This window comes from Schistocerca nitens, chromosome 2 (assembly GCF_023898315.1).
Source record: "Schistocerca nitens isolate TAMUIC-IGC-003100 chromosome 2, iqSchNite1.1, whole genome shotgun sequence".
Classification (NCBI taxonomy): domain Eukaryota; kingdom Metazoa; phylum Arthropoda; class Insecta; order Orthoptera; family Acrididae; genus Schistocerca; species Schistocerca nitens.
The window spans coordinates 373,133,911-373,278,089 of record NC_064615.1 but is presented as its reverse complement, the minus strand read 5'-3'; the positions used below and the strand labels follow the sequence as shown (position 1 = coordinate 373,278,089).

The 144,179-nt window shown below is 43.2% G+C and overlaps 1 protein-coding gene across 1 annotated transcript; it reads right to left on the bottom strand.

The window, feature by feature from the left end:
• Window positions 1-56,086: 56,086 nt before the first annotated feature.
• On the bottom strand, window positions 56,087-129,042 carry LOC126236200 (uncharacterized). Its single transcript, XM_049945311.1, has 4 exons — window positions 129,002-129,042; window positions 103,159-103,438; window positions 83,519-84,109; window positions 56,087-57,600 (listed from the first exon to the last, which is right to left on the bottom strand). Exons 2-4 carry the CDS (start codon window positions 103,378-103,380, stop codon window positions 57,208-57,210), a joined length of 1,206 nt encoding a protein of 401 aa, XP_049801268.1. The 5' UTR covers window positions 103,381-103,438; window positions 129,002-129,042; the 3' UTR covers window positions 56,087-57,207.
• Between the last annotated feature and the right edge of the window lie 15,137 nt (window positions 129,043-144,179).

Here is a 144,179-nt window from a genome sequence, read left to right as displayed (position 1 = left end):
CTGTGTGTTCATTCCATTTTCTCCTGACTTGACATTTTTAGTTCTTCTCTAATATCTTGATACATTAATCTGACTTCTACTGTGAAACCTTTAAAATACGGCTTCCTTGCTTTTTGAAAATTACTCAGGTCATGCTTCCACAGAGCAGTGAGCGGAATGCAACAATTTGATAGAATTTAATTTGAGTACCTCTCCTAGGTTTGTTCCTAAGATTTAAGGAACTGTTGCACCTAAAATTTACAGAAAACTAGAGAACAACCCTGGAATATAGCAAAGTAGTGCACCAGGACATAATCTGCGTTATTTCTGTACATACGTATATAATAACCGGATTTTAAGGGGACAACTACTTGGAAATCACGGATATTTAAATACCGTACACAAACATGTTAAATGTCCAGCACTGGCCAACAACAAAAATGAAAGGTTTGTTTATAAATAAATAAATAAATCTTCTGCTACCAGTCACGATTTTTCTTTATTTTACTATTCGCACGACGCGTTTCGAGAAATAATTCCCATTTTCAAGTGCGTTTTTATGATGATGTGTGTTAAGCCATTTCTTTTGATGTTGTCAGTGTGTGTGAGTCTGCTTCATTTTGTTGACTTTTAAGTTTTCTAATGGTCCATTTGTGTAGAGTCTCACACACACTTAACATCACACACAACTTGTACAGTTTACACATCGAAAATATCTTTATATAATATATTTTCGATGTATAAAATGTACAAGTTTGTGCTGGACGTATTGATAACATACGAATTCCTGCCACTCCGATCATCCCAGGATACCCTCCGTGGCCGGGGGTGGTGCACTCTGACCTACACACACGTCCACGGCTGCGACTGCAGCCCGTAAGGTAGCGTTCTCGCTTCCCGTGCATGGGGTCCCTGGTTCGATTCCCGGTGGGGTCAGGGATTTTTCCTGCCTTGGTATGACTGGGTGTTGTGTCGTCTTCATCATCATCATTCATCCCCATTAGGGTCGGAGGAAGGCAATGGCAAACCACCTCCACTAGGACCTTGCCTAGTATGGCGCTGCGGGTCTCCCGCATCGTCCCCAACGCTCCTCGGAGTATGGGACCTCATCATCATCACCATCATCTTTACGTTGGCGATGGCAGGGTACATGTGAATGATTGCCGGGTGGGGCGCGGAGCGTATGGACCTTGGGACAGGAGTGCCCGCGATGTGTGAGTGCTTCCAGCTGTCTGCGGCATGAAGCCCAGACAGCTTACTGCTGCGGACTGGATCATAGTTTACGTGTGTCGTGTTTAGTGCTTCTGAATACATCGCAGTGGACACTGTCTTACTGTGGTATTTGCTGTTGTCTATTCTATCACGCTGTAGAGCCTTCCTCTGTCCTTCCGAGAGTAGCAGAGAGAATCAATTTAGGAAACTTCTAAAAATCCAGTCGCAATGTTAAATTCGCGATTGATCAATTTATTATTTCCGATAGTTGTAATGCGTGCAAGCGTGCATCCAGTGCGGGCAGGCATGGTCGGCGGGCGACAGGAAACGAGAGTGGTTCTCAGAAGCAAGTGGCACGTGCTTCATGAATGCGAATTTGGGTGATCATCAAGATTTTTTCAACAGATATGTTTAGTGTAAATGTTGTGGTGGATGAGATTGCGTACAACACTATGTTTAATGCTACAATTTATTTGTGTCGCAAATTTCATTACGTGATTTACATAATGTTTGCATGTGATACTCAAACGTCGAAAATGTTTTATTACGAAGTAGGATCATTATAAGGTGGAAGTGAGCGTTTTAAGCGATCTATTTGACTCTGGTAAATTGTTGAACAATTAATTTGACAGGGTAGTGCAAATAGATTATTTCACTCTATTTTTGATGTCGAAATTTCGTCAGCTTTCTCTCTGTCTCCAGCATGAGCCAATAGAAGTACAGTATTCTGAGGAGAGATGAAAACCTCCATCTTCGTGTCTGGAGACGTTAGTTGACGCAGACAAGCATGGAGTGGCTTCTTGGGAGCGATGCTTTGTATGGGAGCCTCGAGATCCAATCCATGGTCGGTGATATTTAGTAACATGATCTGTAATTAGGCAACTGGACTGTTTTGACTTTCGTGGCGGTGCCCTGACGATAGACACAAACGCAGGAGAGCTTAAACAATGGCTACTATATTGCACTTCATTCCATTCTCTTGTGATTGCAGTTATTATGTCATGGAGAGCAAGCGTGTGTGTGTGTGTGGGGGGGGGGGGGGGGAGTGCAGTCACGCATCTCCCACAAAGTGATTAAATAAAGAATATGTATCAATATATTATTGACTTTGATTTGAATTTAGTGTCGTGAGATCCTGCTTCTGAGTCGTTTTCCTACCAATTTTTTCTGGGAGTGATGGGGAGCCAGGAGGCGGGGGTATGAGGTGTGGAGAGTGCCCTGGTGGTAGCACTGTGCACTAGCTCAGTCAATCCCTGCATTTCAAGGTGAGCGCAATGTAATTATGTAATTAGAACATGTAGTTGCTGGATGAGAACTTTTCCTACCAAATAAAAGTGAGATCCAGCCCCTGCAAATTTAATTTTAAACGTAAAAAGTATATCCTCTGTTATATAATTGAATTTCTTGTGGTGAGATCCTTTCGCTCCAGCATAGACGGCAGCTTAGAGCCTGTGACGGAATATACTCAGCCAGGAATTTGCCTCGGTTGGAAGGCATCTCGTATGCATCAGTATTGCGCAGGGGTTACTGGGTAAATACAGCTTTGTTTTCGGTGCCATCCGACCTTGATTAACGGCGCATGCAGGCCCAGCAGGACATGAGGAAAACAGAGAAAGAACATCTGTTTCTATTGGAATTTGTCATATGCTTTTGTTTCAGGATTAGTGAGACATCCTGTGTGTCAGTCGCGAGGCTCGAGCGGTCACTCCTGGAGAGATGCATGGCGCGGCCGCTCTTCGCAGAACCCCCAGTGAGCTGCATGTGCGGTGATATAAGGTGGCATTGGGTGTGGCCCAGTGGACAGGTGGTAGCGGAAGGTGCGTGCTTTGCGATCGAGACTTTTAACAGCATAATTACGTGTGATGGGTGTTTCATGACGGTATTCCTTGTGCGATCGGGATAAACAGACGCAATCGATGTAATTACTTCTAACAAGACCTGCATCTTCCCAAATGGTAGAGAATGATGAGCAAGAGAAATCCAACCCTTGAAAACTGAATTTTTTTATAAACAATACATCCCCTGCTATATACTGAATTACCTATGATTAGAGTCTTCCTCCCCAACACAGAGCCGCCAATGCCCAGGTAGGGGTGGGTATGGGGAGAGGGGGGGGGGTGTTGGCGGGTTTACCAGAGATTAATTGATCAACTTAATTACGAAGCCAATCAAATTGATAAGTGTGAGGGGTCTATTCGAATAACTAAGGCCTGAAAGTGTACCTTTATCGGTGAGGGGAGGGGGAAGGGTTGGAGGTTTCTTGAGGAGTTGGGAGGAGGCGAAAGAAGGGGACAGGTGGGGGAACAACAGGTTAAGGACCTGTCAATCAAAACGAAGGGTTATCCAAAGGGAGTCATTACCTGCTCCTGACTGCATACTTGCCCCAGATGTAGGCAGCCCACACAAACAATACCTGCTGATGTTCTTGTTGCCCTACTACTGTAGCCATCTAATTTCGTTATGACAGAGACATTTCTTTAATCAGACTTGACTGCAATGGCTTACCATCAAATTTTAGGCAAGCAGTCTGTGCAAGTGCTTCTTCAATTGATATTTCGGCATGGTATTATCCAGCCATCCTCAGAGTGATAAGACAGTGCCAAGTGCGTCCGTTTGTGTTGCACTGCAGTGGTATTACGCATGCGGGTCACAGATGCCGGTCGGCGGCAAAGAGGTACACATACACATGCGTTACCGGAGGTAAAAACGTTCCGACATTCGATTTGTTTGTCGACGCATATTCAGCGGCGGTGACATCTTGACGACTTCTCTGCAGTTTAAGTACACCAAGCGCCAGATTCTATGCCTGACCCTAATTTCTGTTTATTAAATTATCAGTTAATCTGATTTCTATGGTTTCCTTGAAAACAGAATCCCAAAAGTAAGAGGTGGATGTTAAAATCTTCATGTCACTGTAGTCATGACCTGTATCTATGCAACGTTCAGCCACAGCTGACATATCTGGCTGTAGTAAGCGTGTGTACCTTCGGTATTCCACGCACCGCTCATGAGCGATGCGTGTTGTCTGACCTTCATATGATTTATTAGAATTTCTGCATGGAATCTGATATATATCCGCCTTACGAAGCAATAAATCATCTTTCACAGAACCGTATAAGGCTGCAGTCTCCGTAGGAGGCTGAAAGATCACCTTAACACGACGTTCCTCGAGAATATGGCTTTTCTTCGATGAAAGAGCACCCACGTAAAGTAAAAACGCTTTTGATCTGAAAGTAAAACTTTCTTCTTCCAAGGCATGTACTTGCATTCTAGGGTTCACATTGAATGCTCTGTGGATTTGTTTCTGAGAGTATCCATTTGCTTTAAAAATGCTTTGAGACGTGTGAGCTCTTCCTGCAAATTATCATTATCGGGTATACAATGTGCTCTGCGCGCTATGGTCTTAAAGGACACCTATGATGTGTGATGGGTGATGTCAGCTGTTGGCATGTAAATATAGATTCGCATGAGTTGCTTGACGATATACAGCATGTTCTAATGTGCTGTCAATTTTACGATGAACGAGAGCACCCAAAAAAGGGAGTCAGCCATCTTTTTCTATTTACATAGTAAAATTTAATGCTGCATAGAAAGAATTCAGATGCTCAAGAAAAATGTAATTCATCCTGCCCTTGAGGCCATACTACAAAGATGTTGTCCACGTACATCCAGAAGACTGGTGGTTTAAAACTTGCCAGGTCCGGTGTCTTGTCCTCGAAGTCTTCCATAAAAAAATTAACTACCAGAAGAAAGAGGGGGCTTCTCACTGCAACTCCATCAGTCTACTCATAAAATTCACCATTGAACGAGAAATAAGACGACATGAGTAAATGTTCAAATAAGGTTGCGATGCTTTCATCAAAATGCTGACCGATAAGAGACAAAGAATCCTTTAAAGGTATGAACGCTTTTACCACAATTGGGGCGTGTGTAAGTGTACCTCTTTGCAACCGACCGGCATCTGTGATCCGCATGCGCAGTATCGCCGCATGGAGTAACTACACTAACGCCATGCTTGGCATCTTGTCGTCAGTCTTGTGATTCGCTCTGGTAACTGCCGGACGATACGCGGCCGAAATATGAGTTGAAGAAACGGTATTTGCGCTGCAGCATGCCCGAAAATGGTTTACTCATTATGCCGTGAGAAATTATTGTCTTTCAATTTTTGACCGATATTATTGGCTGTTTACGTCTCTTTAAATGTGACAGTCTGTTGCTGGTCTTCCTGAAGTGCTTAAGTGCTAAGTTTGCCTTATGAGTCACTATTACCTGTTTTGTGTGTCCTTTATTTTAAAATTTGCAGTTTTTATAATGTTATTGATCATGTGATTCATTGTTTGTTGGTCTAACTTGTGCCTAATGTTACGACTCAGGCCTTTGTCAAGAAGACAGATTTCATTCTTTTCAAAGTGGATGTCTCTTGTGTTGTTGACTGAAGGCTGAAACTACCCTACGGCAACTTTTACATGAAATGTTAATGGATTTTGTTATGTTTCGAGCTTCAGGAGTTTTCTTGGAATGGGCTTCTTCTACTTTTTTCATTGTTTCCAACCCACTTACACGCTGAATGAGAAGACAGATAATGAAGTCTTAAGAGATTCCGAGATATATTAACATTTACATTTACACGAACTATTTTATCACGGTCATTGTTTAGTAACACCTCTCACCTGTTCTGTCAGCTCCTTGATCGCACCACGATCGTGATCAGCCTTCACGATCAGCGACTGGTGCTCGATATCCCCACCCTCGCCAAGTGTGAAGCTGACCTGCACCCTGTACATCTGACTACCGTAGCCAGCACCAGTTTTGCACGCTAGTTCCACTGAAATGGACTGCACTGTTACAGCTTCGCACGACCGATGTTTCTTCAGCGCCGTCTCTATCATGGGGTTGTCGATCCATTTGGTCGATGCTGACGTACTGCTTCCTGATGCATCCATTCTCCTTCTGTAAACAGACTGAGTATGGACTGAAGTTATGAAGTAGCAGTGAGCTTTTCTTTATTGCCAAACATCTGTACCAATAAATGAACAATATATGAGATGTCTTCCAGCACGCACATTTCGTTGGTAACTCTAAGAAAGACTATATTGCAGTTAACATGCTATGTGTGCACCACAAAAGGTGACTTCCTTGGAATTGGTCACGGTTTTTGTATTTTGTTGAAGGCACTTATAAAAATAAAATCATGAACATTGTGTGAACTTCCTGCAATGTTTCCTTTTCTGAAAATATGTAACACGGTAGCAGGAGACAGTGTGTGAGATTTACATATATTGCCAAGACAAGAACTGAATCATTATTTATTAGTTAGTGGGTACATTCACTTCTGGTGGGTGGGGTTAGTCAAAAATGAAATTTTTAAATCAAATACTGGTTAGTAATAGTTACTTAAATGTGTACTTGAGTGTGACAGTAGCAAATCGACAAATAGAAACAACTAGGTAAGCCAACTGCAGGGATGGATTGGTGATCTATTGCAGTGAATTTCATTCTGTGTGAGGTATTGACTTTCGAGTTAAGACTGAAGTTCTTTTTATCTCTGTTGCCCGTTTGAAGAGCTTCACTAACATAGACAAACGCTTTTGAAAACATTTAAAAAATTAAAATGTTGCCAGAATTAATTAACATTTAATCAGTTCTTTTTCGATACTGGCTACTGTGAAGTCTGGCTGCAGGAAGTTGGTTCAAGCCGATGTAGGTTGAGGTAGTCATGCAGTGATAAAGAGCCTTGAACAGGAAAGATTAGCGTGAAGTGCTTCAGTCTCTGGACTGAAGGCAACAAAAACGTGTTGAATTACCCGGATTTTCATTTATTATCGATTTTAGATAAGACTGAAGCATTAGCAGGCTGAGATAGTGTATTATGACTGGGCTGCAGAGCATGAGTAAAATAACATGGGGAATGTGGATTCTGCAAAACAAGTACAGCACGTTGATATCAGGACTGGTGTTACCTATCAGCTGCGGACTCCCATTCTAGAAATAGCTTTCCAACAGGTGACGGTAATATTTAGCTCTCATTATCACAGACGTGAACTAAGACTCTTCATAAAATGAAGCTCCAACCAGAAATCTCGAATACAAGTAGAAACCAAAAAATTTTTCACATGTATTTCCAACTGTTAGTTGTAAAAGAACCGTCACATTAGGTGACTCACTCTCCCAATCCATGCTGTATTATAAGACATTCTTCTCTGAATGCTTCCTACAGCAACATTCCATTTCAGCAGTATCATTTTTGCCATCCACGTCGCTTCGTCAGGGATGTGGTCAAACGCTAATAAATATTTGAATTTCATCTGGTTTCTTGACTACAGGCTTCCAGTGTCTCAGCTAGTTTAGAACGGATATAATCCTCATATAACTTCTTTCCTCCTTTCGATTTTCAACAACGTAGATTGTTGTCAGTCAGTGTAAGTAAACTGGAGTGCAATAAACGTTCCATTGAAACAAGTTGTCTGATATTATGTGGCCAGATGTAGAGCCTCAGTGCTCTCTTGACCTTCCATATCGTGCAGTTCCCACAGAGAGAAAATGTAGCGTGTTCCTTCTCTACCAATTCCTCGATTTTTTTTTTTTTTTTTGGTATTGTCATCCTCAGGTTCACCTGTTACAGGAAGCCGAAGTTTCGGCTACTGCACTTAATTTCATGAGGACGACGAAGTGAAAGACGCTGTTATTAGGTTGCTCTGGTTGAAGACAGAAAATTTCCACATTGATTATAGACGTAAATTAGTCACAAATGGTTCAAATGGCTCTGAGCACTATGGGACTCAACTGCTGTGGTCATCAGTCCCCTAGAACTTAGAACTACTTAAACCTAACTAACCTAAGGACATCACACACATCCATGCCCGAGGCAGGATTCGAACCTGCGACCGTAGCAGTCGCACGGTTCCGGACTGCGCGCCTAGAACCGCGAGAAATTAGTCACAAGGAGGACCACTAATCTAAACAACCCGAGTATTGATGGTATAGATAGCCACAATAAGAATATTTTCAATTTAACATAAAGTAGATATACTGTCAAGACTGATCAGTAAAACCCCGCGAATGGGGAATAGGAGGGTTGTCCAGAAAGTAAGTTCCGATCGCTCGCGAAATGGAAACCACAGAGAAAACCAGAAACGTTTTATTAGCAACAGTCAGGTACACCTTCCACCTAGTTTCCTACATAGTCGCTGCTCCAACTTCATATTTTGTCATAGTGTTGTATCAGCTTGCCAATATCCTAGTCATAGAAAGCAGCCGCCTGTGCTTTCGGCCAGTTATCTGCACTGGTCTGCATTTTGTCTCCATAGCCAGCGGTTCTTGTGAGCAGAGATGAGACTCGGGGGGAGCCAATTACGGACTGTATTGTGAGTGGTCAAATACTTCTCAACGGAAACGCCGCAGGAGCGTCTTCATTGCCCCTGCACTGTGCGGCAGAGAATTGGCATGAAGAAGGAACTGCTCGACAGTTGTGTTATGTGGGCTGCATGACACAGGCGAAATCTCTAACCAGGCCCTCATACTTGGCGGGAGGCGCTATTCCCTACGCAGCTTTACGTGCTCACCGTTCACTCAAAACTGAAAAGAGCGACGCGACACGATCGACGGGCATACTAGAGACACTGCCCAACACATCTGTGCAAAGCTTTACCGGATTTTCCCAGTGGTTTCCATTTCGCGACCGATCGGAACTTACTTTCTGGACAACTCTCGTTGTTTAAAAGTCTTCTGTACCTGTTCCATAGTAGTGATAAGGCAGTTTTAATACAGAGTATAAGGAAACGAATTCCCAGTAGTTATTGTAGTCAGACCATGGGATGGTGAGCTGAGAACCACCACACCTGATTAGGCTTGGCAAGCTCATACTGGGTGGTTATAACTAAAGTTCAGCTATTCACTGAGGTCCGGTGTGGGCTCTAATTATCCTATGGCAGCAATACGTGGTAACGTGCTAATGCATTAATGTGGAACCGACTTACACTAAAAAACAGGTTCCAATTTTGGTCGCCAGGTGCAAATCTGGCGCTGTACGCTGTATGACGGTATGACATCCACGTTATCATTTGACAAGCCATACCGTGATGAACAGAGTAGCTGTCAATAAGAGAGACTGTGCTCTGTTAGTGAAGCTATTTTATGTGAACAGCAGCAATTACATCAACATCTACATACATCTACATGACTGTTCTGCAATTCACAGTTGAGTTCCTGACAGATGCTGGTTCAACAGCAAAGTAAAATGTCTCACCTGTATGAGAATATACATAATGGATGTATGAGTACAGGTAGCAGATTCATGGTTGATAGCCAAGTGGTAAGGCTACAGCTCGCGATAAGCGAGAAGTCCGGGTTCGAGACACGGTCTGCCACAAATTTTCATCGACGTCATTCCATTCTACAGCTGTTGGTTCTCTAACCTTAACGTAAAACACACTTAGGTTGATTACCACAACACATCAAGTCACTTTACTGTGGTGTTGGGTTACTGCGACGTACTATGTCACGCGCCTCCATCTTACTTTAAAAAAAAATTGCAGTCTATAGTGTTTTTATAGGCAGAAGAATACGAGGGATGGCGCCATTGCTCTATAAATAATAAAGCGAGAATGGTGGGTGCTGTGTAGTACTGAGCACATATATGTGACTAAAAAGGAAAAAAAAAAAAAAAAAGAAAAACAGGCAGGCCGGCCGAAGTGGCCGTGCGGTTAAAGGCGCTGCAGTCTGGAACCGCAAGACCGCTACGGTCGCAGGTTCGAATCCTGCCTCGGGCATGGATGTTTGTGATGTCCTTAGGTTAGTTAGGTTTAACTAGTTCTAAGTTCTAGGGGACTAATGACCTCAGCAGTTGAGTCCCATAGTGCTCAGAGCCATTTGAACCATTTTTTTGAAAAACAGGCAGCTGCTCATTAACCTCTTAAGCGCAGTTGGAATACATTAACCCAAACATCACATATTAACCAGGTCGAGGTGATCACGCGTTGATAGTTGCCTCAGTAGCTATAACCATGCAAAACAGTCATAGGGTTGATAGACAAGTATGCTTACAGATCTCCGACTGCGAATCGCAAGCATCGAAAACACTTCAGATAGACTTGCTTTTGTGATGTGTACTTGTTTATTGGGTTCAAATGGTTCAAATGGCTCTGGGAACTATGGGACTTAACATCTGAGGTCATCAGTCCCCTAGAACTTAGAACTACTTAAACCTAACTAACCTAAGGACATCACACACATCGAACCTGCGACCGTAGCGATCGCGCGGCTCCAGACTGAAGCGCCTAGAAGCGCTAGGCCACACAGGGCGGCTGTAGCAATGTTGCTGTAGCTTCAGTAAATACATAATGCTAGATTTACTGCCTAAGTACGTGTTATTGGGAGGATAGTAATGGCATGTGTACCAAAAGACAGGTATGCTGCTTATAGCAGTGCTGGTAGAGTGTAGCGATCGGGAGAGGATCGATGATTTGTACAGAGACTGGGAGCGGTAGAAGGATGTAAATACATGTGACATAACGTCTACATGGAGGTCGTTTATTTGTAAAAGAAGTTACCATTTCACTTCTTTTCTTTTGTCCGACTTATTGTGTAGATCAGTTAGATTACTTCTCACAATTTGTCCGTCTCTAATGACGAGATGTTAAACCCAGTCTTCCTTCCTATCACATTTTTTGCGTAACTGTATACCGGAGACCCTCAATTGTAGAAGGGGGGGGGGATATGTCAGGATGTTGGCTTGTTAATAGCGACGTTTCATTCCTAACACACTGGTTTGGGGTTTATGTATAGGGGTATATTTTCCAACTAATTTGGAGAATGCTGTATCGAATAGGCACATAAAGTTCACGTTTAAATTATTTGGGTCGTTTGTCAGCTTAGCGGGTGAGTTTGTGTGTGTGTGTGTGTGTGTGTGTGTGTGTGTGTGTGTGTGTGTGTGTGTGTGTTTGTGTGTGTTTGTGTGTGCGTATGTGTGTGTTTGTGACTGAAGAAACGTAGAATATTTCACCATCACCACCACTTAGTTCTGTATGTGAACTACCATTGCTGAGATCCAATGCGTATAATGAACACAAATAACATTATGCTGATAAATCGTGCAGCTTCTTCCTCGGGTGTCCGAAAAAAACATATAATATTTCACAACCGTCTCTTAGTTGTGCATGGAGTTGAAAGTTGTCAAGACATCATTGTACAATAAGGGTATATAGTGTTTTGCCAAAGTATCATGCTATCTTTTTTTCACATGGAACCATGACGTGAAGCTGCTAGTGCGCGCCACGGGCTGCAAGCTGATATCCAATGACACCACTCTTGTCCATTGCTGACAGAAGGACTGTGCTGTGGACCCGGTCGGAAAAGGCGGTTTGTGAGGCAGAGCGTTCAGATCGTGGCAGTCTCATGTCAGCCATCCAAGATACTAGTAAACGGTAATGGAGGGATGTGATCGTTTGTCAGTGCGCTTACAGAAGGTATACGCAGTGCTGTATTTGTCGTTATATTTGTCCCAATAGGTCTGCTGGTGATTCGGTATAGTTCACTTGTAAGGGAATAAATCAGTTTCGTCCCTGGAATCGCAATGCTTCACTCCTGCACATGTTTCCTACAGTTTAACATTACCGAGGCGATGAACGCAGAAAAGAGTTCTGGGGACGTGTTTCCTTGAAGCAATAGTTTATTTGCCGTACAGTGTCGTACTCAGAGCGGATTTCTGCAGAGTGCTTACAGAAAGATGCCGAATACTTCCCTGCACAGGACTCGCAGCATCATTTTCCCCAAAACAGGGATAGTTATGTTTTTGTACATTCGTCCCTCATCCGTCATCGAAGCGCAAATGTGGTGCCTCAATAAAGTGATTATGAAACACAGTGCAAATGAACAATGTGGTCACATTAACGTGGACATGTTAACGTCATTTTTGGTGTACCTGCACTGCAGGAGTATAATATAAAAAAAGCCACAGGGATAACATTACCCAGTTAATGTTAACTGAAATGTTCGTTTTGACTAATTACAGTCTTAACTGCAACTTGACTGCTAAACAGTTACACTAATCTTTGCTTTTAATTGTGTGAAACAAACAGTACGCCTTACTTTTGACGAAAGTATGAAGTAGGTCTTTGGTACAGACAAAACTTAAAACTGAAATAAAATAACAGAAATTCTTAGATGCTTTGGAGTTTAGAATAAAGTTCCAGGTGGTTATAACTGTGCAGCTACTCAGAGAGGTCCAATGTAGGCTATAATTATCGTATGGCAGCGGAACTTGGTAGATATGCTAGTGTGTTACTGCAGAACCAATTTAAGTTAGGAAAAAATTAATTCCAACTTTGGCTATCAGGTGCAAATCTGGTGCTGTGAATGCAAGAGAGACATAAAGAAACGTTTCCGTATGTGATGGATTAAGAATGGGACATGATCAGAAAAGGTCAAAACAAGTGAGAAATGCATAAAATTGACTTTATTATTAAATGCCGTTTATACAATTTGGTCAACATGAAGACGGAAGATGTCGACGAGATGCTGAATCCATAAAACGACGTAATCAACACTTGCCCACAGTAGTTCCGGTGGAATTTGATCAACGTGTGAGTTAACGAGCATTTCACTCTCATTTAAATATATGGCCGAAAGAGTCTGCCTTCAGGAATTGTGAAAAGAACCCTGTCGTCCAGGACCGTGTGCCACAAAGGGCGCAGATTCGGCACGAGATGGGGAAATTCACAGCTGTCTATTGTGCTGAATGAGGCTTAGGCACTGTAGTGTGCGAGTGAGGCAGACGAGAACCTGTGTCATAGGGAAACTCCATAGAAGCCGTTTGCGGCTAGGGAGATGTAGCAGCTTTAAATATGGCGAACCTAAGATCGCCCACAAAGAAAAACATTTATGAAAACTATTTAATTCTGTAGTAGTTCAGGGAATAAAGCCGCAGTAACTTCAACCTACCATTCTTCATAAATTTTCATGGTGATCCCAATAGAACTTGAATATTGATCATATCTATAATAGCTTAGGATTTCTGTTAAAGTGAAATTAACAAGTTTTGTAACAAAGACCTGAATGCTAAAATCTGAATGTTTTTGGTCGATCTTAACGATCGACATTTCATGTAGAAGCGCACCATTAAAATGACATGTTGTAAATACCAACTCTGCAACTTTATTTGTTTAAAAGATATAGTAAATTTAAATTAACAGTATTTTCAGTTAAGCATGAGATCATCATTTCCTCCACACTAAACACATTGAACGATGACAACATGACACCTTATTGAATCATTAGGTAATATAATGTTTGTTGTAAAGCTTAGTGCATAATAATTACTTTTGTTCTTTATATAGGACTGGTTCAACAGTAGGGGGCGTACGGCTGTATCGTCGTCTTAGCCCTTTCACATCTGGACACTTCTCTCAGAAACACCTTTGTCAACACAATTATTGCTGTTGAAAGAAACCCTTATAAGCAATCACACAAATGGAGTTCTGTTTTACACGTACGAGTAGAATGCATGGATTGTAGTAGAATGACTGATGCTCTTTTTCCTCCACCCTTATCACCTTGCCATCAATTTCCCTCTATAAATCACAGCTGTTGCATCCCGATCAGTCTACAGTTATGTGTCTACGATATCAGAACTTCACATTCTTGGCTGGATATATGTCTGGCGCTAATTTGACCTGAGTCGGAAATGTATGAAACTACTGTTTTTCCAATATGCATCTAAAGCTATAAAGCAGTTTGCTGAGTTTTAAAACCGACGGAATTACTATATTTAATAATCAGCCGTTTGCTAAAGGTGGTTAACCTGTATGTAAACTACGTGGGTGATAACAGCATTTCACATTCCGACAACCATCACCACCAGAGCTGTTTCAGGGTCTCATCTAACAAAGGTGACATCTATTTTACTTACCCCTGGACCAAGTGTGTGCGTGTGCGTGTGTGTGTGTGTGTGTGTGAGTGAGTGTGTGTGTAAACGGATACCCTATAATACTGTTCGTTTTTTGCCTAAGTATAATTAATTTAAAATCGGCATACCCGTAGTGGAACTTTTCCCACCTTATCTCACACATCTCCCTATAAATGACGGCTACCGCATTCCAGCACAGCGTTACTCTACACGCCAAAACACCTTCTTTGGGAGGAAACTCCATTGTATGCTCATTCTCCATTGTAACCACAGATTTTTCCAAACATGGTGTGTGAAGTAATTTGCAAGTTTTTCTGCCATTGCAGGCTGGTTCACATTGAACAGACTTACCGTTGCTTGCAATAACGTTACCGTCTCCCAGGACAAACACGTCATGGCTCCCTGTTAGTTAGTCACACATATCCATTTCATAACTCCTTGCATTTGACAATATTGTGACGAACAGTGCTTTGAAATGAGAAAAAAAGATGTTTCTTCAGCTATAACACATGCACACTGCTAGCATTTAATACGTGTATATTTCAACATGCCTCCACAGGTCAGACACATAATTCATTCCATAAATAGAAATCATAGTCCGTAGTACGACAATACCATGATTATTAGCCAAGGAAGATGTAACAGTGTCAGAGGTCTTTACAATAATATTACCGCCTGCCTTGGCAGTTTTCCTCTTGCACACGGAAGTTTAGGCTTGATATTAGATAGTCACACATACACAACTTTTTTATAAAAATAGCCGGCCATTGTGGCCGAATGGTTCTAGGCGCTTCAGTCTGGAACCGCGCGACCTCTACGGTCGCAAGTTCGAATCCTGCCTCGGGCATGGATGTGTGTGATGTCCTTAGGTTAGTTAGGTTTAAGTAGTTCTAAGTTCTAGGGGACTGATGACCTCAAATGTTAAGTCCCATAGTGCTCGGAGCCATCCGAACCATTTTTTATAAAAATACCACCAAAGTCTAGCTTTATATCTACATCCGTAAAGTGACGACAGTCGGCATGAAGCTGTTTCTATAGTCCAGGCACTTGATCCACTAGAACATGTAACTGAACGCCCGGCAACCTCTCTTTATATAACACAGCCACAAGCTTTTCATATTCCCTCGAAATGATTTCTAGCACTTCCCTGCTGAAAAGCTTTTTTTTTCTTTTTTTTATGTATTCGCCTATTGCTGGTGTATTGGCCACATGTAAGGGAATATAGCACTATCGTCTTGACACCGCATCACCAGAATGCGACGTCACCAGAGTTGTGACGAAGGGTAAAATATTCATTAGTAAAATATTAAGCTTAAGCAGGGGCGGTGGCAAGGGGGATGCTATGGGGGCTATAGCCCCCCCCCCCCCGCCTCCACGGAGTATCATGTTACACCGGATAAAATGACGTCAGAAATCAGCGAATATCTTACTCCAACAGATTCAATGTTTTTTTTTAATAATTATGTAGTAATATAGGTTACAATGTATTTCAAACAAATTTTAACAAAAGAATAAGAGTGGAAAATACCTTGCTATCTAAACCAATAAATATCATTTAACTTAAAATAGGCGTCTTATTATTTATTAAAACACATTTTTTACCCTGAACTCCAAAACAGTTACCAAAAACTACTTTAAGCAACACTAAATTTTACCAATTTGTCGCTAGAGGACCCAAACTCTCCTTTTGTTAAGCGATATTCCATTCCCCCAACCTCCCCCCCCCCCACATTAGCGCCGCCCCGCCGCCCCCTCCCCCCCTTCCCCCTTGACCGACTTATAGAATCGCCCCTGAGCTTAAGATAGTAATAAAGTTGGGAAATCGTCTCTTGGCGAGAGGAAATGAAATATTTGTGTGACGAGTTAGATGCAGCTAACAAGAAGGGGACATTGGAACGTCACGAGGCTAACAGCGAGCTAAGCAACTTGACCCTTGAACGGTACAGGCACCAGCGCCGACAAGTATACGACGGAAAAGTACGGCGGACGACATGCAGCAACCGCATGACTGTCGCAGTCGACACAGTCATCTTGGAACCTCTTCAGAAGGGTGGTGAAGTGTGCAACGGCTCCTTAAAAATAGGCCAACCACCGACTGGAGTGGAAGAGCAAATCGGTAGTTGCCTGGGACACTACCTCTGTGTCGCTCTGTGTCAAGGGCTGGACGTGTATTATTTGGAACAGGCAGTACTTAGAAAGATTCACTAGCCTCCACTTGTACTTTGAAGACAAGAGTAGTACGATCTAATATGAACTGATCTGCATACTTGTAAATAGTAATCTGTGCATAGGGAATGTGTCGGGGTGTACTTTCAGGGAATGAATTCCTTCCTACCAATATATGATTTACATCCAGTTCCCGACCGATCCCTACCAATTCCGTGCTCTACACCACTCAATAGTCTACTTTCAGCCAAGGTCGGGGCAACAGTACGCGGCCCACAAGCAGTTCCTCACCGAAGTCTTCGAACGAGGTAAGTTTCCGTGTAGCGGTTTGTGCGTTCTTTCTAACTCCCTCTTCCACTAGTAAAGCACATGTATGTGGTGTCATTCCTCTCCTACATCTAATGCATACACTGAAGTCCTACAGCTAACGACACAAATCAGATTTCGATTACTGTCTCTACAGCTTGGCAACCAATTTGGCATCAAATAAAACTACTGATACACACTCCAGTGACAGGCTGGCTCTTGTATACACCTGGGTTGAATTTCCCGAAACTCTCTTACACTTAGCATTTTCTCCAGTACAGAATTACAATTTTTATTTTCTTGATGCTAAGTAAAATATAATTACACAGGGCTATTCTCACATTCTCTGACATTGTAATTCTGTCAGAGACAGCAAAGGACTTGGAAGAGCAGTTGAACGGAATGGACAGTGTCTTGAAAGGAGGGTATAAGGTGAACATCAACAAAAGCAAAACGAGGATAATGGAATGTAGTCGAATTAAGTCGGGCGATGCTGAGGGAATTAGATTAGGAAGTGAGACACTTAAAGTAGTAAAGAAGTTTTGCTATTTGAGGAGCAAAATAACTGATGATGGTCGAAGTAGAGAAGATATAAAATGTAGACTGGCAATGGCAAGGAAAGCGTTTCTGAAGAAGAAAAATTTGTTAACATCGAGTATAGATTTAAATGTCAGGAAGTCGTTTCTGAAAGTATTTGTATGGAGTGTAGCCATGTATTGAAGTGAAACGAGGATGATAAATAGTTTAGACAAGAAGAGAATAGAAGCTTTCGAAATGTGGTGCTGCAGAAGAATGCTGAAGATTAAATGGGTAGATCAAATAACTAATGAGGAGGTATTGAATAGAATTGGGGAGAAGATGAGCTTGTGGCACAACTTGACTAGAAGAAGGGATCGGTTGGTAGGACATGTTCTGAGACATCGAGGGATCACCAATTTAGTATTGGAGGGCAGCGTGGAGGGTAAAAATCGAAGAGGGAGGCCAAGAGATGAATACACTAAGCAGATTCAGGAAGAGGTAGGCTGCAGTAGGTACTGGGAGATGAAGAAGCTTGCACAGGATAGAGTAGCATGTAGAGCTGCATCAAGCCAGTCTCAGGACTGAAGACCACAACAACAAAAAGAACATTCTCACAATCGTTCTGATTAATTTAAAATGGAACAATAAGCTGTATGATGGATGGTTCACTTACAATCAATAAAAATATATTTAGTTTGATTTTAGAGAAATATTAATAGTGCCTAAAATTTATTAGTGACGAAGAAAGTGGCACAACACTCGAATACAAAATTATCTTCCCTTTCTGCTGATGCAGTCAGTTTTCTCGGAAATTTTGTGGAATTTAAGTTACAGGTTATTTTAGTTACTAAAACTTGATTGGCTAAAATATCTTAATAAAAATGTGAAATGTTTAATATACAAATAGCGTGTGGCGTGTAGGACTGTATCATAGGAGATGCTACCTTGCTATTCCGTGAAGTTGTCTTCTTGTATTAATTAAGCAGACTTTTGATTAAATTTATATAAAATGTATTTCATAAGAGAAATGTGACATCCCTGACAAAAGTGATTATCTCAGCAAATGGGTCGCGCCACGCTCTTTAATCTTGAATCTTCATTGTTACTGTATCCTGTTGGTTATATACGGTATAACGGGTATCAGTTCAGATATTTTTATATGTGGTACCTTAATATGTACACAAATCAGTGTATTGGCTGCTTTTTCTGGGTCGAACAGTCTTCATGCAAAAACGTCACATAATTTGCTACCTGATGTTTCCTGATGGTCGAAACTGTGCCACTAAATGGACTACGCCTATCAGTATAGACTAGCCCTTTTGGGTTCACGCAACCACATATCAACACCTGACCTGCTGCCCCAGGAAAAATAAGCGTTAATGGCTTGCACTTGCCACATGTACTTTGCGGTACTACTATACCTAAAAGCATAAGACTTGTAATAGCTGTAATTATTAGTCTGCAAAAGATGTAAATACTGATGTAATGATGTTCAGTACACCGCCTCCAGTCACTAGTAGAAATACATGTACTTGTACCTGTTACATCCTGTATAATCATTAATTTTACGGGATAAATGTGTTACCATTTTCTTCACATGAATGGTTATCGGTTAATTTGCATGGTATCGATATAAATATGATCTCGAAGTGCTCGGCGTTTTGCACTCTTTGTAAAGATGTGCTCACTGTTTCCCGGTGCGGTTGCTTTGAAAAGAAGCCCACAGATTTCCTTCCTCATGTTCCCGGCCACAAGGACATTTATCAATTTAGACTTGAATCTGCTGGAATAACTGTTAACATCTATTAGTAGCTTACCGAAAATGGATGTAGACCAATACCATATGCCTCTCTGTACAAAAGTCAAGAAAGTGGAATCTAGGAAGAGAATTGGAATCCCGTCTGCTATTAATTCAGTCAGAACTGTTAATTCTTGGGAGTAAATTTTTATCGTTAAAGTGTTAACAAAAAACAACATTAAAGAAAATATACAGGGAGTCTGGGTTAGAGGTATGCAAAACCATTTTATGTTTCAGTACCTATTAAGGCTTATAACTTTGTTTGCCCAGTATTGTGCAAAGGAGCTCAATTATTTTTATGTATGTTGGTATTTTTCATAGTGGGCACCATTCGTAGCTCGACAGATATCGAAACGATACTCCACTTCTCGTCATATGGTCATAAGCGTGACAGGTGTTATGGCCTACACTGCGGCGTAGGTAATCAATGCAACACATTTTTTTCTCAGAATAGGTTGGTTTTATTCAGGATTCCTTACACCACATTATCCTCACTCTTCTGGCTACAAAACCCTACTGTTCAACATAATCTCCGTTCAGTGCGACGGCCTTATGCCACGTTACTAGCTAGGCATGTATGCCCGCATGGTACCACTCTAATGGCCGACGTCGGAGCCAAAGTCTTGCTGCATCAATACCTTCCTCATCATCCATATACTGTTTCCCTCAGAGTGCATTCTTCATTGGGCCAGTCAGATGGAAGTCGGAAGGTTTGAGGTCTGGACTGTAGCATGGATGAGGAAGAACAGCCCAATGAGTTTTTCTGAGCTTCTCTAGGGTGCGCAGACTTGGATGAGGCCTTGAGTTGTCATGAAGAAATAGAAGCTCGTTTGCATTTTTGTGGCGACGAACAGCCTGAAGTAGTTTCTTGAAGTTCCTGAGAGTAGTACAATACACAAAAGAGTACCACAATACAGCGAGAACATCAAACAGAATTACCCCTCAGAGTTGCAGAATACTGTCGCCATGACTTTGCCGACTGAGGGCGCGGCTTTGAACTTTTGCTTCAGAGGAGTGGTGTTGTGGCGCCACCCCATGGATTACCGTTTCGTCACCGTTTGGAAGTGGTGAATCCATGTTCCATTGCCTGTGACGATAATCGACAAAAAGTTGTCACACGGATGGCCCTTCATTGCTCTTATCGTCTTCTGTTAGATGGTGAGGAACACAGCGGGTACACACCTTTGAATAACCCAACTGGTGGACGAGTGTCTCAGCGCTATCAGCAGAGACGTGGAGTTGTGCAGCGAGGTGTTCGATTGTGATCTGTGGATCACCACGAGTGAGAGTGTCCACATGTTCCAACACTGCCGAAGTCGCAGATGTGTGGCGCCGGCCGGCACACAGGAGTTCGGGCAGGTTTGCACTACCTTGCTGCAAAGATGACAGACGTTTCGCCTAGCGACTCACCGTGCTTTTCTTCACTTATAGGTCTCCGTAGACATTCTGCAAGCGCCTATGAATATCTACGATGCTCTGTCTTGTTGCCACAAAAAACTCAGTGACAGCTCTCTGCTTGGAAAACACCTCCGTTACAGAAGCCATTTTGAAGGCTACGTCTAGCGCCACCACCTGTCGGAACATCATGAAACTATCTATTACGTCACACAAGAAATTGCACATTTCTTAAACCGAAATAGACCGAGAAAAAATGTATTGCATTACTTATTGAACGCCCCTCGTATCAAGAGGTCAATGTTAGTATTCCCAGACTCTTGAACAGTGGTTCGGAACTTACACCACATATTGCTGGGACTTACTCAAAAATAAGCTTTGCGAATGGGAAGAGCTACCCAACAATATAAAGCCGTGTGTCATACGTGAACGATTAACACTCCGATCACAGCACAAGACATTAAACTTATCCTCTGGTCCAAATGCAACACGGCTCCTGGTCACGACTGTGTCACCTACCGCCACCTTAAAGAAAGCCCCTTCTCCTTCCTGACTGTCCTTGGCCATCTCTATAACGTCATCCTCTCTATCGGCTTCTACACCAACCTGTGGAAGACTTCCCGTGTCCTCTTATTCCTCAAACCCAACAAACCCCCTTCTGTCACCTCTTCCTATCGTCCCGTCTGCCTCACTTCCGTCTTCAGTAAGGTCCCATCCTCTCCCATCACATCCATCAGCACCTTAACACCACCTCCTCCCCCTTACCCAGTGGGGCTTCCAACCCTCCTTCTCTGCTGATGACCAACCCCTTAACCTCATTCACCTTCTCTCCCTCCAACTTAATTCCTGTCGCTCCGCCATTTTTGTTTCCCTCGATCTCTAAAATGACTGACAGTGTATGGCATCCCGGTCTCCTCTTTAAACTCCAAACCGACGCCCTGCCTGTCAACTTTGTCCATCTGGTCACTTCCTTCCTCCAGCGCCGTCCCTCCTCTGTCACCCTTCACAACACTGACTCCCATACCTTTTATCCCACTGCCGGCGTCCCCCAGGGCTCCATCTTCTCCCCTCTCCTTTATCTCTTGTACATGGCTGATATGCCCAAGCCACACCCACCTGTTCACCTTCTCCAATATGCTGATGACACTGCCTTCATGGCTCTCTAACCTACCCCTCAATGGTCCCAACGCACCCTCCAAACCCTCCTTGACTAGTTCACCACTTGGTGTAACCAGTGGTTCCTTCGTCTCAACCCCTCCAAAACCCAGGCAATCATCATAGGCCACACCACCTGTTCCTTCTGTCTCCATGATTTCTACCTCACCCTTTATGGTCATCCCATACAGCTCACCCCCACCCTGAGATACCTTGGCCTCACCCTTGACCATCACCTCATGTGGACCCCTCACCTCCTGACCATCCAGCGGAGAGCCCATTCCCGCCTCCGCCTCCTGAAACTCCTGTCTGGCCAGATGTGCAGATTTCATCCTTCCACCATCCTCCACACCTACAAATCCCTTATCCATCCTATCCTCTGTTATGCCAGAATTGCCTGGCTCTCCACCCCCAGCCGCTTTTACAAGGCCCTCCAAATCCTCAAACACCACATGCTCTGCCTTGCCTTCTGTATCTGCCTTCCTTCCCCCACACGGCTCCTGTATGACCTCATCCCCTTCCTCCACCTCCTCCTTTTCCTCCAATATCTCCACATCGTTTACACTGTCCGCAAGCTTGATCCCCCCACCCCCTGGTTTCCTCCTTCCTCTCCACCCCCCCCCCACCCATTGCCGCACCTCTATCACTGTATCCCTCCCTCTCTACACCTCCACACCCTCCTTCATCAGGGCAATTTCCAGCACCTCCCCAATGCTGATCTTTGCCATGACATATACCCTTCCTTCCAACTGTAACCTTGCCTTGCTCCCTCCCCTCCCAATTCCCCACTTTTCCTCCACCTTCCTTCTCCCAGAGTGGATTTTCCTCCTTCCCCCTACCCTGAGTCCCTGCACCACCTCTTCACCTGTGTCCCTCCCACGTCCTTCCCTCCCCAGCCCTCATCGACGCACCCCCACCCGTCTTCTCCCTCTCTCCCCCACTCCCACCCTTCTCCCTCATCTCAATGCCCCTGGCAGATCTTGTGGTTTGCTCATCGTCATCAGTTCAAAATGGCTCTGAGCACTATGGGACTTAACTTCTGAGGTCATCAGTCCCCTAGAACTTAGAACTACTTTAACCTAACTAACCTAAGGATATCACACACATCCATGCCCAAGGCAAGATTCGAATCTGCGACTGTAGCGGTCGCGCGGTTCCAGACTGTAGCGCCTAGAACCGCTCGGCCACTCTGGCCGGCTCGTCATCAGTGTGCTACATCAGTGTTGTATTTGGTGCTGTTCTCCTGTGCGTCGCGACCTCTGATTTTAATTGAGTGCTGGACTCGAACATAGTGTTACTGTCACTGATCGTTATGTACTATGCTGTTCCTCAACATTTTTATGCTGCAGCCATACTGTGCCTTGTGTTCTTTTAATTGTCCAAGTGTGTGTTTTTTGTGCTCAATACTTTTTAAGGTTTTTGTCTCCGTTTTACAGTGCCCCCGCCCCCTTTTCTCTGTTCTCGTCCATTATGTTCCCTCTTTTTTTATGTTTTTGTCCGCCATATTTTCTCCTTTGTCATTTGAAATGTCTTCTGTTGTAGCCTTATTGTGTTTTGGCTGAAGAGCAGCGCATATGCTGCTGCCAGCCCGCCTCGGATGGGGAACTGAAATTCAATAAAGAAAAAAAAAATGTGAACAAATATAAGGAAAGTGGACTGAGTTTCTTGGTGGACTAGCACTCACAGTAGATGCTGTTCTAATAATGAACATAGTAGCGTTCAGTTTTTGGACAAGAACTTGAACGTGGGCTTTCCATGAGAGCTTACCAGCTGCCTGCACACCCAGGAATTTGTGTTGTTCAGACTCACAAACATATGCCCATTCTGTGTAATCGATATGCCAGTTTCAGCTGAATTATCTGTTATGACCTCGTCGAAGAAACTCATGTCAATGATAATCTTTCTTTCTTATGAGGCAGTCGATCATAAATGCTTTCTAAGATGTATCAACTGATGGTGCAATGCCTGTGGAAGGCAAATGGCGTGGTTTGTGACTCTGCATATAGTTAAGCTGGATCAGCTCTTAGATGTTGTGTTAATTCATACTAGTATATAGCGCCTTGTAACAAATTCTCTTCAGTGTTCCCTGAGTTTGATCACACACGACTGGGTTTTGTGTGCCGTAGTCTACACTGATAACGAAGTGCAAGAAGTACTGTATGCCACTACCTTGTGCATTGTTGCTCTGGTACATTTAAAACATTAATGGATTTCATATTTTTGCTCTAAGTAACACTCGTCCAATAATTGAACTCCTTTAACGTCCTTAGCTGAAACTGATGAAAAACAAGAGTAAGTGCACTTTAAATCGTACTGAACACTAATGTTCTTCACTTCATTAGCAAACGGTAATCGTAGTCAATGAATCATTAGTACGCAATGCACAAATACAAAGAAGCTAGTGTATATTCTGGAAGATAAGTATTAACATTTTTTTACGTGGAACATATAATGGATACTGGCTAGTAGAAAGTGTACCCTGAGGCATTTTGAACCATGTGACGTCAGATATCAAACTATTTTGTCATACAATGTGAAAGTAATTTGGGTGCCCCGCTTTCCCCCTCCCCACCTAGCACAGATCTGCGTACGCTCTTGAGCGAATCCTATTCTGTCTGACACTACACATTTACACATTTTTTTTGTTTATTTCACATCGACATGACCTAAATGCCACAATTTGTGTGGGATTATTTTCGTATGAACGCCCATTGGATTTTAATATAATTTGCATAGTTAGAAAAACATTTGTCCAGTCAGTGAGGTGAAACCAAGAAAGTAAGTACACCAAACAGACGTAACATATTTATTTCCAATAAATTGGTAATTTGTTCCACAATAAAAAAATAGAAGACACCTCTTCTAGAGCAAGAACTATCAGGGAAAGATGGAAAACTGTTCTCCCGATATATTTGGTTGGAAACTGGACAAGTACTGTGTGTTTTATTCTGTTTACATGAATGTTGAGTGGTGTCTATAAGCACTATTTCATCAAAAATATTCGGACAGCTATTAGTGGACATTAATATGTGGTGATCCACCCTTTGCCTTTATGGGGGCTTGAAATCATCTGGAGAGACTTTCTGTGCGGTGTTTAAGTGTCTTTGGAGGAACGGCAGTCCATTTTTCCACAAGTGGCGAACCGGAGAAAGTAGAGAAATTGGATACTGGATTCTGTAGCGAAGTCACTTTCTGACTCATCCCAAAGGTGTTACACTGCGTTCAGATCTCGACTCTGGGGAGGTCAATCCGTTTGAGGAATGTTATTGTCTGCGAACCATTGCCCACCAGATTCCGCTTTATGACAGTGTGCGTTATGATGCTGATATAAAAAATCGTCTCTGAACTGTTCCTGTACTGCAGGCAGTGCGCAACGCTGTGACATTTGTTCATATCCTGTATTGAGCGTTTACTTAAGCTGAACAAGAGGACAACATCCTAATCACAAAAAATATCTCCGTACCGTAATCCTACTTCCTCCGTACTTCACTGTAGGCACCATACATGACGGTAGGTAATGTTCTGCAGGCATTCACCAGGTCTAAATCCTTCCATCGGAGTTGCATAGGGTATAGAGAGATTCATCACTCCAAATGACTCGTTTGCAGTCATGTGGCATCGCTCTTTGCACCACCTCAAGCGCCGCTTAGCAGTGAGGGCTCGGGCGTTGTAGCCTGGTCACGGGTGCTTATCGGACAAATCCCATACCCAGTCTCTGTGCTGAAGCCGGGGAACCGCCACTTACCATCCGACGGCAGCTCTTCCTGGTGCGCCAGGCTTGTAAGTTTCTTGCAGCTCCAACCTCGCCTGCTCACCATATTGTTGCTCATCCGCCTCTGGACCGTCTTTTTTCCCACCGTCCCCGGGCTACGTTGCCGTTTGGGATCCGTGTGCAACGTGTGCTAGAGTCGCTCGGTGTGGAGACTGTACGACCCCAAATCCAGGGTTTCAACCGCCTGCCACCCTGGCTACTGGAGAGATAGCACTCCTGCTTCCGTTTTTAATCGGGTCTTTTCTCCCGTTTTATCTGAGCACCACGACCATGTAGCTGTTTTTACGGATGGGTCTAAGCAGGGTGACTCTGTTGGTTGCTCTGTCGTATTTTCGGATCGTACCCTCAAGGTCAGACTGCCTCCCGAATTTACCATCTTTGACGCAGAATTATATGCCATCTTGCGGGCACTGGAGCAGATGAGACTTTCTCCCAGTCTTAGATTTCTCGTCTGTTCAGATACTTTGAGCGTCCTTTACTCTCACCAGCGTTTGTACCCAGCAGATAAAGGAAACCAGACTATCCACGACGCCCTCCTCCAACTACAGCGACTGGGGAAGCAGGTGTCTTTCTGCCCTCACCTCGCTGTTGAGGTATAAAGTCCTGTGTCGTTGGGAACATCAGTGGCTAGAAGTGACCGACAACAAGCTCCGTGTGATCAGGCCCACAACTCGGCTGTGGCGTACTTCCTTCCAGCCACGCCGACGGGACGAGGTCATCCTTACTCGTCTTCGCATCGGCCACAGCCCTACGACGCATGGATTTTTACTCCGGCGCGAGGACCCTCCGATGTGTGGTGCTTGTGGCGTGCAGATCACGGTGCACCACATTTCATTGGACTGACCAGCGGACTGCAGCGGATTTGCCGGCGGATCTGCAGTCTATTTTATGCAATACTCAAACGAATGTGGTTCGGGTTTTAAAGTTCTGTGAGTTGTCCCACATTTTAACAAGATTTTGGGGAGACATTTTTAATGTGTTAACAGGGTGGCTGGCTCACCCAAATTTTTTCATTAGTGGTCAGCCAGTCTCATTTCCCTGTGCTGTTCTTTTAGCTCTTTTGTGTTTTGTTTTCCCTGTGGTTTAATTTCTTGATTAGCTATTTTGCTTCCACATTGGTTTTAATGCATGGGAGAGTGCCTATGCGATAGTCGTTTCGTGGTCGTTTCGTGTGCATGCGTGTACGACAGTTTTCGTTCTTATCCACATTCGTTTGTTTTCATCGATTTCAGGGCGCTGATAACCTCGCCGTTGGGCGCCCGTAAGTTCCCAAACCATACACACACACTTCTAACTACCTACACACAGTCATTGTGCTAGCTCGACTGTTGGTAGAACTTTGAAACTCACGAGTGATTTCTTATGCCAATTTCATCCGCTTTTCTCACAGCCACTCTCCGCAATTCTCGACGGTCCCTGTCTATCAGAACATGTGCTCTGTCTGGTTCTGGTTTAGCTGTGGTTGTTCTTTTTCGTTTTCAGTTCACAATCAGATCGCCAACACTAGGCTTGTGCAGCTTTAGAAATTGGAATGTTACTCAGCTGACAATCAATACTGGGCTACGTTCGAAGACGGTGAGCTGTCCTGACCAACTCATTCTGCTGTTTTTGCTTCTCTATTGACAACACAATACTTTCCGCCCCGTTTCATAATGTCGGGTTCACCTCTATTGACATCTAGTGGTCAATGACGCATTACGTAGGAGTGTCCGAATACTTTCGATCAAATGGCGCAATACACATTTTTAGAGAAAAGACCTATCCACCAGTGATGTGAAAAAAACCAAAAGAATTGCTCCCACACAAGTAACATATTTAGCTCCAGCAAATCCGTAATTTATTACACGCGAAACAGTCATAAATGCAAACAACGATCAAAAAACACAAGACAGCTGTTCTAGAACAGTAGCTGTCGGGGTAGTGGGGGCGGAAGGGGGGAGAGATGGTAAACTTCTTTCGTCATATGACATGGTTAGAAGGAATGGGGTGTAAGTATTGATTCCACATTTTTAGATTTCGAGAAGGCTTTCGACACCGTTCCTCAAAAGCGTCTTCTAACCAAATTGCGTGCCTACGAAGTATCACCTCAGTCGTGAGACTGGATTCGTGATTTCCTGTCAGAAAGATCACAGTTCGTAGTAATAGACGGAAAGTCATCGAATAAAACAGAAGTAATATCCGGCGTTCCCCAAGGAAGTGTTATAGGTCCTCTATTGTTCCTGATCTACATTAACGACATAGGAGACAATCTGAGTAGCCGTCTTAGATTGTTTGCAGATGATGCTATCATTTACCGTCAGATGATCAAAACGACTTGCAAAATGATTTAGATAAGATATCTGTATGGTGGGAAAAGTGGCAATTGATCCCGAATACAGAAAAGTGTGAAGTTATTCAAATGAGTACTAAAAGAAATCAGCTAAATTTCTATTACGTGATAAGTCACACAAATCTGAAGGCTGTAAATTCAGCTAAATACTTAGGGATTACAATTACAAATAGCCTAAATTGGAACGATCACACAGATAATGTTGTGGGTAGAGCAAACCAAAGACTACGATTCATTGGTAGAACACTTAGACGATGCAACAGGTCTACTAAAGAGACTGCTTACACCTCGCTTGTCCGCCCTATTCTCGAGTATTGTTGCGCGGTGTGCGATCCGCATCAGGTGAAACTGACGGATGGCATCGAAAAAGTACAAAGAAGGGCAGCTCGTTTTGTATTATCGCGAAATAGGCGAGACAGTGCCACAGACATGATACGTGAATTGGAGTGGCAATCATTAAAACAAAGGCGTTTTTCGTTGCGACGGGATCTTCTCATGACATTTCAATCACCCGTTTTCTCCTCCGATTGCTAAAACATTCTATTGGCGCCCACCTACATAGGGAGAAATGATCATCACGATAAAATAAGAGAAATCAGGGCTCGCACAGAAAAATTTAAGTGCTCGTTTTTCCCGCGTGCCGTTCGAGAGTGGAACGGTAGAGAGACAGCTTGAAGGTGGCTCATTGAATCTTCTGCCAGGCACTTTATTGTGAATAGCAGAGTAATCACGTAGATGTAGATGTAAGTGATGCAGACACGATTGTGAGAGAATGAGCTTCAAAGTTTTTTTCAAATTTAAAATTCCATGTTCTTTTGTTGTACTGTATACAGTTACGATCATATGCAGTGGTTACAGATGAAGCTGTCCATACAACAACATTGAATTAAACTCAAGATGTTGTGTTCAGTAATGTTTTTGCCAATAATGTGGTTAACACTGACACCGCTCTGCCTCCAAGGATGTCACTTACATCGCTTGGTCTCTCATTTATAGTAGGTTTGGAGTGACCCACAGCAATGTAATACAATATTTTGTCCCATTTTCACGTATTACATACACATACACGTAACTTTTATTGATTATACATTTAATGGAGTGATTAAGGCAAAGAGTAAACAATGTTACATATAGAAACATAGATTTCTAAGCAAGTTCGTACCACATGTATATATACAAATACTCCCATTTGTTTTTAGTACGGGAAACGGATCTTCCGAGTTCCAGATAGCATCATCAGAAGCCACAACATCATTATCAGACTTTTGCTTCGTTCACTACTTACTGGTGGCCTACTGTATGGTTTGGAAGCAGATGTTTTTGACTTGTATGTGTTCCTGAATCTCTTTGCATCCGGAGAGAAAACTAGTTCTTCGAATAGTCTATGGGAAGCAGCTCAAATCACCTGATACATCTAAAGCCCTTTCCTACCAAATAGTTTAGTTCTCCCACAGCAATATGGTGCACATATCTCCAAATATTCGGTTTTGTCACTTATACCCCTCTGCTGCTAACCACATCATATCTGATTGGAAGTTGGGCGAGTAAAGCACGCTTCATTCTGTTTACACGAATGTTGAGTAGTGTCGAGTGATGGTCTAAACATTTACAAAATCGATGGAAGGTTCTCTTACCTCAGCTGTTTCGGAGGGAGAAGGTCTGTATGCAGCGACAGGAGCCCGCAGACTGCGCGCAGATCGCACGTAATGTTTCACTTCCCGCCAATTCAGTCTCGAGGACGAGAGCCTGATGCGTTTATCCCTGCGAGGAAAGCAATGAAGATGCACACAGAGTAACACTGCGCAGTGATGTTACGTATAACTGGATGTAAATAAAGTAGCTCTGTTATCTGACTATTGTGTGCCAAGTTCTTGTAAGCTTATGTGACACACAATGTGAGGCGTTGTGATCTTCCGCGTAAGAGGTCATAGCTGCCTCATCTCATGAAAGTTATTAGCCAGTGACAACAGAAAACGATGCGACGTTGGGTACGAATCATGATTCTCCTCCGTACCCTGCTGTATCCTAGTATCAGTGCTTTTAATTGTCTGATATTTAGTGATAGTCGCGACAATAATTCTGTTAATGAAACACAATTATTCCATGAGGTTTCGCGATTGTGGTCGGATGATGTCGATTTATTCCCTCGATATTTCGGCTGACAACCAAGCAAATGCCTTCAGATGCGTTATTGCAACAGGCTAACAGCCGAAATATCGTGGTAAGAAGTCAACGTCATTCGGCTGCAATTCCGAAACCTCGTGAAAATACTCATTACATAGGGGAAACCTCAAGACACGAAGACGTAATTATATTGCTGTTGTTACCAACTCTACTATCATTACTATTTCACTGAGTTGTCTTCCGATGTTTGTTTTAATTTGTTCGGTTCTTAATGTCGAAACAGCAACGCTACTTAACACTGTCGTCTCTCCTTGTGCTATGTGCGAGCTGAGGGCTTTTCTTGAATATGTAACTCGTCGTTCAAACCTTTGGTCTATTGTTTGCTTTCGCGATTCAGTATCCACCTCTTTGTTACATATCTTGTCAAATATAGCACTTTAATCTCGTCTGCATTGGTTATATCTAACGGACAAAACTGTGTTGCGTTCACAGAAGAAGAGGAAGACAATATTCCTTATTGTCTGGTGATCATCGCTTCAGCACATATGTGTGTAATTATACAAAGGAGCTTGGAAAATACAATTTGTGCATTATACCACTTTCCTATCTGACTGGAAGACATCACCAAATAAGGCGGAGTGGGACAGGAAATATATATATATATATATATATATATATATATATATATATATATATATATATATATATATATATATATACTGCTGGGGTACAGCTCTTATTATGGGTGAATCTCTCATCACGGGTAAAACTACTTACTCCATACGATCCTCCATTTGTAAGAGACTACAGCCCCACAGGGAGAAGCACCTCACTAATTAACGATATAAAGTTCGCCAGTTGCTACCATCATACATTTCATCGAATTTACAACTTATGATTTCCCCAAACAGAACACTCTCATTGAGTAAAGCAAACAATTACCCCAACCATGTGTACATATGGAAGACTTTTAATCAACATATTGTCATTTAGTGCACTCGACATACGTACTCAAATATCTATGACAGATGCAAGAATCATTTTGACCTAAAATTTTTGTACGTCAAGCAGATAGCAGGCTATTCGTTCCTCTGTAGAGACAATACATACCGCTTTCCTCTAAACCTACATTTGCCAGGAAGATCAAAACCTGGAAGAGTGTCACCCACATGAGATCTGCCTAGAGCAAGTTAGGTGCTGTACGAACGTTAGGCAGTGCTTGACAACAAGACGGCTTCCAGCAGATAGCGAGAAATTTGCCAAAAACAGTTCATTGCATCAGTGTTACATTCTTGCTCAAACTCTACGGTTTGCCAAGAGGGCTGCTTTCTCTACTGTACATCAGTAAATGTCAATGGACAATTAGAGACGGGTGTGTGATACTCCAAGAACAACTGAGTGGCAAAGAGTATACCATTTTCTTTGATTAGAGAACAGTGAAATGACCTAGATAAAACGTAAACTTCACTATTACACTGCTGGCCATTAAAATTGCGGCCCCATGAAGACAGCACGCAACGAAGGTCAAACTGACATGAAGTGTACTCCAGGCTTGGATATGTAAATTACTACCATTTCAGCACATCTGACCAAAGTAGAAGTAACCTCCTCTACATTTTCTATCTCAGAAAATATTACAGAGTGGGTATATAATGCACAAATCGTATCTGAATGTTGGCTATGTGTGAGAGGACCGTGTTACGCATCCTGTAAGAAGAAGAAACGTCTAGCAGCAAGTGTCGGAATTCAACAGTGGCCGAATCTGTGCCTGCGGAGACTGCAGGTTATCTTTCCAGGTTTGTATTGGTCGGGATTCCATGACTCTCATGCAAATGTGGAATCGATGGTTTCAGAATGGCCATTCTCAACGCAATGCGGAATCTCAATGTCGCTGTACACCTCATGCCTGAGAGGACAGACGTATTGTTCTCTTGATTATGCATGGTCGTACAAGCGGGTATTGTCCTCGAATAAGGAAACAAGCTTGTGTGCAACAAGACAAGTATCCACGAGGAAAGTGCGACGATGACCAGAGCAGCATGGACTGTCAACATAGCGACCATTGTTGCAGCTTTCCAGGGGGCGATAACAGAGAGAAGGGCGCTGAAAGTGGTATGTCCGGCAACAACACTGAAGTGGCACAAGCGGCATTCGAAATAGAGAAGCTAAAGTCCAGGTCGACAATGAAAAGCAAGTCTATTTAAATGAACATGAAACTTCAATTCTTCATCTTCAGAGCGAAATTACACAACACAAGAAATAGTTCACGGTTCGCTCTCGGTCTCTGAAGTGGGTGAGATGCGTATCGACTGGCAGCCACTGAAAACTGAATCACTGTTACCAAAGTGCTGCTTTCAGTGGCGTAGCTATGTAACTAAGAACACCAGAGCAGAAATGAAATTGGGCCCTATTTAACCTAAGCTAAGTACTTTACAGATGGAAAACTACATCATCATCAGCTCCTTACCGCCCACGGTATCGCATAAGATGGCAAACCTACTTACTACTAACAAGGGGACCTCCGCATCGCACCCCCCCTCAGATTTAGTTAGAAGTTGGCACAGTGGATAGGCCTTGAAAAACTGAACACAGATCAATCGAGAAAACAGGAAGAAGTTGTGTGGATCTATGAAAAAATAAGCAAAATATACAAACTGAGTAGTCCATACGCAAGATAGTCAACATCAAGGAGACTGTGAGCTCAGGAGCGCTTTGGTCCCGTGGTTAGCGTGAGCAGCTGCGGAACGAGAGGTTCTTGGTTCAAGTCTTCCCTCGAATGACAAGTTTAATTTTTTATTTTCAGACAATTATTATCTGTCCGTCCGTCCGTCCGATGCGAGGTAACTGCGCCGTAGTATTGGGACGCTACACCTAAACAAACATCGAAAGGTAGAAGAATCTTTTTACCCATTCGCCAAGTGTACAAGTTAGGTGTGTCGACAACATATTCCTGTCATGTGACGCACATGCCGTAACCAGTGTTGTATAGAATATATATTAGACGTGTTTTCCTGTGGAGGAAACGGTTGACCTATGATCAAATATTTTCGGTTCCCATTGGAGAGGCACGTCCTTTCGTCTACTAATCGCACGGTTTTGCGGTGCGGTCGCAAAACACAGACACTAAACTTATTACAGAGAACAGAGACGTCAATGAACGAACGGACAGATCATAACTTTGCGAAAATAAAGAAATTAAACTTGTCACTCGAGGGAATACTTGAACCAAGGACCTCTCGTTCCGCAGCTGCTCACGCTAACCACGGGACCACGGCGCTCCTGAGCTCACACTGTCCTTTATGTTGCCTATCTTGCACATGGACTACTCAGTTTGTATATTTTGTTTATTTTTTTCATAGTTTCACACAACTTCTTCCTGTTTTCTCGATTGATCTGTGTTCAGTTTTTCAAGGCCTATCCACTGTGCCAACTTCTAACTAAATCTGAGGGGGGTGCAATGGGGAGGTTCCCTTGTAAGTTAATTATGACGTGTAATGTAGCAGATAATATTTAATCGTACTTCCTAAAAATACAATAAATGTGAAAGTTTGTCTGTTACGCTTTCACGCAAAAACTACTGACTGGATTCGGATGAAATACTGTACACGGATAGTGTTCGACCTGGGTAGAACATAGGATACTTTCATACCGATAAAAGGATCCTGTGGGATAATTTTCAATGTTGGCCCATACTAGGTGAATGAATTTGCGGGCAGAGGCTAATAAAAAAATAAACCATGAAGAAGTATTACTCAACCACGAAAACATGGCCCCTTGACGCGAAGTACACTGGGAACAGCCAAGTCAAGACTTGTGCGTCCGCGGCGGCTCAGAGGTGAGGCGAGGTGCCGGCTACTCACTCTCGCGAAATTAGTGCGCTGTGAGATCAGTGCGCCGTACCGGTCAGCCTAATTTCGTTTAGAGCTACGATATCCGATCAGAATTTGTCGGTAAGCGTCGGAGGGTGGGGCCATGTTTTCATGGCTGTAGTAGATTACAGTTAATAATATAGGAAAACAATAAAACGAAATAGACAATTTTATTTTAGCAACTTATTTTACAGTCTTTTCTTGGCTTTATTTTTGCAAAATCATCAATAAGTACCGTTAACTCTGGACTTGATGCAGCCTTGTTTTGGATTGCCATGAGTGCCAAATGTCGGAATCGACCCTGACCCTTAAATAAGTTTTGATTATTTTTAATTTGCTGAATGAACTTTCGGCTGTTGCAGAAGTGGCAGGTATTGTATAAAATAATAAAATTGCTGTAAGATTTCTAGCGTTGCATACTTAGTTATAATTTCCTTACCTAATTGGTAAACAGTCCATGTCAGTCAATTTAGGTTGCACAGGGTGATAAGTATTAATAAACTGAAGTGAAAAAATAGGGCCTATAATATCAAAATATTTACTTTAGAACTGATTACATTTTTTTAATAAAGTTGCTTCATCTAGAATGAGCAAAAATGATGGTGTGAGGAAACTAAATATTTGACAGACTGCAAAAAAATTTTCAAATGTGTGTGAATTCCTAAGGGACCAAACTGCTGAGGTCATCGGTACCTAGACTTACACGCTACTTAAACTGACTTATGCTAAGAACAACACACACACACACATCCATGTCTGAGGGAGGACTCGAAACTCCGGCGGGAGGGGCTGCGCAGTTCGTGACACGGCGCCTTAAACCACGCGGAAGCCTCGCGCCGCTCAGACTGCTCTCATGTCAGTAACACATGTATTTAACTGAGCTATTATTATGTCTAGTACATTTCTGAAAATATTAACTTTGTATATTTCTTCCCTATTTCGAAATTGATGGTCAGAACCTAGTTCATCAACATGATTTTTAACTTTCTTTTTCCGTTTTTCTTGAAAATTGTGATCTATGTCATAACTTTTACCAGTTTCACTGGCTTTGTACTTGAATGATTCGAAATCATTTCCATAAAATATCAGTTTTGCTTTAACATCTGCTAAAGCTCTACTTGCCTTGTCCAAATCGAGATCGCGTTTTTGTAAAATTTTGGATGCTAAATTTATGTCATTTAATACTTGGTTCATGAATGCACAAAGGAATAGGAACTCGAAATTAATATTTTTGTTTTAATACATGCTGCTTCGCTCCGCTCATCTTAAGGTGGAATTCTTCAGTACTATTTCTGATAATGCCTCGACTATATAACGAACTTTTATTGCAGATATCGTATGAGCTCTACTAAACCATATAGTCGAAATTAAATTTTTTAGGTGGAACTCTATTATTTCTGATAATGCCTGGATTATATAACGAAGTTTTATTGCAGTTATCGTATTAACTCTACTAAACCATCTAGTCGAATTCAATTTTTTTAGAGTATTTCCGATTCGCCAGTCAATTTCGCCAGTAGATTCCAACGCTTTATACTATTCCGGGAAAAATTATATGTCTTGCATTGTTGCCAAAAAAATCTGCACTTCCACACAACTGCTAACTGCACAATGTACATACTCCGCATCTGGCTGAACAGTTTTTGTACACTGTTATAAACCACTCATCGCACTAACCCCATCATAACGCTGACCCACACACCTTTTTAAATCAATAGAAAATAACTAATCATCTGACTGACTAAATCTGTTGCGCCATGTTTGATGATTGCGTAAAAGCCGAGAAATAATTCTTTTACTTCCATATCGATCGGTTTTCCATTTTCCGGTCTGGTTACTACTGCATAGCTCAAAACAATGCTTTGCTGCTCCACCTTCGATATATCCTGCGCAGTATCCATTATGATAGCGAAAAACGGTGATGCTCTAATTTGTTCCAGAAGCTGAATTTCAAGTTTTTTCCCTAAGCATTCAATCAGTTTTAATTGAATTGATGGACTCAGATACCTTGTAGATCCTAAAAACAAAACGGTGTGGTTTTAAAAATGTTTTGGAACGTAAGCAATTGAAAAAAATGAACAAAAAATAAAATACTGAAAGAATTTCTTGGAAGTGAAAATGATTACCTTTGAGCATATCCAAAACTTCCCGCAAAATGTGATAATACTGGGCGCCGAGCTCTATAATGGACAGAAAATTGCCGTGGCGTTATTTCTTGACTTAAGGTCTCTCGATGTCCTCTGAAAGACAATGAACTTTTTGCTAGAGTAAGTACGATGTCGAATAACTTTGTAAAATCCATTTTCCAAAATTATGCTTCTTTAAGAATTTAATTTTCAGCTTCCTTGTCTTTTTCCAAAGTTTGTACACAGCACACGCTTCCGTATGGCCATTAGAGAAACTATGTTCTTTAATTGTTTCTGATAAGTGCTTCCAGTCCCGATTACCCGTACACTATACATTATTCCTTTGAGAAGCAAACAACCAGCAAGGTTGACAATAGGCAGCACCTAGAATTTTGGGTTAACACAGCCAAAAACGATTAACTGGTCTATACTTGGAAACTGAAAAATAGTACGATGTTGCAAAACAACTGTTGTTCTGGTGAGGATCTTCATGAAATGGCCCTGAAGGCTTAGCCGCCCCAACTCAAGATTTAGACGTTTTTCTTTATCACACAATGTCTTGTTCGCGAAGTTTCCATAGCAACAGGAAGTTTTATTTACCTTGTCGAAGAGGGTGTAGGTCGATGGTTATTTCCCCGTTTCGTATGCCATGCAGATATCCTGGACATGGTCGGTGGTGTCGTCGTGGCTGGCGGTATTTTAAACCGCAATTATTGTCGAAATCTTTTATAGGCTTCCCAAAAGAGACCGCATTATCTGAGCCATAATCAACAAAAATGTTTGGGCCCGAAGTACTTGTAGAAGGCTGAGTAAAAAGTCCGTAAATTTTTGGTTACGCTCTTATTTTTCATGACGTTGTTTTCGCCTAAACGCACTACTGGGTTTCTTTTTTTTATCCACGATTTTAGTTCACTTCAACAAAAAATTTTTAAACTAAAAAAACAGCCCTAATGTTTGGTTACCCGTACGTTCCCCAAGCGTAAGGGCCTCCTCGGCCTCCACGACTTCACTGACTTTATATTGTATGTTGTTAAGAATAAATCTGATGTAAACATTGCGCTGTATATACTTCCGCGTTTGCTGTTGGCCTGTAGTTAAAGTGGAGCTTGAAGCACGCCCTATCGAGTGCACTCAAGTAATCACAAGACAAATTGTGTTGTAATGTCGCCGATTAGATCAAAAAAAATTTCAGAACCGCACAAATATTACCGGCACATTTGCGCTGACTGGCCAGCCGTTCCTGTGAACTCATAGTTATGTGAATACCTGCAGATAATTTGTAGAAACGACGACCAACAGAGAAAGAACAAAATAGCAAATACTTATTGATTTTAAGCCAATGAATTAAAATACGGTAAAACTTCGGGAATACTCACTTTAACAGCCAGGTGGGAAGCATATCAGCTCAGAAAAAGAGTAGGTAAAAAAGTGAAGCCACTGAAAGCAGTACTTACCGTCATTAGCTCATCCTGTAATCTTTTAACTTCCTCGATGGAGAATTCTGGGACCGTGCGGATAAAGGCACTGACAGACGCGGGGAGAAAAGGTAGGTGCGCGCAATACGTATCGTTTTCGACGTTAGTAATGACGCGAGGCAGCAACAAGGGTCCGTAATAATACACTCCTGGAAATGGAAAAAAGAACACATTGACACCGGTGTGTCAGACCCACCATACTTGCTCCGGACACTGCGAGGGGGCTGTACAAGCAATGATCACACGCACGGCACAGCGGACACACCAGGAACCGCGGTGTTGGCCGTCGAATGGCGCTAGCTGCGCAGCATTTGTGCACCGCCACCGTCAGTGTCAGCCAGTTTGCCGTGGCATACGGAGCTCCATCGCAGTCTTTAACACTGGTAGCATGCCGCGACAGCGTGGACGTGAACCGTATGTGCAGTTGACGGACTTTGAGCGAGGGCGTATAGTGGGCATGCGGGAGGCCGGGTGGACGTACCGCCGAATTGCTCAACACGTGGGGCGTGAGGTCTCCACAGTACATCGATGTTGTCGCCAGTGGTCGGCGGAAGGTGCACGTGCCCGTCGACCTGGGACCGGACCGCAGCGACGCACGGATGCACGCCAAGACCGTAGGATCCTACGCAGTGCCGTAGGGGACCGCACCGCCACTTCCCAGCAAATTAGGGACACTGTTGCTCCTGGGGTATCGGCGAGGACCATTCGCAACCGTCTCCATGAAGCTGGGCTACGGTCCCGCACACCGTTAGGCCGTCTTCCGCTCACGCCCCAACATCGTGCAGCCCGCCTCCAGTGGTGTCGCGACAGGCGTGAATGGAGGGACGAATGGAGACGTGTCGTCTTCAGCGATGAGAGTCGCTTCTGCCTTGGTGCCAATGATGGTCGTATGCGTGTTTGGCACCGTGCAGGTGAGCGCCACAATCAGGACTGCATACGACCGAGGCACACAGGGCCAACACCCGGCATCATGGTGTGGGGAGCGATCTCCTACACTGGCCGTACACCACTGGTGTTCGTCGAGGGGACACTGAATAGTGCACGGTACATCCAAACCGTCATCGAACCCATCGTTCTACCATTCCTAGACCGGCAAGGGAACTTGCTGTTCCAACAGGACAATGCACGTCCGCATGTATCCCGTGCCACCCAACGTGCTCTAGAAGGTGTAAGTCAACTACCCTGGCCAGCAAGATCTCCGGATCTGTCCCCCATTGAGCATGTTTGGGACTGGATGAAGCGTCGTCTCACGCGGTCTGCACGTCCAGCACGAACTCTGGTCCAACTGAGGAGCCAGGTGGAAATGGCATGGCAAGCCGTTCCACAGGACTACATCCAGCATATCTACGATCGTCTCCATGGGAGAATAGCAGCCTGCATTGCTGCGAAAGGTGGATATACACTGTACTAGTGCCGACATTGTGCATGCTCTGTTGCCTGTGTCTATGTGCCTGTGGTTCTGTCAGTGTGATCATGTGATGTATCTGACCCCAGGAATGTGTCAATAAAGTTTCCCCTTCCTGGGACAATGAATTCACGGTGTTCTTATTTCAATTTCCAGGAGTGTACATTGTAGACACTTCATAATCAAATGTGATCATACACTGCATTGTCAAACATACAGCTAGTAATTCAGCGCCACTCACTGTTAGTTCACAAAGACTGGCAGACATGGCAACTCAGATCAACAACACCCGAACGGTGACAGGGTCCACGTCTTAGCGGACCTTGTTATGATTATGTTCTGGAGGTGGGGGAAATTTTTGTGATTTCGGTTCGAGCCGTTCGAGGTTTTTTGGTCACGGTCCAAAAAGTTAAAAGTCGAAAGTTCTTGATTCAACTAAGATATAATTTTTTCAAACGTCGTTCATGGAGGCCGAGGATCCCCTTGAGTTTCGGGCCCTGGGGCACAGCCCCACTTAGCACTATGGTAGCTACGCTCCTCGATGCTTCGCAAGGAAATGACTGTCTCTAGTTACACAAACACTGCGTTGGGACAAAATATCAAAGTCACGGAGGTGTGTGCTACAGAGTCCAAGTTTCGGCGTAGTCTAAGGATGTCTCCTGGCAACTGCAGGTAGTGTCGGAAATGAAGAATCCAAGCAGAGAGACTGGTGTCGGACGACAGGTCACCTAAGGATTCCAGGAATGCTTCTAATTCAGGAACCGTGGCAACACTCAGCATAAAGCCCAAAGAGCTTGTCCCTGGGGAACTGACTACTAGTAACTATGCGCAAGCCTAAATACTGTCGAGGTGCTAGAATATCGTGAGATCTATTTTAGAGCAGATGATCCTGAGGGAGCTAGTAGGTGTGTACTGACTACGCCCTGCTGGAATGATGCCGTTGCCACCTGTCGATGAGGCATGCCTTCGAAACTGCAATGGCAATGTTCGCCGTTATAGCCCCTGCGGCTTTTGACATAGGCACCCGTCGTGCAGCAGTGCTATACAGGAGGGCTATGAGTTCTGACTTAGCATGATGACACATCTTGGTGTCCCAGGAGATTCTAGTACTTGTGCCCGTGTCCTGTGGAAGAGGAGAACACGTGGACTGCTGTCAACACTCATGAGACTAGGCAACTGCTTGATAGACTTTCTGCAGTGGGAGCCATCAGGCCGTTTGACTTCGATCATCAACCTGCCCAAAAGGTGTGAGACGTGAGCAGTACCTAACGTTGGCGACCCTGGGAAGAAAACTAATACCCAATCTGCAGTGGTGATGGCAAAGACACCAGGTGTGGAGTGGGAGAGTGGTAGGGTGGATGGGAGACAAATAATCGATGCAGCTAACCATGGAGTTTTTCAGCCAGGCTGGATCAGCCCTGTGGAGAGGAGCCGTAAGAGGCAAGAAATAAACTGAACACTCTATTGAGATCATGATGTCAGTGTAGTTTTGTCAGTTGACTTTTAAAAATATGGATGACCCTCTCCGCCAGTCCATAGGAAACAGGGTGAAATGTTGCCATATGTGCCAAACTTATGTTATTCTTCACAAAACAAATGCAAAATTCTGCTGATGTGAAGTTAGGGCCATTATCTGCCACAATGGTTTCTGAGAACCCTTCATTTGAGGAGACATGAGATACGGGCCTGGATGGTTTTTGTTGATGATACTGAGTACATCCATGAAAAGTATGGAAACTGCTGTCGGTATCTATCACAACCAACCAAGACTAGCCCAGAAATGGTCTTGCTTAGTCTGCATGATTACAAGACCACAGGGACGTTGTGTCAGTCCAAGGAAAATACTGACAGGCTGGAGCCACCTGCTTGTTTGAACCTGTCATGCACATCGCAACCATGTATTATGTCTCTTTGTTGCTCTCTCTCCAGGAGACATGGTGACAGGCCAACTTTTTGGTGAGGACCAGGTCTGGGTTCTCCATCAACCAATGAGCAATGATTGCAGCATGAGTCAGTAAGCTGGCCACCACTGCCTCAGCTTCTGCAATAATATGAAAGCAGACTTTAGGAGGTGCAACAAATTCACTGTCTTGTCCCACTAGGAGATGTGATAGGATGTCCGAGGTGGCACAGTGGACCGATAACGAATGTAATAGTGACATCACAAGAGGAACAGTGTCCACCTATGCAGGCAACAGATGGTCCTGGAACAGTGGTAACAGAAGCTTACGATCCATTAATTGTATAAATCGCTGCCCATATATGTAATCAGGAAATTTCTTCAATGCAAAAATTATACGAATAGCTACGGCTTTTTTCGATTTGACTGTTATTTCGCTGTGCCTCCATTAATATTCAACTCGTCGAGTCTGCGAGAAAAAAGGGCGCCAAACCACAATCGGATGCATCTGTCATCCCTACTGGGAACTTGGAAAGGTTGCATGTCATGAGGGAGCGAGCAGAGTAGAGCCTACCCAGTCTCAAAAAATCTTGTCGTATGTGGAAGACCATTGCCACTTAAAATTCTTGTGAAGGAGCTTATGTAGTGGTTCAGCACTAGCTGCTGCTTGACGAATGAGTTTTATGTAGTAGTTCAGTTGACCTAACACGAATTTGGGTTGTTTAGCATATCTCTGAGCTGGTAGGTTTTGTATAACCTCAGTTTAATGTGTAGTGTGACGTATCCTGATGTGGTGAAAACATGTCCCAGATATTCCGCTTGTGGCACGAAGAAACAGAGTTTTTTCATTTTAAATACACCCATTGGAACCCGCTGAACAATGAGTCTAAACTGATTTCCTGATCCTGTGCATTTTTGCTAGTGGTAATGATATCGTTTAAATAATTCGAAATCCCCAGTACGTATGACGTGAGGTCTTTGAAATAGCTTTGGAATGTGGCTATTTCTGGTGCGCTGGCGATGCTGAAGAGCAGGAAATTACACCGAAAAGACCAAATGGTGTGTTGAGGCTTCGTCTAAGGGGAGTTGCAACTATCCTCCAGGAGAATTTTTGCAAAAACTTTGCTTCCGACAAGGCGAGCCATGATATCCTCCACTACAGGACTAGGGTATGCATAAACTACGGCCTGGGAATTGGTAGTTGACTTAATATCACCACAAATCCTCAACGGTTCCTTCGGTTTTTCACTGACTGTAATGGGGGTCACACTTCTTTCTTCTTGTAGGCGTTACAGCTTCAGACGAAGCTTGTCGTGCAGACCAAAAGGAATTTTCGTGTTTTAAACAACCTGGACGTCACCGAAGGCAGGAAAGAGAAGTATGGTTCAAAGCTGGTGCATGTGAGAAAACAGAGGCATATTTTGAACAAATATTCCGCAGGTACAAGCTCGGGACGAATAGTTGGAAGCAAGTCATTGAATCGTGAACTTCTAAATGAAGGACACTGAAAATATTCAGACCCAAAATTTCGTGACCTCCATCACACTGACGACGAGAATGCAGGCTGACAGGGACTCTGATTGGTACTGAACCCAAGCACTGGACTGACTCTTTACCTCAATGGTGGTGTTACTGCAAGCTTTTCAACTGCTTAGAAGAAGGTTGTACTGTGGTTGAAGGACCAGTAATAATATTAAAAACAACTGGATGGAATTCATGACCACTTCCATTAATAACCTATCGGGGCTGCACTAAGTAATCAAAAGTATCCGGACACCTGGCTGAAAATGACTTACAAGTTCGTGGCGCCTTCCATCGGTAAAGCTGGAATTAAATATGGTGCTGGCCCACCCTTAGCCTTGATGACAGCTTCCACTCTTGCAGGCATACGTTCAATCAGGTGCTGGAAGGTTTCTTGGGGAATGGCAGCCCATTCTTCACCGAGTGCTGCACTGAGGAGATGTATCGATGTCGGTTGGCATGAAGTCGGCGTGCCAAAACATCCCAAAGGTGTTCTGTATGATTTAGGTCAGGACTCTGTGCAGGCCAGTCCATTACAAGGACGTGATTGTCGTGTAACCACTCGTGCATTATGAAAATGCTCGATCATGTTGAAAGATGCAATCGCCATCCCCGAATTGCTTTTCAACAGTGGGAAGCAAGAAGGTGCTTAAAACATCAGTGTAGCCCTGTTCTGTGATAGTGCCACGCAAAACAACAAAGGGTGCAAGCCCCCTCCATGAAAAACACTACCACACCATAACACCACCGTCTCCGAATTTTACTGTTGGCACTACACACGCTGGCAGATGACGTTCACCGGGCATTCGCCACACCACACCCTGCCATCGGATCGCCACATTGTGTACCTTGATTCGTCACTCCACACAACATTTTTCCACTGTTCAATCCTCCAATGTTTACGCTCCTTACACCAAGCGAGACATCGTTTGGCATTTAACGGCGTGATGTGTGGCTTATGTGCAACCGCTCGACCATGTCCAAGTTTTCTCACCTCCCGCCTAACTGTCATAGTACTTGCAGTGGATCCTATTGCAGTTTGTAATTCCTGTGTGGTGGTTTGGATAGATGCCTATTACACATTACGACCCTCTTCAACTGTCGGCTGTCGACAGTCTCTCTGAATCAACAGACGAGTCGGCCTGTACGTTTTTGTGCTGTCCGTGTCCCTTCACGTTTCTACCTCACTATCACAACGGAAACAGTGGACCTAGGGATGTTTAGGAGTGTGGAAATCTCGCGTACAGACGTATGAAACAAGTCACACCCAACCACCTGATCACATTCGAAGTCCGTGAGTTCCGCATTCTGCTCTCTTACGATGTCTAATAACTACTGTGGTCGCTGATATGGAGTACCTGGCAGTAGGTGGCAGCACAATGCACCTAATAAGAAATAAGTTTGTTTTTGGGGGTGTAGGAAGGATGGACTGAACGTGGAGGACGCAAGTACCATTGATGAAGACGTCATCCAAATCAGAATCCAAGGAGCCCTGTCTGGCACAATCAACTTTCACCTTCAAGGACGACCGGCAGGCTTCAGCTTCGTGTTCTTTCCAAAGGCTGTGGATTTGGCCCTACGAAAGCAGCACTGCTGGGGCCGATGTGCTGCAAAACAAGTACCGTATGAAGGTAATTGATGGGTGCACCATTTGACCACAGCATCTCTACCAGAGAAGGGCTTGTCCAGCAAAGCAGGCTGGCTTGAGGATGGAGCCCAGTATTGGTCCAATGAGTTGGCTGGGCAGCAAAGAACTGCGACGGGTCCCACAGAGCTGCTGAGGACCTGGTAGTCTGTTCAGAATCCCAGATGAGGGGAAGGTGTGTATGTAAAGATGGATCATCCAGCTTGAAGAGGGCATTCTAGAGTCCTTCATCTGAATCATATCTCTAACTAGCGATTACAGCAAGAATGTTTGCGTGGAGGATTAGAATACTGGAAACGACAAACTGTAGAAACGCCTTGCAAACGTGCCATCCACTCCGTGTACACCTGTCGCCTTTTTAAGGCAGCTAAAAAGCTGAAAGCAGGAGGCTGCCATGTGAACTTGGGCATCAAAATACTCCAATAAACAGGAATTTAATAGTTCATAAAGCAAAGTATGAGGTTCAACCTCAGGACTAAGATACTGCAAGAGGTGGGAGATTTCTGCTCCTGCGAAGGCAAAAAAAAAAAAAAAAAAAAAATGCCACTGGTCATCACCTAAGATACGATGGGTAATAAAGTGCTGCTTAAGGCGGGCAACAACTGCCTTTTTGTCAGACTCTTGGAACTGTGGGAGCTCCATCTGGGACCCATTTACTAACGAGTCGCTGTGAGACAACAGCTTGAAGATTTCTGGTGGTATGGTGGTGATGGCAGCCAATTTCTCTAACATCAGCTCCTGTGACTTTTGACGTAGGCCACCTGTGGTGCATCACTGTTGAGATGAAGGACTAACAGCCCTGATATAACAAACGATGCACTCAGAAGTGGTTCGGTGAGTAACACTTCTGGGTACAGCATCAAGAAGGACACCTCCGTATGTGAAGTATGTTAACGTTCATACATTGTACTCATCATCGTCATGTGAGTACATTACCTGAAAAGATGCTACGGGGTGCCATGGTTACCTCTGGTTTACATAGGGAATAATTTTGAAAGTAGGCGTTACTTTTCCGATGTGTTGAGGCCAGTGACTGTGCCTTGTTTCGAAGTTCTCTGTTACACTATAATTCAACAAGATAACAGAATACCATATATTGTCCTTGCTGCCGTTACTTACGCACCTCAATAAGAGGGTGTCCGACTGTTGGTGTGGCCAACAGGTTCTGTAGGCTTCTTATCCCTTGAAAACAGTTGGTAGTGGTTTGTCAAGAGTCTGGAATGCCACTATTCGCCAGTCGATACAATTCATGAACTTTGCACAGAGTAGCATGGAAGTACGTATCCATGTCTGAAATCGAATCTCAGTTCGACAAGATGCCCAACAGGGTTAGAGCCATTGTCGCCGTCAGAGGTGGCAGCTCTGTTTACTAGATTTCGCATGTTGTGTATCGCCAAACCACCAACAAATTAACCACGTACTCTTTCTGTTATACTGCTTAGGAACCGTAAGTAAAATTCGTTATACGGTACGTCTCATGGTGATGCAATTATAATGATTAGCAGTGTATTATAAAAGTTCTTTTGGAACCTTATTGTTCACTCAGATCAGATCTCAATTACGAATTTTAAATCGAACCACCCTGTTCTTTAGCTTCAGAATACCCTTACTCGGCGAAAAATATTATTGATATAATTCTTTTGTAGGTCTGATAAGAAATACAGAATAATGAATTTATGTTTTCTGTTGTTCTTGATAGCGTTGACTAATGCATCACACGAAATGTAATTGCACTTCGGTTACTAAGCTTAGGAAAATATGTCGTTTTTTCATGTTTTAAGACTTGCTCCTCTAGACGAAGACATATTGTCAATATCTGTAAAGTGTCTAGGGTAATAATAAACTGAAATTAAATCATTTCTTGACTAAAATGTTCAGTTCAGCTAACAAGTCCTGCGAAGTGAGGCCCAACGTGTTTTCCTAAGCTCAGTAACGGAAGCGTTATTCAGTCTGCTGAAAAACAACAGAAAACGTAAATATTTGTACATTTTAATTTTGTGCTTCTTATAAAACTTACAAAATAATTATACAAATGATGCATCACAAACCACCAGTCCGATATTCATCGAACTTTATTAATGTGTTCATCAAATAACATGTACCAAATGATTAAATTTCTCATTCTGTTCGGAACTAGCGTCCATTATTAACATCAATGTGCTGTCTGGCCCCGAGATCACGAATAAATTCTTGTAGTTGTTTTTCTGTGTAAGCAAACAGCCTCCAATGTAATCTTGTGGAATTTCTTAACATAAGTGAAACATAATATGATATTTTAGTTCATGAAAACTGATGGCTGCAGGCTCGCATAAAACTATGCGTTTACCCGCCACATCTACATCTGTACTCTATAAACCACTATGAAGTGCATGGTAAAGGCTATGTCCCATAGTATCAGTTATTAGAGTTACTTCACGTTCCATTTACGTATCGAGTCCGCTGTAATTATTTAATGTTGTCCTCACGATCCCTAAGTGAGCGGTACATAGGGACGTAGTACATTCTTAGAGTCATTATTTAGAGCCGTTTCTAGGAACATCGTATCTGCCAGTTTAGTTTATTGAGCAACTCCATGACACTCTCCAACGGGTCAAACAAACCCGTGACCATTAGTGCTGCCCTTTTCTGTATATGTTCAACACCTCCTGTGAGTCCTATTTGGTACAGGTCACGCACACTTGAGCAATATTTTAGAATGGGTCCCACGAGTGATTTGTAAGCAGTCTCCTTTGTAGCCTGATTGCATTTCCCCAGTATTCTGTCAATAAAACCGAAATCTACCACCCGCTTTACCTACGAGTGAGTCTATGTGATCATTCCATTACCCATCCCCACGAAGTGTTAACACGCAAATACACTCCTGGAAATGGAAAAAAGAACACATTGACACCGGTGTGTCAGACCCACCATACTTGCTCCGGACACTGCGAGAGGGCTGTACAAGCAATGATCACACGCACGGCACAGAGGACACACCAGGAACCGCGGTGTTGGCCGTCGAATGGCGCTAGCTGCGCAGCATTTGTGCACCGCCGCCGTCAGTGTCAGCCAGTTTGCCGTGGCATACGGAGCTCCATCGCAGTCTTTAACACTGGTAGCATGCCGCGACAGCGTGGACGTGAACCGTATGTGCAGTTGACGGACTTTGAGCGAGGGCGTATAGTGGGCATGCGGGAGGCCGGGTGGACGTACCGCCGAATTGCTCAACACGTGGGGCGTGAGGTCTCCACAGTACATCGATGTTGTCGCCAGTGGTCGGCGGAAGGTGCACGTGCCCGTCGACCTGGGACCGGACCGCAGCGACGCACGGATGCACGCCAAGACCGTAGGATCCTACGCAGTGCCGTAGGGGACCGCACCGCCACTTCCCAGCAAATTAGGGACACTGTTGCTCCTGGGGTATCGGCGAGGACCATTCGCAACCGTCTCCATGAAGCTGGGCTACGGTCCCGCACACCGTTAGGCCGTCTTCCGCTCACGCCCCAACATCGTGCAGCCCGCCTCCAGTGGTGTCGCGACAGGCGTGAATGGAGGGACGAATGGAGACGTGTCGTCTTCAGCGATGAGAGTCGCTTCTGCCTTGGTGCCAATGATGGTCGTATGCGTGTTTGGCGCCGTGCAGGTGAGCGCCACAATCAGGACTGCATACGACCGAGGCACACAGGGCCAACACCCGGCATCATGGTGTGGGGAGCGATCTCCTACACTGGCCGTACACCACTGGTGATCGTCGAGGGGACACTGAATAGTGCACGGTACATCCAAACCGTCATCGAACCCATCGTTCTACCATTCCTAGACCGGCAAGGGAACTTGCTGTTCCAACAGGACAATGCACGTCCGCATGTATCCCGTGCCACCCAACGTGCTCTAGAAGGTGTAAGTCAACTACCCTGGCCAGCAAGATCTCCGGATCTGTCCCCCATTGAGCATGTTTGGGACTGGATGAAGCGTCGTCTCACGCGGTCTGCACGTCCAGCACGAACGCTGGTCCAACTGAGGCGCCAGGTGGAAATGGCATGGCAAGCCGTTCCACAGGACTACATCCAGCATCTCTACGATCGTCTCCATGGGAGAATAGCAGCCTGCATTGCTGCGAAAGGTGGATATACACTGTACTAGTGCCGACATTGTGCATGCTCTGTTGCCTGTGTCTATGTGCCTGTGGTTCTGTCAGTGTGATCATGTGATGTATCTGACCCCAGGAATGTGTCAAAGTTTCCCCTTCCTGGGACAATGAATTCACGGTGTTCTTATTTCAATTTCCAGGAGTGTATTTGTATGAATTGGTCGATTCCAACTCTGACTCCTTGATATAGTCGTAGGATAATATGTTTTTCCGTTTTGTGAAGTGCACAATTTGACATTTCTGAATATTTTAAAGTAAGACGCCAGTCGTTGGACCACTTTGAAATCTTATCAAGATCTGAGTGAATTTTTATGTAGCTCCTTTCAGACAGTACTTCATTATAGATAACTGCAAAAAGACTGAAACTACTATTAATATTGTCCGCAAGGTCATTAATATACACTGTGCTACATTTCTCAGGGACACAACCGAAGTTATTTCTACATCGATCGATGACTCTCCATCCAAGGTAACAAGCTGCGTCCTCCGTACCAAATAAATCTTCAGTCCACTCCCAAATTTATCTTCATACCCGACATTATAGTACTTTTGACAATAAACGTAGATATGGTACAGAGACAATGCTTTTCGAAAATCAAGAAATACTGCTTGTACCTAACTGTTTTGGTCCAAGGCTTTCAGTATGTCACGGGAGAAAACTGAGAGTTTGGTATCACATGATCGATGTTTTCGGAATGGATGCTTGTTAGCATGGAGAAGGCCATTCTTACAGAGATACTCCATTATGCTTGAGCTCAGAAATTTTCTAAGATCTACAACAAACTGATGTCAAGGATATAGGATGGTAGTTTAGTGGATCCTTCTACCATCCTTCTTGTAAACGGGCGTGACCTGTGCTTTTTTCCAAACACTGGGCACGGTTCTTTGTTCAGGGATCTACGACAGATTAATGTTAGAAGAGGGGCTAACTCAGCTGCCGATTCAATACAGAATGTAATAGGGACTTACAACGAACTCTGAAGCTTTGTCCGATCTTAACGATTTCAGCTGTTTCTCAACACCACTGACACTAACACATATTTCTCTCGTCTTTTCAGTGATACGAGCATTAAATTGGGGTAACTCTCTTTGGTTTATCTTCGTAACGGAACGTTTGAAAATAGAGTTAAGCATTTGAGCTTTTACTTTGCTACGCTCAGTTTCAGTTCCAGTCTCATCCATGAGTGGCTGGACACAAACCTTGGTGCCATTAACAGCCTTTACATACAACCAAAATTTCTTTCGGTTCTGTGACAGATCATTTGACAGTATTCTGCTACAGCAGTCATTGAAGGATTCATGCATTGTTCTCTTGACAATCAAACGCGTTTCATTCAGCATATCTCTGTCTATAGCCCCACGCTTTGTTTGTGACTTGTTATGCAGTACTATTTATTTCTTTAGCAGTTTATTTACAGTGACTGCTTACCAATGAGGTTCCCTCCCGTTATGAGCTGTTCTTCTGAGTACACATCTACCTGTCCAGTGCGTGGTCAACTATTCTTTTAAGACTGAGCCATAGTTCCTCCACATATTCCTGCTCTGTGCTGGAAGTCTCAAGTTGCTCATTGAGACATGACACCACTGTATTTTTTAGTTGTCCTTCAAACTTTGATAATCATTGTTGCCAAAACCGCGTCGTGGTCACTAATACCAGTTTCGATCAGAACATCCTTAAAGACGATAGGCCTATTTGTTGCCATTAGTTCTAATACAATTTCATCATGAGTGGGATTCTGAATTATGTGTTCTACATAGTTTTCAGAGAAGGCATTTGAGAATGTTTCACAGTATGCCTTGCCATAGCCACGACTAACAAAATTGCAGTTTTCCCAATGGCTTTATGGATGGTTAAAGACCACACATCTCAAAAACCCTTGTGTGCCTTCCAGGGTAGCAGCCTCTGATGTGTAGTGCACATACGACTCGTTTAGGCGGACCCTATACTTCTCGTCTCTGTGGATCAAGTCCAGGAAGTCGCAGCCAAGCTTGTCACAGAACCATCGAAGCATCACGTTCAGTCCTTCCACTCGACTCAGATCCAAGGGCCACGATCAGTTCTGGGATGGCTAAGAAATCTGGCAACTAGACTGGTGAGTCAAGTATCCGTACATGCCTCGAGGCACTCGTGGTGTGAACTGCTGTATGAATATCACATTATTCTACAGGAATATGACATTTAGTATCCTGGTTTCTCTTTTTTTCACAAACTGGTGAGCATTAAGCCTACTTTCAGCAATCACCGAATCAATCTCGTTGCCATATCAAATCGTTCCCCACACCACGAATCCAAGAGTTGGACAGGTATGAGTCTTGAGAATCACTGATTGCTATAATCTTTCACCAGGCTGTCTGTGAACACGCTGGCGTGGATCATACCACCACAAACAGAAGTGAGACACTCTCTACAGCATGAAAGAATCTGAGGCCCATGGTATGATGTCAGCTGAAAACGAAGCACGGCAACTCGAGATGTCAACCCAACTTCAAGTAATCTGCTTCCGACAGTTTGTGGTGACTCCCTGTGTGTGACCTCCGCCTAGATTTCGACTGTTGCCATACATTTATTCGTCAAGGACAATCAAACGATCTGTTCATTATGTAGCCCTTCTGAGAGGACTGGTGTCACGCAGATATGCCGAGCCTATCTCGTCACCACTCGTTCTGCACTCACTGCTCTACGACCAACCGCAGTAGCCACAATGTAGTAATAGGGGCAAACGTTCTGAAGAAATCCGCCATCCCTACTAAGTGGGCAACTGCCGTCGCATTCCCAAGGAGTGCGCAGATATAAATCGCTTTTATTCGATTCTGGTCAATATTAAACCCCACTGAATATATTATAAGTCCCAGAAAGGAGATCTATGGCTGGGCAGAATTCACCTTAGGTGGTTTGACCTTAACCTGGACTTCATGAGGGCTTCCTTAATATGGCCCAATTGCTATTCGACTAAAGATAGAAAAATTATCCAAGTAGTGATAAATGCAAGTCAACTTCAAATAAGAAAAAAAAGCATTACCTAAAAGATGAGACAATCCTGCAGCTCTAGTCGAGCGTCCGAAGGGAACGCGATTGTAATCAAACAGGTTCCAGTCAGTCACAAAGGTGGCTATTGGTTTTGACTCCTCTACTAACGGTTTTTGGTAACAACCCTAGTTAAGATCAAAAGTGGTGGACATCTTAGCTCTTTGAAACCACGAAGATCAGACCTGAAAATCTGTTAATGGTATGGACTGCAAGACTATGTTTTGTTGAGTGTGTGGCAATCTGCCTCAGTCCAAGCCCCACCCTGAGGTTGTAGAACCAGAAAAGTGGGAGACGAGTATGGAGATTTAGATAGTCTAATTACTCTTTTCTTCAGCAGTTCATCCACAGCGACCTTTAATTGGTTCATACGCGGTGGAGATAGACGATACGGGGTGTCTAACTGGAACAGTTCTACTTTATACTTCCTGCACTTTACCAGCCCTAGCCGTTTGGTGAGAATAACCTTAAATTCTTCGGACAACGCCTCCAACTGTTACCGCTGTTCGGGGCTCAAGTCACTTAGTTCGTAATCATATAGGGTTCTAGCATCACTATTAGTAAGCCGCTCGTACACACCGACTTGTGCAACGTGCTTACAAAATTCAGTGCCGGCATGAGGCTCAAAATCAAAGGAAAAGTTCTTCTCATACTAATTACGAACGAACCCAGCATGGCGAACATAATCCGTGCCCAAAATCATTCGTACGTATAGCCCTTCCGGGACCTTGAACTTAAATGCTCACGTAAATTTATTAATACGTAACCTAACCCCTGATCCCCCAAAAACGACATTTCACTCAAATTAACCACCTTATATGATTCCTTTTTTATGGACAGAGATATAAATTTACAAAAATTACTGGAAGACGGGTAGAGATAGCAAGTAGGTGTGGTCGTTTACCGCTGACACCATATCACAGACAGCATAGACTTTTATGGTATAGAGCCGAAGCCAGCTGGGACACTGAGTGGCATTCTATGGTGTTCTCGCTACAGTTTTTAGCAGTCACATCGGCGGGAACGTATCTGCAGACGACCTGGTGAAAGGTCACAGGCAGAAGCGATTTTCGGGACCCATACCTCTCCAGTTCCTGGAATTATGGTGTGGGGAGCTATTGGGTGTGCCAACACGACTGATTTCGTAAATGCTGAAGGGAGACACAATACGCATCAGTATGTTGCAAGAATATGGCATATATTACCTTCACAGCCATACTACAGCAGGGTAATGCAAGACTTCCACCCCGAGTCCCCTGATTTATTACCCATTAAGCATCTCCGAAATGTGTTGGGAAGATGTATACTTTCATAGCAGCTTCCAATCAATAATCTTCTAGAATTGACACAGTACGTTTCAGGCAAGAAAGCCTTCAAGATTACATTGTGAGACTATGATACCATGCCATCACGAATATAAGGGTGTATTTGTGTCTTATGTTGGTGATGAACATCAGATGAAAGAAATGGAAGTTTAATAATTCAATGACCATTATGTAAAAAAGGCTGCATAAAATTAAATAAATATCGGACTGATGCTTTGTAGTGTAATATATTTCATTTCGTAAGTGTACATAGTCATTAAATCCCCATTACACTCAATAAACAGGTAATTTTTATGTTTCATTCCTCTCATGCGTTCTTATCCTCTCCACTGGACTAAATGAAAGAGGCAAACCACTGCTTCTGTGATGGCTACTCAAACTTTGATATTCGCAAAGAGAGAAAACAACGTAGTTTTTTGTTTACTTCTTGCCCATTCAGTGTGATATGTGTACCAGAATTTCTTCTGTGCATTCCTTGAATGGGTTTAAAAAGTTATAGGTAGCCAATAAAGTCAGTTGTTACAACCCACTGTTTAATATACAAAAGAATTGCCTGACGAATAAGTAATATTGATTGAATCTAAAATAATACAGGAACTAAATAGTGAGATCTTCAATACAGACCTTCATAGCGTTGTGAAAGAGCAATATATTCGCACCTTTATAGCGCTGTGAAAGAGGAGTATATTCGCTGAATGTTTATTGTTCAGTGATGAGACAAGCTTTTGTAAGAAAAATCAGTCACAACAATTTTGCTATACAGGATGTAAGTACTGGTTCTTGTGTTTACCGCTGTCTCTGGGTTCGACAAGTACCTCGTGAGAGCATTATAATTATTTATGTCTCAGGAAGAGAAAGCTGTACAGAAATCCATCAAACAACAACTGTTGTCTCCCTGTCTCTCCGATTAGATTTCTGCAACGACTGCAGAGCACACTTCCAGGAATGTGCATCAGTAGCGCTACTCAGCCGTGCGACCACAGTATTTTATATCCTGACATTTATTTTGCGGAAACTGATCAAGAATGCTAAATGAATCGGTTCCCTTTCTCACAGCAACTGAACTTATTGAACCAATGTGTTTGTACTGAGCTTATATCTAGAATACCGAGAGAGGCGACATAAGAAGAAACGGGTTACCGTTTCGATACCTCGTAAATTACCTGTGTACTTCCGACCAGTACTTTTAATGAAGAAGTGTTTCCAAGTGCTTTGTTTATGGCAGTTCAGTAAGGAATCAACGGTCTTTATTATTCTATAGATTATTCTATTTTTGAATGATGGTACAGTATTCAGATGTGTCGATGATCTTAAAATTTCCTGAAATTGATAACCCAACATCGTACCATCAACTAACAGATCTCTCGTCACGGATATATATTACCACGAATACTAAAGAATGTTGTTAATCGCGCAGGAAGATCGCTTTGATACACATACATCAAAAGAAGTTTCGAATCGTCCCGTTTCCCAGAACTTTTGAAGATGGACGTTGACTGTGGATATTGTATCACAGACACAGTCCCTTTGACTGTTCAGAGATGTCACTAAACCCGAGCAAAGATGTAAACAACTATGCATGAGCAGGGCCTATTAGACGGAGGAGGTCCGACAGCCGATCAGTTCCAGTCATTCCACCAGGAAGGAAGTACATGGCTCGTGTTGTCTGTAGCTCAACCATGCCTAGACGCTCCATACCGCGGTTCGATCGCGTCCGCATTGTTACTTTGTGCCAGGAATGGCTTTCAACAAGGGAAGTGTCCAGGCGTCTCGGAGTGAACCAAAGCGATGTTGTTCAGACATGGAGGAGCTACAGAGAGACAGGAACTATGACATGCTTCGCTCAGGCCTCCAAAGGGCTACTACTGCAGTGGATGACCACTATCTACGGATTAGGGCTCGGAGGAACCCTGACAGCAGCGCCACCATGTTGAATAACGTTTTTCATGCTGCCACACGTTGTGTTACATTTCAAACTGTGCGCAATAGGCTGCATGATGCGCAACTTCACTCCCGACGTCCACGGCGAGGTCCATCTTTGCAACCACGACACCATGCAGCGCGGTACAGATGGACCCAACAACATGCCGAATGGACCGCTCACGATTGGCATCACGTTCTCTTCACCGAGGAGTGTCGTTTGTGCCTTCAACCAGACAATCGTCGGAGACGTGTTTGGAGGCAACCGCGTCAGTTTGAACGCCTTAGACGCACTGTCCACCGAGTGCAGCAAGGTGGAGGTTCCCTTCTGTTTTGGGATGGCATTATGTGGGGCCGACGTACGCCGCTGGTGGTCATGGAAGGTGCCATAACGGCTGTACGATACGTGAATGCCATCCTCTGACCGATAGTGCAACCATATCGGTAGCATGTTGGCGAGGCATTCGTCTTCATGGACGACAATTCGCGCCCCCATCGTGTACATCTTGGGAATGACTTCCTTCAGGATAACGAGATTGCTCGACTAGAGTGGCAAGCATGTTCTCCAGACATGAACCCTGTCTAACATCCCTGGGATAGATTGAAATGGGCTGTTTATGGACGACGTGACTCACCAACTACTCCGAGGAATCTACGCCGAATCGCCGTTGAGGAGTGGGACAATCTGGATCTACAGTGCCTTGATGAATTTCTGGATAGCATGCCACGACGAATACAGGCATGCATCAATGCAAGGGTATTAGAGGTACCGGTGTGTACAGCAGTCTGGACCACCGCCTCTGAAGGTCTCGCTGTATGGTGGTACAACATGCAATGTGTGGTTTCCATGAGCAGTAAAATTATCGGAAACAATGTTTATGTTGATCTCTATTCCAATTTTCTGTACAGGTTCCGGAACTCTCGGAACCGACGTGATGCAAAACTTTTTTCGATATGTGTAGTAGTGTCAGAAATTCTCCGGGAACTCCGCCTTTTTGTACTGACAGACAAATAAGTGCATTTTCCGATGATAAAGTACAGTACGTACATCCACGTATTACGACAGACTTTTGCAAAATTCCACAGCAAACTGCTGGTTACAACGAGGACGTCTGATAACTGCAGCTCATTAGAAAAAATAACAGTGACTCCGCACGAATTTATCTGAATGTTTCTGTTATCAATACAGTTAAACTGGAAACGCGAATAGCCCAAGATAAGACCCTTGGCAGCAGGAAAACATGTGACGACTATAACGGAGGCTAACATGTAAGATAGTGGGCCAATGATTCCTCGAAGGAATCGTCGGTGATAAATGTCAATGCTGTTTACAGTGATCATGAAAATCCCGCAAAACATACGTACTGTGAGTCATCATGCAACAGGCATAAGGAAGTATGTGGTGTAAGGAAAAGCAACAATGAAGAAAAAGACGAATTCAACCTTACAGTTTACGATTGAACTGTTCTAGGTATAATTATATCTTTTGTGTGTGTGTTTCTGTTCGCTTTATGATCTTTGAGATAAGCAAACTGTCTGTCTGTGAAGTCTTCACCAGACACGTTGCGAGAATCCAACACTGCTACTATGTCCGACAATGACGCCAATATGGAGAGCGATGCCAGCGTTTTCGTCGGTGTATCATTTACAACGATTCTGAAAGTTGTTGTTGGCAGCTGTATGCTCAACTTTGTATGAACTGCTCCGTGTATTTGTGTCCTCAGTAATAAATTTATTTGTTCCTCAGGAATTAACAATTCATAACAACTGCATTCAACAACAATGACCTCGCACTCAGCAACTCACATTTTTTACTTGTGCTGAAGGATACTTACTTACATTCACTTGCACGTACGAAATGTGAAGTGGTTCAACTTCATTACTTACGTAATAAACTTTTTTTACTGTAGCTGTATCCATCCAGGAACGATTCCCTGTACTTAATGACATTTCAATGTACTCTTTTAAATTCGCTCAGCTGATAAGCGCTGGATCTGTAGTTCCAAAGCCAGGAAGCTCTATTAATGGAAAACCAATACCAAGGAGCCAAATGTTTGGGGATACATAACAATGTGAATAAAAGATATTCATTCAGTAATCTATCTCTTTATTATTCATTACAATAGTCAGTTTGTCCAATATCCAATGTCATGCTGTACTATTTACCTGGCTGCTGAAGTACATTCTCAGCAGATATGAAAGGCTGCAACATATTCTTGAGTGACACTGGGCAAATTGATACTGAAAATGAGGTACAACTCGTCATTCCACAGCAGCACCACTAATAAATAGCATCAACTTAACCGAAATTCCCGGAAAGTAAGATGTGTCCTACATTTTTTTTGTTTTTTTTTTTTTGTTTGATGTTGTTCCATAATTTGTCGTACATCACACAGTGTACGCAGCTCAACAATCCATTTGCGCACTGCTTCTTGAAATTTACGTTATGTGAAAAAGTAATGAACACATGAGTACAGAACTCGACAGCGAGAGTTGATAAATTTAACAAGTGAGTAAATATTGTGGAAACAGCTACTCTCAACATACTTCCTTAAAATATTTTAGTTGTAATGAGGTCCACAGCCAACACAGATTTTCTGAATTAGAAAAACCTGTTGCACTGGCGGCTATAAGCTGAATTAAAATATCCTTTTCTTTTTAATTCACTTCTACTGCGCAGTTTCGTCTTTGTAGCCTATTTCAAATGGTTGTATTGTATGAACCACGAAGTGGATGTACTTGTTTCAGAGTAAAAGTATTCGTTAAGTCATAAAATGGTAAAAACGTAGAGGGTTTGTCAGAATTTACAATCATAGAGGTGACACCAAATTGATCAGCTGTAACACAGTATACAGTTTAGAAGCGTAAGAGTGTACTAGAATATATACATGGATTGTACTGTACTACTACTTGAAAATGAGTAAATATCCAAAACTGCTCAGTAGCGGTGAATACAAAATAAAACGATGTATTAATCCACTTAACTATAGCCAGTGGGACGGATTGCTGTCATGTGGGGAAAAACAACCTTTATTCTGTGACACGCTGAACCAAGCTTATTACAATCGCAGTTTAAGGTTATATTTAGAATTACTTCATTCTGAATGAGTGCAATCGCTATAGTACCGTGCCAAATTTTGGTGCAATAAGTATAAAAGCTATTATGCTATATCAACCGTACTGTGGTATCGCACCATATAGTTGCCATTATTCACAGGAGCCCCTTACTCTCGAAGTGGCGGATGGTGTACTGTATGTAGGCCCGGCAGTGTTCGTTGTCATAGATACCGTACAACAAGTCCGGCTGAAAATTGAGTTCCCGCAATGCTCGCTGGTATTTCTCTCCGATGTGTTCCGAGGAGACCACGACACCGCAGAATGTGGAAGTGTAGAGGGCGAAGGGGTTCAGGTCTTCCATGTCCCTGAGCAGTTCGTCCAGCGGGTAGGCGTCCGCAGCAGCTGCCATCCCAAGCGCGCGCAGCGACGCCTGAAGCTGTGAGTGGTAGATCTCTAGCAGCGAAGGCAGGCGCTCGTGCACGTCCACACCAGCGTTTGCGGACAGGAAGTACACCAGATCGCGTGCAGGGCTGGACATGTGCACCAGCTGTGGATGTCGAAGAGCAACACAACAAAGTGAATCCCACTGAATAGTGGAGTGACGCCTTAAAGCGCCCTACCTGCTACTCAGCTGTATAGCTGACTAAAATAAGACACCAAGCTCACCAGAAAGAGTACACAGGTCGTTTTGGGTAGTTGTAGATAGTGCAGAACCGGCACCTTTTAACGCCGGAAGTGCATATCCTCATATTTCCATCTATTGTACTACAAATTTTTTCCTTATTTTGTTACCAGAAGATATGACATTTCTGTGTCTTTATACATTGTAGTTGTTTTACAATTTGTATATATATATATTTATGCATTTATGTCGATGTACAATTGGTTTGTTTTGTAAATATTATTTGCATTTTTACGCTGGGTCCCGACTAGGGAAAACTATGCTATCGAACGATTACATCGATAGGTCGTGTGGAGAACCAAAGTGTTTAGGATCTTTGGGAGTGTTAAATCGGCCGCGTAGAGCGCGGGCAGAGCAGAGGCTGGCTGGAGTAGGTCGGTGGAGCAGGTGTGTTGAGTGACGCTCCCGCGAGTTGCTGCGCTTTCGGGGTTTGGCAGTATGTCATTGCGCTCGACTTGCTATGATAGTTTCTGGCACGGTGTCGTGGACGGGAAACATTAGCTGGTACACATTAAGAGCCCGTTTCGCCTGGTGACCGTGTCGAGAAGAAGGCGCGCCAACATCCAGCTTCTGCAACAGCGACGGCCGGCTATAAGTGACTGTCGCCACCTCCTCGATCGATGACTTCAAACCTTCAATCAACCAACAAGGAAGACTGAAAGTACGTTAAGTTTTAGAACTGTATGGCAGACCTCAGCTTTTCAAACTGTTCCATTTGCATCACTAAAATACAGCAACTTAGCATGAACCTTTGCTGCTCATTGTCCCAATTGCATTACCAAGCAGTGTCCGTTCCTTTTCCGAAATGAACCCGAGTGTCGTTGAAATTCAAACGCCAGCATTAAAGTAATATCATTCCATTTCACTGCTTTAATTTCAAAGTTCAGTCAAAGTATTCATAGCTGGCTACAATAAACAAACATAACTATATTTAGATTACACAAGCACAAATTAAGAGTGCGAGTTTTGTTACCATATTTTAGCTTACCTGTGACTGGAGCCCAGCTTGGTACGTACTAAATTTTACTATTGTTAATTGTTCAAAATCATTTAATTCAAGTTCAAAGTTAAATCTCTTATTTCTAAATTGCGTAGATTCAAGTTGCTGCCGGCCGCGGTGGCCGTGCGGTTCTGGCGCTGCAGTCCGGAACCGCGGGACTGCTACGGTCGCAGGTTCGAATCCTGCCTCGGGCATGGGTGTGTGTGATGTCCTTAGGTTAGTTAGGTTTAAGTAGTTCTAAGTTCTAGGGGACTTATGACCTAAGATGTTGAGTCCCATAGTGCTCAGAGCCATTTGAACCATTTTTTCAAGTTGCTTTTGAGATGATTGTTGAGGTAGCCCAAGACTAACCTTATTTTATTTGATTTCGTAGTGCTTCAGAAACAAAGTTCACTATTAATTTCAGTCGCTAAATTAACTTTCAGTTTTCTGGTTTTATTAATTCTTTTGCTAAATTAAGTCAGAGTGTAGCGTAATTTATTACCTCTGACAAACATTCAGTTTTCACACAACACGTGTCAACCTTCAGTTGCTACGCTTTTAGTGCTAATTATATGTGCATTAGCCTTTCTTTTTTAGTTATCATAGTAGTTGTCCATAGGAGTGGCGACCGTAATTTTCCCCAAATCGCAAATATCTAATTAACGCCAGTTAATTGTTAACGCAACGACGGCACATATGCTTTCTTTATTAACTTTACCCTTTTTCAAAATTAATTTCCACCAATTTCATTTGCATTTTTCCTTTCATTTAGATGTAACCCTTCCTCCCTCTTTACCGACAGATTAACTTCGGTGACGATTGCTTTTCCCAAATTTCCATTAGGTACATGTGGTTTAATTTTTCGCTGTCATTAAGGTCGATAAGAGAGCGGTAGCTTACAACCTCCACGTCTAACGCCAGTCATGGCAGTGAAGTGCTGTGCATGTTTAATCTGTTGGATGGTATCAGTGTAGTAAGATGAAAGGATGTGGAGACGTTACTGAATGATAGAAAGAAGCTTACATTTTTGGATGTGCCCGTGATCACACTGTGAATCAAATGTCACAATTTATTGCTGTATTTGTTGTATGTCCGATTTGGCTATAAGGAATCGTATGTCATTTATGGTGATGTCAAATGGTGTATGAACAGTGGTCGTAAAAATATCCTGACCGTCAGGAACAAGAGGCAGTTGTAACGCCTTGTTGTTTATTGTCAGTTTCGTACCCGACAGGAATTGCTGATGCGAATGACTGCAGGTCGATCCCTGCCAGTTTCTGAACGAACCTTGCGAAGGTAACTCCATTCAGTGGACATCTGAAGTCAGGAACATCGCAAAAGCCCATTGCTCACATCACCACATAAAGCTGCACGAGTTCAGTTGGCCAAACAACACAAAAACTGGACAGTATTGGACTGAAAATGTGTATGTGGGCCGACGAACCTCGATTTTGTCTCTTTTCAAATGATGCGAGGCGTTATTGAACTAACGACCCAGTAAAGGGTTTAAGCTCGAGTGTGTGGAAGGTGCTATTCAGGCTGGAGGTGGTTCTGTGACTCTAGAGGGTGGTTTAAGTACAATGAATTGGCTCGTCCACTCAGGTTCTCTAAATTTTAGCCAGGATATTTATTCTAACACTCTTAGTGACAAAGTGTTCCTCTGCGTTCGACAGATTCATGATGAGTTTGCTGTGTAAGCTCCCGTCCTCCCAGATTAGAACAACTATGTTCACTGGGCTACAAACATACGTTCCTGGCTCAATAGACTCTCCAGCATCCTATCACACCTCGAATGGGACACCCAGTGTTAATCCCATTCATATTACTGAGAATATCTGGACCAGCGGGTGAAATATACCAATCAACGTCCCCACAGCTTGGCAGGTATATGGGATTAAACCACCAATGAGTGGCCTCAGCTGTATATGGCATACATGAAGAATCTTGTGGACCCCCTTACTGCCAAACCATGACCGTCATCAAACCTAGAAGCCTTGTTACACAATATTTGCTGGTATCTCCTCGGGGGGTGCAAACTGATGTCGGCTATACTTACTTGTTTCACAGAAAGTTCATTGCAAATCACTCATTTCATACCTTGATGGTCCTGGAAGCTCCATTTGACTATCATACTCCATGTTTGGGAATTTAATTTGAGCTTTTAGAACTTCACCTTCCTCCAGCAAAAACTTACAAGAGAGGAGAATTCCCACACTCAGAACTGCTAAACAAGGAAAGGAAGTTAGCAGGAATACATAGCGCTACGTAATAAAAAAACTCTGCAATGCTAAATGAATTATACAAAGAAAACAGGTATTGAACAGCCTTTGCCATCCACAAATCTTGCTTCTCAACCCCCGCCCCTCTCTCTGTCTGGCTCTCTCTCTCTCTCTCTCTCTCTCTCTCTCATTCTCTCTCTCTCTCTCTCTCTCTCTCTCTCTCTCACACACACACACACACACAGTAATAAAATAACGGCGACAATAACATTGCATTTTTCACTGAGTGATTTTCATAAATGTCTTTTCTCTGTGTGAAAGCATTTGATACCAAGTCAGAGTGAATCGAAAAGGTGGGAAAAACAATGCGTATAAACAACAAAGAAAACGCCGTGATTTCCGTTTTCCATCGTTCCTTAGATCTTTCAAAATTCATGGAGGTACGTTGCGTCAGCCGGCCGATGTGGCCGAGCGGTTCTAGGCGCATCAGTATGGAACCGCGCGACCGCTACAGTCGCAGGTTCGAATCCTGCCTCGGGCAAGGATGTGTGTGATGTCCCTAGGTTAGTTAGGTTTAAGTAGGTTAAGTTCTAGGAAACTGATGACCTCAGATGTTAAGTCCCATAGTGCTCAGAACCATTTTTAGGTTGCGTCTTTGCAACTAATGTAAAGCAGTCTGTTTTTTTGCCATAGGCATTTCGCTTCTTGTATTTATGATGTATCTTGAGTAGCCTGAAAATATATAAATGGCTTATATAGTGCAGGGTGTCCCACGAAACACGCCCGGGAGGGTTGAGCGGGTCGCGTAGCGCGCTTGCCGACTGTTGCCGCTGCCTCTGCCGGTTGTCGCTATGCGTAGTTCTCCAACACCAATAATTGGCTCATGCTCCCTAAACTTTGCGACTGAGAGTACCGCTTTTTGCTTTTGAGTTTTTTGGCAGGTTTAGTCGCTTCAGATATTGTTGCTAGACGTCATTATCGTAACTGCGCCCAGGGCTTTCAGTGCCCTTATGTCGCTGGGCCTGGTCCTCACACAGAAACACCGTGCGCGTGTGTTCTACACTGTACGACTGAGTGTTCGGATGTTTTGTTTTGAGCTTCCTGTCGAGTTTCCTTTCAGCATGGTATACACGAAGGATCAACGAGTGTTTCTTGTGCTGAACTATACAAAAACAGAATCGAAGAAACACACCCATTATGTACAGTATGTGTGCTGCATCTCCTCCCTTATTTCTAATACATTATTCCACAAGTACAACTAAAGAAAAAAGTTCAGATAAACATAGGTCCGCAAATGTTTAGTTATGGAGTTACGGCTAATAAAAGATTTTACCTGAAATTTAGCAACGTCGCTAATATGAAGCCATCGCAAAACTGTACGAGGTTACAGTAAAGCACAATTACCATTTATTTTGTTGTTCTTGATGTGGTGAATCTAATAAAACATGTCACAGATGTGTATCTGAAGTAGTTTTCCAGAACATCCAGAGAAGCAAAGACTTAATTTGGTAATTTTTTAAATTTATTAAGTACTTGGCCCAATTTATTTTTAAATTCCAGACAACTGCACAAAGTTTTCAACAGAAGTTGTAGAGAATTTAATTTTGAAAAATTAGGGTAATAACGTTAACTGAAACTGTATGAATGTGTCAGATAATCTGCTTTTATTAATACCATAGCACACATGAATTCATGTTAAACTGTAAAAATAAAGCTCAGTGTTAAGGAAGTTGTACCGTGCACATACAATTTCACAATACATTCACAATAAATGTTCAAAAATGTCTCCAACGAGTTCAATGCATTTAGTTGCACGTGTATGAACAGATTTTGTTGCTCGTTTTAGTTTCACAGGGTTGTTCTTAATTTCGTCTATTGAACTCATAATGCGAGACAGTAATGCCTCACGTGTATTGACTTTGTCCTCATAAACTACGTTTTCATCCATCCCCATACACAAAAATGCATTGGTGTTAAATCTGGCGATCTGGATGGCCACAGACATGTAGTACCCGACCAGTACATTTCTGCCTAAAATGTTCATTTAAATGTGTAGTAACGGCGTTGGTGAAATGTTGAGGCGCGCCGTCATGTTGAAAATACATTTGCAATCGCGTAGCAAATGGAACATCCTTGAGCAAGCAGGGCATTTCTTCTTGAAGGAATTGTAAGAACGGCTCACCAGTTAGATGTCCTGGGAACATGAATAATCCAATAAAATTGTTTATACCATCTCGAGTAAACTGTGCCTCATCTGTAAATAAAATGTATTTGTTTAACTACTGATTAGTATTTAACCAGTGGCACAACTCCAAGAGAAGGGCAGGATCTCCGTATACAAATGATGCACTTTTTGTTTATGGTAAGGATACAGATTATTGTACGCCGTACCTTAGATTGTGAAAGCCTAATCGCTGAGAGACACGTCGTGTACTGGTACCCTGGCTACGTTGAACAGCATCCATAGTATTCTCATCATCGTCTTCACGTATCGAGATCTTGTGCTGATAATTAACGCTAGGTAAAGAACCTGTATCCCATAACACTCGAAATACTCCGCTACTGGTTCGTGCATTCGAAATCCTCCGAGTTGGGTAACGTACGCGATGTTCTTTAGCTGCAGCCGTAGCATTACCATTACATTTGCCCTAAAAAAACACTACATCAGGGCATTCCTCTGAAGTGAATTTGAAAGGCATCCCTATTTAATAAATAATCTATAAACTACAACAGTTACTATGTGGTTTCACTTAAATACACTGTTGTTATAATGTCCTTTCACTGAACAATACAGAAAACTAACTCGTTTCAAGGTTAGGAAACGACTTAAACAACTCACTAACGGTTGACAACAATGAAATAAACGTTTATACATTCTTAATGGAAAGTAAACAAATTTACTTGTATAATAATCTTTGCTTCTCTGGATGTTCTGGAAAACTACTGCAGATACATGTCTGGGACATGTTTTATTAGATTCACCAGACCAATAATAACAAGATAAATGGAAATCGTGCTTTACTTTAACCTCATACAGTTTTGCGATGGCTTCATATTAGTGAAGTTGCTAAATTTCAGGCAAAATCTTTTATTACCCATAGCTCCGTAACTAAACATTTGCACACCTATGCTTATCTAACTTTTTTCTTTACTTTTACTTGTAGAATAACATATTAAAATATTTGCATAATTTCATGAACCACCCTGTATATATTTTTTAAAATTTGGTACTTATTACACATTTGCAGCACTCTTTCTATCAGATGTTGCATATGACATGTTGTGTGCATATGACATGTTGTGACCTGATATATATATATATATATATATATATATATATATATATATATATATATATATATATATATATGTATGTATGTATTTGAAGGCATTATACAGGGTGTTACAAAACGGTACGGCCAAACTTTCAGGAAACATTCCTCACACACAAAGAAAGAAAATATGTTATGTGGACATGTATCTGGAAACGCTTACTTTCCATGTTAGAGCTCATTTTATTACTTCTCTTCAAATCACATTAATCATGGAATGGAAACACACAGCAACAGAACGTACCAGCGTGACTTCAAACACTTTAATACAGGAAATGTTCAAAATGTCCTCCGTTAGCGAGGATACATGCATCCACCCTCCGTCGCATGGAATCCCTGATGCAGCCCTGTAGAATGGCGTATTGCATCACAGCCGTCCACAATACGAGCACGAAGAGTCTCTACATTCGGTACCGGGGTTGCGTAGACAAGAGGTTTCAAATGCCCCCATAAATGAAAGTCAAGAGGGTTGAGGTCAGGAGAGCGTGGAGGCCATGGAATTGGCCCGCCTCTACCAATCCATCGGTCACCGAATCTGTTATTGAGAAGCGTCCGAACACTTCGACTGAAATGTGCAGGAGCTCCATCGCGCATGAACCACATGTTGTGTCGTACTTGTAAAGGCACATGTTCTAGCAGCACAGGTAGAGTATCCCGTATGAAATCATGATAACGTGCTCCATTGAGCGTAGGTGGAAGAACATGGGGCCCAATCAAGACATCACCAACAATGCCTGCCCAAAGTTCACAGAAAATCTGTGTTGATTACGTGTTTGCACAATTGCGTGCGGATTCTCGTCAGCCCACACACGTTGGTTGTGAAAATTTACAATTTAATCACGTTGGAATGAAGCCTCATCCGTAAAGAGAACATTTGTACTGAAATGAGGATTGACACATTGTTGGATGAACCATTCGCAGAAGTGTACCTGTGGAGGCCAATCAGCTGCTGATAGTGCCTGCACACGGTGTACATGGTACGGAAGCAACTGGTTCTCCCGAAGCACTCTCCATACAGTGACGTGGTCAACGTTACCTTGTACAGTTGCAACTTCTCTGACTCTGACATTAGGGTTATCGTCAACTGCACGAAGAATTGCCTCGTCCATTGCAGGTGTCCTCGTCGTTCTAGGTCTTCCCCAGTCGCGAGTCATAGGCTGGAATGTTCCGTGCTCCCTAAGGCGCCGATCAATTGCTTCGAACGTCTTCCTGTCGGGACACCTGTCTCGATACAAACGTACCGCGCCACGGCTATTGCCCCGTGCTAATCCATACATCAAATGGGCATCTGCCAACTCCGCATTTGTAAACATTGCACTGACTGCAAAACCACGTTCGTGATGAACACTAACCTGTTGATGCTACGTACTGATGTGCTTGATGCTAGTACTGTAGAGCAATGAGTCGCATGTCAACACAAGCACCGAAGTCAACATTACCTTCCTTCAATTTGGCCAACTGGCGGTGAATCGAGGAAGTACAGTACATACTGACGAAACTAAAATGAGCTCTAACATGGAAATTAAGCGTTTCCGGACACGTCCACATAACATCTTTTCTTTATTTGTGTGTGAGGAATGTTTCCTGAAAGTTTGGCCGTACCTTTTTGTAACACCCTGTATAGTATAAGATGTCCCACGAAACACGCCCGGGAGGGATCCGCAGGTCGCGTGGTGCGGTTGCCGGTTGTTGCCACTGCGCCCGCCAGATGTCGTTATGCATAGTTCTCCTACACCAGTACTTTCGCGTGCCCCCCCCCCCCCCCCCCCCCAAGCTGTGCGACTGAGTGTACTGTTGCTTTCTTTTGAGTTTTTTTTTCTAGTTTGATAGCTTCTAATATAGTTGCTAGACGTCATTATTGTAACTGCGCCCAGTCCAGAGCTTTCCCTGCCCGTATGTCGCTGGGTCGGTCCTGTGACAGTCTGTGCACGTTGGGGAAATTGATCTGAGATGCTTTTTTCTGATGAAGCACATCTGCATTTGTCATGATACGTAAATTCTCAGAACAACTGACGTTGGAGCTCCGAAAATCCTCATGGATTACATCAACAACCTCTGCATGGTGTGAAAACAAGAGTGTGGTGTGCAATTAGGGCAAGACGAATGAGTGTTCGGGTGTTTTGTTTTGAGTTTTCTGTCGAGTTTCCATTCGGTATAGTACACACGAAGGCTCAACGAGTGTCTCTTGTGTTGAACTATATGTCGAATGTCGGCTTGAATTCCCCTGTGTGCATGTCACCAATGGTTCGACGATACGCAGATTAGTGAAGAAATTTCAAGAGACTGGATATGTGTTACACAAACGAAGGCCTAGAGAACCTAGTATTTTAACCAAAAATAAATTGGACGAGATAGGGGAGGCCTTGGAAAGAAAGCCGAGAAAATATAGGCACCGTTTGGCACTTCAGACTGATGAGTCAAGAGCAACTGCTCACAGAGCTGTGCACAAAGTGAAATTGAAACGATATAAAATAACGGTAGTGCGTCAACTGAGGAACTCGGATAGTGTTGCTCGATGTCGTTATTTCAACCGGCTGTTACAGTTTGTGCACGTTGGGGAAACCGATCTGAGATGCTTTTTTTCTGATGAAGCACGGCTGCATTTGGCATGATACGTAAATTCTAAGAACAATCTACGTTAGAGCTCTGAAAATCCTCATGAATTACATCAACAACCTCTGCATGATGTGAAAGCAAGAGTGTGGTGTGCAATTAGAGCAAGACGAATTATTGGACCTATATTTTTCCATGAATCACAACGCTAGCCCGACTGAGCTGCCACCACCTGGGGAAGACAATCCCGTATTTCTGATTAATAAATGTTTCATTGTGAATAATGTTTCCTTGATGCTCTCGAGCGTGGACATATCCTCCGCATCACACCCTGTACTGCACAATCCTGCAAACTATTGGGGTCTTGGACTGGACGCCTCTATCTTTCATTTCTCGTTGTGTAAGTTATGTCAATACTGTATTCTTTGTAACTGCTCAGAAATAAGGGAGGAGGTGCAGCACACATTTAGTGACTTCTTGTAAGTGGCCCATGGCAGATAAATATTTTCCTAAATTTTAATTTATATACATATATATCTTTTTTAAAATTTTATACTTATCACACTTTTGCAGCACTGTTTCTATCGGATGTTGCAAATGATATGTTGTCTGTTAAAGGACATAAAGGAACATAGGACCAGCCACTTAACATTTCCATCAAAGCACTGACAACAATACCAATCGCAATAAGAACAGAAATAAAATCGATCATACTGAACAACAAAACATCTTCTAACAGTGCAAGGAAATGAAGGCCTTCACGACCGGATGACATAGCTGCTGGTAAACCTTTTGAGATGTAAAGTCGCGGTCCAAGAAACTCTTCTGTTCCCGATGTATCGTTCAAGTCTGCGCTAGACATCCTCAGAGATGCTTCTCCGCTGAGACTTGCCGACTGAGCGGTCGGACGTCCGAGAGCGACATAAACACTTTAGGAGACGGGGCGTGGTCAAAGTAACACGTGATTAGCAGATATAATCCTTGTCAGAGATAAAACTTAGCTATCGATTGTCGTCTTGTCAAAAAATAAGGTCTAGAGATTCTGCAGAGCTACTGTTAATATGTCGCTAAGTTTCGCTGCCTCCTCTTTCCTATTTATCCTGATCCTTATAAATTACAATGGAAATAGTCGTGGGTAGTAATTTGACGTTGTAGATAAAATTTCTGTTTCAAAGAACTTCACTTCGTGGTTTCCTGACTGTAGAGCGTGATCTGCTACAGGTGATTTCTCTATTTTTCCTAGTCGGCAAAGACTTCTGTGTTCTTTTAGCCGTGTATTTACGCTCCTCTTGGTAGTTCAAATAGAAAATTTACCTCACGTTCACGGAATACCTCTTTGTTGAAGAGTGAAGCTATGTGTCCTAGACTGTATGGTGTACCCAAAATTGCCGGCCGGGGTGTCCAAGAGGTTAAAGGCGCTACAGTCTGGAACCGCGCGACCGCTACGGTCACAGATTCGAATCCTGCCTCGGGCATGGATGTGTGTGATGTCCTTAGGTTAGTTAGGTTTAAGTAGTTCTAAGTTCTAGGGGACTGATGACCTTAGAAGTTAAGTCCCATAGTGCTCAGAGCCATTTGAACCATTTGTACCCAAAATTCATAAAACAGATTTTCCTTTGAGGTCGAGAGTTAATGCCATCAATTCTCCCAGGGATGTCACAGCAAGCTATCTGGCAACTACTTTACAAAGATATACTGGGAAAACTGACTCATATATGAAAGTCTCGCGTCATTTTATTGAGGACCTTGAAGGGCTAATTCTGGCTCCTGAAGATATTCTTGTAAGTTTGACATAATGTCCTTATTCACTGTGGTTCCAGGTAACGAAGTTGATTTGATTGCTCTTTTTAGATATTGCCTTACTTCGAGTCAGTTCCAGTGGGACAATGAATTTTATGAGCAGCTTGATGGTGTAGCAATGGGTAACCCATTAGGTTCTGTGACGGCTAATTTCTATATGGAGAAATTCGAACAATCGGCTCTGGACAAAGAAAACAATAAACTATCTCGCTTGTACCGGTTTGTAGATGACACATTTGTGGTTTGGTCCCATGGTAGAAAGGCTTTGGTCGAATTCTTTGATCATCTAAATACAATTAATCCAAAACTCCAGCTCACCATGGAAATAGAAAATGATAACAGAATATCTTTCTTGGATGTTTTAGTGGTGAGACAGTCCGATGGAAATTTGGAACATTAAGTTTTTCGGAAAGTAACACATACGGACAGATATTTATATAAAAACTCCAATCACCATCCACAACAAAAGAGAGGTGTCATTAAAAGTCTTGTCGATAGAGACGAACGGATATGCACATTGAAACACATGGACGGTGAAATAAAACATCTAAAGCAGGCTTTCGAGAAAAATGGCTACTCAGGGAAAGAGGTAAAGAGAATTTTGCGACCAAGCAACAGAAGACCGAAGGTCAAGCATGAACCACAATGACGGAACAATTCAGTTTCCCTTTTATTAAAAAAGTAAAGGATCAAATTGGTAAGATTTTACAGAAACATGACATCAGACATGTCTTTAGACCACCAAAGAAAATAAGTCAAGCACGTCGATCTGTGAAGGATAAACGCCCTCCTCTGTCGACATGCGGTGTATACAAAATTCCGTGTACGTGTGGTAAAGTTTATACTCGAACTATCAAGAGGGGCGTAAATACACGTCTAAAAGAACACAAAAGTCTTTGCTGACTAGGAAAAACAGAAAAAAAATCAGTTGTAGCAGAGCATGCTCTTCAGTCAGGAAACCACGAAGTGAAGTTTTCTGAAACTGAAATTTTATCTGCAACGTCAAATTATTATCCACGATTATGTAGAAAAGCCATTGTAATTTATAAGCATCAGAGTAATTTTAATAGGAAAGAGGAGGTAGTGAAACTTAGCGACATATGGACAGTAGCTCTGCAGAATCACTAGACAAATTTTATTCTTTGACAAGAGGACAATCGATAGTTAAGTTTTATCTCTGACAAGAATTATCTCTGCTCATCACGTGTTAGTTTGACCACGCTCCGTTTCCTAAAGTATTTATGTCGCTCTCAGACGTCCGACCGGTCAGTCGGCAAGACATTGGAAAAACGTCTCCGAGGATGTCCAGTGCAGACGTGGACGAAACGTCAGGAACAGAGGAGTTTCTTGGACCGCGACTTTACATCCCGTAAGGTTTACCAGCAGCTACTGCAAGCAATCTTCTTAATTCAGCTGGCAATCACAGGAAAGGAAGACGCAGTGAAAACCAAACGAACCACAGCAACCAAACTTAATTTAAATCATTAAAACTTATAGTAGCCACATGCTTAGCCACCAGAAAAGTAGCATCATAAAAGACAGCCACTGCAGTGACATGGTATGTTTAGAGTGACATCTTGTAATGTGGACGTTATAGGAGCACATCAATTGAAATACTCTACGTGAATCACGGGCAAGTGTGTGTGTGATTTGCATATACATTTTAGTTTGTAGCATCTTATGTACCGAAGGCTGGCTGAGGATCATGCCTGAAGGCCAGAAAGAAAATAAAATAAAATTAAGAAAACCACACTCAAAGAAAATTTGTAGCATGTGGCGTCACTCCTGTTGTAAAACTTAGTATGCACTGATTCATTGTTGAAACACGTTGTCGCGTTTGTGTCTTCTGAGTCATGGAAAGCAGAAAGCTGAATCTTGAATCATCTGCTATTCAGCAAAAACATTTCTGTATGTAAACGAAGCAAAGCTGCACCCCTTTCTAAAGTGTTCTTGTGTTAGCAGATGTGTTTTCCTCTACAGGCAATGCGCTTCCGTTTTCTCTTTAGTTTTCTGCTTGTTTTTGTCACTAACTCTTTCGTTGCGGTTATTTTGGGTTTGGGATGGACACGCTTCTGTTTGTGCACAAGAGCTGGTTTCTTTGATTTGTTTATCGAGAGTTCGTACTCGAAGTTGTGTTTGCTCTGTTTTGGCTATTTCCTGTGGCACATGGAGTGTCAAATTGGCCTTTGCCTGTTGTGGTTCAAGAGCTGCCTCCACATTGGTAGGTGCGATGTCCTGCACTGCTGCTTTGACTGCTTCTGTTGATTCCGTTTTCCCTTCCGTTTCCTGCCTCAGTGATGACACTAACTCTTCCATCGTGTTTGTTTTGGGTTTGGGAAAGACACATTTCTATTAGTGTACAGCCGGCCGGAGTGGCCGAGCGGTTAAAGGTGCTACAGTCTGGAACCGCACGACCGCTACGGCCGCAGGTTCGAATCCTGCCTCGAGCATGGATGTGTGTGATGTCCTTAGGTTAGTTAGGTTTAAGTAGTTCTAAGTTCTAGGGGACTGATGACCACAGCAGTTAAGTCCCATAGTGCTCAGAGCCATTTTATTAGTGTACAAGCAGTGCTTCCCTTGTTCTGTTTATCAAGAGTTTGAAGTTGTGTCTGGTTTGTTTTGGTGCCTTGCTGGTTGGAACACGTGCGGCTTCAAGTTGGCTTCTACCTGTCGCGGCTCGAGAGCTACTAGCGTGTTGGTCAGTGGGATGTACCCCTCTGCTGCCTCGACTGCTTCTACTGTAGTTTTTGAAATGCTAGTTTCATGTACCTCTTGGAACTGTTTTTCCCCAGGGTCTGTTCTAAATCTTCTAAGTCGTCGTCTGTACTGCTCCCACCACACTTTCGACGCCTCTCTTAATTTTAGCGGCTACACATCAGGTATAGGAAGTGGTTCGTCTGCTTCTTGTTTTGAGAGTAACGGAGGAAAACCTGCAGCTGGTAGTTTTGGCTCCTGTTGTAATACCACGGTGGTGCTTGACCCTTCTGTAACCGTCACTTGTTTCTCCATCACGAGCTCAGCTAATCTCAAATTTCCGTGTTTGCTGTAACGAATCTGTTAAAACGAAAACTGTTCTTTTGCATTTCGTTCTTTGATGGCCAGTTGCATCACAGCAAACAGAATGTTCCCATCTGTCCACTGCAAGTAACGTGCACCTTGTATCCACAAACAGTTACATAGGAATATTGTCTCTGACATCCATTTCAACCGATCTGACACCTCTAAAACACTGCAGTTTATGCTGACTAGACCAACGTTCGTGACTACTGTGTTTCACTTCTCCATACCCGCTTGAAACATCTTTTAAATAAAAGTTCTCAACTTCAGGAGGTTCGTTAAAGTCTCGTACTTTTTGTTATCCATATCAGAGTTTGAAATTATGACAGCACTCACCGAAGCGTGGCGGAATTCACCTTCCCCTCCATATATGAGCCGATTTCTTTCCAGAAACACAGGGTTTAAGAGCTCTCCAAAACAGCAGTGGAGAGCCGTGTCATAGTAAGCAGTGTCATCATTTCGCTTTGTCTATTTTGAAACCGAGTGTGCATTTCCTGGAAAACATTCTTAACATCATCATGTCTAATGAGCAGCTGAAACCGCTCACACGGAAGAACACAAAACGTTGTACCAAAAAGACAACAAGTAAACAATATACAGGTACACAGTACACAGGGTAAACAACTACCATTCGCGGCTTGCAAACGCTAATGTCGGAGCGGATGTGTAATATGTTTCGAGCTGAATGGCTACAAAGCGGAACTATCAGGCCCAGTACGGGTTTTGTCACTCTCTCGAGCAGCTACTGTAACACTAAGCGGCAATTGAAACCATTTTCGCAGTGATGAGGAACTTCAATTCATCATAATTCAGCCAATTTCGATGAAATGTTTATAAATTATATATATAAACCTTGCTCGTGAAATAGTGTAACTTATATACACAGTTTACGAAACAGATGACAATAACATCTCCCAACATAAAAACAAACTACTAAACATCAGAAAGTATGCGCCGGTGAAGTGCAATGTTGTAAAAATTGAGCATCTATGTGTGGAAGAAAGTTAGGATGATGATGATGATGATGATGATGACGATGATGATGATGAGGTCCCATACTCCGAGGAGCGTAGGGAACGATGCCCACTACGCAAGGTCCTAGCGGAGGTGGTTTTCCATTGCCTTCCTCCGACCGTAATGGGGATGGATGATGATGATGAAGATGACACAACAACACCTAGTCATCTCGAGGCAGGGAAAATTCCTGACCCCGCCAGGAATCGATCCCGAAACCCCGTGCGCGGGAAACGAGAACGCTACCGCAAGACCACGAGCTGCGGATGAACGTTAGGAACGCAGTATATAGAAAAAAAAAACCGGAGGAATCACTGTAATTTAATATTGTTAATAGTTATAATGTGGAACAAAAGAATTGTTTACGAACCTGACAAACAGATTTCTAAGAAAAACCAAATTGTTACAGTGAGCACTGAAGATCCTTTGAAACAAGCGATACGCGTTAAACTAGAAAGACATACAAAAGCAATCCAGCCTGTGCAGTTCCATCTTCACTATTACTGTAGTTACATGTGAGCCATTAAAAAAGCACGTATTGTAGTTTTTAGGCGTAAACTATAAAGCCAACTACGACATTTGCATAACACTTTTGCAGAAATAAAATGAGAGCCGTTGAAGAGGACACGTAACTATCGAAACATGTTTGGATGAAGAATAGAAGGCAGAATTTTAAAAACAGAAATTCAGAAACAATGTTTTTCTGATGTAAATCTTCTATATTCCATTGCCTGTCTCGTAGTTCATTAATTCTACAAATAACTTATCATGCTACTACTGCCGAGGACTACAAATACACAATAGCACGTGCATTGGTGCTGAACCGGGGATATTTGTTTGGCATCCTTGTTCTACAAAAAATTATTATCAGCTGAATTCAGGCAATGAGTGATGGATAAATGACTGTAGTTCCTGAAAAATTGTGCACCATTGTCTTGGGCTACATTGTAGACTTCCTTAGAATGCCAAGGACATGTGGCACGCTTGATTGTGAGCTCTTCGCCACATAGGGGCATAAAGACTAGCCATCCCTCTGGTGCCGCTCAACAACAGAAGTACATTATTGTACATCACTCTCTCTAGTCGCTCCCCCTCAACGAAGACACAAATACGACTTTACAGATTCACTCTTCACAGTCATTTACATTGAATAGTTACCTTTCATACAAAATTCATACTTAAAAGAAAAAATGTTAATATTGCGTGGAGAGAAAGCAATTTTACAGTTGTGCAGCTAAACCAAACTTTGGAATTTGCAAGCCAGTCACACCACACCATATTACTTTATAAGACTAGCATTTCCATGGGAAATCATATGATGAAGAGTTGTTTGGCGACAGCTAGATACTCCGCAAGCCACCGTACGATGCGTGGCGGAGGGTACCCTGTACCACCACTAATCGTTTCCTTTCTTGTTCCACTTGCAAATAGAGAGAGGGAAGAAGAACGACTATATGCCTCTAAATGAGCCCTAATTTCTCGTGTCTTATCTTCGCGCTCCTTACGCGGAGTGTTTGTTGGAGGCATCAGAATCGTTTGACAGTCAGCTTGAAATGTCGGTTCTCTAAATTTTCCTCAACTGTTTCTCGAAAAGAACTTTGCCTTCCCTCCAGGGATTGCCATTTGTGTTGCCGAAGAATCTCCTTAGCACTTACGAGTCGTTCGGATCTACCGGTAAAAAATCTAAAGCCCGCCTCTGAATTACTTCAACGTATTCCTTCAATCGGACCTGGTACGGATCCCAAACACTCTAGCAGTACTCAAGAACAGGTCGCACCAGCATCCTATATGCGGTCTCCGTTACAGGTGAACCACTCTTTCCTAAAATTCTCCCAATAAACCGAAGTCAACGATTCGCCTTCCCTACCACAGGTTTCACATGCTCGTTCCATTTCATACCACTTTGCAGCGTTATATCCAGATATTAAAACGACTTGGCTGCGTCAAGCAGGACACTACTAATACCGTATCCGAACATTACACGTTTGTTCTTCCTACTCACCGGAATTACCTTACATTTTTCCACATTTAGGGCTAGCTGCCAACTAGAAATTTTTTCTAAATCGCCTTGTATCTTCCTGCAGGCACTCAACTTCGGCACCTTACCGTATGCCACAGCATCATCAGCAAACAACCGCAGATTGCTGCCCACCCTATCCGCCATATAATTTAGGTATATAGAGAACAACAGCGGTCATGTCACACTTCCCTGAGGCATTCCTGACCGAAACTTTGACTAACGCACGCCGTCGATCTATTTCCTAATAAGCCTTCCGAGCCTTACATATCTGTGAATTTATTCCACGTGCTTGTGCCTTTGATAATAGCTTGCGATGCTGAAGTTGAATCCAGATTTGTGTCTCTCACACGGCAAGACATCGAGTAATGGCTTAGAGAGCGCGAATTCCTTCAAATGAGGTTATCTGTCTTCAAATGTCACATTGGCAGACGACAACATGAGCATCAAAAGCGACATCAAATTTCAATGTTGGGTTGTGACACAATTTTAGTTCGCCAGCTATCTTACATGCTAACACAATCATCAAATATTTATGTTCTTTTGCATAAAGTAACGCTCGGCATAGAAACTGAAAAATCTGTAATAATCAGCCTTTTTGGCATTTTTATATATCAAGTCAATAAAAAATGTCTTCAGCTTATCCTCTAAGAACACAACATTCACAATTACTTGAATGTAAAATCTATACAATTTAACTGAATGTTAAGCATTTTATGAGTGTTTACAATTCTACTAATCAGAAAGTAATTAAATATGAGTCAACCTGCTACTCACGTCAAACTGTTTATAGGATCTGTGTTGCATAACTAGATTGAAGTTTAGGATAAGTGCATAAAGTCGAATGGTAAGGAATATGAATACAATCCAAGCACTTGTAATAATAATGCAGCTATATATAAGAAAGTTTAGGATAATCAGAACGTTATATTCATTCACAGAATGTGTTGCATGCAAATGTTACTAATTTAGTAGCAAAATGTTAACTGAACTCCATTATAAACGAACTCTGAGCAAAGCGAAATTACTGTGGAGCCACGTGTAAAGTACCAAAAGAACAAGTGGCTGGTTGCAAAGTTTTTTAACTACGTTAATCCTTTCTGTTACATGGAAAAAGGAAGAAAGGTTATGGTTTAACATGCCATCAAGAATGATATGACTACAAATGGAGCAAAAATCCATACAACGATTGGAAATGAAATCAACCTATCTTTTTCAAAGGAATCATCCCAGCATTCATCTTAACAAGTTTAGAGAAATCGCAGAAAACCTAATTCACGCTTCTCATAGAGAGAGAATTGAAATCTTCTGCTAAAACAGAGTTCAATGTGTCCTGTACAAGAATGTTTAACTATTTTAATGTAACGCACGTGAGAATGTGAAAAAATTCTTAATGTTTGATTAACGGCTTATAAGAAAATGAACAATACTCAAATTGAAATAAGCATCTGAGAAACAGCCTCTGTGACGTTGATCACGTGTGACAAGTTAAAACTGTGCACCAGGCTTGAGTCGAACGAGGATGTCCACCTTAAGCATCTGGAACATTACTAATTACGAAAGAAATCATTCTCAGCAGCAACCTTGTTGTTGTTGATAAGTTAAAGAGTTCCACAGCGTGCCCTTACTCTTAGAAGTGCTGGTCTCACAGCGCCGCGGGGGAACCCCCGTAATTCTTGGAAGGATAGGGAAGCAGCTTCTGCCATCTGAAGCCCTGAGTTGGTACATTACCACTCGCCGTATCCGAATGGCCTCTCTGGAGCGTATGCTTATAATGGAAAAGGAGATGCACCCGAAGCCTGGTTCGGCATGCAGTGTTAACTTGAAGCATATAATCAATGCATCACATAATTTGCACGGAATGATAGGTTTCTTTCTCAGTCTGTATGACAATTTTTGTCATTAAGAGAGGCAGCAGCACCTTTCATTGAATAGATTTCAGAGAAAGCATTGGGAAATCTGAGAACTGTGTAAATGGTCTTGAAATGAAAATATGACTTCTATTACTCATTATTAAGCTATCTGTGGCTAAGGAAGGAGTTCAGTGTGCAGCAAAAAATATTTTTGATCATTTTCCCAGTAACATAAAATGCCTGACAGGTAGGAAAGCCAGTTATAAATCTAATCTGAAGTCGTTTCTCCTTGACAACTCCTCCTATTCCATGGACGACTTTCTATTTAAAAATTGGTAACTTGGAAAAAATAGAACTAGTTTTTAAGTGTAATTGCATGACTAGGACTAAAAAATAATGTGTTCTCTAACATTAACACTAATTAAGTACATAAATCCTGAAAGTGGCCTCGTTCCACATAATTTTGATGAAAGAATCATTCAAATGAACCATAGAACACGTAACTAACTAAAAAACTAGTACTCACATTGTTGAATATAATGGAGTAATAAATGGAGGATCTATTAATTATCAAGCATCATATATGTGAGCAATGCGCAGGATTATGTAACTATAGTTTTAATTATAGCAATATAACGCCCACAAATAGACGAGAAGAACAGACACTGGCTTCACTCAAAAATGTAAAGTGACTATTGGTATTCGTGTGGGGAGACGTGAAGCAGGAGAATTACAGATCAGTAAATATAGCAAGTAACAGACTAAGATAGACTGGAAAATTCCTAAGGAAGTGTATTTAATTCGTTATGGATGTTGCTTACAACAACTTTCATTCTACCATTTATGTCTTGAATCATATCTAAGGAAAAATCGAATTAATAAGTCACATACAAAATAAAAAGACTTATGAAGTGGGGAAAGGTTTCCTTAGTCACCACAAGAACGCCACAAATATTTTCTATAATCTTCGACGAAATATGCTGCACTGAGTGTGTTTATTCCTCATGAAACTCCAGCAGTGTGCTTTTCAAGTTAGAAAACACAACGCTTGTTACGATATTCATTTTCACAGTGTGATTTTTTTCATTCATATGGAATCATCGCCTACAGAACGTACGGCTGCCTTGCAGATGGGCGCTGTTCCCGTTTTCATTGCTTGGCCAAAAGTTTAGTCAGTAATTAATATCAGAGTTTTCACGTTTATAGGAATTACTTTGAGAAACTGCCTATGACTGGGACAGGCAACTACAGGCAGATACTAGAACAAGCAGCAGTAGGCAGACTTCCTGGGTCATTATTCATGTGCCATTAGGCACTTCCGGAGGATACACACAGCAAATGTAATTAATGTGTTGCTGTGCAATTAATATGGATCTGAAGATGTTTCAAATTTGAATGAAACGGGTAATCATTATAAAAATAAATCGGATGATAGTCATCAATAAATTAGAGTAATAAGACGCTACTGGCCATTAAAATTGCTACACCAAGCAGAAATGCAGATGATAAACGGGTATTCATTGGACAAATATATTATACTAGAGCTGACATTCTCACGCAATTTGGGTGCATAGATCCTTATAAATCAGTATCCAGAACAACCACCTCTGGCCGTAATAACAGCCTTGATACGCCTGGGCATTGAGTCAAACAGAGCTTGGATGGTGTGTACAGGTACAGCTGCCCATGCAGCTTCAACACGATACCACAGTTCATCAGGAGTGGAGTATTGTGACGAGCCATTTCTCGGCCACCATTGACCAGACGTTTTCAATTGGTGAGAGATCTGGAGAATGTGCTGGCCAGGGCAGCAGTCGAACATTTTCTGTATCCAGAAAGGCCCGTACGGGACCTGCAACATGCGGTCGTGTATTACCCTGCTGAAATGTAGGGTTTCGCAGGGATCGAATGAAGGCCAGGGCCACGTGTTGTAACACATCTGGAATGTAACTTCCACTGTTCAAAGTGCCGTCAATGCGTACAAGAGGTGACCGAGACGTGTAACCAACGGCACCCCATACGATCACACCGGGTGATACGCCAGTATGGCGATGACGAATACACGCTTCAAATGTGCGTTCACCGCGATGTCGCCAAACACGGATGCGACCATCATGATGCTGTAAACAGAACCTGGATTCATCCGAAAAAATGACGTTTTGCCATTCGTGCACCCAGTTACGTCGTAGAGTACGCCATCGCAGGCGCTCCTGTCTGTGGTGCAGCGTGAAGGGTAACCGCAGCCATGGTCTCGGATCTGATAGCCCATGCTGCTGCAAACGTCGTCGAACTGTTCGTGCAGATGGTTGTCGTCTTGGAAACGTCCCCATCTGTAGACTCAGGGATCGAGTCGTGGCTGCACGATCCGTTACAGCCATGCGGATAAGATGCCTGTCATCTCGACAGCTAGTGATTCGAGGCCGTTGGGATCCAGTGCGACGTTCCATTTTACCCTCCTGAACCCACCGATTCCATATTCTGCTAACAGTCATTGGACCTCGACCAAAGTGAGCAGCAATGTCGCGATACGATAAACCGCAATCGCGATAGGCTACAATCTGACCTTTATCAAAGTCGGAAACGTGATGGTACGTATTTCTCCTCCTCACACGAGGCACCACAAGAACGTTTCACCAGGCAACGCCGGTCAACTGCTGTTTGTGTATGAGAAATCGGTTGGAAAGTTTCCTCATGTCAGCACGTTGTAGGTGTCGCCACCGGCGCCAACCTTGTGTGAATGCTCTGAAATGCTAATCATTTGCATATCACAGCATCTTCTTCCTGTCGGATAATTTCGCGTCTGTAGGACGTCATCTTCGTGGTGTAGCTTTTTTAATGGCCAGTAGTGTATCTTGCCACCGTATACATCTACTTGACATCATCTCAGACTTTCACTCCTGGGTCATGCTGATTGTATGTAGCCGTTACTAACAAAGAAAATGATGACATGTTCTCCAACACATTCGCCAAGTAGCTCTGCTGGCCGCGTGCTGAGCAAGAATGAAGTTTCCAAAGGTAGGACAATCTTTCACTTGGTTAATTATTGGAAATATTGATGCATTTTTGTGACCGCTGTACTCCATTTAGACGGGGCAGCTCAGTGTGGTCTGTAATATTATCATCTTACTTATGCATCAGTTTTATGACCTTCTGACTTGTTGTGCATCTTTGTGTTTTACCGGAGTAATGACTGCTCCATTGAATTTCGAGTGTACATCCACATAAATTCAGTTTCTTCTTCTAATACTCGGCTATATACCGTGTAGAGATCTTCAGAGTGGGTCAAAAGACTGAGAACTCGCTCCGTCCTTTTAAACCAGCGGACCACGCCACTGCACCTGCGACCACAGATATACAGGTGCCAGAGACGTTGATAGGCGGCAAGGAAGTACCAAGGAGGTTAAAACAAGTGAAACCACCGCCACCATATTGGAGTGTTCATAACATTTGGTGTCGAGTGAGTATTCATACTGCCTTGCAGTGATACTTTGTACTGTATCAAAATACGTACTCAGAAATGACTACGTATTAGATGTACCAAAGCTAAGAGGTAAAGTGTCAGTATTTAACCGAGAAACTCAGTTCCTGACCTCAAAAAGATGGTGCCCCTGACTTCAATCGATGGCTGTGCTCGGCATAAGTAGTGAAATCTCTTCTTTTTCTAAGCTCCTTGGGCAGTGCAGTGTGCATGAATTATATCTGTGGCTGCTCAGTCGATCCACGTTGGGATGTCGATGTATCACTCTGAGCGGCACTGTCGCGGAGTCTTTGTAAGTTTATTACAGAAGGCGTCGGATTCCATGTGCAGCTCAGAGTAATACATTGACATCCCAGCATTCAGCGACTGAGCAGCCTCAGTTATAATTCACGCACACTGTACTTCTTTGCCTCCGATCAACGTCTCTGGCGCCTGTGTAGCTGTGGCCGCAAATGCAGTGGCTCGACCCGTAAGTTTAAAACGATCGATTGCTGCAGCGTTAGTCTGTCGGCTCATTCTGAAAATGGCTGAACGATATACAGCCGCATTATTAGAAGAAGATACTCAACTTACGCGACTGCACACCCGAATTTCTGACTTTCTATTTGTCATCTGATCAAAAGGAGTGGTAGCACCATAAACTCTGTTATGTATGAAGTGGTGCATAACTTTTCTATCATTTGTGAGCATTGTCTCTAAGACATCTCGAGTTTCAGAGCACAGACTGCACTAATATCACGGAAATTTGGAGATTTTACCTACAATCGTATTCTATGCACAGAATCTGTGAATGGAGTCGAGAAGACATAACAAAATGATCATCTTATATAAAGATGTACACTGAAGCGCCAAAGAAACTGCTATACACATGCGTATTCAAGCACAGAGAAACGTAAACGGGCAGAATATGGCGCTGTGGTCGGCAACGTCTATATAAGACAACAAGTGTCTGGCAGAGTTGTTAGATTGGATACTGCTGCTAAAATGGCGGGTTATCAAGATTTAAGTGAGTTTGAACGTGGTGCTATAGTCAGCGCACGAGCTATGGGACACAGCATCTCCGAGGTAACGATGAAGTGGAGTTTTTCCCGTACAACGATTTCACGAGTGTACGGTGAATATTAGAAATCCTGTACAACGTCAAATCCCCGACACCTCTGCGGCCGGAAGAAGATCCTCCAAGAACGGCACCAACAACGACAGAAAAGAATCGTTCAACGTGACAGAAGTGCAACCCTTTCGAAAATTGCTGCAGATTTCAATGCTGGGCCATCAACAATTGTCAGCGTGCGAACCGTTCAACGAAACATCATCGATATGGACTTTCGAAGATGAAGGCCACTCGTATACCCTTGACGACAGCACGACACGCAGCTTTACGCCTCGCTTAGGCCCATCAACACCGACATTGGATTGCTGATGACTGGAAACTTGTTGCCTGGTCAGACGACTCTCGTTTCAAATTGTATCGAGTGGATGGACGTGTACGGGTATGGAGACAACCTCATGCTTTCATGGACCCTGCATGTCAGCATGGGAATGTTCAAGCAGGTGGAAGCTCTGTAATGGTGTGCGGCGTGTGCCGTTGGAGTGATATGGGACCCCTGATTTCGTCTAGATACGACTCTGACAGGCGGCACGTACGTAAGTATCCTGTCTGATCACCTGCATCCGTTCATGTCCATTGTGTACTCCGACGGACTTGGGTAGGATAATGCGACAGCCCACACGTCCAGTAGTGCTGCACACTGACCCCAGGAACACTCTTCTGAGTTTTAAACACTTCCTCTGGCCACCAAACTTCCCACACATGAACAGTGTTGAGGTTATCGGGGATGCCTTGCAATGTGCTGTTCAGAAGAGACCTACATCTACATCTACATTTATACCCCGCAAGCCACCCAACGGTGTGTGGCGGAGGGCACTTTACGTGCCACTGTCATTACCTCCTATTCCTGTTCCAGTCGCGTATGGTTCGCGGGAAGAACGACTGCCGGAAAGCCTCCATGCGCGCTCGAATCTTTCTAATTTTACATTCGTGAACTCCTCGGGAGGTATAAGTAGGGGGAAGCAATATATTCGATACCTCATCCAGAAACGCACCCTCTCGAAACCTGGACAGCAAGCTACAAGTCGATGCAGAGCGCCTCTCTTGCAGAGTCTGCCATTTGAGTTTGCTAAACATCTCCGTGACGCTATCACGCTTACCGAATAACCCTGTGACGAAACGCGCTGCTCTTCTTTGGATCTTCTCTATCTCCTCTGTCAACCCGACCTGGTACAGATACCACACTGAAGCAAAACTCAAATAGGTCGAACGAGTGTTTCGTAAGCCACCTGCTTTGTTGATGGACTACATTTTCTAAGGACTCTCCCAATGAATCTCAACCTGGTACCCGCCTTACCAACAATTAATTTTGTATGATCATTCCACTTCAAATCGTTCCGTACGCATACTCCCAGATATTTTACAAAAGTAACTGCTAGCAGTGTTTGTTCCGCTATCATATAATCATACAATAAAGGATCCTTCTTTCTATGTATTCGCAATACATTACATTTGTCTATATTAAGGGTCAGTTGCCACTCCCTGCACCAAGTGCCTATCCGCTGCAGATCTTCCTGCATTTCGCTGCAAATTTTCTAATGCTGCAACTTCTCTGTATACTACAGCATCATCCGCGAAAAGCCGCATGTCAACTTCCGACACTATCTACTAGGTCATTTATATATATTGTGAAAAGCAATGGTCCCATAACACTCCCCTGTGGCACGCCAGAGGTTACTTTAACGTCTGTAGACGTGTCTCCATTGAGAAGAACATGCTGTGTTCTGTTTGCTAAACCTCTTCAATCCAGCCACACAGCTTGTCTGATATTTCGTAGGCTCTTACTTTATCAGGCGACAGTGCAGAACTGTATCGAACGCCTTCCGGAAATCAAGGAAAATGGCATCTACCTGGGAGACTGTATCTAATATTTTCTGGGTCTCATGAACAAATAAAGTGAGTTGGGTCTCCCACGATCGCTGTTTCCGGAATCCATGTCGATTCCTACAGAGTAGATTCTGGGTTTCCAGAAATGATATGATACGCGAGCAAAAAACATGTTCTAAAATTCTACAACAGATCGACCTTCACCCCTTCGTACTCTTTCGGATTTATGGACAGCCCTACAGGATCCATGGTGTCAGTTCCCTCCAGTACTATTTCAGACATTAGTCGTGTCCATCTCACATCGAATTGCGGCACTTCTGCGTGCTCGCGGGGATCCTACACGATATTAGGCAGGTGTACCAGTTTCTTTGGCTCTTCAGTGTAAATTCCATATGAAACATATATCACATGAGGTATTGTTTATTTCAGTAAGAAAAATTTCTTTTGTATCTCGTAATTTAACATCTGCATAGGCGAAGGACACATAAAGTAGACAAGAAGACACATAGAATAAACATGTTACTGAGTAGTCAATACACATACCTGAAAATCTACTAACCGTACATCAGCAACCTCCCCTGCTGAGTACTTGAACATCATGTTGTTCTTCCAGCAGTCTCCATGAACCAGTACCTTAAGCTTAGTATCTCGCACTTTTTTCTTCAACGCCTCGGTCATCAAAGGCAACAATGTATCTGCGAGTCCCGCAAACTTGTCCGCGTAGTGCTCATAGCCGGGAACCCTTTTCACGAAATCGGCAACAGCAGAAAAATTACATTGCATCATTGGCCGCAATATAAACTGCATGCCGTCGCCAGAAAAGAAATCCATATCGAGTTGAGTACCGTAATCGGGGCGCTTGCTGAGCACGTGGGCCGTGCCGGCGTGGAGGCGCGCATAAGCTCGCATCACCAACTCGCAGTGCTGGTAGTCGAGAAGTCGACCATCGTCCGCCAGTCGATAGCCGGCCGCCACCAGGTCGTCCAGCACGAGGAAGCCTCTGGGTTTGGCTCCGTGGTGCAGGCACGTGGCCGCCAGTGGCCGGAAAGACGTGCCCTCCACCCGCCGCAGAGCCTCGTGGGCTGTGGGTATCACCTCGGCCAGCACCAGCGCCTCCAACTTGAATATGTCCCACTGTGGAACAAGATAGAGTGGGCCTTACCTCATGCTCTTGTACACTTAGTCTGGACAGTACGAGGTGTCATAGACATAGCATATTGAATTTGAGGAGAGTCTGCAAAGTACTGTAGTAGTTACATTTATAGCTACCTCCTAGGCCATGGTAAGGTTTCACAGGGGCCGATAACGGTGACTGACTGTGGGGCTCCTGCTCAGCACTACATACTCATTTTTTTAAAAAAATGGTTCAAATGGCTCTGAGCACTATGGGACTCAACTGCTGTGGTCATTAGTCCCCTAGAACTTAGAACTACTTAAACCTAACTAACCTAAGGACATCACACACATCCATGCCCGAGGCAGGATTCGAACCTGCGACCGTAGCAGTCGCACGGTTCCGGACTGCGCGCCTAGAACCGCGAGACCACCGCGGCCGGCCTCATTTTTTAAACCTATTATATTACAGGTCGTATAGTATGTGTAAGTGTTCTTTCATTTTTTTTTATCTTATTTCCAGTTTTTCACTTGAATGTTCTCCTGCAATAATCAAGTAAAATTAATTGTGGCGTACGTGTCAGGTAGAATTATCCCTTCAGCAAAGGTGATTTGTTCCTGTGAAACCTGCTGACAAACAAGCCAGTATGCAACACTGCGATTAGCCAGAAGAGAGCGTGAGAGGGAACTTACATGTTGGCTGATGGCTGTCGCCTACAACCAAGAGTATTTCTGGCGCCGACTTTCAGCTGTCAATGATGTGAAATTTCTCCTGTTCTCTTTCTTAGTCGTACTTTGTTCCAATACTAAAAGTAACATCTTTTCATCGCCATGTTGACTGGCTAATGGCCTCACAGGTTGACCTGGATGCACCAAAATGTATTCCATGAAAAGAATATTCTGAGTTGAATTTTAATTAACTCTTTTGCTCAGGCAACTCCCTTAAGATACACACATCCTTGGCTATCCTGGACAGAAATCACATCGCTCTTGTACTTCATTTCACTCCCTTGTAAGATATGAAGGCATTATAATAACATTTTATTTCACCGGTTTAAGCACTAACAGACGCTACACATCTTCCGTTTTGAACTTTTACGTGAACAACATATTGAACATTAATCAAAGCACTAAAACTAATTGCCACAGCTGACTTCTCATTAGCTCCACTGACATAACAAAGGAAAGCAGGATAGGAAACTAACATAACAAAGGAAACCACTGTTGATGAATAATAAGACACTGTCACAAAACTAAAATAAAATTTTTGTTTCAGCAACTGTTTTGGTCTGTGTATACATTGGAATTGACCAACTACTCACGGTCTTTTACTCTTCTTTGCACTAAGCGGGAAAAGAAACGTATTCACTGTTTCAGATTTTTACTATCGCAAGAGCATTGCTCTACTGGTGCTAAAATATCTGCCATGTGTGTTTTCCCGCCACACCTACACTACTGGCCATTAAAATTGCTACATCAAGAAGAAATGCAGATGATAAACGGGTATTCATTGGACAGATATATTACACTAGAGCTGACATTCTCACGCAATTTGGGTGCATAGATCCTGATAAATGAGTACCAAGAACAACCACCTCTGGCCGTAATAACGGCCTTGATACGCCTGGGCATTGAGTCAAACAGAGCTTGGATGGCGTGTACAGGTACAGCTGCCCATGCAGCTTCAACTCGATACCACAGTTCATCAAGAGTAGTGACTGGCGTATTGTGACGAGCCAGTTGCTCGGCCACCATTGACCAGACATTATCAGTTGGTGAGAGATCTGGAGAATGTGCTGGCCAGGGCAGCAGTCGAACATTTTCCGTATCTAGTAGAAAGGCCCCTACAGGACCTGCAACATGCGGTCGTTCATTATCCTGCTGAAATGTAGGGTTTCGCAGTGATCGAATGAACGGTAGAGCCACAGGTCGTAACACATCTGAAATGTAACGTCCACTGTTCAAAGTGCCGTCAATGCGAACAAGAGGTGACCGGGACGTGTATTCAATGGCACCCCATACCATCGCACCGGGTGATACGCCAGTATGCCGATGACGAATACACGCTTCCAATGTGCATTCACCGCGATGTCGCCAAACACGGATGCGACCATCATGATGCTGTAAACAGAACCTGGATTCATCCGAAAAAATGACGTTTTGCCATTCGTGCACCCAGGTTCGTCGTTGAGTACACCATCGCAGGCGCTCCTGTCTGTGATGCAGCGTCAAGGGTAACCGCAGCCATGGTCTCCGAGCTGATAGTCCATATTGCTGCAAACGTCGTCGAACTGATCGTGCAGATGGTTGTCTTGCAAACGTCCCCATCTGTTGACTCAGGGATCGAGACGTGGCTGCACGATCCGTTACAGCCATGCGGATAAGATGCCTGTCATCTCGACTGCTAGTGATACGAGGCCGTTGGGATCCAGCACGGCGTTCCGTATTACCCTCCTGAACCCACCGATTCCAAATTCTGCTAACAGTCATTGGATCTCGACCAACGCGAGCAGCAATGTCGCAATACGATAAACCGCAATCGTGATAGCCTACAATCCAACGTTTATAGGAGTCGGAAACGTGATGGTACGTATTTCTCCTCCTTACACTAGGCATCACAACAACGTTTCACCAGGCAACGCCGGTTAACTGTGTATGAGAAATCGGCTGGAAACTTCACTCATGTCAGCACGTTGTAGGTGTCGCCACCGGCGCCAACCTTGTATGAATGCTCTGAAAAGCTAATCATTTGCATATCACAGCATCTTCTTCCTGTCGGTTAAATTTCGCGTCTGTAGCACGTCATCTTCGTGGTGTAGCAATTTTAATGGCCAGTAGTGTAGCTATCAGTATGGGCCGCTTCTCGCATTTGTGGTCATAGCTATTCGTCGTTGTATCACTGAGGCGTGAAGTCATGCATTCGGAGGTTGTTGTAACAGGATTTCCGTTGTGCTGTCATGGGCAGTATATACTGTTCCAGGTTTTTACTATGGCCAGAATTATAGGTAACAAAAATTGACAGTTACCCGCAGTTGCAGGTCCTGACTTGCTCAAAATGTCATGATATTAATTATTACAGAGTTTTGGAAAATTCTGGTTGTCGATCTGTTTCCTTAAGCGTTGCGAGAGAATATCAGAGTTATATACTGTTTAGCATTCTTCTATGTAACTGAAGTGCTTCAAGTTTTTGTCCGGTTGTTTGATCGCTATTACTCATTCTCGTGAAATTTTTTTGCTCGTTTGGCGAGGTTTCCAGAGTGAGGTGCCATTCCAATCGGGATTTTGACGTTTGACATACGAGGGTTGCCCAGAAAGTAAACCACCGCATTTTTTTCTTCAACAATTCTTGATTGAACATAATGAGTATTACACACACGAAAGGTGTTTTATCTACACAGCCTATTTTTCCACGTAATATCCATCCATTTCTATGGCCTTGCTCCAGCGCGAAACAAGGGCGTGTATGCCCTATCGGTACCAATCCTTTTTCTGGTGACAGAGCCAGTGCTTCATCTCCTCATCGTCCTTAAAATGTCTTCCAAGAATGGCATCCTTTAATGGTCCAAACAAGTGGAAGTCCGAGGGGGCTAGGTGAGAGCTGTAGGATGGATGAGGTAACACTGTCCAAACCTTTTTTAGCGATGTGTTGAGCAGTTCTCAGACTTGCGTGCGGCCGAGCGTAATTGTGTTGCAGCAAAACATCTCCTGGGTTACTGTGGCGCCGAAGTCGCCAGAAGTGCTTCTTGAGTTTTGTTAATGTGGTGACATATGCTTCTGAATTAATGGTACCGGCTCTTGGCATCGAATCAATGATAATCACACCTTCACAATCCCAGAACACAGTGATCATGACCTTACCGGCGGAAGCATTTGCTTTGAATTTTTTCTCTTGTAGGGAGTGGAGATGGCGCCATTCCATCGACTGTCGTTTTGTTTCGGGCTCATAATGGTGAACCCAGGTTTCATCATCTGTCACAATCCGGGACTAGAAAGCCACCCCCTGGGCTTCAAAACGTTGCAGCAAATCAAGACAAATGTTTTTACTGTGCGATTTGTGATCCACCGTTAGACACCGCAGGACCCATCTTGCACACACTTTTGAATATCCAAGAGTGCGCATAATAGAATCCACACTTCCTTTGCTAATTGACAGATGCCGCGCCAACTGCTGAGTCGCAATGCGTCTGTTCAGGCGAACAACATCAGATCGCTGCAACATGTCAGGTGTGACAGTCGTGGATGGTCTCCCTGACCGCTGAAAATCGTGGTGCTCCGCCGAACCGCCTTCTGATGACCTCACCCTCCGTGCCCAGGGACTACCTGTACTTCTGTCGACAGCAGATGCTCCATAGACTTTGCACACGCCTTTGTGAATATTCCCCGCAGTTTCTTTCTCTGCAGTGAGATATTCAATGTAACGTACATCACCTGCAGACGGTATTTTGGAACTGTCCTGCAGCTACGCTTTCTGTCGGAAGTGGCGGAAACTTGGCGCGCTCATTCAGGAGACTTCAAATAATATAAAGGGTGTTACAAAAAGGTACGGCCAAACTTTCAGGAAACACTCCTCACACACATAGAAAGAAAATATGTTATGTGGACATGTGTCCGGAAACGCTTACTTTCCATGTTAGAGCTCATTTTATTACTTCTCTTCAGATGACATTAATCATGGAATGGAAACACACAGCAACAGAACGTACCAGCGTGACTTCAAACACTTTGTTACAGGAAATGTTCAAAATGTCCTCCGTTAGCGAGGATACATGCATCCACCCACCGTCGCATGGAATCCCTGATGCGGTGATGCAGCCCTGGAGAATGGCGTATTGTATCACAGCCGTCCATAATACGAGCACGAAGAGTCTCTACATTTGGTACCGGGGTTGCGTAGACAAGAGCTTTCAAATGCCCCCATAAATGAAAGTCAAGAGGGTTGAGGTCAGTAGAGCGTGGAGGCCATGGAATTGGTCCGCCTCTACCAATCCATCGGTCACCGAATCTGTTGTTGAGAAGCGTACGAACACTTCGACTGAAATGCGCAGGAGCTCCATCGTGCATGAACCACATGTTGTGTCGTACTTGTAAAGGCACATGTTCTAGCAGCACAGGTAGAGTATCCCGCATGAAATCATGGCGGTGAATCGAGGAAGTACAGTACATACTGACGAAACTAAAATGAGCTCTAACATGGAAATTAAGCGTTTCCGGACACATGTTCACATAACATCTTTTCTTTATTTGCGTGTGAGGAATGTTTCCTGAAAGTTAGGCCATACCTTTTTGTAACCCCCCTGTATACGTAACGTTTCGCATTCGTAGCATTGTTCTCGGCTGAGAAAAAAATGCGGTGCATTACTTTCTGGACAACCCTCGTACACGCGAAACTTTTAGAAGCTTACCTCAATGAAGTTTAGTACTGTCAGCTGAACATTGGGATCTCAGTTGCGGAAAGCAATTTGAAATCTTGTATTCGATTTCCGTAATTGCGGTTACAGCATTCGCGTATAGATTTCGGCCACGTGCAACGAAATCAGCACAGTTTTAGATCCTGTGCAGTAAGCGCCTGGAAGTGTACGTGCTTTAGAATTGTTTCTCTCCACGGTCACATTGATTGGTAACTTATTTTGAAATACGAACGTACAGTCTAGCCCCGGACGTGTTCCCTTAGCTCCAGATCAGAGTTTGTTTTCCGCAGCAGGCACCGACAAGCTGTTGTCAGTTTGGGCTCGTAGTGAGCTGGTTTGGCGTATGTGTTCGTGGCATATCGTGTATCGCGTTTTCGCGAAAATGTTGTAGCTCCGTTGTGAGTGATTTCAGTGTGAAGTGTGATCAGTGATACGCACACATGTGTCGTTTGTGTTGCAATGCACCAAATACATGAAATATTAGTTTGTCTGTCTGGTGTCTTATATTAGCTGATGTGTTTTGAGATCCTTGTGGCATCTCATTCCGAATCTCAGTGGAATGACACGAGTAATGAATTTATTGATGGAGAATAAGTTTAGCAGAAAGTCTCGCGTATTTACTGTGTGGAATTTTGAACAACTAAATTGAAACTTTCGGTCGTACTGGTCGTCAGGGGTAATTTGTGGTAAGCTCTTATGGTGGTGGTGGTGGTTAGTGTTTAACGTCCCGTCGACAACGAGGTCATTAGAGACGGAGCGCAAGCTCGGGGTAGGGAAGGAGTGGGAAGGAAATCGGCCGTGCCCTTTCAAAGGAGCCATCCCGGCATTTGCCTGAAACGATTTAGGGAAATCACGGAAAACCTAAATGAGGATGGCTGGAGACGGGATTGAACCGTCGTCCTCCCGAATGCGAGTCCAGTGTGCTAACCACTGAAGCTCTTATGGGACCAAACTGCTGAGGTCAGTGGTCCCTAAGCTTACAAACTACTTAATCTAACTTTAACTTACGCTAAGGAAAAGACACACACTCATTCCCGGGGGAGGACTCGTACCTCCGACGGGGGGAGCCGCGCGGACCGTGACAAGGCTCCTCAGGCCGCTCGGCTACGCCAGGGGGTTACTCTGTGGTGTTGTTAGACGATATGTTATTTACGAGAGACGTTTCCCACAGACTAATAAATTTAACTGGTCACGTGATCTTGTTAATCGATCGGTTGTTAAATGAACTTAAGTGTCGTCAGAGTTGCTTAGTCACATCTCTGTTTCACAGTAAGAGTACTTCGGCCCACCCGGTTGGCCGTGCGGTCTAACGCACGGCTTTCCGGGCGGGAAGGAGCGCCTGGTCCCCGGCACGAATCCACCCGTCGGATTTGTGTCGAGGTCCGGTGAGCCGACCAGTCTGTGGATGGTTTTTAGGCGGTTTTCCATCTGCCACGGCGAATGCGGGCTGGTTCCGCTTGTTCCGTCTCAGCTACACTATGTCGGCGATTGCTACGCAAACAAGTTCTCCACGTACGCGAACACTACCATTACTCTACCACGCAAACAAGGGGTTACACTGGTCTGGTATGAGACGTCCCGGGGGGGAGGGGGGTCCACCGGGGGCCGAACCGCACACCTGGGTTCGGTGTGGGGCGGCGGAGGGGTGAAGTGGACTGCGGTAGCCGTCGTGGGGTTGTGGACCACTGCGGCTGCGGCGGGGACGGAACATCTCCGTCGTTTCTAGGCCCCCGGTTAACATACAATACAATACAGTACAATACAAGAGTACTTCCATTTATGTGACACTCTCAGCGGCTGAGGGGTGCGCGCCGTTGATGCTACCGGCACGTGCTGGTCCAGATGGTTGGGTTCTCACATCTGGCCCCACCCCACTCCAGTTTGGCACTGGATTTGAAGATTCTGTTTTTAATTAAATTTCAGTTGGAAAAATTAAATATAAGATGGCAAAATAAACGTGTATCAGCTCAATCAGCCTTAGTCGCAGACAACCCAGTGCTCCACTCCCCAACCACGTTCCTGACCAAATGTCAAGAAAGACTGTAAATCTTGGACGCATGATATCTGCCGGTGTTCCAAAATAGGATGCATGCACTACCACGACTCATCCGTTATTTTTTTTCCTAAGGGCCGTTTTCAGCACGTCCATTTAAATCCCAATGGGCCCTTTCCAGATTCGAATGGATATCGGCATATCGTTTCAGTTATTGACAAAGTAATACGCGTGGTCGAGGCCACACCAATTCTGCCAATGAAGTTCTCGTTTCCGTTGCCCTGCCCCAACAACAAACCAAGGCAGGCAATTCAAGTCAGCACTTTTTTACTGAACTCTGTCACAGTGTGCGGTGATCAGCACTTTCGAACAATAACTTACCATCAACAAAGTAATGGTCTCTTTGAACGCTGGCACTACACCCTGTTCCATGGCTTCTTCTAGATTGTGTATGGCTTCTGAACATCTCCGTGCGTCTCTCGCTGAACGCCTTTATAAACAAACTTTCTCTCTTCCGGCGGATTTCAAGAACCAATCACAATTACCTAAAGACAAAGAACTGCCGCAGCTTGTCTGCTAAATCACACAACATAAGATACTATCGCCACATGCGCATGGACTGCAGAAAACCTTCGTTCATAAAGATCTGGGGGACTCAGACCACGCAATACTGCGCGATGATACTGTTCGACCGGCATTATACCCGCCTTACTCAGGACCTCACAGAGTAATTAGATGGGGCGACAATACCTTTTACATTTTGATGCTCCTCCAGCCTCAGGTTCCGTCATCAGAACAAGACACATCCACTGCATCGTATCCACTGCGTCCCTTCTTTCAGGATCCACCAGTTGCCACTCGCGTTTTCGACGACCTCATCGGCTATCAGATAATATCTCACAGTAGCACCTCTTTTGACTGCTACCGGCCACCTCCACTCCAATCACTTATTACAGCAGGGAAATATCTGTGAAGTGTTTACAAGAATGTGTGTGCAAATGTGCCTCCTGAGTGATGTCATATACATGAACAGGATGGAGAAACCACTGTATGATGGTGCTGAAAAGTTAAAAAAACGCTTTTCTTGGATTATGTGGAACATGAATTACACATCATTCAAGAGCAAAAATAAATCATGCATTCAGACAGGTTACACCTGATGATGACCACCAGTGGCTTTGCGTCTGCAGCCAACCACGGCGGGGGAGGTGGCGCACGCCTGTGCGAAGTTGAGCAGCATCAACCTCCACCCACCTGTGATCCGCACTCCCAGGAGGTGGAAGTGTGTCTGTGACAGGGTTTCAATGCAATGAGGAAATTCTGCATCTACATCTACATCTACATCTACATGATTACTCTGCAATTCACATTTAAGTGCTTTGCAGAGGGTTCATCGAACCACAATCATCTCTCTACCATTCCACTCCCGAACAGCGCGCGGGAAAAACGAACACCTAAACCTTTCTGTTCGAGCTCTGATTTTATTTTGATGATCATTCCTACCTATGTAGGTTCGGCTTAACAAAATATTTTCGCATTCAGAAGAGAAAGTTGGTGACTGAAATTTCGTAAATAGATCTCGCCGCGACGAAAAACGTCTTTGCTTTAATGACTTCCATCCCAACTCGCGTATCATATGTGCCACACTCTCTCCCATACTACGTGATAATACAAAACGAGCTGCCCTTTTTTGCACCCTTTCGATGTCCTCCGTCAATCCCACCTGGTAAGGATCCCACACTGCGCAGCAATATTCTAACAGAGGACGAACGAGTGTAGTGTAAGCTGACTCTTTAGTGGACTTGTTGCATCTTCTAAGTGTCCTGCCAATGAAACGCAACCTTTGGCTCGCCTTCCCCACAATATTATCTATGTGGTCTTTCCAACTGAAGTTGTTCGTAATTTTAACACCCAGGTACTTAGTTGAATTGACAGCCTTGAGAATTGTACTATTTATCGAGTAATCGAATTCCAACGGATTTCTTTTGGAACTCATGTGGATCACCTCACACTTTTCGTTATTTAGCGTCAACTGCCACCTGCCACACCATACAGCAATCTTTTCTAAATTGCTTTGCAACTGATACTGTCTTCGGATGACCTTACTAGACGGTAAATTACAGCATCATCTGCGGACACCCCAAGAGAACTGCTCAGATTTTCTGTGGACGGCGCTCCAGCTCCGCTGTAGCAACAGTACCTAGCTCAGTCAGCTCGAGACTTGTGTTTTGTATGTGCCTACATCTACATCTACATCTGCATTTACATCTACATCCATACTCCGCAAGCCATCTGACGGTGTGTGGCGGAGGGTACCCTGAATACCTCTATCGGTTCTCCCTTCTATTCCTGTCTCGTATTGTTCGTGGCAAGAAGGATTGTCGGTATGCCTCTGTGTGGGCTCTAATCTCTCTGATTTTATCCTCATGGTCTCTTCGCGAGATATACGTAGGAGGGAGCAATATACTGCTGGACTCTTCGGTGAAGGTATGTTCTCGAAACTTTAACAAAAGCCCGTACCGAGCTACTGAGCGTCTCCCCTGCAGAGTCTTCCACTGGAGTTTATCTATCATCTCCGTAACGCTTTCGCGATTACTAAATGATCCTGTTACGAAGCACGCTGCTCTCCGTTGGATCTTCTCTATCTCTTCTATCAACCCTATCTGGTACGGATCCCACACCGCTGAGCAGTATTCAAGCAGTGGGCGAACAAGCGTACTGTAACCTACTTCCTTTGTTTTCGGATTGCATTTCCTTAGGATTCTTCCAATGAATCTCAGTCTGGTATCTGCTTTACCGACCATCAACTTTATGTGATCATTCCATTTTAAATCACTCCTAATGCGTACTCCCAGATAATTTATGGAATTAACTGCTTCCAGTTGCTGACCTGCTATTTTGTAGCTAAATGATAAGGGATCTATCTTTCTATGTGTTCGCAGCACATTACACTTGTCTACATTGAGATTCAATTGCCAATCCCTGCACCATGCGTCATTTTGCTGCAGATCCTACTGCATTTCAGTACAATTTTCCATTGTTACAACCTCTCGATACACCACAGAATCATCTGCAAAAAGCCTCAGTGAACTTCCGATGTCATCCACCAGGTCATTTATGTATATTGTGAACAGCAACGTTCCCATGACACTCCCCTGTGGCACACCTGAAATCACTTTTACTTCGGAAGACTTCTCTCAATTGAGAATGACATGCTGCGTTCTGTTATCTAGGAACTCCTCAATCCAATCACACAATTGGTCTGATAGTCCATATGCTTGAGAGCTATAATGAGAGAGATATTATAAGCTTTCGTACTTTTTCCATTGGTGTGATTCCTAACAAAAATTATGGGACAGCAGTTGTTACAACTGATAAACCGTTTTCTTTGTATACCAAGAACAGGAGGAAGATTAATGCCAACGAAAGACTTAATGTTTGGTGTAAAGTAAGTGGTGTCCTTGAAGGTGTGATTGATGTACAAGGAGATGTTATTGTATATTATCATGCTTAATAAATACTGATCCATTCCTTCCATCCCGTGAATTTTTTTTTAAAAAAAGCCTAAAACACTAATTCAGCTACTGAAGCATCTATATCTTCTATGGGTTGCAGGGGTTAACATCTGTTAATAAAGTGCAGATATTTGATATTTACGGCCTCCATCACTCCATCTGCAGTATCCTTACCCACATCCCATCTGCAGTATCCTTACCCACATCTACTCTAAAAAATAAAAGAAAATGTGATTGGTAAAAGTAAGCTTTGAGTTTCAGTTTGTAGAAGAAAGGTGCAAAGCGTTTCGAAACTGGTTACGTGTGATGATGAATAACTCAACTGGTTGGAGATATCCTGCGAAATCCATGGCTCTGAGTTAGAGTCTTGGTTCAGGACACGTTGTTTATCTGGCAGGAATTTTCATTTAAATTTACCTGTTCTTATGCTACTTGATTGCAAGAACAAAGACTGTCTGCTTCGTATGTCACATTGGTTTACATACAGTGAGTCTTCCGAATACTCTGCTCAGGAACAATGAGCTCGTTTGCGTCACTTTGCCGGTCGGATTGGCCGTGCGGTTCTAGGCGCTACAGTCTGGAGCCGAGCGACCGCTCCGGTCGCAGGTTCGAATCCTGCCCCGGGCATGGATGCGTGTGATGTCCTTAGGTTAGTTAGGTTTAATTACTTCTAAGTTCTAGGCGACTGATGACCTCAGAAGTTAAGTCGCATAGTGCTCAGAGCCATTTTTTTGCGTCACTTTCTTCAGACGTGGTGTGAAATGCATGTCTGAGGTGGCCTAAAAATTAATCGTTCTTAAGGTGTACACGATGTTTCCGTAATGATGACACTAACTCTGAAGAATGATGAAGAAGGCCAAAAGCGTCAGTCTGACTTGGGGAGTTTCCGACCGAAGACGACTGGGGCGGAATTGATCAGCAACAACAAGAAAAAATTCACATTTACCGTGGGTTTACATAATTTTAACTGCGGTAATGTTGGGTAATTGCGTGGCCCTAGATTAAATAAGTTGAAGGAATGCAACAGCCAGCCAACGTTTTAGCTGTTCCTGTTCAAATCGTTCAAATGGCTCTGAGCACTATGGGACTTAACTTCCGAGGTCATCAGTCCCCTAGAACTAAGAACTACTAAACCTAACTAGCCTAAGGACACCACACACATCCATGTACGACGCAGGATTCGAACCTGCGACCGTAGCGGTCGCGCGGTTCCAGACTGTAGCGCCTAGAACCGCTCGGCTACCCCGGCCGGCGCTGTTTCTCTATTTCCTCAAGTAATACCGTTGGTCTTACGACTACGATAAAAATCTAAGGGGTAATCGTCGTCGTCGTACGTACAGGAATTAGATATGTGCATGATCTTTCTTCACAGAGTTTACGTTACTGTAGCCTTCGTCGACCAATGTCTTTTCTTATTTCGGGTTGTAGGTCAGAAATGTCTCTGGTAGTCTTTCAGCTCTTATTCTACTCATATGTTGTTTCCATCCAGCTCTGTGTGTTCATTTATTTCCTCATTGACAGTATGTGCATTGCCAAGCTTTATTAAATCTCTGTGTCGCCTTTCGCCCTCCTCAAGAATCTCATCTCTGCTGCTTGTATTTTGCTGCCATCTCTCATTTTATTCATCCAACTCTCGCTTACATAAAATAGTAATGGAGTCGCCATAGTTTAATACACTTTAATTTTTGTGTGTTGTCGGTGTCTGTAGTTAAGTGTTGTATATATTGCTCCACATGCTCCATGAAATATAGATATAGAATTTCATCTATGTTATTATCGTAACCATAAATCGTTTTGCAGCCCAGATATTTAAAATGTGACAGCTATTTACTTACTTAGTAGTTAATTACTATTTTCGACTGTATTACCTTACGTTTTATGTAGTGAACATTTACGATTGTATTCTATACGCATTTGATACAGTCGGTGTACTCCTAACTGGAAGTCGTCTTTCCTTTCTTGGGTTATTACTTTATCATCTAAAAATATTAATGCACTTAGATTAGCTTATTTATCTAATTTAATCCCTAGATAATTATCTTATTTACAGGTTTTAAGGACAATGTCAATACAAAAGTTAAAAAGACTAGCTGAAAGAGGACACTGCTGTCTCAGTCTTTACTGATTTTTATCTCATTTGTCCTTGTCTCTTCTTCGTTTACTACTATTTACGTTTTAAGCCATGTTTTTGACATACCGTATTTTATGAGTGTAGGTGGGCGGCCACTGTTATTAATTGCTACACATAATTACCAGATGGGTCTATATATTTTTGTAACCATTCTATTTATCTCTGTAACACGTAAAAGGTTGTTCAAAGTGGCGTCCTACAGCTTCTATGACATCATGACATTGTCACTCGCTTTTCTGTTGCACCTGTTAGTGGAATTCGCTATCCCCATACTTAAAACTGTTCACTGATACTACACGCACCGTGCGTGTGTCTGACCAGCAGTTATTCCTTGCCAGGAGATGCTGCTATCGCCTGGACGGCTTTATATCGATAGTATGTCGGTGGTAATAGCGTTCTGTCTGATCAGTGTAGTTCCTGCTGTCCAGTAATTGAAAGGATGTTCTACTCGACTAACATATATCTTAATTTTACTCAGCCGTCAATTGGTGTCATCATATTTCTATGGGCTAGCCATTTACGCAAAATATAAAACAATATATTTGCATTTAGAAGTTTATATGGGTTAGTTATAAATTTTTAGCTGTCACCTAAAAGAAATTACGATACGTAATTAATTTTTCAATTATTTGTAGGTGCGTGACTGCAGTCTGAGACGTTCTTACTCGTCCGTCGTCTCGAAACTTTCGTAGCGTCTGGTAAAGTCGCGGCGGCGGCCAGAGTTGACGAACTACACTCATGCTCATAAATTTAGGATAACTGCAGAATGTGGTGTCACACGACGTGGCACTACACAAAACTGGCGCTAATAGCATAGGCACATAGGGAACACACACGACACAGATATGCAAGTCCACGGTATGGTGATAAGTTGAGAAGACCGTCCCGAAACACATGTGCTACAAAACGCCACTGTTTCCTGCGCATGTACTCCGATATCAATATGGGATATGATCACCATGCACACGTACACAGGCCTCACAACGGGTTGGCATAGTCTGGATCAGGTAGTCGAGTAGCTGCTGGGGTATAGCCTCCCATTCTTGCACCAGTGCCTGTCGGAGCTCCTGAAGTGTCGTAAGGATTTGAAGACGTGCAGCGATACGTCGACCGAGAGCATCCCAGACGTGCTCGATGGGGTTTAGGTCTGGAGAACAGGCAGGCCACTCCATTCGCCTGATATCTTGTGTTTCGAGGTACACCTCCACGATGGCAGTTAAGTGGGGCCGTGCGTTATCATCCATCAGGAGGAAGGTGGGACGCACTGCACCCCTGAAAAGGCGGACATACTGGTGCAAAATGACGTCCCGATGCACCTGACCTGTTACAGTTCCTCTGTCAAAGACATGCAGGGGTGTACGTGCACCAATCATAATCCCACCTCACACCATCAAACCACGACCTTCATACAGGTCCCTTTCAAGGACATTCACGGGTTGGTATCCGGTTCCTGGTTCACGCCAGATGAAAATCTGGCGAGAATCACTGTTCAGACTATATCTGGACTCGTCCGTGAACATAACTTGGATCACTATTCCAACGACCATGTACTGCGTTCTTGACACCAGGCTTTACGGGCTCTCCTCTGACCAGGGGTCAGTAGAATGCACCTTGCAGGTCTCCGGGCGAATAAACCATGTCTGTTCAGTCGTCTGTAGACTGTGTGTCTGGAGACAACTGTTCCAGTGGCTGTGATAAGGTCCCGAGCAAGGCTACCTGCAGTACTCCGTGGCCGTCTGCGGGCACTGATGGTGAGATATCGGTCTTCTTGTAGTGATGTACATTGTGGACGTCACGTAGTGTATCGCTTGGACACGTTTCCTGTCTGCTGGTATCGTTGCCATAATCTTGAGATCGTGCTACGACCTGCTGTGTTTGATCAGTCTCCAGTCGCCCTTGTATTCTACCCTTCATAACGTCATCAATATGTGTTATTTTCAACACAGTCACCATTAGCACGTCTGAAAACGTCTGCACACTTACTCGCTGCACCGTACTCTGACATGCACCAACACACCTCTGCGTATGTGGACTGCTGCCGGCGCCACCATGCGACGACCGCAGGTCAAATGCACCGCATGGTCATACCCCGAGGTTATTTAAACCCGCAGACCGCCCACCATGTATCAGCATTATCCTTAAGAGCAAGGGTGTAGTAGCACCATGCGGAGCGCGAGCCAACTCTCGACGTTTGTTGGTGGAGCTGGATAATTTCTAGGTACTGATACATCCACGCTATAAAGCCAAATAATGGCCGCCAGCCTGCTTAGACACGCGAGACAGTGTTAAAACAGTCACTTCCACTACACCGCTATTCAGTGTCCTGACGCCATCTCATTATCTTCAAAACCTCCCAAGTCCGACCTCTAGATTAGGTAACAAGCACCGCAATCAGTCACTACGCCATCACCAGCCGGTATCTCCCACCTCTTCTGTAAACATCAAAGGAACACAGTCTGGAGTCGAAGAGGCTAAGGACATAGATGAGAGCTCCGCACTTCAAGTTTCTATTGAAGCAAAACTCTGTTATCTTCTAAAAACACTCACCAAGTCCCCTTCATCCATTAGATAACACCTCCAGCTAGCCAGTTGCAGCACGCTCTGTCAGGCAGCCTGTCCTTAAACAGTCAGTGTACGCTAAACAGCAATATCCATCGCGACGACAGGCAACAGACTGACGGTGAGACGTTCCCAAGCGCGTCAAAGGGAACGCACATTCAATCACTTTCTAAATCTTCTATTCACGAAAAAAACGTTTTTGGCCCCTGTCTACGAACTTCCGACATACGCCTTCTCATCACCTCCACCCAGACGGCCCAAATCGCCTTCTGCACCCTACCCGGACCACCGACTTACTCCTCGATTTCACTGGCTGACCACAGTCCCACAGCATTCTTTTCATATGCAGACGTTTTGGAAAATAAGACTCCAGAACAGAAAGTGGACATTACGGTTGACCATTTCTTGCTAACGTTCATAATCCTCTTTTAAGGTGCTGTTGCCTGCTGACACTCTCAGGAGTTCGTTTCTCATAAGGTACCAGGAAATAAAAGCCATTCTGTGGGAAACACATTCGCCACTGAGGACCACCCAGTCGGGACGGAACATCACCAGTTAGCTAGGTTAGAACAATCCATGCCCTTTATCTCCAGGCTATAGAATAGAGCTGCATTCCCGCAGACACTCGGAAGCCGACGCTGTCGCTCACAATAGGGACCACCACTCGCCGACAGTCGCGGCCTAGAAATGATCCGTTACTAATTCTCGCACAGACTGGAACCCCTTAATACGTCGCTAAACATGGCGCAGCCCCTGGATACACTGGAGTATTGTGCGGTAATTCGTTTTCTACGTTCGAAGAGGATCAACGCATAACAATCCACGATAGTGTACGGCAAGAATACAGCATCATATGACACAGTGGTTAGGTGGCTTATAGTGTGATCAAACAAATCTGTATGACGAAGAACAAAGTAGTAAGCCATCTCTCTGCGAAAAAACAGGAATCGTAAGAGTAGTGGCGGCCATGGTGATACCAACATCGGCGTATCACAATCGAAGAGATAATGGAGACCGCTAAAATCAGTCGTAGATCAATTTTCAACATCTTGCGCGTCAGTTTTGAAATGATAAGTTCGCTGCCTACTGAGTTCCGAGACAGTTCACACCCATGGGAAAAGTCTCCAAACCGAGGCAGCAGCAGAAATATTACAGCAACGTTTAGCCAGTCCAGATGACCTCTTTGACCACCTGGTCACCATGGACCAGGCCCCCAAATAAAGGCGTAAAGCAAACAGTGGAAACATGTTGACTCACCAAAACCAAAACCAAAAAAGACAGAGAGACAACCATCATCAGGCAATGTGCTACTGAATTTATTTAGGACTGCTGTGGTGTGGCGCTAACAGGTTATTCTCGTAAGCATGCGGTTCTAGGCGCTTCAGTCCGGAACCGCGTGACTGCTACGGTCGCAGGTTCGAATCCTGCCTCAGGCATGGATGTGTGTGATGTGCTTAGGTTAGTGAGGTTTAAGTAGTTCTAAGTTCTACGGGACTGATGACCATGGATGTTAAGTCCCATAGTGCTCAGAGCCATTTTTTTATTCTCGTAAGAGGAAAACCGTCACTGGAGAATACTATCAAAATACACTACTGGCCATTAAAATTGCTGTACCACGAAGATGACATGCTACCGACGCGAAATTTAACCGACAGGGAGAAGATGCTGTGGTATGCAAATGATTAGCTTTTCAGCAGAGCATTCACACAAGGTTGGCGCCGGTGGCGACATCTACAACGAGCTGACATGAGAAAAGTTTCCAACAGATTTCTCATACACAAACAGCAGTTGACCGGCGTTGCCTGGTGAAACGTTGTTCCGATGCCTCGTGTAAGGAGGAGAAATGCGTACCATCACGTTTCCGACTTTGATAAAGGTCGAATTGTAGCCTATCGCGATTGCGATTTATCGTATCGAGACATTGCTGCTCGCGTTGGTCGAGAATCAATGACTGTTAGCAGAATTGGAATCGGTGGGTTCGGGAGTGTAATACGTAACGCCGTCCTGGATCCCAACGGCCTCGTAGCACCAGCAGTCGAGATGACAGGCATCTTATCCGCTTGCCTGTAACGGATCGACCAGCCACGTCTCGATCCCTGAGTCAACAGATGGGGACGTTTGCAAGACAACAACCATCTGCACGAACAATTCGACCACGTTTGCAGCAGCATGGACTATCAGCTCGGAGACCATGGCTGCGGTTACCTTTGACGCTGCATCACAGACAGGAGCGTTTGCGATAGTGTACTCAACTACGAACCTGGGTGCACGAATGGCAGAACGTCATTTTTTTCGGATGAATCCAGGTTCTGTTTACAGCATCATTATGGCCGCATACGCGTTTGGTGACATCGCGGTGAACGCACATTGGAAGCGTGTATTCGTCATCGCCATACTGGTGTATCACTCGGCGTGATGGTGTGGGGTGCCATTGGTTACACGTCTCGGTCACCTCTTGTTCGCATTGACAGCACTTGAATAGTGGACGTTACATTTCAGATGTGTTACGACCCGTGGCTCGATCCCTGCGAAACCCTACATTTCAGCAGGATAATGAACGACCGCGTGTTGCAGGTCCTGTACGGGCCTTTCTGGATACAAAAAACGTTCGACTGCTGCCCTGGCCAGCACATTCTCCAGATCTCTCACCAACTGGAAACGTCTGGTCAGTGGTGGCCGAGCAACTGGCTAGTCGCAATACGCCAGTCACTACTCTTGATGAACTGTGGTATCGTGTTGAGGCTGCATGGCAGCTGTACCTGTACACGCCATCCAAGCTCTGTTTGACTCAATGGCCAGGCGTATCAAGGCCGTTATTACGGCCAGAGGTGGTTGTTCTGGGTACTGATTTCTCAGGATCTATGCACCCAAATTGCGTGAAAATGTAATCACATGTCAGTTCTAGTATAATAGATCTGTCCAATGAATACCCGTTTATCATCTGCATTTCTTCTTGGTGTAGCAATTTTAATGGCCAGTAGTGTACGTTGGTGAGATAATTGGAGACTGACAAAATGAAGAGTCATGGGAAGTTGTCAGAGGGAATGTTTAAGCTGCATGGAAAGACACAGCTCATTTTGCACAGGACATATTGCTTCTTTGGGCTGTCCGATTTTACCTCACTCCCCCACCCACTCCCAATAGTCTCCAGACATCGTACCCAGTGACTTCTTCTTCTTTTCTGAGATGAAGAAACCATTGCTTGGCAGGCATTTCCAGGTGGACAGCCATGTGAATATTCTGAACTGCCAAAACGTAGACTTCAACAAAAATATCGCTACTACATCATTCATAGTTGGTAAAAATATGTCGCACTGAAGGTTGAATATGTTGAAAAAGACTAACACCATCGCAAAATTTTAAGGTCGTAGCTTGATTCTTTCAAGTTGATAAATGAAACTTTATGTCTAGGCTTCCTGGAAGGTTTAGTCATTGACCACCACCAGTTTGGTGCTGCGTCTCACCTTCACCTCCCCCTTCTGCCTCTCCTCCGCCGTTACAACGTCTGCCTTCACGACCAACGGCAGCTGCTGAGTCGCCTCTTCCTCGCCCTTCCTGAAGGCGACCCTCACCCTGGACATCTGGCTGCCGTAGCCGGCGCCAGCCTTGTTCGCCGGCTCCACAGCGATGGACTCCACGGTGATGGTTCCACAGGACAAATGTCTCTTCAGGGCCGCCTCCATCATGGCGTGGTCGATATAATCTGTCACTTCCGGACCATTGCTTCCTGGCGCATCTATAGTCCTGTTAACAAATGGAGAAGTTCTGTTTGTAGGAGGATTACTATGTCAAGAAACACAGAAAGGGAAGGGTATAAAAGATTTGTATCTCTACAGGTTCTAAGAGCACTCAGCACGGAACTCCGTTCACCTTTTCTGTCTTGAAAACCATTTTAAAGGAAGTTTTTACACACGTTTGCTTCACAGCTGGTTACGTTACTTTCGTGGGCATTAAGATATTGGTCGCACTTAGTGAATGCCCTTTGACAGAAGCGAGTTTTAGTTGCAGACAATGATAAATAAGAACAGGCGGCCTCATCAGGACTGTGAGCTGGGTGAGTTTCAAGTTTGACTTATATTGACTCTGTGTGCTGAAGGTGAGGCTGACTTCCTGTCTGTATGCACTACGACAGTACAAGACGATCTCCAGTGCTTCTTCCTGTGTGTGTCTTTCTAGGAACTACCTTTAAGTTTTTGGTAGGCCTATCATTGTGCACCACAAAGCTGTGAATGTCATTTGTTGGTCCATAGACACAGGTTCATTGTGAAAAATTTTCGAGGAAAAAGTTGCCACCAAGTTATCTTCCGATTTTCATGAAGCATTTCATTTTTGTTCATGTATATTCATTGGGAGACAGCCACATGGTCAACTAACTCTTTTTCTAGATCTAATCCGTCATTTCAAAAAAATTTAAAAAAATGCGCATTAAAAACTTATAAAAGAGCGGAGTTTTTGTGAATTTTTAATCTACAAAGTAAAACGTTATCTTGCCTAAGTATGACTATAACAATTTTAATGAAATTATTCTCGATATTGAGTTGGTAATTCATGATAATCATTTTAACTTGGAACTTAATCTGACTTCAACTAAATGTTACCTAACACACTGAGCATATTTCTTGCAAACGACTGTACTCTAATAGGAGCATGAGTTTACTGACTGAAAATTTGAAAGATAATTATACGCAGCAGATATTTTGTGCACCTGTCGCCTATATTGTAGACTTCTACGGTCACAAACTTTGCGCTGAAAGAAAATATATTTCAACTGCTGATTGCGGCATATCTGTCCCAAACATATGTAATTTGGTGATCTATGGACGCAACGATGCGGAAAATTATTGGCTGGGGTTGAAGATCGCTAAACAATCTCGAATAAAATACTATATTGAAAGTAAAGTTACCAAAATCAGTGTGATCTCCAGTTATAAATATTAATGTAAATACATATGGCCAATGGTTGAAGGGATGCAATATGCGAGCACATATTACCGAAGTACAAAAACATAAGGTCATACATCAGCCGCAGCTACAAAACGCTGTGAAAAGTCACATGGAAGGAAACTATAAGATGTTATAAAGACAGAACACGAGAAACAACGTTGTGCACACGGGCTTCAAGAAACATTGAATTATTAGCCGATTGTGAAACCGGCTACAATTCAAGTATAGGACTTGCGAACGCCGAGTAATTGCATTTTCGCAACCACAATATGGCAAAATTGTATCTTTAGCTTTAATCAGTAACTTGCACAAGGAATATAGGTGGTTAAGAAAGATCCCAGGCCTACGAAACGAACGTTGGCTCAAAAATGGTTCAAATGGCTCTGAGCACTATGGGACTTAACATCAATGGTCATCAGTCCCCTAGAACTTAGAACTACTTAAACATAACTAACCTAATGACATCACACAACACCCAGTCATCACGAGACAGAGAAAATCCCTGACCCCGCCGGGAATCGAACCCGTGAACCCGGGCGTGGGAAGTGAGAACGCTACCGCACGACCACGAGCTGCGGACAAACGAACGTTGGGTCCGCGATATAGCCTCACGTCGTTTCCGTGAGGTGACTAGTGTAAGTCTTAAGCAACGGCGTATAGGTATCGTAAGAACATACAACATTTACTTCCTTCTCTTAAACGAGAGGGGGGAGGGAGATGGAGGATTGAATGCCATACGTGAAATACTCCAGAGCTCGCATCGCAGCCTATCCAACGCACTCCTTCAATCGTTCTCTCTAGCGCGGCCACCAAAAGAGTGAGTGCCTGTTCACACAAAGCGTTTACCTGCATTTTCCGCACCAGAAGCTGCCGCACGTTCCCTGAAAAAATTCACGGAGTAAGCTTCAAGTTCAAACGCCAATTCACACTAGGCGTCAAGGCGACATCACCGTCTAACGATGGTTTCACACTAGACGTCAGTTCGCTTAGTCCAGTACTGAACGGTGAAAGTGAGATACGACACATCATTTGTGACACAAAACGTCGGAGTACAAAACCACAGTTAAGTAACTGCCTATAACGAAGTTTATTTATGGCCAAAGAAAACTTCATAGCGGAGGTCCTCGATCAATTATTTGTGTGGTAAATTGCTAAGAAGTGAAGTGAAATCGATGTTTATTTGGTATCGAAAACATATACACATAAATAAGAATAAACAATTTTTATAAGGGAAAACGTAGACTGGGATCTTATTCACTACATGATTTTTTTTCTACATAGCGTATAATATATTTTTCTCCTTCAATAGAGTTGACTTTTCCATTTAATAAACGTTTATTTTATTAACTTGTTTATACACAGCTTACGTGTCAGCTCTGTTCAGTTGAAAAACCTGCGTCATTGAACATTTGCAATTTGTCACGAAAACAAAGCAAAATAACAAAAATAGATTAAGAAAACACAAACGCACAAAATCCACTTCTATCATAAGTATGCACAGCGATGATAGCAGGCAACGGCACAGTCCAGAAATTTGGACGAGTTGAAGAATGCAATCACTCAAGAAATTGCTGCCATCCCTGCAGAGATTTTAGTCCGTGTGATGGAGGATTTTGAGAAGAGACTTGAGTCCTGCATTCGAAATGATGGACATCACCTTGACGACATTATTTCTCACAAACAACTTTGTTAACTAAAATGGCAAATAATGAGCTTTGATTTTGTGTAAATAAACATGCATTAATTTTAAAGTTGGCTGAGTATTATTTCATTAAAAACCGTCCGCCACCCCGTGTGTCACCCTGTATTTAAACTTGTTGACTCTTTGTATTACAGACCCTTGAAATCGTAGATTTGTATCTTTAAATGAGTCGGACTCTCTTGTGACAATCATAAAATTAGTCTTTTTGATGTTAATATTCAGACCTAGAGTATTGCAGTAATCCCCTACTATGTTGACGAGTTGTTGAAGTTCGTCTAAATTATCAGCTATCAATACCGTGTCATCAGCATAGTGAATATTGTTGATATACACTCCGTTAACCTTTATGCCTTTTTCTACATCATGAAGTGTCTCCTGAAAAATACTCTCAGAGTATAAGTTAAATAACAGGGGTGACAGTATGCATCCTTGTCGGACTCCTCTACATGTATTGACCAAATCTCTGACCTCATTATGAAATTTAACCTGCGCTGTCTGATTCCAATATAAATTCTCTATACAGCAGATATCTTTCTCATCTATATCAGTTCTTTCGAGAATTTCCATGAGTTTATGATGTTGTACTCTATCGAATGCTTTTTCATAGTCAATAAAACAGAGGCATAAATTTTTACCCTGATCATAGCAGTTTTGTACTAGAACTTGTAGTGCGACTATCGCTTCTCTTGAACCTAAACCTTTCCTAAATCCAAACTGTGTCTCACTTATGAATTTCACACATTTTTCGTATAGCCTTTGATAGATGACTCTCAGAAATATTTTCAGAGAATGGCTCATAAGTCTAATGAGTTAACACTAAAGTTGCAAAATCATCTCAATTGTGCTATTTCATCACATAATAGTGGATTTGTACACCATATTTCATTAATTCGCTCTGTGTAGTAGACAGCTAAACATAAATGTCACGACGACATGTCCCAAGCGAGTACCGTTCCAATGATATAAAAAAATTTCGTCACCAGCTCTGGCCCAACATAGAAGCAACTGTGGCAAGTTTCAGATCCCTGTCGCAGAACAGTTTCCTGCTTGACATCCCAAGTGTCTAAGGAATGGAGAGCATGAGATCCTCTTGCCTGATGGCGTCGTCAAAACCGCTAGTTCACGCCGTGCTATCTGAGAAACCTTTGCTTATGCACAATCATTTCCAAGGTCGCACCGGAAAAGATAAACACTAACTTACACTCTAAAAACTTTCGGCATCCCACTGATCACTTCCGCTACGTCACACTCATCAAAGTTAGACAATGGTACGTCAGCTCTGTCGAAGGAATGTATGGTAGTCTACGTTTCACACTGTGTCGTCAAAACATAATAATCGCATAAATGTGTAACGATTTTCATTCACAGGGTCGTTGAATATAGTTAACTATAATCAACATCAAATCAAGTTTGTGGAGGCATATTTTTAGCAAGGGAAGGTATTAGATGGACTGGAAATCAATCACAATGAAATCAAAAAGCCAAATTCGTCATAAGCTGTTCACTGTCTCTAGGATTACAACCTATAAAATACCAACGAGCACAGCAGAGTCGTAATCGTAGAGAACTGGGTGGTGCGTTGTAAATTGCGTCATAGATGCTACATACTGTGAAGGGGTGGCGCTTATCGCAATAGAGGAACCGTGCAGTTGGACCACTGTTCCGTCTTGTGAGGTCTCTGCAAGCCTGGCTGCCAGATGGCGTAATAATCCCCGCACCAGGAGTAGTCGCAGCAGATTGTGAACATGTCAGCAGGGCCGGTTCGAGAAGATTTTTTCTCACAAACAACGTATCATCTGAGTCCCCTTTCCTCAGACATTAGTTGCGTTTCCTTGGGCTTCTGGTGAGATCTTTAAAAATAAATCTAAGATCTAGTGGTTGTCATAATGGCTTTTTGTTTTATAAGGGGCAGTCAAATGGAAACGAGAGAGATGGAAAAAAATAAGTTAATTGTTTATTGTTTCGAAAGTAGCCGCCGTATCTGTTAACACATTTATCCCACTGTGAGACAAGACAATCAGTGCCTTCGTGGAAAAATGTTGCGGCTGCCTACGGAACCATCATTATACCCAGGCGTGCTCATCTTCGTCCAAGGCAATCACCGGCCACGAATGTCTTCCGGCTGGACTGCAAAAATATGGAAATCGCATGGGGAGAGATGCGGACTATATGGAGGATGAGTAACTGCTTTCCACCGAAACTTCTGCAACGTACTCGAAATAACCTTGGCAACACGTGGGAAAGTGTATTCCTGCAGCTGAATGATGTCGTTTCGACTACATCGCAGAAGTTTCGTTGAGTAGCCCTTACACATACTCCACTCAGCCCCGATCTCTCCCTACGCGATTCCAATACGTTGGAGCTCCCCAGAAAGACGTTCGTCGCCATTGATTTGCTTCGGGGAAGAGGAGCATGTCTGTGTACAACCGTGGTTCCGCTAAACGTGGGTATAAGCGTATACACGTCTCCAGTCAAGAGAGCATCACAAAATATCACCAGTATCAGCAATACCACAAGACAGCATCAGGGCTTATCCGTCGCCAAGAAGAGCTAGAATTTTCTACGAGTGATCGAAGTTATCATTCACTGGATTTAGGAATGGAGCACAGTTAAAATGCAGATTAGTGCACGTTAGTACTGAACTGTTGCCATGCATTATCCTCAGACTACGGTTAAAAATTATGAAGTAACCTCCGCAGATAGTTGTACATGTTAAGGTGCCTCTTCCAGGACCGGGTGATGCGCCGGTCCTAGATCGAATCCGCCTGGAGACTGACGACGAGAGTCGATGTGCCCGCCAGCCTAGTTATGGTTTTTAGGCGGTTTCCCACATCTCACTGGTGAATACCAAGTAGGTACCCCGCCTCAGTTACACGTTTCACAAACATTTAGAAAATCTTTCGATCATTTTCAGGCGCATAACATCACACACAGATAGATGGAGTACACATATTACATCCTGGGGAGTAATTTGGTGGCGACAGGAAGGACATCTGGCGACTCCTTAAATAACCATGCCAAATCCTTAAATAACCATACCGGCCTTCCACGTATGCGTGACGAAGGAGCAAGAAAATGAAATAGACATTCAAGAATTATGAAGTTACTATTAATAGAATATTGTAAGTTGTTGCTAAATTGCGTTGTTTTCAGATTTTCCGTAGCTTTCCTAACCCTGTTTGGCCCTGTAACGAGACTGTACAGCTGCTACAAGCAAGGAAGCCACTTAATGACAACAACTAATTTTGGTGGTAGGGGGTTCTCTTCCTGCCACCTATTGATGTTTCGCGCCAAGTATATTTGATTAATAGAACAATACCACATTTTCATTCCACTGTAACAGTTGCGGCGCCCCCGTAGACACTGCCAGCACGACCGTAGTATCTGCATTCGGCGCCACCAGAAAGGGGGCGAAATGGGGGTGCCATCTTCGATCGCTGCCAGCAACGCATCTGACCGACCGACTGCTCTCAGCTGCACGCTGCCAGTGTGGTCACACCTTGTCTCGCTTCAACCATGCTCAGCGAAGGTTCCACTTACAGCAGGGGTTGCCAACAGTTCGACTCGCGAGCCTTGCCATGGCCCTCAATTTGGCCCCACATTTTCCTCACCACCACGACACGCTGTCTGGGTGTGAGGAGGGGTAAGAGGGGGAACGCGCCGCATTTAAATATCAATGCAGCCGCATTGCATGCTACTTGGTTTCATATTCCACATATTTCAACAACATAAATCACAAACAAAACAAATTTTCAGATTTATTTAATTATTTCCATAGTTGTATTTTATTTTTTATTGATTGCATGTTTTGATGAAGGATTGTTAAGTCTGTGAAATTCCCCATGTTACTCTTTCCAATGGTTTGTTTTTCTTTGTAACATCTGGTATATGTGATATTTGAGGTGTTAAAATCTGTCATGTGAGCGATTGTTTCAGTATTTTTTAAAGCGCTGGAGTTACTCTTTAGGCAGGGGAACCTGTTGTCTGGATTTACCCTAAAAAGACCTACTTTTCCTACTTATGACAACAGGTATTTGACCATGTGTGACCCGAGATCCACCCCCTATACTTTCATGAATCAGCTGTACCAATCTTCCCTTTCCAGTCCTGTTTAGGTGTAGGCCATACCTAGTGAACCCCATCTGTTGACAGTCCCGACGGGCATCAGAGAAACATGAGCAAAGTTCGCTGTCCTGAGAGACATCCCTAACCCCACATTGATTCGCCTCACAGCTCCATCAAGGTGTGGTCGATCATGACGCCGGAACAGCTCAACAAAGTGTACATTGGTGCCATGAGCCACGGAAGCTATCTTGTCCAGGTCACCACCTATGCCATATGCACCATCCCTGTACAAACTGTTTCCCACCCCACCCACTATCAGTACATGGTCCTCTTTTGTTAAGTCCTTACATAAAGGCCCTAGATCCTCTATCACATGACTTAGCCCTGCCTTTGGCTTGAAGATACTGGTGGCCTGGTACAGTGCGCCTAAAGTTTCCTGTAACTGAGAGCCTACACCTCGCCCATAGCTACTACATACGAGCAGCACTTTCTTCTTCCTAACGCTTTGTACATTCCTAGGCTTCTTGGCCTCGGTTGAAGTGTGTTGCACATTTCCTGCTCCTCGTTCTACCTGAGGCTCTTCTCCACTTAACTCTAGCAGTGGTAGATACCTGTTTTTGGTGTTAATGATAAAACTGTCAGATCGCGTTCTCTTTCTTCCTATCCTCCTACCAGCTGCCAGTTCCCGACCACCCTCCTCCCCCCTATCTCCCTTCATCCTTATGAGTTCCTTCCTTGATTCCTCCAACTGTGCCTCAAGGGCACAGATTTTCTTTCCTGTTCCCCAGTCAAAATGTTCCTATTTCTCACTCGTGGTCAGTTTCGAAAGAATAATTAAGTTTAAAGAATGTTTTAAATTTGTCAAGGACGCGAGATTGGCTGTGTGTAAACAAAAAACGACACAAAGGTCTTATGTGCGGTGGTTGTTTTTCTGTACTGATTTAGAGATGCAGCGAGGGAAGAACGAATTTAGACGTAGATCGCGTCTATCTAACTAGTAAAAAATACGAAATGTTTTAGTTAAATACGATTTAGAAACGTTTAATTACACTTTTATTGCGACAATAGAAACTGATGAAACTAGAAGTAGTCTTTTTTAAACGCATTTTACACTATCAAGAAAACTTGAATAGAATTTTTTGTGTTTATGTCACGCAAAATTTCGGGTTATGTCATGATTATCGGGACTTCAGCTAAAGAACAAGTTTTTTTCAAGAACAAGCGCTGCTGGGACGCTAATATTCAGTTTTGTGACACGAACGGACACTACAGCAAATATACAAAACAAAGAAAATTTAAATTTGACAATATTTCCTCTTATGTAAGTTCTTTCAACGGACGAAGAAAATACCTGTGATCTCACCCGGCGGCCATCTTGCCATCTTATAAATATATGTAATATAAATATATGTGAATGTAATTATGTAATATAAGTATATGTGAATGTGTTTATATGTATGAATTTGTAATGCCCAAGGAAATGATCTTTGTAGATATACTTGTAGTAGCATAAGGGTATTAAAACTCCACTGACGTGCACCGAGTGACTAAACTATGAGCCCCAAGGTAAATAAGGCTACTGTATACTGTCTCCCTGAATAAAGAGACTTATTTTCGACAATATACAGTAGTGGGGCATTTGTGATGAACCTTTTGCATTTCTTACTTTTATGTTTTCGTCTTCTTTAAACGCAAAGAGAAAAGATGAAGCGGTAGCCCTGCGTAGAGCCTGTGCCTACCGTCATGTATTTTCGATTTTCAGTTGTTGAAAAACGGACGAGTTTTTCTTCTATCAATAGTAGGAAGGAAGGATTCGCGCTCATCTGGTGAACGAGTGAGAAGCACGCCTTTTTTTTTGCGAGTAATTGTAGACCGCCATTTTGGGGTCGCTATGAATAAGTGAGGAGTATGTATTTCATATGTGCACCGTTTAGAAAAATACAGTATTGTTTTACTAACAGAAAGGTCGTGTGAGTTGTTATTTCAAATAGTACGATAATTACAAGAACTGAAGCCCACCTGTGTACTTTGGAAAATCACGAAGATCCGATAAGCTCAGTAGGAACACGGTCAAGACTTCGAAGGTGAACACGGCGACTAGACGTAGCATTATAAAGAAGGATAAGCACAAATCTACAGCGGAGAAAGAAACTATTCCCCCCCCCCCCTGCAAAATAATATGAACTAATACGAACTTATTTCCAGGCATAGCTCAGCTTATTGTGCTTGTCATTCATGCCGAAAAATTAATCTCATTAATACAATACGTTTTAAAAAAGCCACACATTCCAACATTTTATTATCATTTATTCCATTACTATTCTTCTGTTAATGTTCTTAACGTGCATGTGTAATTGAGTGGTCTGCACCGCTGTTGTATTTGTTGTGTGTTCTTGTTGTAAATAAAGAACGGTAGATACTATACTAATAGAAATAGATTTCGGGGTCTTATTCCAGTGCTAAATATTAAAATAAGAAACAGTTAATTTTCGTTTAAAGTAATTCCTGAGTTAAAAAAAGAAAAAACAGATAATTTCCGTTTGAAGTAATTACTGGGCTTTTTAAAAACTTTTAGTCAAACCGAAAGAAATAGCTCTGTTGTAGTGTCACAACCTCAGTAATAATGTACAATCTATTAAACTGGGCAGCATGAATTAAAATGTAAAATATATGTAATTTTTTAGTCTAATAACTGAAACTTTTAATTCTATATTTTATAAATTATTTTACCTCCCATTGAACAATGTGAGACAGAAATACAAAGAAAATTTAATGTAGTTGTATATTGATGTATTAAACGTAAGGGACTGTTTAACTTTTTAAGTTGAATTTTACATCGTGGGAAACTCAGCAGTCAGTAGTTAAATTTTAGGAAATTTTCAAGGAAAGTAGTTGAATATTGATAAACACAGTCAAACAATTTTTGTGTGCAACTGAAAAGATACTACAAATTTGTGTGTGATATGGAAGAGAAATCATGCGGTGGTAGTGTATTTGATTATTAGCGGCAGCATCAAATTAAACTGATAAACCTGTTACAGGAATGTTGTTAGATGAAAATATTACCATCAAGCTGTGCTTCACATGAGATTTAGTGCTTATTATTATTATGTATACAAGGAAGGTTATAATTTATAGCTCAAACTGGCAAGCTCATACCTATGGGATTTTTGCTCCAAATATGAAATAGATTTTTCACGTCCCTCTACCGGCATCACAGTATTTGAGGTACATGTCATACTCCTCCTCTCAGAAATGTCCCTCTTCTTTAAAGCACACAATTTTCCTTTCGCGCTCAGGGATAAACTTCAGAGCAACCTCCAATGCCTTCAGGATGAGGGCGTCATGACCCCAGTTCTCAACTGTCAGAGGGCAACTCCCATCGCCATTGTAAAAAAACTGGATGGTTTGCTAAGGATTTGTGGAGACTTCGAAACGACGATTATCGCCCAGTCCGTCACTGATGCCTACACTATACCTAGGACATCATTGTACAACTCTCTGACGGCAAGATTTCGCAAGATCTGTGTGACACATTTCTACAACTCCTTCTATATCCAGCATCAGAAATATCTTCGTCATCAATACTCCATTTCGATTTTTTCTGGTATGATTGGCTCAGCTTTGGCATTGACAGCGCAGCGACTATCTTTGAACTCTACTTAAACCGTCTTACATGACAAATGCCAAGGCCAGCAAACTAGTTAGACGGCGTTAATGTTATTGGTGAAAATGCTCGAGATTTAGCCACCGATCACGACTCCTTATTTGACATGCTCTAGCGGGCTAATCTCAAGTGTTACAAGGACATATTTTTTATGCAACACAAGTAAAATATTTGAGACATGTGTTCAGTGCATCACGGGTACAGCCTGCATTGCTCTACAACCAGGCTGTCCAAAAACTCCCTAGCTCTAGTAATACCAGACAATTAAAATACGTGCTTCAACAACTCAGCTACTACAGAAAATTAATCCCATATACGGCAGCCACCACTGAATCATTCCATCAGCTCTGTGCAAAAATGTGGAACTGGACTCCCACATGTGACAAGACTTACCAGGATTTCAAAGAAGCTCGTCTTCATTCCACATGTCTCATGGTCTATGATCTTTCAATGCCCTTTAATTGTAACAGCAACTGCATAGGACTATGGTTTGGGAATGGGCCTATCCCTTGAGGTTGGGCAGGTGTACTATCCTACTGCATTTATCTCGAAGACATTAACACAATCGGAATGTAATTACAAACAGAAAAGGAAGCCCTGACTATTATTTTTGTCGAACAGAGTTGGACGATTATGTATACAGCAAACATCATCATAAACTTCTTTCCCCACTGTTAGAAGCCAACTCCGACATTCTAACAAGAATCGTGGATCGTCTCCTGTGATGGGCATTGTTCCTAGTGGGATACACCTATGACTATAGGGCCATGTTGTAATTCGCCAATGGCAGTACCCTCTCATGACTTATCTGTGGACAAAACCTGGAGCTAATTCTGCTTCCACATGGATACTGAAGCAGAATAAGTAGTTGCCAACTTTCCCTTGGATTCAGCAGACGTCGCTCGCCGAACTTTAGACGACCTAGTGATCTGGAAACTAATGAGGTTATAGAACAATGGTTAGCCAGCAGACCACAAACAACTGGACCACCAGCAAGTGCAAGCCTATTCGTATCACCAAAATGAACTATCAACTCTCAATGGTGAGCTATTGCTTCATGAGGACAATAATCGCACCAAGTGGTGGTTCCACAAGACCTCAGACAAAGCATCTTGACGCTCCTCCACACAGGTCATCGGAGAATAGTCCTGACCAAACAACTGGCTCACCAAAATGTATATTGTAGACGTACTGACGACGATATTGCTAAAATATTTCCAGTATGCACCACCCGTTAGAGCGAACAGACAATAGTTTCCCTGGCCAGATACACTGTTACCATGGTCTCACCTCCACTTAGACTCTGTGGACCCTTTCTTTGGATACTCCTAGTTGATGGTCATTGAGGGAGGCAGTGGTTTACCATATGTCGCTTGAATGTCGCTGGCCACTGTGGCCGAGCGGTTCTAGGCGCTTCAGTCCGGAAACACACTGCTGCTACAGTCACAAGTTCGAATCCTGCCTCGGGCATGGATGTGTGTGATATCCTTAGGTTAGTTAGGTTTAAGCAGTTCTAAGTCTTGGGGACTGATGAACTCAGATGTTAAGTTCCTTATTGCTTAGAGCCATTTGAACCATCTTGAATGTCTCCACAAAATCCTCAGTGAAAACAATCCAAGCACTGGCCTGCATTTTTTCCACGAAGCAGCTCTCAGAATCCATAGTGGCAGATAATGGGTCGCAGTTTAATCCGCTGAATTTGCCACTTTTTCTTCAGAAAATACATTGTTCTTAGCCTCTTACCATTCTTACCCACTAGCCCAGTCTAAAAACTGGATGGTAGGCTGCATCGTCTCCAAATCTCTATTATTCATCCAACTGTCCTTTGCTCCAAGACCTGGCACTTGAGCCATCAATGATACTCGCTACAGGATGAGGTAAGGATGTTCAGCCTCTCCAAGGGCAGCCAATACTTGGTGCTGGTGGTTGTAACATGTCTTTAAGCCCAGACAATGGTCAAAGTGCAAATCGAAGATGGTTTTAGATGCTGCAAACACATCAACTAGATGCGCTATTGGAGTGCCACATTCCCCTGTGGCACGCCAGAGGTTACTTTAACGTCTGTAGACGTCTCTCCGTTGAGAACAACATGCTGTGTTCTGTTTGTTAAAAACTCTTCAATCCAGCCACACAGCTGGTCTGATATTCCGTAGCCTTTTACTTTGTTTATCAGGCGACAGTGCGGAACTGTATCGAACGCCTTCCGGAAGTCAAGGAAAATGACTTCTACTTGGGAGCCTGTATCTAAAATTTTCTGGGTCTCATGAACAAAAAAAGCGAGTTGGGTCTCACATGATCGCTGTTTCCGTAATCCATGTTGATTCCAACGGAGTAGATTCTGCGTTTCCAGAAATGACATGATACGCGAGCAAAATACATGTTCTAAAATTCTACAACAGATCGATGTCAGAGATATAGGCCTATAGTTTTGCGAATCTGCTCGGCGGCCCTTCTTGAATGCTGGAACTACCTGTGCTCTTTTCCAATCATTTGGAACCTTCCATTCCTCTAGCGACTTGCGGTACACGGCTGTTAGAGGGGGGGGGGGGGGGGCAAGTTCTTTCGCGTACTCTGTGTAGAATCGAATTGGTATCCCATCAGTTCCAGTGGACTTTCCTCTGTTGAGTGATTTAAGTTGATTTTCTATTCCTTGGACACTTATTTCGATGTCAGCCATGCAGCTTCATTCACAGAGCTACCGAATTTTTCGTTCAGACGAAGATATTCTTTCTTGTAGCAGTATAGCTGTGAACGTATATCTGTAAACGTTTTAGTACGATTTTGAAATAAATACGTCACGTGACGGCATTAAAAGTGCAGTTCGTCACAAGCGACTTCTAATAAAATTGCGTGCCTATGGAGTGTCGTCTCAATTGTGCGACTGGATTAATGATTTCCTGTCAGGAAAGTCATACAGTACGTAGTAATCGACGGAAAATCATCGAGTAAAACAGTAGTGATATCTGGCGCTCGCAAAGGAAGTGTTGTAGGACCTCTGCTGTTCCTCATGTGAATAAACGTGATTTTGGAGACAATCTGAACAGCCCTCCTAGATTGTTGCAGATGACGGTGTGATTTACTGTCTTAGAGAGTCATGTGAAAATCATAACAAACAGCAAACAATTCAGACAAGATATCTGTATGGTGTGGAAAGGGGCAATTGGCTCTAAATAATGAAAAGTATGAAGTCAACCATTCTCGCGAAATAGGGGAGAGAGATCCACGGATATGATAGGTGAATTAGGGTGGCAATGATAATAAAAAGGCGGGTTTCGCTGTGGCAGGCTCTTCTCATGAAATATCAATCAACTTTCTCCTCAGAGTGTGAAAATATTTTATTGGCGTTGAAATAGGAAAGAATGATCATCATAAAAAATAAGGGAAATGAGAGCTCGCACGAAAAGACTTAAGTGTATGTTTTTCCCACGCGTTGTTCGAGAGTGGAACGGTAGCTTGAATGTGGTTCCATAAGCCATCTGTCTGGCACTCAATTGTGAATTGCAGATAGTCATGTAGATGTAGGTGCCTCACAAGGAGGCGAGCAGGTTTATGTACCGCATTTATAACTTTTTCAAATGTGAATCTGAAAGGGAAACTCCCATTCATGACAGTTTGAAGACCCAAGAACGAACTGCAGAAGTACTTGTCGGCAAGAGAACTGTACAAAGATTAGTAAACAAAAGTGTCAGAGCTGTAAGGCTCAGGAAAATTTCGTTTCTTGACGCCTGAAAAAGCTTCGAAATCGCAAGAAACTTGTAACATCATTGGATGGTTTTGATAAAGATATTTTAAAGCTCTCTATGTTTGAAACGTATATAATTAGGGGATAACGGACATCAGAAAAACTTGTTACAATTATACATGAGCAAATTGGCTTCAAAGGTAGCCCTTCGTAAGTGCAAACATTGGTTTCAAATATGTTAAGAAGAGAGTTTTTAATTGAAAGAAGGTGCAGCACGAACGACATTCCTTATGAAGATGCACGATACAAGAAAAGGAGGTAGTTCTACAGTGAATTGCCTAGATGAAACATGGGTGAATTAGAATCATTTCTTGACTACCTGCGGGGAAATGAGTGATGGTACTACATCTACATGAACGTGATTACTCTGCTATTCACAATAAAGTGCCTGGCAGAGGGTTCAATAACCATCTTCAAGCTGTCTCTCTACCGTTCCACTCTCGAACGGCACGCGGGGAAAACGAGTACTTAAATTTTTCTGTGCGAGCCCTGATTTCTCTTATTTTATCGTGATGATCGTTTCTCCCTATGTGGGTGGGTGCCAACAGAATGTTTCGGAGAAGAAAACTGATGATTGAAATTTCATGAGAAGATCCCGTCGCAACGAAAAACGCCTTTGTTTTAATGATGGCCACTCCAATTCACGTATCATGTCTGTGACACTATCTGCCCTATTTCGCGATAATACAAAACGAGCTGCCCTTATTTGCACTTTTCCGATATCATTCGCCAGTCCCACCTAATGTGGATCCCACACCGCACAGTAATACTCCAGAATAGGGCGGACAAGCGTGGTGTAAGCAGTCTCTTTAGTAGACCTGTTGCACCTTCTAAGCGTTCTGCCAGTGAATCGCAGTCTTTGGTTTGCTCTACCCACAATATTATCTATGTGATCGTTCCAATTTAGGTTATTTGTAATTGTAATTCCTAAGTATTTACTTGAATTTACAGCCTTCAGATTAGTGTGACTTATCGCGTAATCGAAATTTAGCTGATTTCTTTTAGTACTCATGTGAATAACTTCACACTTTTCCTTATTCAGGGTCAACTGCCGCTTTTCGCACCATACACATATCTTATCTAAATCATTTTGCAAGTCGTATTGATCATCTGACGACTTCACAAGACGGTAAATGACAGCATCATCTACAAACAATCTAAGACGGCTACTCTGCTATGCCATTAATATGGATCAGGAACAATTGGTGGTTTTAAAATTACCATAGGAAAAGGTTCTGGGATAATTATTTTGGATGCAGACTCTTCTTCTGGTTTCACTCCTGATTGTAACCTTATATTTAGGTGTAAGAAAAACAGCCGTGTCTACCATTCGGAAATGAACGCTATCACATTCAAGAAGTGGTTCATTGAATAATTCTTGCCATACCTTGCTACTAAGTCGGTCATTGCAATTACCATGCCAGTTACTATATTTCTTGGTTATAAGACTCGGTTTTAAAAATGTGTTTTTCAACATATCAGTTGGATACATAGTATTTGAGAACTTCATACCCTTTACTGATTAGAAGTTTGTGACCTATGAAGTGTTCAGACTATAATGTTCAACTCATTGCCAAGGAGAAGTTAAGCTTTTCCCAGCTTGTTGTATGTTCTAATTAATCTCGAAAATGCGGCCGGATAAATTCGTCAAAAACTCTAGTATTTCGACAAGTAAACCCATGTTGTTTTCAAGGCACGAATTGGAAAATGCGTTAAAATGAAAGGGAGGGTTACCTGTCGAGATATCGGTGGTTTTAGACGTTATCTGTCAGCATTCTCTCGAGTTATTCGCAGAAGATGGTTACTTGTTTGCTTGTTCAGTCGATTATAGATGCGGTCTCTCACTGAATGTCGAATAAGTTAGTTTACACTCATAATGCCTTTTGGCATCGAAAAATATGATAACATACTGAAAATTTTCACGCTAATCTTTTTCATTATACTTTGCTACGAGTAATTCTTGTTTAGGTACAGTGATTTACATTGAAATACAGTAAACACGCATTATACACATTTTTAAAAAACATGTGGGGTAGAAGCAGCTGTTAAACAAACATCATGATTTCGGTTTGAGCTTGAAGATAATATTATGTGTTACGTTTTTACTTATAATACAGTACAAAACGCAATAAGTACCAGTTATTGCAAACACTCTCGATGATCTTGTCGTTAGGACAGTCGTCATTTTGAGGAAAATTATACTTGATGTTTTCACAAAGCTGCGTCAGCTTTTCTTCGCTTCTGACGTCTCGTAGACAATAGCTGTGGAGCGTGGCGTAACGTCAAGACGTGATGCAAGATTTCTCTCATGAAGACCATTGATCAAATCGGTTTCAAAATGTATTATTCTCATTATAATGAATTTAAAATACGATCTACCAAAGGCAAATGAACCTGACTGTTGTCCTCAACAACACAGTCTGGCAATACGGACATTGTTTGCCCACTCTGCCGCCACGCATGAGCAGACTTCATCACCTCCGCGCTTCCCTATAGTTCCGCCTCCATGCGCGGAAGCGCCGTCCTACGTGAAGCCGGCTGTGGTAAACTCGTTCTGCTTGTTTACCGGGGCTATTTCGTTATTGCGCATCGAGTTGCGAGGCTCCTATCAGAGTATGTACGGAGTGTCAGTGTTAAGGAGATAATAGAAAAAATATTTCAAATAGTTAAAGTTTTCTTCAGTTTGCCGTCACAGATCGAGAACTTTTTTATATGTGTTTACTAATTGCGTCCATTACACCCACATAAGCATCCATTGAGAAAATTTCATTGCAGGTAACATAATTAAAACCCATGTAAAGATGATTACGATGGTTTGTGGTCATCGCTTGGCCTACATGAGGAGCAAAGTACAACTCATCATATATCATGCAGTTCACATGGATTCAATAAGCTTATGGAAATAGCGCACAACTAGCGAAAAAATGAATGTGCAAGATTGCACTCTGTCTTGGATACTGTTCACAGTAGAGCACAAGTTGGTAACTTTTTTTCTTCAAATGGCCATTCCTTTCACTCCAGGAATACTGACATTTCCTTTGACACCTCGCACTGACAGCTGCGAGTGAGACAGTCCCAAGAACAGTTTACTCTGACCTAAGAATCTTACACAGCAGATACATCTTCTAAAAGTTAAATAATGTCAGTATTTTAATTCTGTAGATGAAGAAAACTGGAAGCAAAGACAAGGAGACCGTAGTTTGTAACAGCGAAAAAAAAAATTGACTTCAGTCAATTGTGATTGTTAGGCGAAAACGTTTTCAGAGTAAGGTAGAAAGGAACTACACCGAACATTATGTTTCGCACATCAATCAAGTGTATTTAAAATGTCATGTCTGAAGCAAAGGCTTCATGCAATGATAACTCGTTCTCATCTAAAATGCACGGCCACTTTATGGTGCACTCCTATCATCGAAAAATAGGATAATTCGGATAGGTGTTTGGAAGTCATAATTAAGGATCTGCGTATATGTTTCTCTCATCGAAACCATTGCTTTTTTCCCGCTCTCATCACAGTTTAGTTTTGGATGACATTTAGGCTGACGCTTTCACAGTACAAATTACAAAAACTGGTTCTTAAGCAGTACATCCGTACGAAGTGCAACGGTACCAATGCGAAAATCCGCTCCTTAAAGGTGATTAATGCAAACATCTGTCACTAGACATAAACCTAGCTTTATAGCCTGTGCAAGTTATTTGATCACAGCAAGTGATCCAACTTCATTTTTTCACTACATTATAAATACACACTTCGAATTTATTGTTTAAAAGAAGTCGCGAGAGAAGAAAATAAGGAAGAAAAAATCATTGCCTGGTGCTTTCAGGGTATTCTGAGCATAAATCTTGCCGTAATTACAGTATGTCTCATATCACACATTTAAAATTACGCAAGGTACAAAAACGTGAATCGTGCACAAATAAATAGAAAATACAGATGAAACCGTAGAACGAAGCGAATGGGCATGATGGAAAGCAAAAGGCAGTTTAGGGCTTTAATGAGTTTCATGAGGCCTGCTTATCAGATGGTCATGCACGTTTGCCGGAAATCATTATTTTGCTCAGAGTGTATTTCTGGATGTGAACTGTGAGAAAACATACTGCTAGGGACAGATTGACTCTAGCCAGTCACATAGACACTTAGTGGAATTGCGTGGCTGATTATATAATTTCTTTACCTGTGATTGTCGATAGATAACTACTGTTGGTGGTACACATCTTGGTTACATGTCTATACTGGAATTGACTCTGTTTCATATCCAACTTAGACTCGAGATAACCAGTCACAATCTGCAGGATTTTTTATATTATATGTTATTTTTATTTTTATATTATTATTATTATTTTTTTTTTTTTTTTGTAAAAGAAAGCTATACGACGGATATCGGTAATCCTATGAGTCACCCTGGCAGTTAGCAACTGTTGGAATATAGCTCCCTAATCTAGAAAAGGGCTATCCTCATTCCAAGCACAGCTTTGTAAATACGTAATAAAAACTGATGTATGGCCTTTGTACTTACTGCATTAGAGCGACCGTTAAAGGAAAAATGTTAAACATCTTCTCCGTTTCTTCCTTTGGTGTACTATACACACTACAGGCTCCATTCGCAAAGCAAAGACAGACATTTTTAAAGAATGGAAAGTGTAATTGTGATTGTATCCTCCCGTCACGTTTCTGCATAGTCGTTATTTCCTCTTAAATACTTTTAAATTCATGAAAACAATCATTTGCAAACAGATAGATTTATACACTTTCTACAGAGTGTTTCCGTAAGAGTACGAAAAAATGTAACAGGACATTGAGAATACTGCACTGAACAATTTGGGTTAGGGGACGTGGGGTCGAGGCCAACTTAAGTAGATATGGAGGTAAACTTGTCTATCGCTTTGTCTAGCATTACTGTTTTCCAGCTTGTTTACAACTAACATGCGCACAAGTTTACACGTACTGCGCTGTTTATTTACATGTACATTCTTTGTCTCGTGTAAGGAGATTAGGAGGACGAGCCTGATTACTAGGAAGTCATGATGCAGGTTTTGCTTACTTTACTTGTCCATAAGGTGGCTCTGGTGTATCTATTTACATTGTCCCATGACAGAATGTGCTATGGATCAACGACAGATCCATTTATTACTCAGTGCTATTCAGTGACGCACAGTACAATACGGTGGAACAGTGGCGGTACAGTTTCGCAGAATTTGCTGACATGCACCTTGTTTATGGCGAAGTACGTTGCAATGCTCTCGGTGCTGAAACATTGTATAGGGAATGATTTCCTAATAGGCATCATCCGTCACGACGAGAATTCTCTCGACCGAAGAATGCAGGAGACTGGTTCATTAAATGTAAATGTCGTGTGACTAGGGCCTCCCGTCGGGTAGGCCGTTCGCCGGCTGCAAGTCTTTCGATTTGACGCCACTTCGGCGACTTGCGCGTCGATGGGGATGAAATGATGACTATTGGGCCACACAACACCCAGTCCCTGATCGGAGAAAAATCTCCGATCCAGCCGGGGATCAAACCCCGACCCTTAGGATTGACTTTCTGTCGCGCTGGCCGCTCGGCTACCGGGAGTGGACACTGGTTCATCGGAAAGAAGAATCGGGGAACCTGGCAACGTGATGACCACTCGCACACTCGATTTTGAAGAGGAGGTGCTGGAACGTGTCTCAGCGGTCTCCACGACAAGTATCAACCGTATTGTACGTGAAACAGGCGCTGCACATACGAACGATTGGCGAATACTCCAGGAACAAAAATTACACCCATATCACCAACAACGAATACATGCAACGCTTGTGACTGACTTTGCACCAGGGATCGCATTATGTCAGTGGATGCTGCAACAGTGGATTGATCGACCAGTTTTCCTTCAAATCGTGCTATTTACTAACAGGCCTTATTTCATCGTGAAGGTACTTCGAACAGCAGGAATAGCCATGTTTGGGCTGAGGAAAACCGTCACACTGTAGTAGAGTCACACCATCAAGTACGTTTTGCTGTGAATATTTGGCCGGCATTGTAGGCGACAATTTCATTGGGCCATGTCTTCTACCTGGCCGTCTAACTGGCCCCTGTTCTTGAGGTCCGTGCAAAGAGCTCTAACTGATCCTGAGTTGTTGGAGAACGTACCCTTGGCTGTTCGTGAGAGGATGTGGATATAACATGACGGTGTACCGCATCACCATAGTGTGGATGTTCGCAACCATCTCAATGCTATATTTCGTGGTCGCTGGATTGGGAGGGGAGGTTCGTCGATGTCATGCTTGCATTGAGGTTATGGCCGTCAGTTTCAGCAAAGGTACACATTTTGTAAGGTACAGATTATGGTATTTGCAGATAACTATAAGAACGTCAGTAAAAAAAGTACACAGTAACGTGATTTTATTCCTATTATCTCCTTAAGCTGGCTTCTCCGACCCCAGGTTCCCTGCCTCAAATTGTTCAGTCCTGTTAAACTTTTGCACGCTCTTATGGAGACACGCTGTATTTATGCAATGCACAATATACAGGGTGGTGCATTGATAGTAACCGGGCCAAATATCTCACGAAATAACCATCAAACGAAAAAACTACAAAGAACGAAACTCGTCTAGCTTGAAGGGGGAAACCAGATGGCGCCAAGGTTGGCCCGCTAGATGGCGCTGCCATAGGTCAAACGGATATCAACTGCGTTTTTTAAAAAATGAACCCCCATTTTTATTACATATTCCTGTAGTACGTAAAGAAATATGGATGTTTTAGTTGGACCACTTTTTTCGCTTTGTGATAGATGGCGCTGTAATAGTCACAAACGTAGAAGTACGTGGTATCATGTAACATTCCGCCAGTGCGGACGGTATGTGCTTCGTGATACATTACCCGTGTTAAAATGGACCGTTTACCAATTGCGGCAAAGGTGATACCGTGTTGAAGTATGGCTATTGTGATCAAAATGCCCAACGGGCGTGTGCTATGTATGCTGCTCGGTATCCTGGACGACATCATCCAAGTGTCCAGACCGTTCGCCGGATAGGTACGTTATTCAAGGAAACAGGAAGTGTTCAGCCGCATGTGAGACGTCAACCACGACCTGCAAGAAATGATGATGCCCAAGTAGGTGTTCTAGCTGCTGTCGCGGCTAATCCGCACATCAGTACGAGGTGCATTCAAGTTCTAAGGCCTCCGATTTTTTTTCTCCAGACTGGAAAGAGATAGAAACATGTGCATTGTTTTAAAATGAGGCCGCATTCATTGTCAATACGTCCCAGAGATGGCAGCACCGTACGGCAGATGGAATTTTACCGCCAGCGGCGAGAATGAGAACTGTTTTAAATACTTAAAATGGCGACGATTTCCTTACTCGAACAGCGTGCAATCATTCGTTTTCTGAATTTTCGTGGTGTGAAACCAACTGAAATTCATCGACAGTTGAAGGAGACATGTGGTGATGGAGTTATGGATGTGTCGAAAGTGCATTCGTGGGTGCGACAGTTTAATGAAGGCAGAACATCGTGTGACAACAAACCGAAACAACCTCGGGCTCGCACAGGGGATCGCCGAATGACTTGAACAGATCGCCTCCAGAGTTGGCATTTCTGTGGGTTCTGTGCACACAATCCTGCATGACGACCTGAAAATGCGAAAAGTATCATCCAGGTGGGTGCCACGAATGCTGACGGACGACCATATGGCTGCCCGTGTGGCATGTTGCCAAGCAATGTTGACGCGCAACGACAGCATGAATGGGACTTTCTTTTCGTCGGTTGTGACAATGGATGAGACGTGGATGCCATTTTTCAATCCAGAAACAAAGCGCCAGTCAGCTCAATGGAAGCACACAGATTCACCACCACCAAAAAAATTTCGGGTAACCGCCAGTGCTGAAAAAATGATGGTGTCCACGTTCTGGGACAGCGAGGGCGCAATCCTTACCCATTGCGTTCCAAAGGGCACTACGGTAACAGGTGCATTCTACGAAAATGATTTGAAGAACAAATTCCTTCCTGCACTGCAACAAAAACGTCCGGGAAGGGCTGCGCATGTGCTGTTTCACCAAGACAACACACCCGCAAATCGAGCTAACGTTACGCAACAGTTTCTTCGTGATAACAACTTTTAAGTAATTCCTCATGCTCCCTACTCACCTGACCTGGCTCCTAGTGACTTTTGGCTTTTTCCAATAATGAAAGACACTCTCCGTGGCCGCACATTCACCAGCCGTGCTGCTATTGCCTCAGCGATTTTCCAGTGGTCAAAACAGACTCCTAAAGAAGCCTTCGCCGCTGCCATGGAATCATGGCGTCAGCGTTGTGAAAAATGTGTACGTCTGCAGGGCGATTACGTCGAGAAGTACAGCCAGTTTCATCGCTTTCGGGTGAGTAGTTAATTAGGAAAAAAATCGGAGGCCTTAGAACTTGAACGCACCTCGTAGCAGACAAATTGCACGAGAATCGGGAATCTCAAAATCGTCGGTGTTGAGAATGTTACATCAACATCGATTGCACCAGTACCATATTTCTATGCACCAGAAATTGCATGGCGACGACTTTGAACGACGTGTACTGTTCTGCCACTGCGCACAAGAGAAATTATGGGACGATGACAGATTTTTTGTACGCGTTCTATTTAGCGACGAAGCGTCATTCACCAACATCGGTAGCGTAAACCGGCATAATATGCACTATTGGGCAACGGAAAATCCACGATGGCTGCGACAAGTGGAACATCAGCGACCTTGGCGGGTTAATGTATGGTGCGGCATTATGGGAGGAATGATAATTGTCCCCCATTTTATCGATGGAAATCTAAATGGTGCAATGTATGCTGATTTCCTACGTAATGTTCTACCGATGTTACTACAAGATGTTTCACTGCATGACAGAATGGCGATGTACTTCCTGTGGTGTCACCACCAGACACCACACTTGCTAGGTGGTAGCTTAAATCGGCCGCGGTCCATTAGTACATGTCGGACCCGCGTGTCGCCACTGTCAGGATCGCAGACCGAGCGCCACCACAAGGCAGGTCTCGAGAGACGTACTAGCACTCGCCCAGTTGTACGACGACATTGCTAGCGACTACACGTACGAAGCCTTTCTCTCATTTGCCGAGAGACAGTTAGAATAGCCTTCAGCTAAGTTAATGGTTACGACCTAGCAAGGCGCCATTTGTAACGTTGCATGTACCTCAAGATAGAGTCTCACTTGTATCATCCAGAATGCTGTATACCAAAGGACAATATAAAAGTTAAGTGTTCTAGTAGCTACGTTCTTTTCTTTATCACATTCATCACGTATCCTGTTCCAGACTTAACGCCAGACGGCGTGAGTTGACGCGTGCCCTTTCGGCTACTTCACTGTGGACTGGCTGCCTTAACAGTCCACTACACTTCCAACATGATGGATGTCCGGCACATAGCTCGCACGCAGTTGAAGCGGTATTGAATAGCATATCTCATGACATGTGGATTGGTCGTCGAAGCACCATACCGTGGCCCGCACGTTCACCGGATCTGACGTCACCGGATATCTTTCTGTGGGGAACCTTAAAGGATATTTGCTATTGTGATCCACCGGCAACGCCTGACAACATGCGTCAGCGCATTGTCAATGCATGTGCGAACATTACGGAAGGCGAACTACTCACTGTTGAGAGGAATGTCGTTACACATATTGCCAAATGCATTGAGGTTGACGGTCATCATTTTGAGCATTTATTGCATTAATGTGGTGTTTACAGGAAATCACGCTGTAACCGCATGCGTTCTCAGAAATGGTAAAGACACAAAGGTACATGTATCACATTGGAACAACCGAAATAAAATGTTCAAACGTACCTACGTTCTGTATTTTAATTTAAAAAACCTACCTGTTACCAAGTGTTCGTCTAAAATTGTGAGCCGTATATTTGTGACTATTACAGCGCCATTTATCACAAAGCGAAAAAAGTGGTCCAACTAAAACATTCGTATTTCTTTACATACTACACGAATATATATTAAAAATGGGGGTTCCTATTTTAAAAACGCAGTTGATATGCATTTGACCTATGGTAGCGCCATCTAGCGGGCCAACCATAGCGCCAACTGGTTTCCCCCTTCAAGCTAGACAAGTTTCGTTCTTTGTAGTTTTTTCGTTTGACGCTTATTTCGTGAGATATTTTGCCCGGTCACGATCAATGGACCACCCTGTATAATACAGCAATGTTTACACACAACCACTCGTTTCCAGAGCAATGCTCTCATCCTCTGGCTGTCTCTGTTGGTAGCATATTTGTCTCGCCTGCTGAATTGCAAACGCGTTAGTAAAGTGCTGGGATAGAAACAGACTATTGTCTTTGATGACGAATACAGAGTCAAAGAATAAAAATTTGTTTCATAATTTTGCAGTGGCAGGACTGTGCCGGCAACATATGAATGAGATGTGTTTTTGTGACACGAATACTGTTTCTCACCACCAAAATCACTTTAGATGCTTTCCAATGGCACATCAGATTTCTAGTATTGATTCACAACGAACATGATACTAGGTGATTCTTTCTGGTTCAAAGAAAGACGGGAAAACTGCACTCCAAGACATGGCCTCACACCACTTAGACGCCACACAAGGGGGTATCAAAGTATCCAGATACGTTTCGAGAGTAGTGTTGCAAACACCTGACACCACTTAGCGCATGGAACATCTGATAGGCGTCCTCTCAACAAACCATGGCGAGGCATCAGCGTATTCCACCCTGCAAAACTTATTGATTGACTCCTTGGTAGGGTGACTGTGACAAAGCGCTCGAGTTACATATTTTCAAGCAACATCAAAATCAGCTGTTGGCTACTTAATAGCAATGCGGGAAGCTAGCATCTCTACCCTATGACGAAAGTAGCAGAGCCGAAACTGCATTCTAATTTCCAGATGTACCATCCCACTCACTGTGGAGAACGCTAGTCGCTGAGTGATTACGTCTAATACCACCACAATGAGAGAAACTTAGAGGAAGGAAGTGCATGGTATAGCATAAAGAGGAATGCCCTTAGGCATTACGTAAACTATTCCAAAAAGTTAACAATGAACGTCCCTAAGTCCAATAAAGTTGATATTAAAATAATCGAAAACAGCTTTAGCCATAAAATTTGCGAGTAGGATACATTTCACAGCATTAATCGCGACTGCTATCCAGTAACACTGCAGCAACGGGATTAATCACAGCTGCCTTACCTTAGTTCCCTTCGAGCGTAAACACCTCTAATCAGCAGCAAGCAGCTGAGCAAACTGACGCGCAGATCGTACTTAATCGGCTGCTGCCTGCCGATGCCAGTTTCAGGGAAAGAGCCTTATCACCTGTTAGACATCGCCGAGATACCGGAGAACAGAGCATAAATTCCCAATGCAGCTACGCAATCTTACATAGCAATAATATAGCTTCCTTACCGACCTACTGAGTCTCGTGGTATTTTGACGTGTGAGACATCCCAGGCTGTGGTAACTGTGAGTAGTCTACACCTGCATCTACATTTCGCACCGAACGTGGTAGCGCAATGGATAACACTCTGGACTCCGAGACAGGAGGACGACGGTTCAAGCCCGCGTCTGGCCACCCTGATTTAGGTTTTCCATGAGTTCCCTAAATCGCTTAAGGCAAATGCCGAGATGGTTCCTTCGAAGAGGCATGGCTGCTTTTCTTCTCCATCCTTCCCTAATCCGAGCTTATGCTCCGATTCTAAAGACCACGATGTCGACGGAACGTTAAACACTAATTCCTCCTTCTCTATTACATTCGGCAAGTAACATACCCGTATGTATGCTGTAATATCTCTGATTCTGTCGTCGTGGTCGTTTCACGAGACGTACGTGAAAGGAAGTAATTAAAATCTCGTGTGAGTAATCTTAAAAAAGTACCTCTCGGTAATACACAGCGCCTTATAACACAAGAAACTAGTGCGTCATAATTCTTCAGTTAATTAATTCTGTAATTGTAAAGTAATTTCATATATATGTATGTACTTTATTAAATTTGTCAGTATTCACTACATAAAAACTGTAATATAATTATGAAAAACTATTGAAAATAATATTGTAAAACATTTGAAGTAAAAACTATGGCAAAGTAAGGAAGTTCGTATTGTATAGGATACAAAGAATCTGTTTCATAGTTGAGAGTAATATCGGTAGGGAAACGCTTGCACAGAGTCAATAGCAGAGAGAGGGAGTTGCTAGTCTACATCTACATCATACTCCGCAAGCCACCTAATGGTGTGTGGCGGAGGGTACTTTCGGCACCACTATCTGATCCCTCTAACCCTGTTCCACTCGCGAATAGTGCGTGGGAAGAATGATTGTCGGTAAGCCTCCGTACTGGCTCTAATTTCTCAAATTTTCTCCTCGTGGTCGATACGCGACATGTATGTGGGGGGGGGGGGGGGGCGGAAGTAATATGTTGTCCGACTCCTCCTGAAAAGTGCTGTCCCGAAATTTCAATAGTAAATCTCTCCGTGATGCACAACGCCTCTCTTGTAACGTCTGCCAGTGGAGTTTGTTCAGCATCTCCGTAACGCTCTCTCGTCAGCTAAACCATCCCGTGACTAAACGCGCCACTCTTCGTTGGATCTTCTCTATCTCCTCTATCAGTCCTATCTGACAGGGATCGCAGATAGATGAACAATACTCAAGAATAGCTACTTCTTTCGTGGATGAGTTACATTTCCTTAATCTGAGAGTCTGTTGTCTGCTTTCCCCACTATCTGTTTTATATGGACATTCCACTTAAGGTCGCTCTGAATTGTTAAGCCTAGATATTTTACGGCAGACGCTGTCTCCAGCTGTTTGTCATCAACAGTGTAGCTGTACAGTAGTGGATTTCTTTTCCTATGTATGCGCAATACATACTGTGGTGAAGAATGGACGCAAAGTGGCGATGCTCTAGGGCGCAATGGTGAATGTTTTCGAAATGGAGTCTGAAGCTTGGCAAGGCGTTGTGAAATGGTAAGCGAGCATTTTACGGCAGACACTGTCTCCAGCTGTTTGTCATCAACAGTGTAGCTGTACAGTAGTGGATTTCTTTTCCTATGTATGCGCAATACATACTGTGGTGAAGTATGGACGGGGCGCAATGATGAATGTTTTCGAAATGGAGTCTGAAGCATGGCAAGGCGTTGTGAAATGGTAAGCGAGCACATGTCTGGGCGCATCACGAAATGATTATGGAATATGAGTACTGAGTGGCCAAAATTATTAAAAGTTGCTCATTATTAAAGAAGAGTCTGTCGCTATGAATAGTCGTTACAAACTGTATTACGTCGCACCACAAAGGAGAATTGACCCAGTTGTCTTTCTAGTTACGTACACACCTTTCCGGTATCGTAGTTTCAGTACTTCGAACATTATGCTGTTGCTTAGTTGAACTATGAATATTGTGAGCGCTACTGATTATCCCAATTCATTAACCATCAGCATGGTCCTATCCTTTAGTCATTAGTCCATTAAGTGAATGAGATAAAGTTATTAACTGGTAAGAAAATTAATCTTCATACATTTGCCGTTAACTTGAATCAAAAACTTCACGAAACCAGATTCATTAATATTTAGTGTTCTTTGTGCATTGTAGTGCTCCTACTGCATCCAATCAGTAACTAAGTAAAGAGAGCGAAAAGTGAAAGTAACGTCAATACAAGTAAAATAAAGGGTATCTGATACGTTTACTAAAGTGACTTTTATAATTTTTATTGTGCCTTTACAAGTATTTCGTATGTCTCTGACTTTCGTAACATTAGCATTGTGAAACTGGTTGTTGCAAATTAATGAAGGCTTTATGAACTTTTCTGAAGTAACATTTATCGCTATCCAAAGATAGGACGTTTTAGTTATGTAGACAGCGTGTCAGCGTCCTAGTTATAGTATTATGAAAATTATAATGCTTATTAGTTAAAATATAAATATTGTGAGTGCTACTGATTATCCCAATCCATTAACGATAAGTAGGGTCTTATCCTTTCGTCGTTATCACTGAGAGAATCATAAGTGAATGAAACAGTTCATGAAACTAGGCAATGCTTACGTTGGCGTCTCGCTAGGCGAAAATGGAATCGACTTACAAGGCTACAAAGCGTCCTATGCGGACCGGCCCATCGTCTTATCGCCTACAGAGAAGTGTTAATGAGTCTTGTAGGACAGCAGAGGAGCTGTTTGCTTGTGGAACTGATGCCGCGTGCTCGACACAGTGTTACATGGTCGGAAACTTGGTGACACCATTTAGAGTATATGTTTGCAGTGTCACCTGAAAGTAAGGTGGAGTTGCAAGATTTGTCATGAGTCTAAACCGAGCATTGGTGTGAAAATGTAACCCTTGGTAGGCCAGCTAGCTTTCTGTCGAGATTATTAGCTGTTTATGCACTGTTCATTGTGCTGTAAACGGGTGCAACGAGTAGAGCACGTGTCATTTGCTAATTTGCCTGGATTCCGCCGTATTGCTTGTGGATTTTCGTAGTATAAAAGAAGGAAGAACGCAAACCAGCTGATGGTGAGCTCTGCAATTAAGCACGCGAACAGTAGTCAGCTTCTGGTATTAACGTAAGCCACTGATTAGCTTTGTTTAATACTTGGTTGGTTTTTGGGAGCGTTTGTGTTCAACTTGTATACTACAAGCGGCACACTGTCTTGTCAGAATGTTCACTGTTTAATGTGGCTGAATGCCGTTAAGCATTTTGATTACTCATTTCTGTGCTTATTGGCGCGATGTTTTTTAAATTAGTGTTTTTAAAATTATACACTATATGATCAGGCCCCTTTTATTCTTACTGAATGTTATTAAACATTGTAAATTGCTTTAAAAAGGAAGTACTTTTATAGCTTTACTCTTGATTAAGATTAACAAGAAGTTTTTTGAGAGGGATATTGGCTAGCCTGTAATTCCTTTCAGTCTAGGCACTTTTGAAATCACATTTTGGGACAGTCTTTTTTAATTTTTTAATCCTAGTGTTTTGGCCAAGTATTGGTAAAACTTTGTTCATTTGAGTCACAGTGAAGGCTTAAAATTTTATGGAATGAGTGCTCTCTCATTTCAGATTTGTTCTAGCAGCGTTACTTGGTTTTCAAATTAAATGACCTAGAATGGGATGAGGAGTTCCGCCTTATGCAAGACACCTTTTTTCTTTTGTTTCACCCATAGATATTTCAGCACTTTGTGCTATCGTCAGTGGGTTCCATTTTTATTTTTAACTGTAAATTTGTTGTTAACATATTAACATTTGCGTCGTTCACAACATTTTCTTAGCAAGCACGGAGACAACAAGAAGAACTGCACCACAAGATGATTATGACCTAGAATGTTTGACTAACTTCTACCACGAGGCTTTTGTGTACAGAGTTCCTTTATTTTCGAGTGTACATGATTTTAATTGCGTATTCTGTTTTAAGGTATATATTATAATTGCTTTTTGTGTGGGTTTTAGATCACGGAAGAGTGTGAACCACTCTCTATAATAACTGATATCTGTTTGAGAAGGGAACATGTGTGGAATGCTGGACGTGGCTGTTACCCCGTATAAACTGTTTGAAAATGTTACAGAAATTGCTATATAATTTAATGTGTAAGCTGTATACTTTTTAAAAGAATTACTGTCATTTTTGGTGGATTTACTGTTGGCGTTCAAAATTCTAAACTGACTGTCCTCCTTGGAGTTACTTGGTACAATATAATTATGCAAAACTTTACGTGTTTATTTTTGAGTACGTGCGCTTGGTATCTTCCACTACCGAATTGAGAGTATTATCTTTTAAGAAAGCTCACTTATAGACGAGAATTATCTGTATGACAGCGATCAAGGTCTAATCTTGATTGCATTCTTTCAGTTAGCGTTGTTCTTCTGAACTGAAGCCTGGTAAATAAGGCACATTAGGTACACAGGTCACTAAAATCAATTATAACCGGAGAGTGTAGGTTATAGCCTCTCTTGTATCGTCTGCTATAGTAGCTTTTTGAGCGTCTTTGTAACGTGCTCGCGCTTGCTTAGCGATACCGAGAAGAAACTCGTCACTCTATCTCTTCTATTAATCGAGCCTGGTAACAGTCCCAGAGGTAAGAGCAGTAGTGAAGAATCACTGGAACAAACAAATGTTTTGTAATCCTTTTCTTTGGTGGATGAATTACATTTCCAGTGCATCGCAACCTTTGATCTGTTCTTTCTGCACACGTTTTTATGGTGTCATTCCACAATGGATCTCTCCAGCCGTTACTCCTAGGTATATTACGGTTGTTAGCGTTTCCAGTGATTTTGCTCCAACAGCGTAATCAAACAGTAATGGATCTCTCCTCATGTTTACGCACAATGTCTGACAGTTTTTTGTGTTCAGGGTCAACTGCCAGCCGTGTACCGATCGACGATCCTCTGAAAGCAACTCGCGTTTCGCTACTTCTTTTCTGGGGTTGTAACGCTGCTGTAAACCTCCTCACAGAGCTTCCAAAGTTATCCACCACATCCGTTTGTATATGTAGTAAACAGTCTCGGTCCTATTAACTTCCTTACGATACTGACGAAGTTACTTTTAAGTACACTGATATCATCCCATAGAAAACGATGCGTTCAGTTCCACCTGCGAGGAAGACTTGTATCCAGTCACAAATCTTTTCTCATACTCAGTGATCTCGTATTTTGTTCACTAAATGTTAGTGTGGAGTTGTATGAAGTGTCTTCCGACAGTCAAAGAACACGGCAGCAACCTAGTCGCTGTAATCTACTGCTCTGTCCATTTGATGGACGAACGGAGCGACACAAGTTTAACAAGATTTTTGTTTCCGAGATTCATGTTGATTTCTGTTAAGAAAATTTTCATTCTCCAAAAAGGTCGCAATGTGTGAGCGTTTTCCAGCTCCACTGACACTAATAAAACTAGTTTCTGTATCATTCATCTTCGCGGTGGTGCGGGAAGGCCAAAAGCTTGGATTTTCATTTGTAAACGAACATTTGAAATTCGAGTTCAGCTTTTATGCTTTCGCTTTTATACCCTCACTTTCGGTTCCTGTCTCATGCATGAGTGCTGGGACACTAATTTTGGTACCATTAACGGTCTTTACGTATGACCAGAATATCTTCCAGTTTTAAGAGAAATCCTTCGATAATAAACTTCCATGGTAGTCGTGGAAGGCTTCACGCATAGCCCTTTTGACAGCCAAACGCGTTTCAGTTGGCATTTCCCTATCTCACGCCATATGCTTAGTTTTTCACATGTTGTGAAGTATTGTGTGTTTCTTTAGAAGTTTCTTTACAGTGAGTGTATACCATGGAGGTTCTCGCCCATGATGAACTATTCTACTAGGCATATGTATGTTGAATGCATGGTCAACTATTCTTCCAAACATGAACCACACTTTTTCTATTACCTCATCTCCACAGCTAAATATTTGGAGTTTCTTCCAGAGATACGAGAATACTGACTGTTTATCTTGTTTGCTAAAAATATTAATCCTTCTACTTGTTTTATTTGCTGTTTGTACCATGGTACAACTGCTTCATGGTCACTTATACCAATTTCTAGCAGCGCGGAGTGGCCGCGCCATGTCACAGATTGCGCGGCCCCTCGCGCCGGAGGTTCGAATCCACCCTCGGGCATGGGTGTGTGTGTTGTTCTTAGCATAAGTTAGTTTAAGAAGTGTGTAAGTCTAGGGACCGATGAACTCAGCAGTTTGGTTCCTTAGGAATTCACACACATTTGAACGAATTTCTCTGTGAACATCAGCAATGAGATCAGGTGTATTTGTTGCTGCTGGATTCAATATATAATGTTACCACCAGGTGAGGGTTTCCGAACAATCTTATCTGGGCAGTTCTCAGAGAACGTAATTTATTAATGTTCCGCAGGGCCTCTTGTCACGCTCACCACTTACAAACCTGTAGTTTCCTCATTTGATTTATCGGTGATTAAAGTCTTCTTCACTGATGACAGTATGTTCGTGAACATACGTACTAGCGAACTGAGGTTTTCTCTAAGCTTTTCGGGTACATCTGGACACTAGTCTGCCAATCGACAGAAGGATCCGATTATAAGTTAATGCTCATCCTTCATACAGAGTCTCACCCAGACAATATGGAATGTCTCTGTAGATTTAAGTTTTGTCTGCTGCAATAAATACATCACTCCCATTTACCAGTATGATATCCTTCTGATATATACTTAAATTTTCTCCAAATATCTCATTGTTGTTAGAGTTTATGTAGCTTTCTGTACCTAGTATAATTCTTCGTATAATGTGAGATCCACAGCTTTTTAGGAGCTCTTCAAACCCTGCCTTTTTTGAGAACGTTTTGCCTGTTAGTTACTTGGATGTTAATAATCTCGACTGAGAGGGGCATTTCTTTCGTCTTATATTGACACTTCCAAGTCTCCTACAGTTATCGTTAACTGGTTTGGATGGAGAGTCGCTTAATCCAAAAAGGTCTTGTGTGAACCCCACAGACAGTCAAATGCCTTGGTAGCAGCCTCTCATGTTTAGTGCACACTCAGCTCGTTTAGGGGGCCCTACAGTTCTCAGCCCTGTGGCAGAAGTCCAGAAAGTAGCAGCCGTAGCTTGTCACAGAATTTCTGAGTCTCTGGTTCAGTCTTTCCACCTGATTCAGAATCGGGAGGCAACAATCAATTTTAATGACAATGCTGCAAACTGTGACTTTCGTTGAAACTCTGTGTGCAAGGATGTCTTCTCAGTTATCTCTGCCATTCGCTGGAATGATCCAAGCATGACCTCGAATCCCAGACGGCAGACATAGTTTGTTCCAACATGCGCTACAATGTGTGGTTGGTGCACCCTGTTCCATCAGTGGCTGCCGGAATAGTTTCATAGTAATGGTGAATAAAGTCCAAAGTCATACGCACTGAATGTGTCTGGTGTTCCTTCCCACACGTGGCTGCCATTTCCCTAAGGGGCACCATTATCCACAATGGCTCCGATGTTGAGTTCTCATCAGTTACCCAATGAAAACATTTTCTCATGGACATGTAGTGTCGCTCATAAAAATGATTTCTGGGCTCCACTCCACGGAAAGGACGAACAGATCCCTCCACTCTATATGTACAATGTATTAAGTATCTATCTGAAAAGGATTTAATTAGGCCGCACATTTAATAATAAAACCATGCTCTCGTAGTTGCCATCCTGAAGGCTGCTAAGAATCTTCCGTCTCTGATGATTTGTTAACGAGGCCTCTAGCTTTCAATGACACCAATATTTCCCAGGGGCATCGGAACTTAAACTACAAGGCTGAGAGTAGCGTTATTTGAAGTAAGAAAACAAAATTAATGTTACAGCAAATTAAGGAAACGCCCTAGGCTTCGGGGCTTCGGGAGTGCTTTGATTGGAGATGCTCAGCATATGCGTTGTCTCACAGACTGCAATAGCATCTGTTTATAATTGTGGCACCAATATTGCGCTTGCGCCCTACAAGGTCCTACTCAGGGGCATATTTTGGATTTGGTTAAGTTTTTGGTTAAGTTTAATGTGTCCGCTGAACTTCAGTCACACTGGACACTCAGTTCGCTACCTCAGATCCTGCAAATCTCAGGAGTGGCAACGACTCCAGTAGAGCTGTGGTCGCTGTTTGCAATGGATGCGGTGCTATTTACACTCAGTACAGTGGACCGCTTCACGCCACATCATGTTCGGGTATCCTCCGAAAGCTACGTCGAATTGACAGCTTCCCGGCAATTGTGAGGTGATCTCTCCTATACAGTTAACAGGCGATTCAGTGTGATACCGTGCCAGATGCCTCTGAATCTCATACGCACAAGTAACCGATGTAAAAAAAATATAGGTGATAGTTACGACGGAACAAAACTACCCAGTACTCACCTTGGCATCCGCACTACTACTGAAGCTTGGAATTGTAGACATGGCGTTGTTTACGTAGTAGTCAACAGAAGAAACAAAGTAAATTCAAGAATCCAAAGTCATTCCTGCCATGCATTTTCATTTCCCAATCGCATCCACATGACTCGGATACTTACTCTCCACGACACATCCAAACAATCTTCGTGAGTCTTGAACGAGAAGAGTTTTATATGGGACTTACTTTGCACAAGAAGAACAGTCGCGATTGGTCCTCCACTTTGACCTACCTACACCTAATTAAAAATTATGTATACTAACAGTAATGAGCTGCAGGAAACGTCAGTAATGAACAACGTCCTTTAAAACAATCTTTTTGTGTAACATATATTATTCTACCAATTTCCGAAAGCCACAGAGAGCGGGAGCGGTTGCGCCGAACAAGCAAAGTGTCGGCAATGATAATGCAGAGAACACGGCAGGAACTGTTAGCACAGGTAAGGTACAGTGAAGACGTAATTCATGTATCAATAAGTACACAGACTGATTAAATTCATTTCCGTTGCAAGCCTTACACACCAGCTGCAACGCAAGTGACGAGAGAGAGTCTGAGTTCTAATCTATGTCGCTTTTTCTATCCTTTAACGCAATTCTCCGCAGTCTCCCTACACAAAGGTCCATATTGCAAAAAAGTCAGGCACTGACGGATATAAAGCGCCTGACTCTACGAGTCATTGGCGCAACATGAACAGACAGGAATCTACATAGCTGGCTTTAAAAATATTGTATCTCGATCACCAACGCGATAATATAAACACCTATGAACATACATCGATGTTTGTCATATTTACTTTTCTTATCCTCTGCCCTTTATTTTAACTATTCTTCATTTATTTCCTTTTCATGTTTGGGATTTCTCATTTAACAGTTAGACTTAAACTAAATCACAGTCATTCATTTATGTCCACGCCGATTCAAACAGTTTCAACGCCTGTGCGTGATACAAAGTAACACGTTAACTATACGAATGCGTGGTGTGGTCCGGAGGAACGAATTCTATGGGGAATCTGCGGCTATGATAAATTTTACGTAAACTCGGAGTCAGCAGCGCCGAGTGGAAGTTTGTGCCGGACCGGTATTCGAGCCCGGGATCTCCTGCTTACTACACCACCCGGACTTAGTATTTTCGCAATTGCGCGGACTATCTCGCCTATGTTCCTCGGCCGACCCACATTCCCACCAAGCTCGACCTATCCACAATCGCCATCGATGTCCTCCATGCTCACTGTTTTTAGATTCCTGCAGCAGGTCGAACGTGATAGTACATTCGCACTGAACGTTGTGGTTTCATAGCCCATGGAGAAGATTCGATTACGTGAATGCATTCGCACGTGCCTGAAAGAACTGTTAGCATGCGTTGATAGAATTGAGTCACCCGATGGTTTATGAACCCTCCACTTTGATCGCGAATGCACAATCACGTTCGACCTCCTGCAGGAATCTCAAAGTAGCGAGCATGGAGAACATGTGATCAGAAGTATGCGAACAACTGACTGAAAATGACTTACAAGTTCGTGGCGCCCTGCATCAGTAATACTGGAATTCAGTATGGTGTTGGCCCACCCTTAACCTAAACGACAGCTTCCACTCTCGCAGGCATACGTTCAGTCAGGTGGTGGAAGTTTTTTGCGGAATGACAGCCCACTCTTCACGGAGAGCTGCACTAAGGAGAGGTATCGATGTCGGTCGGTAAGGCCTAGCACGAAGTCGGCCTTCCAAAACATCCCAAAGGTGTTCTGTAGGATTCAGGTCAGGACTCTGTGCAGGCCAGTCCATTATAGGGATGTTATTGTTGCGTAACCACTTCGCCACAGGCCGTGCATTATGAACAGGTGCTCGATCGTGTTGAAAGATGCATTTCCATCTACGAATTGCTCTTCAACAGTGGGAAGCAAGAAGGTGCTTAAAACATCAATGCAGGCCAGTGCTGTGATAGTGCCACGCAAAACAACAAGGGGTGCAAGCCCCCTCCATGGAAAACACGACCACACCATAGCACCACGACCGCCTCCAAATTTTACTGTTGGCACTACACACGCTGGCAGTGACGTTCACTGGGTATTCGCCATACCCACACCATGCCATCCGATCCACACATTGTGTAATGTGATTCGTCACTCCACACAACGTTTTTCCACTGTTAAATCGTCCAATGTTTACGCTCCTTACACCAAGCGAGACGTTGTTTGGCATTTACTGGCGTGATGTGTGGTTATGAGCAGCCACTCGACCATGAAATCCAAGTTTTCTCAGCTCCCGCCTAACTGTCGTAATACTTACAGTGGATCCTGATGCAATTTGGAATTCCTGTGTGATGGTCTGGATAGATGTCTGCCTATTACACATTACGACACTCTTCAACTGTCGGCGGTCTCTGTCAGTGAAGAGACGAGGTCGGCCTGTAGGCTTTTGTGCTGTACGTGTCCCTTCACATTTCCACTTCACTATCACATCGGAGACAGTGGACCTAGGGATGTTTAGGAGTGTGGAAATCTCGGCTACGGACGTATGACACAAGTGACATCCAGTCACCTGACCACGTTCGAAGTCCGGAGCGCCCCATTCTGCTCTCTCACGATCTCTAATGAATACTCAGGTCGCTGATATGGAGCACCTGGCAGTAGGTGGCAGCACAATGCACCCAACATGAAAAACTTTTTTTTTGGGGTGTCCGGATACTTTTGACCACATAGTGTAGGTGGCGCTTGGTGGGAATGTGTGTCACCAGAAGGCCATACCGAGATAGACCGCGCAATTTGCAATAAACACTGTGTCTGGGTGGCGCAGTGGTTAACGCAACCGCCTACTAAGCTGGAGATCGTGGGTTTGAATATAACAGCAGTGGAAAAGTTTAGTGCGAAGAAAGCTGCTATGATGTCCTGGTTATAATCAATACTCAAACCGGCACCTAATGGAGCTAGGAGTTTGTATAAAACAGTGCTACGCCCGTTGTTTCTAAACCCGCGAAGAAGTAATGTGATACAGAAAGGAAGAATGTCTGTCGTTTGCAATGCATGTACAACCGAGTATCGGAAGCCGGTAAGTGATTTTCAAAATTCCGAGAGTCAGCAGTTGCCACAGACTCGTCTCCTCTGGGACAAATTGCGGCAGTGGGAGCAAGACTTGTACGGGAAGACGAGCGCTTAAGCAGAATCTCTAGAGGCACATTATGGAGACCAATGTGCTTCACTTAGTGACAGTAGACGGCCGCACATGTGGACGATGTAACGCTAATACAGCAGCAACGTGAAAAAATCACGACATGAAATTTTTAAGGTTCACTACAGAGAGGTAACAGGGGACAGCCATGAGATTTAAATTCGAAGAAGTTGTGAGATTAAGTAGGTATCCGTTTTCACTATATAGCTGAGTTTATGCAGAACCAAACCAACGATCATAATTGCTGCCCACGTATCAAATCCGGCTCCTTATGTCTCGCAGTTCATCGCTCCGTGCTTTATAACGCATGAACAGATCGGAAAAAGAGCGGACAGTTCGAATATATTTTAGAGTCTATTCAAGGATCTTAGCGCATAAGAGTCTGTTGCACATGGATCGTATAAAGAACGTCGTCAACAGATAAGATTAAGGTTTCCCAAGATACCTTAAAAGACAGAGGGATCAGTTCCCTTACAATTCATTTTCTGCGACTCACGTTTTAGATATGGTATCTATCCATATCTTTTACACGACAGTCGGATCATTTCCCCACTGATTCATTTCCTGCGACTCCACTTTTAGATATAAGATTTACCGCTATCTGTTAAAAGGTAGATGGATAATTTCCCTTGTGATTCATTTCCCGTCAAGTTTTAGATTATGCGTGACGTAAGGCTGTAATGGGACAAAAATGTCATTGTTTACTTCGAAGTAGTATTCCAATTCCTGTCAAGCCACAATGCCTTATTTTTACTTCAGAGCAATATTCCAACTCCTGTCAAACCCAGGCCGGCCGCTGTGGCCGAGCGGTTCTAGGCGCTTCAGTCCGGAACCGCGCTGCTGTTGCGGTCGCAGGCTCGAATCCTGTCTCGGGCATGGATGTGTGTGTGATGTCCTTAGGTTAGTTAGGTTTATGTAGTTCTAAGTTCTAGGGGACTGATGACCTCAGATGTTAAGTCCCATAGTGCTTAGAGCCAGTCAAATCCAGAAACTGTACAGATGCAGGACTAATAGAGTGAGGTTTCTTACTAAGCAATTTTTCATATCAGATATCAAGTGATAATTAAGTTCGACACGAAAGTTGAATTCTTTTCCCGTTATCGGTTAAGTATCACAGACGGGACGGATATCAAAATACCAATCACAGTACAACAAAGCCATGCCGCTGGCTTCTGACGCTACGCGGCAAAATGTAGAATGTGTGATTATAAAGTGTTGATGTCTGTGGAATTGCCTGTGAAACGTTATGACAATAATGACTTTGTGTTGGTTTACGGAAAGCAGGAGGAAGTGAAAAAAGAGAACAGTAAAAAAATAAAGGTATAGCACGAAATAGCGTATTAGCAGAAATCATACCCCTTATGTAAAACCAAGGAATTCATTAAACTAAGAACCTATTCGATGGACCGATCATCGCAAGATTTTTTGCTCTCTATCCATTGTACATGTTGCTCCAAAGTGGGGATGAACTTGACAAGGATAGTGCTCATCTTTAGTACGAATGTGAGAGAAATACATGGCACGAATATGAGAAGCGTGGTGGAGATGTGCAGATGGTCAACCAATCAACACCACTGCTGACGCTCAACTTCAAGGACTCGTCACAATCTCGAACACGGATAGAAAGATGTTGATGTGATTTGAATAAAGTCCTTTTAGGTATTAAGGTGAATCATTTTCAAACACGAACTGATCAGCTCGTACAACAGAATACGCAGCATGCTAGCTTGTAAGACGGGAAGGGGAATTAAACCCGGATTCAATCCGCGTGAAGGACTTATTGCCGACTGGTACATCGGCCAGCTCCAGCGTCGTTTTTAGGCAGTTTCCCTTGTTCGTGTAGACAAATGCTGGGCTCTTTCCCAAACTCCGCCTCAGTGAACACAAACAAAAACACAAAATACGAGAACACACAAAACAAAGTTTACACGATTCGCAAATAGATGGTTCACTCGACTGGCTTACTCTGTTCTGCCCGTCGAGGCAAGGAGCCGCCATACGGTGTTAACGTTCTTTGCCAAGAAAGAAACAGTTCTGAATAACGTGTGAAAGGTTTGTCACTCGGGGCGTGATCCTGTGCTTCGGCTGAATATGAATTTAGTGCAGCAAATAGCTTGCTTTGACTGAAACACGCTGGAAGGTGCGTTATGTTTAACTGTTCATTTGGAGTCATTAGTCTGTTGTCACTGGCACCTGCGGAGGTATTTGGCGGAATCATTTTAACTAAATACATGTTTTTATAATTATGGTCACATCATTTGTTGCAAGTAGCGTCTTCGTCCTGTTAGAGAGTTGTTCCCCACAAAGCACTAAGGACTATTAACGAATCGGTTGTCGCTTCGTACCCGGAATGGTTAGTTGTAAATGATGTAGTCGGTATTCTCCACCGCTTCACGGTCACAAAGCGGTGAGTCAATTCTTTGTAGACGAAAGAGGCGTATTCTCAATCCTCTACTGTTAAAGTGGTGAGCAAAAATTATGACGGGGAAGTTTGTGCTACATTCTAAGACAATACCACTACATCTGTCTAATGTCTTCCAATATGTCGGCTTGGCAAAATATGATTTAATTAAGTTAAACTGTTTGTATCCTAAGTGTGTGTGTGTGTGTGTGTGTGTGTGTGCGTGTGTGTGTGTGTGTGTGTGTGTGTTCGCACGCGATAGAAGTGTCTTTGTCTACTAAAATAAATGTGTTCACATAATTTTGTAGACCATAATGTATCAGAGTGGATAATGTACGAAGACCAAAATACAAATCTCAGAGTTTTGTGGTCACTTTTTATACTGTACGGACCTTAGAGACTCGTTGCTAGAGTTCCGATCTCCGCTGGCGAAGTTAACAGTGCTGTGGACATACTGCTGTTCTGTTAGGAAATGATTTTAGCTAGTTGGCTTGTGACAGGTTGTTTCTATTTGAGAACTGCAGTGGGACTCATGACTCTGTAACAGCAACATGCGTTTTGTAAATTTTTTTCATGTAGTGATACCTCAATAAAGTCTTTTGTGTTGTTACCGTTTATCCGTCTTTCGTAGCAGGGAGAAAGTCAATAACTACAGTTGTGACCCAAAATTGCAGAAACATACCAAGCCAGCACGGCAGCAACGCAATGGAAGATCAATAGTCACTTATAGTCAAACAAGAAGATCAGCTTCAATACGATTGCAGTTCCCCAGTCTCGCCGACGACTTCATCGCTAATGGGAAATTCAAGTACGTCATCAACAACTACGACAAGTGCAATACGGATACCAACTTTCTGGACAACTCTTTAAAAGAATGGTTCGTTCGAGTGGAACGCATTTTTCAGCAGTATGGTGTGTGCAACGACACAGAAAAACTGCACGTTCTCTTCACCAACATGGATCAA

Bases quoted from the DNA above. Each gene is read 5' to 3' on its own strand.
- LOC126236200 (XM_049945311.1), bottom strand. From the start codon at position 103,380: ATGATGGAGGCGGCCCTGAAGAGACATTTGTCCTGTGGAACCATCACC. The intron at 84,110-103,158 runs GTGAGACGCAGC...CTTGTTCCACAG, and splicing joins GGCAGAAGGGGGAGGTGAAG to TGGGACATATTCAAGTTGGA. The intron at 57,601-83,518 runs GTATGTGTATTG...CGACATCCACAG, and splicing joins TACGGTTAGTAGATTTTCAG to CTGGTGCACATGTCCAGCCC.